A 144,179-nucleotide genomic window follows, 5' to 3' on the forward strand; every position below is an offset into this window, starting at 1 on the left:
CTCCACATCGGGGGCAAGCGGGAGATCGCATTACATTAATTTATAAGGCGGATGCATGGAGGCCGGAGCGTTCATGTCGACCTGAGCTCCGGCCTCCACCTAGTGAAATCCATCACCATCCTGTGCTCCTGCAGACATTACCCTGCATTCCTGGACACCATCGGGCTACATTTATTCTGCTGGCTGGTGAGGGAATCTTACCTGCGGCGTGGAGGGGAAGCAGCCAGGCCGAAGCTGAGGTGTGTTTCCCGGCCGTGGCAACACACACAAAAATCCCGAAGTGCCTACGTCCATGCAGGCACCTGATTGTCTGCCTGTGAGGCGCTGAGCCTGGCTGGGCTTCCTGTCCTGATCACCCTCCTGCCTGAGAGGGAGGGAAGTTTAGTTGGCCTAGCGGGGCCTTGATTTGTTGGCGCAAGCCTGTCGGCAGACCGGCGACCCTGAGGCCTGAATGCGGTGTTGGCGCCCTGGGCCTGCCGGGGCCTCAATGCAGGTGCTTGAGCCAGGCGGGAGACCTGACTTCGTGGAACAGATCCGCCTGCCCTGAGCTTCCTCCTCCTTCCACAAGATGGAGCCCAGCATGACCTCAACTTCAGCCCAGGGATCCAGCATGCTGCTTCCGCCCACCACCACCCGGCCTTGTACCCCTACAGCCATCTCCACCTCAGGGATCCCTACAGACCCAAGACCACCGCACGTAAGTGCAACACCGCCTGAACGCCTGGCTGAACGACAGCAAGAATGTCATGCTCTGTAAATATGTAATATATAATTGTCCAACTCTAATCGCTTTTTAAAATGTAATCTTGAGTGATTTGCAACTTGTATATATGTAACTCTAACCACTAGTGTCTGTAGTAGACGTATGTACTTACTACCAGTCTTATGTGAATTTAGAGTTTTTCTGTTTGTATCTTCTCCTTGAATGAATTTTCAACTTGTATATATGCAAATCTAACCACTAGTATCTGTAGTAGACATATGTACTTACCACCATTCTTTTGTAAATTTAAAGTTTTTCTGTTTGTATCTTTTATGTAACTCCTGTACTCTGAAATCCTTATGTAATGTAACTGGTCCTTTTGTAAAGCGCTCTGACACCTTTGGGTAAAGTTCGCACTATATAACATCGCATTAAATAAATAAAAATAAATACATCTATGGAGTCATTGAGGTGTTTGGTAGGTGCGGTGCAAATAGTGCAACTGTGTGAGCTTGAATCGGGCGTTGCTGGCAACCTCCAGGACATGTGCAAACGCTGGTCTTTATTTACCATCGGTGAGAGGCCCTGGCATGTCAGCCGACAACCAATCCCCTTTACATCTACCCCACAGTCGGCTTTCAGAGCTTTGTACAGGCAGGAGATCATCCCTCTGATAGACCCGAGATTCAGCAATAGCTGCAGTGTCTGCAACTCCTCTGGCTGAAACGGGAAACCACCTGACTTCACGGGCCGTGCGCAATATCTTGACATATTGAAGGAATTGGCCAGGTTGTAGCTGGATGAAATCCTAGGCTTCCTCCAACATGAGAAAGGTGCAATTTACATATAGTTCTCCAGCTGGGAGCAACACCCAGGGTACCACTGCGTTAGGTCCATCACAGATTATATCAGCCGAATACGGCAGCAACTGGAGTGGCAGCAATCATGCATGCGGGGCCCTGCAAACACTAGAGTGACTGCCTGTTCCCAAACCTCTGAGACATGGCAGATGATAAACGGACAGTCTGGTGGCACCCTTGAACCTCTCATCAGACACTCAGTAAGGTTTGTCCCCTTGCCGCACTCCACTAATAAGGCCTTCTCACCATTCAGGCCCTCCGAGAACCACTGCCATCCAGAGATGCTTAAAACAAACTAGATGCATAAACAACAGCATGTAATTTCATTGAGTAGTGCACAGTGATGTAGCAGAAGAACCTTGAAGAAATAGTTGCAGCTCTGTGTCTGAGCAGGGGAAAGTTGATCGAAGACAGCATGAACAATGATGGTGGAAATAAACAATAATGTGCTTTACTTTGCCCTGCAGAAACGGCAGGCAATTAGATGGGTGAGGCGAGAACAAGAGTTACGAGGGCGACATCCATTTTAAATAAGATAGAGTTCAGTTCCAAATTGAGACCTAATTAACAAGGGCCAGGAAAATACACTTCTACGCATCATATGAAATTTGTTCCAAAAGCAACTTTGTAAAAATACATTCAGTACATTGTTAATGATGCACACAAATACAAATGCCCAAAATCTTCAACAGTCTCACAAGTGGATCAGAAAATACAACAAACCCTTGTGTGCCGACCTCCCAACCTTTACCCCAACTAAATCTACCTTGAAGCTGTCTTTGATAATGTCACCATTCACACTTCTATCTGACTGTTCCATAAATTACCCTTCCATTTATGTGTATTTCACATCAGTTCTGAGATGTCTGCCCCTCATTTTCAATATCGTAGAAAGTTCCCCATTTTCACAGGGAGCATACGATTTGCTGATACAATATCCTTATGTCTTTTTTTAGTTTTGTCCCTCTTAAGACATTCTGCAAACACCTTTTCAAAACCCTTCCATTTATGTGTATTTCACATCAGTTCTGAGATTTCTGCCCCTCATTTTCAATATCGTAGAAAGTTCCCCATTTTCACAGGGAGCATACGATTTGCTGATACAATATCCTTATCTGTCTTTTTTAGGTCTCGCTGAGCCCCAGCGCTTGCGCTGGCTCGGAGAGACATTTTATAGTTGGGATTTTCAAAGTGCTGCCGTGGCCTAAAGCTTCAGTGCACGTGAACGTGCACGCGCGCAGCGCCATGTGTCTTTCCTCGGCAGCACGCGATCGCAATCGCGATCACTTTCACTTTCGTGGCCGCGGCCGCGTGGCGAAAGCTTGTTTTAAATGTTATTATGGAATCGTACCAAACGCATGTGGGTGGTCACACATAGTAGCGCACAGTTACACCACACGAACGCAGTATACACACGAGCAAACATGCTAATATCTTAACCTCCGTCTATATACATCCCCAAAAATGCACTACACTTTGGCTTTCAAAGAGGCATCGCGCTTTTATAATCTCTCTTGTTCTGTTTCTGACTAGGATTGTCGGCTTCTTGGATGTTTCTAGTCCTAGTGTTATTTGGGGCGGGAAGCTTTCACTCGTATGTGGAGACTGCACCTCATTTTGTGCTCATTTAGAGGCTAGCGATAGATGCATTCCCCGCAGTGTTAAAACAGTTTGCAGCGGGTGCTTGATGGTATGCTAATCTTTCTGCCAACACAAGAAAGCCAAAATACCACAGCATAGACGTGCCTGGAGAGGCTATGCATCGCCACACTACAAGGAAAGAGGAGTTTACCACAACAGTATTTGTCTTAAAAACCATTAAATCGGGTATTTCCGTAACGCGAGCTTGCACTGTGACATGCATCTCATGGATTCACATTTTAAGATGAACTGCTTGTACTCCAGGGAGTGTAGTGTAAACAGGAAAGCGCTCGTCCGAAGGATCTCTGCCCCTCGCTGCCTCAAGGTAGAATTCTCCCTTTATGAATTCTTTAGACTTTGGTTGTCAGCAGGGATTCCGATTGCAGAGCGGCAGTGGATGATGTGCCTGGAGGGAGCTGGTTTATAGCTCTCGTTTTAAATACACTTTGGTAACGCTCATTATAAAGAGGCCATTTTAGACATCCAGAAGCGGCAGTTGGCATGAATGTCGATGGTTTGTGCTCGTACATGATAGTCTAGGTAGATGTATTCTCTATTTATTTTTACTTGGCTTTATTAGCATGTTCCATGCTGAATATTAAAAGATAAATTACAACTAAGATGTACAACATTATCCGAGAAAAACACATATTTAAACTTGCTCAGTGAAACTCGGGGCGGGTCTGAACTTTTTCTTAAAACCAGGATTTGCTTTTGGTTTTCAGTTCAGCACTTGTCATTTTAGCTCCAGGCCCAGCACCGCAGGCAGTATTCACTGTCCTTAATGCACGTTTAGGGAATGAATAGGTGAGTGGTTAAAATGAGTTTCACTGCATGCCCCGAAGTGTGCAGTGTGCCTTCTCTTCTTACCTCACCAACTCTGGGTGTGCAGTAATAGCTTCTCATAAAGCTGACATTTTGGCACTAGTGGGATACTGCCGATTCCCTGCAGCTACGTTACCAAACAATCTGCCTCTCCTTATGGAATAACTATTGAGAGGCGGAATGGTGTAATAATAAAAGTAAACCAGAATATCACCGAGGTCAATCAATCAGAAAAAACTGGAACATCTTCGCAGGGTTGTAAACCGTCTTGTTCCATTTTCCTCTGGCGTTTTCCTTCTCACAAAGTGCCACTTTTAATGCTGTTCATATGTTTGTAAACGGACTTGTGGCATTATGACCAAAAAGACTTGTAGCATTGTGCCGTCACACCGCTGGTTTGTGTTAATTACTCACACTGAAGATCCATTACTAGGTTGTAGGTAAATTGCACTGGCATTAGTGAGTTTTTCTTGTTATATTTAGTTGATATACATAGCAAACTTCACCTTGGGCCAGTCATTCTGTTCATTTCGGACATACTGCCATACAGAAAATGTGCCTAACTATTTGCCTCTTTGTCCGCTGATTTTAGAGGCTTTCCAATTCATGAAAATATTACCAGATGTCTCCACAACCTGGAAAGGAATGTTGAGGCTGCCATTACAAGACTAGGGGGCTTAGTTGCCTCTCCTGAAAAAGTTTTTAAAAAAAATAATAATAAATAAGCCAAAATATATATATTTTTTTTATTGACTGGAGTTCATTCACCACTTTGTGCACAAGCTACCTATCCCTTTCTATCCTTCATTCTGTCTATTCTGTGCAGCTCTCACCCCTTTCTATTAACCATGCCAAATAATTCCTCTATACAAATGCCCTACACTTCACACATTTCCACACCACACAATTCTATAACTAACAATTCCAATTCAACCCACAAAATTCCACTCCACTCCAAACAAAAACACATGGGTAAAAGACCTTGTTATTTACAAGGCTAATAGCTCAAACTCTCAAATGCGAGACCTATAGCATTGCAAATGCTTGTGTTAAAAGCTGCAGGGAAATGTATAGAAAAACAAAAATCTGGGTTTCTTCATACAAATTTCGTAGTGAAGATGGTTTTGAAATTAGTAGTCAGTTGTAACATTTTTCATCCAAGTTTAGGGCAGAACTTGAATACCCTTAGGTTTTCGAAATGGTGACCAACACAAATTTAAACTGAAGCACCTTAGGTCAGAAAAGCTCAAAGAAGAAGCACCCCTTTAGGTGTAAAGAAATAGCTTCCATTTTGCGTGGACGTTGAAGAGAAGAAATTATAGAATTGATAGGAGTGCTGCTCTGTAATCAGACTAGTTGTGGCAAAAAAACAAACAAGCATTTGCAATGCAACAGGTCTCGCATTTAAATGAGTTTGAGCTATTGGCATTGTAAATGACAATGCCTTTTATTTATGTTTTGATTTCTGAAACATAAATAAAATTTGTCAATTACAATGCCAATAGCTTAAACTTGTGTTAATGCGAGACCTATTGCATTGCAAATGCTTGTTTAGTTTTGTCCCTCTTAAGACATTCTACAAACACTTTTTCAAAACCCTATCCCATCTCTCTGCCTTCCCATTGCTTTGAGGATATACACCAAAGGATTATGATGCTTTATCCCATCAAGAATTAAACAGTTTCACAGTGGTCAGCTGCACCCTATTACCATTTAGAATTTCTTTGGAATGTCCCGCTCTACGAAATATTTATTTCTAAAATCTTGCAACTTTTTTAGTACTTACCAGAGTCACAAAATTCACCTCCGGCCACTGGGAGAATTTGCATAACCTCATTATAGCTTACTTGTGAGAAGATCCTAGCACACCCAATGGGCTTCATATATCCAAGAAGACATTTCCCTTGCCTGCCAGGTATCTATGATCCTGCTGGGATACTTGACCAGGTTTTGTGACTTTGCCCTCTAAGCCCATGCAGTGCTGGAACACACTTTATCTTCAGCACATCAATCAATTTCAGCTCATCAGAAGCCATTACTGATTCTCTTCTTAGTACCGATTAGTATGTGATGGCCTTCATAAGCTAAAGGCAAAAGTTTAGTTCTTAGACCAGAAGGCACCACCAACTGCTCCCTTCCGTACAGTCTGCCATCAGTCTGCGTAAACTCATTCATCACTCAAGATACATCATTAATACTTTCGATAAGATTTTTCTCTCAGGCCACCCAGACCTCATCTTTTATTCAGCTTTCTTACTAGTCCTGTGTTCCAGCTGGCCAGGGCCACAACCACGTTCCTCTCCTACAAACCATGCTCGTCATCAGTAAAATGTCAGAAGGATGAAGGCTGGACATGGACCAGTGCGTTCTTCAGCACGAATTTGTTCTGGAGTTAGAAAATCCAAAATACGAACTAATGGCAGTTCCCACTATAGAATTCCAACATCTCTCAGCGTCAACATTCCAATAAAGTACATGTACATTCTACGGTCTAAGAATAGAATGCCACAGGGAATATTTACTAGGTAGTGAGGGCAGAAAGTATATCGATGTTTTACAACCTTCCTTAGATGGAAGAGAGAAAGAGGTAGAACTAAGCGCAGACCCAAGTATTTCCAGATGACATGAAAATGTGCCAGTGCAGATCTGTGACAATCTGAGTGATGTGGTCAGATATTTTGTGAACGGTGATGGGATGGTGACAGGAGAGTGGGTAGCCTTCAGAGGTTAGTGTGGAGTCTTGTACGCCATTCAACAAGGCATTCCCTCAATCAGTGTGACAAACGACAGTGTTAACATTGGTGCAAAAGCTGGTTTATGAAAGGAAAGGTTCTATTTTCATTAGAAGACTAAACTGGTACCAGCCCATTGGCATTCAGGGATGCTGCCCTAACATGGTGTATGTAATTTTTATAGGCTTTTGTTCACCAATAACTATCTCACCCTTTTGAATCAGCAGCCGCACTACTGGTTCGTGGATTGGTTCATGGTTTGTCCCATTTCAGCTTTATTTTTACGCCATTTGCGCCACCAAATCACCTACTGCTGTCTTTATGCTATTGATGTACATAATTACATAAGTGAAGCGCAATTGTTAATCAACTTAAGCTGTCTTCAACATCAGCAGATGCTTTCAACAAATTTGGTGCAAACAGAAAAGCCTAATTGTATGCCAACAAAAATTCCTTCAGCAAATGTGAAATGTCTGACTGCCCACACATGTTCAGAACCTCAGACTCTCACTTGATCATGGTTTGACTAAGGAAACCCAGACATTGGCAGAGCTGTAGTTTGGATATTTCCATGGATGGCATGCTGGAAGCTGCTCCTGTGCTTGGTACTTACTAACAATTGATCTAGTTCATTTATTACTCTTGTGCGCTTTAGAATGGATTATGGCAATGGAGTCTACCTTGGTATTTTATCACCAGTCCACAGACATTACAGAGTTTTTAATCTCGCTGGCTGCTGTGTCTGAGGTACTGGGATTGCCCACACCGGTTCCTTGTAGCTCTGAACATCGACCTCACAAAGTTCAGTTTTGCACACCAAGTTTTAGCAACCGAGGGGCCACCCTTCTGAAGAAAAAGCTAACTCGTTACGACCCACCTAAATCTTTGATAACTGCAGCTGCCAGTCTGATGCTAAAAGAACCTTGTGTGGGAGGTCAGTTTGTGAGTATTGCCACAATGGATTTAGAATTCACTCCCTCTTTCCCCTACATCAGTTGAACACAAATGTATGTTCGGGACAGCTTGGAGATCACTGTTCTCAAAATAGTAAAGATGTTTGCATCAATTGTTCACTCTTATCAAAAGCGATATAACCAACACTCAATGGTCAATTGAGAAGCCTTGAGCAGATCAGGCTAGATGTCCCAGGTACTGCCTGCACTAGTGGTCCTTCGAGCGAGCAGACGGGTGGACGTGTATAAAAGTAATTAATCAGTGAAGAAGTGCGACTGAAGGTGGGTAATGTAACTGACCAAATCATACACTTCCTAAGATTGTGAGGAGCACCAGAAGGCATTGCCAGTACTACCTACAACCTTGTTGAAAACTGTGTTGCTGGTTTGGGAGCACAGTACAAGAGAAAAGCAGATTCAGTACTACGATATTGGGAGCAACAAATAGGAACACAGCTGAAACCTGCTAGCCCGACCTAACTGAAGATTGTACAAAAAGAAAGTTTGGGGAAATGTCTTGAAGCTATGAGATAAAAGGATCCACCAAAGAATCTTACGGATTAATTGGACTAAGTAACTTTGAATATCAATATAGAAAGACCGTTTGATGTTTTTTTTTGAGTCTGACGCAGAACTCTAAAGTAATCAGAGTGGCTGAATGGACGAAAACCAAGATTAGGAGACAATGGCCAGTGGTAACTTTATCATGTTAAGCCACTGTGATGCTTTTTCATGCACATTAGGCGGTAGGGGATTAGGAAAGAAGTAACGGAGAGTAATGGTTTAGGAGCGAGGTTACAGAGAGTAATAGAGGTTGCTAATGTGCAGCGTGTTTGCATCCTAAATATTTGCTAGTAGTAAGAGATTACCTGATCTGTCCACTGTTCTTTGAGAGGCACATAAGGATGTATTTTTAAAAAAAATTCGGAAGAAAATTGTGAGGTTTTAATCTTTTATTATGGAAGTCTATAAAATGGCCACATTGATTATTTTAGGATCACAAAATACACAACATTCATTTTAATATGGGAGACACATAATACTATGTACAAACATTAAAAACCACATGACTGGAATAAAGCACACACGCTCATACCCACATAAACGTCCACACGGCGCCAATTCATAAAAACAACAAAAACACAAGTGCTTCTCTTAATATTAAAAACGACTGCGATATAAACATATTAATATTTGAACAATGTTTACAAATAATAAAGAGAAATTCATATTTTACTAAATAACAAATATTTAACAGCAAAAAATGTATACTAAATATCTATTTATAATTATAACAAAAATAGTACTTATAATAGTTTATAAAGACAGACATTTTTTTAAATTCTGCAACAGTTGTGTATAAAATAATATATATATTTATATAGTGAATTAGCCAGCATAAGGACTGTGCTAGGAATAATTCTGACATTCAAAGTGCTTATTCTGCAAATCCATTGCAGTAACTTTTATGTTTTTTTTTAAGTCAAGTTATACGGTCATAGGAACGGCATTCATGAAGGATCATCAACCATATTAAAAGCAATGCAAGACTGGGACACTCAAAAAATTACCCCGCTCCGCTTAAGGTAAGAGGTATCACCTACTGAAGGCAGCCCATATTTATAGCACGCAGGCTTGATGTTGCCACAGACTAGGTCTTACTAGCTCTTTTCTTATGGCGTCCATCAGTAGCAATGGGCCAGAAATAGAATGCTTTGTTAAATCTAATGAGTGGACAACATATCCCTCTATGTACACGGTCGGGATATAAAGATCACAGAATTAAAGAGACTTTTATGGTATGTGTGCCAGCTACCTAGGAAGGAAAATATGAAATAGAATATTTACTTATGAACAAGTTAAGAGCCGAACGCGTTCATTATTAAGTCTACGGGAGGAATAGCAACTTCTAAAAAAATATTGTTAAAGCAGAAAAATACTTTCTTATCACACTTGTTAAAGTTTTAAAATGATCTAATTCTTTTACCAACTTAAATAAACAACAAGTAACAATTTTGCCAGCAGGACAAAATGAAGTGTCAGTAAAGGTCTCCGTGCCTCCATGGCTGGAGATATGCTCCTTAGTCCTTCTAATCCAGCCACCTTCTGTAGTGTAGCAAAGCAGCAGCTCCATGGAAGACCAGAGGCCACTAATGGGGTTTCATTCTGTGTCTCCAGGTGAAAGATCCCAGCTACATCAACTTGAGGCCATGTCTGTAAATGTGCATGCACCCTGAGCTGTGTGTATAAAACACACACATATACAAGCATTGGCAAATGCAATAGGTCTGGGTTTAACGTACTGTCAAACACTAAGTGTTTGCACATTAAAGCCAGACACTTGTAAGAAATGAAAGGTCACTAGCATGAGAATAGAGAGAGAAATGCTCCACTTGGCTGAGCTAAGAATGATGTGATTGACACAGTACCTTGTCAATAACTGGAAATAGCTGGTCCAGAAAGGATAATGGTTGAAGGGGATGTGCCCAAAGCCCACTGTGTATATTGTACACATTCGGTCAAATAATAAATGGTAAGGCAGATAAGCCTCTACGAGTTAAATGGATTATCTTTGGGTACAAAGCTAACAGTGTGGTTCGTTTTATTTTCAGAAGAAAATGTAAACTACACAAAGGGATAGATTATGAATTTACACAGTCCCTGTCTGTACTACCCCAGCGGTTGCTATTTACTTTTCAAAATCTTGAATTCAGCCGAGATTTACTGATGGTGAAATAGCATCATTCAGCCAACTGGGTCGTAGTGCTTTAACATTTCAGTGCATCCTGTGGTCAAATGCAGATGAGTCTTACTCGACACGGGGTTGAGCTAGCAGTTTGTGGTAGTTACAGCTCTACAGCATCAGATACTTCACCTAGCAACACATCATGGTTACTGAGTACGAATGTATTGGTTGTATAGCTCACACTGAAAACGTAATCGCTTCTAGGCACTGTCAGAAGGAGTTGAGGTTGAATGGAATAAAGATTTTTTTTTAAGTCAAGAGGTTCATCTATCGGCAGAGAGTGGGGTGGTGATTGTAAGCCAGGGTTAGTGTCGGTCTTACAGCAACAAGCAATCTGCATACATTATGCATTGCGGTGAATAGCAAAGTGAAGCCTGCATACAGGGGAGCGTAGAGAAAATAGCAGCACAAGTACAGGGCAGCATAGATCAAAGAGCAGCTGGCATACAGCATACTGGGCCCCAAAGAGCCCTTGCTTACAAGGGCATGTGCAGAAAAGAGCAGCTCAAATACAAGGCCATGTACAGCAGACAGCAGTACACATACATAATACTGGACAGCAAACACAATAATGGGTGTATTTATCAAAAATCTGCTTCAGAAAGAACAGCCTGCTTTGTGGTCCTTTCGAAACTCTATTTTGTTGAAAGAGCAGAGGGTTCTGCTTAGTGGTAAGTGTCAATTTAACTACTGGAGTACTTGAACATTAAGCTTGTGTAGAGAGGAAACCAAGGGCCTATCTCTGCCTAGGTGACAGTTTCAGACCCAGGGCTAATCTGCTGGCCATCCTTTGGGTGGCCTCAATATACGCTATCTGGTACACGAGGATGTGCCTGAAAAGGGAGATGGCACACTGTAGTTACCAGAGCCATCAATTGCTTTGATGACCAAGAGTTGCCGATTTACAGAGATGAATGGGCCAATGGCATTCTCTCCTTTGTTCTTGTTGTTTGAACAATGGCACCTATGCAAACCTTTCAAAACGTATGTGTGCTAGCGGATCCGAACTTGCTGAGCTACAAGCAGACCTTGCTCTAGGTCGCACTTCATGCTCTGAATACTAGCACTTAACGCATTTCCACTGGAAAGTTCCAGTGCATCATGACAAAGCTGTCTTAGTACACACAAGGCAGTAATTGCATTTCTCAGCAAGGCTGTGTGCGCTCATCCGATACTAGTAGCATCACTTCTCAATAGTGTTGATCTATGTGATTGGGCAGCGACTGCATTTCTCAGCTGGGCTACATTACATTAAATGGGACAGTACCAGCACTTTATTTTATGTTCAAAGTTTTATATTGGCACAAACAAAGCCTGAAGGTGTTTAGTTGGCCTAACAACATGTACTGATATTTCAAATACAATAATTAACATTGGCTTGGGAGTGACACAGAATCATTTGGACATGCCTTTTACGAGTTGTTACAATGAACTTCTCAGCAGGGCTGCTGTATTTGAATAGGACTGTGCCTACAAGTCTCAGCAGGGCTTATGTATTTGAATAGGGCAGGGCCTGCACTTCTCGGCAGGGCTGCTGTACTTTGAATAGGACCGTGCCTTCATTTTTCAACAAGACCTTCAATGGTCCAGTACCTGCACTTCTAGGAAGGGCTGCTGTACTTTGACTAGGACAGTGCCTGCACTTCTCAGCAAGGCTGCCTGCACTTGTACGCACATAAGGCAGTACCTGCACTGTTGGACAGTGTTGCTAAACTACTAGCACTGATTTCACAGCAGCTGCTACTATACTGTACAGTCAGACAGCATACCTGAACTTAAAATAATAATGGTGTATACAACAGTAAAACTAGATTTTTGGATTATGCTTCCCAATTGCTCTGCTCATGCTGCAAACCATTTTCACTCACTTCATGTAACATAATCCGAGGAAACCTGTATGGCTACCTTCACTGAAGAGTAAAAGATAATAGTGCTGAGCCCAATTTCGGTGCAGCAAACCCTGATTTGTGGTGTTGTGGCGACTGTCCACTGTAAGCTCTGTGTATGGAACCATAAAATCAGCCAGTGGGATGAAAGACACCCAAACTCACAAGGCATGAGAAAGGAAGTTAAATGGAACTAAGCTTTGTACTGCAGAGCCTTCTATTAGCCTACTGTAAGAATCAATTCTCTGCAGTGTCAGGATCTGCAAAAACATAGCTGGTACCAGAAAACTGTAGTATTGTGTTCCAACTCCTGCTCTGATTTGGGAATGAGATTAGCTTTTATCATTCCATGAACACAGAATCTCAGCCCGAGTGTGAGACCCTGACCTCTACAAGGAACCCTGCTCTGGCAGTGAGGGTCTGACCAAGAGCTGCTACCCTTTCACATTTAATAATTCAGAAGAAGACTTTCAAATATTCCGCTGCCTAGGACGATCACCGCCCTCTGCAGATCTGGATACAGCGAGGGTTCTAAGGATTTCAGCCTTTTCTCCATATTATAGGAACTGTTGCCAGGCATGTGACATCTGACTAAAACCTTTTGGTAAAAAAGCAGCATTACATTTTACTTACGTTTTTATTTGACTGATGTGGTGCTCCAGGAGAACAAGGCTAGTACGCCCTCTATTCACTACCAGTAATGAACCATCTGTAGGACAAAGACTATCTACATGAAAAGGTCGAAGTGCATTGCCCAGGTCTTAGTGGCCATTTTGAAGTGCTAATCAATACAGAAATAAATAATTTGTTGGACACTAGTGATACTATATGGATCAGTGTAGAAAGAAGTACATAGAATTGTGTAGTTCGAAATAGCAGAAAGATGCATCCCAAGTCCTAAGCGTCCTAAATGACCTAGCACACGGCAGTCAAGCATCACAGAGATGAAAGAACCCTGAACAAAAGGTCACAACCGATTTTTACAGCAGCCTATGTAACCTATACCGTTACAAACTCAAGACTTGTGTAACATTATTAACCCCCACCTGTTTTCTTCTTCTCATGAAGGTAGTTCCAAGGAGCGCCCTTATTAGTTTGTAGTATCATTCGTCATCTATATCAGACAAGGTGGCTGCATGGTTAGTTGTGACATAGCTAGAAATGTAACAATATATCCATCATTAACCAGTTTTCTGAAAACTGTAATAAAGAGCAGTTTAGCTTAAATTGATCTAGCCCAACCCTAAAACAAATCAAAACTAGTCGCATAAAAATAAGACATGTCAGCATCTGCCCTACCGCATAATGAGCTCGAAATGTCTCCATTTCATTACGAGATGGGAATGGCCCTTTACAATGTCAAATTGGTTCTTACCATACTCAAGGAAAATGTGGATCTCTCCCTATCGCATGACAAGAAATCAAGAGGAATGAGCTACATCCTACTGTATGACAGTTTGAGCTTGCCCCTGTGACCTGAAAAGTCGCAGCATCTTCTATTGCATGATAGGTTGTGGCAACCCAATATTCGTAATGTGAGTTGCAAGTTATTTGTGAACCTGCTGTATGAAAGTTGGGGTTACCATAAACTATGGCAGGTTGAGACAACATCTGTTGCTTGGCACGTTATGAGTAATACCAGTTCATAGCATGTTTGAACTGTCCCTATGAATTGTAAGTTGGTTATGACCCTACTGTTTGACAACTTGGGATTGTCCATGTGTACTGCAACACGTGACTGGCCCTACTATGTGGCAAGGGAAACATTTCCCATCACAAACATAGGTCCAACCCTTTTGCATGAAAAAGTCGGTCTGCTCCAACCATGTCAGCTTGTACAAATCAGGGGGAATCCAAGCAGCGAGGATGACATTTCATGTTCGGTCTAATAACAAGCACTGTCCAATATCATTTGTTAACACTGTAATAAGGGAGGGTTATGTTAAAGAGCCGGGACCACAACATTCAGCTTAGAGGCCTGAGTAGTCCACCTTCCAGCCTACAACTGTATTGCTCAGTCCACTCTGGATGACTTTCTGTTCGTTCATGTGGAGCAGATGGCTGCCAATCCAGAGTCCATTTTGGATAGAACTGAACAAAGATAATTTAGCATTTTGTTTATGCACAGAAATCACTTGTTTCCACAACATTTTTGGCAGCTTTGTAAAACCTTTAGACATTAAAGAATATTTTGCTGTGATATTGTTCTTTAGAAGCTGTTCTGGTGAAGCTGTGGTTTTGTTTCTCTGTTGGTTTCTGTACTTGGTTTGTATTTTTACTTTGCATTATTATCTCCTGGCAAGAGTAGGAAAGAACGGATCCTTGAGTTGGTGGTTACACAGTGGCGCCCAACATGGTTTCTGTTTCAGTTATGATTTCGTTCTGGTTGGAATCCAGTCCAAAGAATTTGACCTTGAGTCCATCAACAGGATGGACCACGGGCACAGGCATAACACGTGGAAAGGTCCGTGTAGCCAGCTCAAATCGGCTGGTGCTGGCCAGTTCAATGGCTAAGGCCTTAAGGAAAAGCTTGGCTAGGTTTTTTCCAAGACAGGACCGAATGCCACCACCAAACGGAAGGTAGTGGAACCTGCCATCCTTGTCTTCAGTGCGGTCTATGCCAAATCGGTCTGGGTCAAAAACGTCCACATCCTTGAAAACCGGAGCAGTGTCATGGGTGTCGCGTATACTGTATAGTACACTCCATCCCTTAGGGATCTGGAACCCCTGCAAAGTAGAAACAAGACATTTTTAGTCAGAGCGTGCACAACTACATCAATAGGTCCTTGTTTTTGTCACAACACAGGATGATTTTGAAACCCATACTTTGATTGCCAGTGCCTACTGCAGGTAGCTCAAGGTTGCTTACTTTCTTCTGGACATCTTAGTGAAGTATAAACCCAATCTAGAACAACCTGTAATCTCAGATTTAATGGATTTACGTGTCCACCCCCCCCCCCCGAACAACTACCACATATATTAGTAACAACAAAATGAAGTTCTGGACTTGAAAAAGTGTACATTTGAAAACAGATTTTTTTTTTGTCATGGTCTTTTCGCTTCTGGTCGCTCTAACTGAATACTGTTCCTCCTTATCAGTTCAATATCAGAGTTGCTCTCCTTCTGTATTATCTAAGAACCTGGATCTTTTCCAAAGCATAGTGATAGTGCGACCGTACTGCAGTCTTTTGGGTACCAGATCCCTCACCATCAAAGCGCCAAGAAAAACTTTTACAGCTGTATGTTCCCTTTATAAAAGATATAAATAAAACAAATAAATGTGTGCCCTTGATAATAATAACTAAAATGCCAGAAATATCGGACACTCAGTTCAAATCGGAAAGCAGCCACAGCGTTAGTTTTTGAGAAAGATGCAAGTAAGAAAGTAGGGAGGATAGAATGAATGAATTGATGAAGGTCTAGATGATTGGTCTAACAGAGATAGCAATTTTGATACTATAAATAGTTAGCTCAAAACTTCACTGCGAGAAAGAGAGCACTTTTTGGATCTCTAATCACTTTGGTCCAGATCGATGAATCTTTAAACAACTTCCAAAAATTATTATGCATCTTAAATTAATTCAGGAACATTTCTTGCAGATTCTTCACATATATTGGGATCTAAAAAATTGAATACTCTATCCAAACTCCCCTAGACATGTTTTCTCTAGCACACAGCAAAAATCTCTGGCTGGGTTTACACTGAAATTTCACCAGAAGACCGAAGTTGATCCACCTTAATTTTTGGGGTTGATTTGATTTACATATGCTAAACATTTTTTGAAAAAATGTAAGAGGCCAAATGTAAGTTTTTTTAGGGCTGTCTTATCAATTGACTTTATCAACTAGTAATGACATTCGAATGTAAAATTTAAATCTGAGCGACTGAGATTGTTTTCTCCTATTGGACATGCTCTGGTTTATGAACCATGCTGTGAAAACTGACATACATTTTAGTAATAGCACATGTGTTTGCAGCTTCTGTGATGTCACATGAGCAGTTCCAGCTTCTGTGATGTCATAGACGTCTGTGATGTCATAGACAATGCCATTACTGAAGTCATACATGATGACATCAACAATTAAATTGATAATTGATATTAATTACGATACCATGTTTCAGATGAGGAGTAGCGCATAAGGAGGGAAATTACTTATGGTTGCGTACCTATCCATATCCGGGGAAGCCAGTGCTTTGCAGGTTTTAAATTCAAAACAATAACCTCCCTTTAAATTAAGTTTTATAAGGCATTTTTGTGTAGTTTAGTTACTGAGCTATGATAGACGGAAAGATAGCAAGGCAGACACACAGATTTTTCTTAACAGGACCTCATTAAGGGCCACCGCACGGAGGGGCTGACTCACGAGTGAGTCTCTGTTTTCACTGCTGCCAGCAATCAACAGACGACAGGGATAAAAATCAGAAGCTGCACAAAACCGCTGCATACTGCCAAGCCTCAGAACCCCCTCCCACCCTAACTCGACTGCCGACACTGAGGTGCATGGGGCCAAACCTCTGCTCGTCCAGCTCCCCCGCCAAGATGGCAGCCTTGACGTCCTGGCTGGATCTCTGTCGCTGGAATGGACTTTGGATCCCACTTCTGGAGTTGGATGAACTTGAGGAGGCATGTGGGAATACAAAAGAAGGTTTCTCGCCAATTTACAGGCAGCCAAGTATGCTTGCTTTAGCCACATCATTAGGTTTTGGGAACTCCGCGCTGAGATGTCAATTAGCCAAAGTTATTTTAGCTTGGCTCTTGATGGGCCACCATTTGACTTCAGGACCTCATTCCACAGAAGATTATTTTCCAATGAACGTTTAGTGGTGCATCCAAATTTATAATAAAAATACTCGGACAGAACATTGACTCCTAAAAAACAGAAAGGGGGATAAGAAAGGCCGAGTGTGTGTGATACAAAGAGAGGATGGCTGGGAAGCAGGGATTGAAAAGGCAGCAGTGTAATTAATGGCACTGACCTCAGGACTTTAGGTCCTAACTTAGATATAACCGAAAAGCAGCATGTACTCTGTGCTTAATTTGAGCTGGTGGGGACAGGCACTTTATTTAATTCAACAATCTTTTTGGTTCACAGCAAGTGAGAGAAAAAAAGGAGGAAGAGAAAGAAAAACTGTTTCTACGAGAGAAAGCAGGAAATAAACTGCAAGAGTGAGATAAATGGGGCAGGGAGTTTTTGGTGGCGGATAAAAGAGGCATGAGATGGAATAAAGACTACACAGTCTTAATACTCGCCACACCGACCATTGGTGTTGCTGGCCGCAGTCTTCTGAGCAAAACTGTGGGCCCGGCGCTTATTCTTTTACAAATTAAGCACTGCATGGATTGATGGCCCGAGGGAGTCACCGCGATTTAGCGCTCTTAACTGTAGCGATTTAGCACTCTTAACTGAAGTCCCATCACATATTTTGTTCTCCGCATCTGCTAAGATTACCAGCGATTCTTTCTCATTCTTCAAGTATTCATAGAATATTTCTATTTTTGTATCTAGTTCTTGTTTCAGATATTCTTTACTTGGAAATCATTAGCAGATGTGTCTAGCTAGGTCACGTCCTCTATTTCTATACTGCTTGGAACCATCCCATTCGTTGGCTCCAAGCACTGATGCAGGAGTGACTGCCAAAGCTGTATCTAAGTTATTTCTGAGGCGTGCAGACATGGGATTCTAAGACCTTTCCTGGAGAAAGTTTGTCTTTCTCATCAAAAAGTTTTGTTAAATTTCTGATTTTTGGCCATAGCTTAGTTTGCGAAGAGTTTTTTACTTCCCGGCAGAAAGCTTTTCTCTGGATAATGAGATCATTTTTGTACTAGACCCCTACCATGCCAAGCACATCCATGGAGTGTGGTTCATGCCATGTGCATATTGGGATCAAAACTCCGTGTTGCCAAAGGTGTAGGGCAGTGTGTAGCTTCTCTGCGCACAGCGGCTTTGAGAAGGCGCACCACTGTTTTCTGCAAAGTGTACCCTCTGCAGAGCCAAAGCCATTTTTACAGCTAAACAAAGACACCTACATGGCAAACACTGTAGGAAGAGTCATGTTTTTCAGTTGGATGTCCCTCAGGGATAAACTTAGCCAAGTGCTTGCCTTTGTGGAACTTTTCATAGAACTCCATAAAAGTCTACAGCAAAGCTGGGCCCTCGACCTCCGTTTTATTCTCATTGACAAGCCACTGTCCATAATGGCGCGAGCTCCGAGGGCCTGACTTCTAGTCCAGTCTTCCTCATTTCATACCAAAAGCATAATTGCAAACAGACCACGTTCTTCATAGGACTCGGATCCCTTGAGTCAAAGCCGAGAGCACGCAGACTTGCCTCCAGTATTAAGCATATTACAAGTATTTTAGCTTCTGCAGATCTGGCAAGATGCATTACCAGCTCACATTTCTTGACGCAGGTGTGTTTGACATGGCTCTTGCACATGTCTGTGTTGCTCATCAATAGGCTGGCTCATTCCTGGCAGTTCCATACAGGTTTAATTTTGGTCTATCCAGGACACCTTTAGTTCGGTGAAAATGAACCAGCAATACAAGTCCCAGTCCCAGAAATCCTCACGACACGGCTGCTCCGTCTTGCTTATGCCGGTTCCCATTGTCTCCTAGTTTATTAATGCAGAGGCGGCAGCCTGACACCGGAGAAGGTGGTATTAAATAAAATAAGATTAGTGACCATCAGAAAAGCCATCATTTTCAGCGGTTGCAGACCACCTCTATCTGTTTTCAGAGGCAATGGTATTATACATCAAAGTGTGTACACGTACGTTAATGCCACTCTTCCTTCAGAAACGACCGTCTAAGTTATAATCCCTCTAGGACATATCCATCAGGTACAAACGCTTTGCTTAAAATTTCTGAATTTGAAAAAAAGGAAGTTTGATGGCATGTTTTTTCGCTTCTGGTCGCTCTAACTGAATCCTGTTCCTCCTGATCAGTTCAATATCAGAGTTGCTCCCCTTCGGAATTATCCAACAAGCATTTACAATGCAATGGTCTCGGCATTGGTAAAGTTAGAGCTATTGGCATTGCTCATGACATTATTTTTGTTTATGTTTTTGTTTTTAAAACATTTAAAGAAACGGCATTGTTATTTACAATGTCAATAGCTTAATCACTCTCAAATGCGAGACCTATTGCATTTGCACCCACACACAGAGCCACCTACACACACACTGATTAAGCTATTGACATTGTAAATAACAATGCCGTTTCTCTACATGTTTTAAAAACAAAAACATAAACAAAAATAATGTCATGAGCAATGCCTATAGCTCTAACTTTAACAATGCCAGGTCATAAAGTAGGATAGTTCATCAATGTATGAACAGATAAAAGTGAGTAGCCCTAGTGATAATCAAGTCAGTCATACTTTTCTGGAGCTGTCATGTGAATTGCCCTTCTATATAAGTAGTATAAGACAGCCAAATTCAACAGCTGATCAGCGTGTTCTAAAGACTCAGTATGCATGGGATGAAAATAGAGGCATCCGGCATAGGCAACGCAATCTGACTGTAAAGAGCACTGTTCACACATTGTCAAATGCATTGACTTAATTTATTAACGAAATACAGGGACAAATATCCCATTGGTGGATTTCTCATCAATACACAACCCACCAGCAACATCAGCTCAGCCAGTCTCCTACGTAGCACCCCATGTGAAACCTGCCTAAATGTTTTCAAGCATTGAACAACCTGACATCATACACTGCTTCACTTACCATTGCCAGGAAGTTAATACCTACAGTGCAGGCATGTCATTCACAGGGCAACCATGCACTACAGGGCCTCCGCAGAAGATCGGTAAATGGACAATGTTCATAGCTGCCTAGCCTCGACCTAAAAATGTAGTTGAGGTTTCCTTATACAAAACATCTATCTCGATGAGTGGTTACTGCTGTTGAATTTCTGGAACATTAAATTACACAAAAACATTACTTTCTGTAATTTGTTCATGCGACATAACTGCGATGTAACTCACCAAGTGTCACCTCTAAAGTACTTAAATGTCAGACTCTGAAAAATTGCAAAGGTGGAAATGTCATACAGTGTAGGCAATTGAAAACCAGACCGCCAGAAGCATAGAAAATTTAAGCACACGCACCCTGCTGGTGATGCACCTACAGATCGGCTCCTGAACCCAGAGAGCTCTCCGGACCAGGGCTGAAAAGTGCATTCTCCGCTCTCTTCGGTACACTACATGCCGGGACTCAGAGCCATCAAGGAAGGACTACCAACTTAGTAACGATAGGCGAGGGACTGTGAGCCGCAGTGGGCAGAGAAGAAGGACCACTCACTTAGTAATTAAAACCAAAATGCTACTACATTATTCGATTAAAAGTATCACGTGAAACAACTTTTAAAGGACAGTATATGCCACTGGTGGTAGCATGGGCAAAACAAACGAAAGACAATATCTCGTCGTGTCTCTGGCGGCCTTGCTATTATGAAGGGTGCCAAGAAACACGGTAGCCTTATCTGTAGAAACATTTCAACCAAGTTTTTGATACAGATAACAATCCACGCACGCTCTACAGAGGGTTGGACGCAGCATTAGGAAGGCATGTACACTACTTTGGGTGCTTTCTTGCCACTCCCACAAAATCAGTACCCTCTTCCAAAATGGCGGCACGAATGACTGGCACGTCGCAGCTGTGCGAATGGATTACCCGCATCCAACCCAATTAGCTTATTAATACCTGTCAACGAATCACTCGGAGCCTGACGTTTGACGCGCCGCGCGAAGCATCATAAAAACAGGACACCATTTAGTTGTTTACTTCCTCTCAGAGTTCTGCTACTGACTCTTTAGCTTACGCTCTAGAACTAGTTGCAGGGAAAAAAAGTAAACAATAAGCTCCGCAGAGGACAGGGTGAGGAGACCAGGGCAGCAGCTGTACGCAGGGGGAGCGGACGATCACACCACTGCCTTTCTCCGAGGCTGAGAAGAAAATGCCTCGGAGAAACGCCACGTCCTTTTCGGATTCGGGGGCGTGTTTTGCTGTTGTCTCCTCCCTGAGACTTCTCGCAAAAAACACGTCCCCCGATCCGAAAAGGACGGGGCTTCAACGGAGTGACTGGACCTCTTCTCCAGTGGCTGGCCAGCATTTAAGAGGCCAGCCAATGGAGAACAGGAGAGAAGAGGGGCGGGTGCAAGCCCCTCTTCTCAAAGTCACTCAAACTCATTAAATCTCGGAGCGAGACTGCGCAAGCGCAGCCTTTCGCAGCCGAGACCTAAAAACCTGGATCTTTTCCAAAACTTAGTAATAGTGCGACCTTATTGCAGTCTTTTTGGTACCAGATCCCTGACCTTCAAAGCGCCAATAAAAACTTTTACAGCTGTATGTTACCTTTATAAAAGATGTAAATAAAACAAATAAATAGAAGAATTTGAAAAGAAATCAGCTGCCTGCATTCCCTTCCTCCTTAATGGGTGCCATGTGATCTAATTCACTTATTCCATTGGGTGTCGTTCCCTGCCAGGCTGATCTGTTCACAAAAAATACTTGTGATCAACAGTGCTGTACTGAGGAGAGAAGCCTTCTTGAGTTCACCACTCAGAATTAGATCAAAAAACAGTAGAAAATTGAGAAGCTGAACTTGACTTTTTTGTTTCCACAGCAGAAGTACCCACTGGGGCATATTTTTTACACAGTAGCACTTAACCTGCCAATCTCACCCTTTTCACTGTTTGAGACTGGTTTCCTTTGACTACCAAGTTCTAAAGTATGAAGAAGATAATGGCAGCATCCAAGTTGCCAATGCACAGGCATGTCTGTGTGTAGACCTTGTTCATGAAATCTCTGCAACTAATTACCTATCCAAAAGGGACCAACAGCACTTTAGAGACAATACCTCCCTCCACCCTTGTTAGTCTTTCCTTTAAATACCACAGTCTAGTCAAGAACTCCATTACTCTGTCGCTAAGTTCACAATCTGATATCTTCACAAAACACATAAATAGAAAACTACAATACTGAAAAGAGATGCTTGACCACTTCATTGGGTTAGGATTTCAATATAGAATTATAGGGTTCTGCTTGTAAAAATAATAACACACGCAATACCCTATACTAAAAAGTAAGCTGCAAGAATCAGTTTCAGAATGTCCCTGTGTTTGATGATGCATAAGTGGTTTTGGAGAGCCACTGTGATAAAAATTCTAGAATGTCCACCAGTTTGGTGAAGCAAGTGTGTCAAGACCTATGGAGTCTTTATTGGCCGGATAGCCCCTTTTAATGCATAATGAGCTTGAAGAGACCCAAAGGGAGCTCTTCATTGTTGTGGGCACTCACATCTAGCTCGAAGGTCTGCAGAACCGTTCTGTAGCCTCCAGACACTGGGCTGAAGAGACGCAGAACTTCCTTGATCACACAGTCCAGGTAGTGAAGGCTGCTGATGGTATCCACCCGAAATGCCCCATCACAGATGCAGCCGTTGTGCAGGATACCGTTGCCCCTGAGCTCCTCCCGCAACTTCTCCAGGACGGGCGGGTGCTTCAGGAACTGCATAATGAGGGAGGTACTGGTGCTGGCTGTTGTAGCATAGGCAGCAAAAATCATCTCCAGGGTACCATCCTAAAAGGCAGGAGAGAAGAAAACGAAGACGTGAGAAGAGGATGCACAAAAAAAGGTAAGGTTTCAGAAACTTTATGAGTACTGAAAGTCTATGAAATATATAGCGCTTAAAAGAAGTGTGCACAGCTGTGAAGATGTGTGACTGGGTCTGAGGCAAATAAGGGAAGTGAAAAGAGGAAATCAAGTGACTTGCCAGGCTAATAATGCTGGGTCAAGTAGGAATGCCATGGCATGACCTAAAATGTCATCGTACAGTCAATAGGTTACCCCCTAGACCATTTGTAGTTGCTTATTTTTGGACTCTGCCCTCCCAACAATCCTTTGAGACATGTTGCGACATCCAGAATTGAGGGCCACCGCAACTAACTCGACTCTCGCTAAAAAACCCTACTCTTAAAAACCCAGCAGCAAATAAAGACCAATAACCACCACAAGCATAACGGCATTTGCGCCATACAGTTTTATGCTACTTATATACAATATTGCAAGAACAACGATAACATTTCTGTACTTACTGGCAATGCTTACACCCTTTATGAGCATTTTTAAAGGTAGAAAGATTCCTGAAAGTTGGAACCAGGAAGTTAAAGACTTACTAGAATTCTTTGAAATTTATTGCAGTGCGTTGATAATATATAATTTCACTTCCTACTGATATCCCTTTCAATTTTATTGGGTGCTGCCTCGACCATGTTGCTTTCAAATTTGAAAAGAGGATTGGTTAATTCCTCTTGGCACTTCTCCTAACTGGTGACCTTAATTTTTTGTCATTTTTGGCACTTGTGTGTTTTACTGGTGAAAAAAAAATGAAAGTCTCCAGTAAAACACACAAGTGATTCGACTTCTAACAGTATGGAAATATCTTAGAACTTTAAACATGAAACGTTAAGATTGCTGCTTGAATTAAATCTGTTAATATACTCTATACAAATCTGCAGAACTGGCAGCAGAAGTTATGGCAGCGGGTGTCAAGTTTTCCGTTCTCAGCTATCCACACCAATCGATTACCAATCGATTACCGATGGCTGCTCAGTACTGAATGGACATTAATTAAAGACAAGAATGACCAATCCCCAACCCCACTTGAAGTTAGTTAGCGGTGATGTTAGTTAGCGGTCTAGTTGGCATCATGTGCATCAACAGGTACATCCCTGTGTTCTGTTTCAATGGATCTTGCTTGTGTGGTTTGTAGAAGGCAGACTCCATTAAATAGCACACTTTTGCGGCATTTGCGCAGGCTGGCATTCAAGTGTCGTCGAGCAGACACACTTTTTTTTTTATAAATCTTTTTATTAAATGGACTCAACAACATGGTACAGTTCCACAGAGGTCAATACAAAGGGTACAGCGAAAGCAAGTATACATACAGATGCAATAGTGGTGTGCGTTGGAAATCACGAGAGCTGACACACTCTTAGGTTGGTCAAATGGTATTTATTTTTGAGGTTTTTTTTATCATCTACTGTGAGCACACCTCGAAACAAGACTGAGCATGGTCCTCAAATGCCTTCCTCTTCTTGCAAGCCTCTCCACTAAGGACAATGCATAAACCTGAATTTAGGGGGTCTTAATTGTGAATCCCTGCCTAAAACATAGATTGTGAGAAAGCTTTAGATGCTATCTGCGTCATAGAGCATGAGCTTTGGAATTTCTGCTAGTACAGAAACTTGGGATGAGTTGCTCACTCCATAAACGAGGTTGCCACTACAAAGGGTCTTTAGAGAAGCTTTGTGCTGGCTTCAAGAGAGCTCGCTGAAACCTGAAAAGTGATGGATGAGGCGCAACATAATCACAGCCCAGGTACAGGCTGACGGTTTCTTCTTTCATCTTTAATGCAAGACTTACATTATCCATCCCCAGCAGTCACTGTAATAATAGGCGTTGCCAATTTATAAATATGGAAACCGCCTCACTGGTAATGAGGTAGAGTCAACATGGTATACAGTATTCACAAGAGAACATCCCAGAAGGTGTTTACTTTACAAGATAAACGCTGTGAGTTCAGAGGTATTTATGAAACAACAGAAATGACATCTCTGGAGCCCTTCTTCAGAAAATGATATGCCAGGCTGTGACTGTAAAGTTAGCGTTTGCTAGTATTGTACTTTTGTAAGCACTACGGCCGTTAATAACACCACTTTGATCTCCTTGAGAGTATGTATGAGAAACAGAGGGCATTGGCAACTGCGTGTGGATGATTCTCTCTCCACATACCTCTGCTCTCCCTCGCAGATTGCAGACCACAAGGTGGTAAATGAAGGAGAGTTGAGCCCTGCAAGACCATAGACCTTCCTGGATAATGGAGTGTACTCCCAGTTTTTATAATGCCAGGCATAACCTCCATAGACAGCATCTGGATTGTCACTTAAATCCGAAATGTTGCTGCCAACAGACCATCCTGGCAAGAAGATTATGAGAGATGGCAGTTCATTACATGCCTACATATCAGGCGCATTGGTAAAATGGCTGCAGTGACATGCAAAGATCCTGCATTCATCTGGAGCACAGCATTAAATATGGTCTGGGGGTCCTTCTGCTATACACATCCATAGAGCCTTTGTATTTGTACCCCATTCATATGAGAAACATCACCAAACAGGAACTCCGATGCCCCAGCTTTGTAGTCAAGGCAAATGCCTTCTAAATATATTATGTTTTGTTTACTGCAACAGAACCATAGAGGTCGGATGTAGGTGGAAGCTCACTAGCCAAAGAGTATAGCTGACAAGAGCTCATCTAAGAGTCCTCCTTGAAGACTGAATAAGACCTAGTATACAATATCCTACGCATGCTGGAGAACGCGTAATGTCAGGAGCCCAAACTGAAATTTCAGCATGAATACGCAAAATCTGCCTCAATAATTCAATTACCTCCAAGAGGAAGTTAAGGTTTAATTCTAAAACCTCTGCACATTGCACAATATCTCCTGCAGCAAGGATCCTGCATCCCTCTTGTGTGTCAACCTGAACCAGCAGCTCGACCAACATGCATTTAATCTACCGAGCAGATGTTAAATGACAGAATCACTTTGTTAGGCCCTCGGAGATTAGTGCCTAGGACACTAGAATGCTTCCCTCTTGTAAGCAGAGATAATCCAACTGTGCTGTAGAAAAATTCTGCAAGATGTCTGGGCATCATGGTACGCAACAACCAATGAATGCTGGGTAAGAGTCCACCCTTTCATGACCTCCGGCCTACAAGTCATTCAATCTTCCATCAAATCCCACTCTACCTAGCCAATAATAAAAAAATAATAGGTTATTATCGTCAAAAAATGCCAGCGTAAGGGCTGCCCATCTAGATTCTTATCATGAACCAATCATCTGCTCAGAGATATCCCCAAAGAGTGGATATCACACCATAAAATTGGTAGTTAACTTGGTCAAAAGGGCCCTGTAGTTCCCGAAACAGTTCTACAACCTTGAGTTACCCTAATGTGGGTATCTCCAGATCGGAACCTCTAGTAACATGCATCAATGAAGCATAGATACACTGCTTCTGAAACCCACTTAAAATACTAAGGAAAAGCCTTTCCACTCCACTCCACTCGGGCTCTATCTCTAGAAAGATCATTTATTTGCAGACCAGCCTTCCTGAGCGACCAGGTAACATGATTGGCATACATTCAGCCTGGTATCCTTGCTCTCTCTTCTTAAATACTTATAAGTACTGCTTGTATGGAAACAATCAAAGACTCAATTCATGCAACCTGCTGCCAGACTGAAATCTCTTTTGGAGATGTCTCCTGGGCATTATGCCCCAATCTGATCAGTCAATTACCCTGTTAGATTATTGATTTCCGCCGACCTGCTGCCCCTGTCTTTAAAAAGTCTTTGAGACAATAAAGAAGAAATCAGAGAGAGAAGAGCTGGTGTTGATTTTTCTAGCGTATAAGTATTGGAGAGCCACATGTAAGTCTGGTAACATTCATCTATTTGGCTAGTATGTTCATCAAGGGCTCTGAGGCAAGGAGAAACTATTACCTTCAGCTCTTGCATGGTCAACTCCTTGCCGTGTTCCTTGCCGCTCTCGATAAGAATATCCAGGGCATCTGCATAGTCCTTGCCCTGAGTGTTTTGCAACTTCTCATGGATGGCTTTTTCCAAGCTTTTCTGCAGGGTCTCGCGGGCTCTGATTCCCTAAGAAGCCAAAATGAATAACAATCATCAGTCAACTGTATGCATTAGTATGTGGCGGCTTATTGGTGGCTAAAGTGAAATGAGTTGTGAGCCACATCAGTGAATACCATGCCTAAAACTGGGCACCGATTTGGGGGGAAAAGGACAAGTATTGTGAGGGAAGGGGAAGGAAACTGAGCAACTTTCGAGATGATGCTCATTTGAAAGCAGGCAACACTCTTATCTTACATTACTCTCAAAAGCACAAAATGCTAGTTCTATTTAGGTGTAAGTAGTAAATGTACAGCAACCGTTGCAATCTGAGGGTGCAAACGGGCTACAAACTCCAAAGGGGAAGCAAACAGGCAAAGTCTTGCCCTGTCCCACAAAAACCACAAATTATATCCAGTAAGAGAAATCCTAAATTCGACCTGCTGATGCAATCATTATACATCATGTCATAGTGCAATATTTCAGATGCTGCTACATTCATAAACTGGGCCCATAGAGCCCAATGGCCAGCTGGCAGGTTTCATGCGGCAACAAAGAATTTGGAGTAGATTCTTGCTTACCAGTGAGAAATGTATTCTTTGATTCATAGATCACCATTTATTTTACCTTTTCTTTTCATTCATTTGTTATTGCCTTTAAATGAGGGACAATCGAACATGCCTGCATACAAACATACCACACCACACCACAGACCCTCCTACACCAAATAATTTTTCAGTACATACCCTTCTGTAGCCACTGAATGGCATGTCCACAGGTAGGGAGAAGACGTTCTCCACAAATTGTTGGAAGACCTTAAAGAGCTGGCTAAGCTCCTCGTCGGAGAGGCGGAATCCTAGGAGGACTCGAATGGCCATGCGGAAGGTGAGCTTCTGGGCTTCGCAGTAGACGTTGATAGGGTTCGGATCGCTGCTCCACATACGTAGGGTGTCCTGGATCACCACCTGAATCTTTGGCAGGTAACTCTCCAGTGCCTCGTGGCTGAAGATCTTGGAGAACACCTGCAAAACATGGAAAGATCCTGGCGTATTAGTCACATGTCCCACAGGGCATGCATTGTTTAACAGAACACATGACTCAATTGGGCTTCGTTTGTCATGACTGATCACTGTCCATTAGCGATCGAAAACAACATTTCAGTGGACATCTGTGCTCTGCTTGGCCAATGCCGTCATGTTCCACTCAGGAAAAATGAGATTATATTGTAATGTGTCACAGTCCATCCAACTTCTGTATGACTTCATGTTCCTTACGTATCTCTGCAGCAGCCTGACGTGTCAATCAGCCTTTGAAAGGCACATAATTACATTTAGTGTGATACTGGAGACAAAGTCTATCATGGATTATATCTTTTTGGGTATAACACATTCAGAACACTGCAGCTAGGTTCTTATTTGGATTAAAGAAATGTGATAACTCTGCAATCTACGCACTAGCTTCCAAAGCACAAGAGGATTACATTGATATTACTTTGCACAGCAGTGAACTAGTGATGGAAGTGAAAAAATACTGCTCGCCTCAACCTACACTCCTCCACAAAATTCCATGTCAGTGTAGCAATTTTGGAGGCGAATCTTTGAAGGCGCAGTGAGCAAAACTCTGCACTTCGCTGCTGATGAAATGAGCATTTTTGTCTGAAGCTGAAGACATGACCATGTGCAGAGCCAAAAGATCCTTTTAAGTCTTCTGAATAGTTTTTGTGGTTTTGACATACAATCAAAGAAATCATGAATACACTATACATGTTGGATATCAGGAAATAGCATTTGGTGTAGGGCAAAAAATACAGTATTGAGTTCTCTGAAAGAGAGCATGAGGTTAGATTCAAGTGTCATATATGTACAAGTGCCAAGGGTCCCACCTGAATAATCCATACCTATCGATGATGGGCCAGGGACCACAGTTTTCAAGGCTCTTTACCTGATCTTCCCGTTATCAAGTCCGAACTCTTCTCTTCCCCTCCCACTTCTAAACCATAATATTTTATCCATCAAGCCCAGATCTTTTGGAATTTCCAGGGACATCCCCTTGCTTTATATGGGATTTTTTCCGCAACCATATATAGATCTAGGCATGCTCTCCATTCCTTGAGTGTAGGAATTTGATGGACACCCCAGTATCGCACTATGTCCCTCTTGGCTACCACCAACCCCAAATTAGCCAACGTGAGTTTATGACGTGGCAAGTCCACGTCTGTAGGGATTCCCAATAGGATGAACCTGGCTTCCAACTCGAGTTGGGCATACAATATATTGTTAGTTCCCTCAATATTTTAATCCAATATTTTTGAATCCGGCTGCACTCCCATAGGGTGTGTATGAATGTACCGCATTCTGTGTGGCATCTGAGGCAGCCCAGGGTGTCTACTCTCCCCATGTTGTGTAGTCTGGCTCTGTCAAAGTACGTGCTGTGCAGGATTTTATATTGAATGAGTCGTAATCTTCGTTTTATTGCCACTTCACGTGGGTGCATAAGGGCGGCTTCCCAGTCGGTGTCTTCCATTGGGCCAGTGGTGATTTCCCATTAGATCTAAGCAGGCCTAGTTTGATGGGCATGTTGTTAATTAGTGTTCTGTATGTCATCAAGATGGCCTTAGCAGGAATCTCCACCTACAAGAGTCTGCCTTCTAAGGGGGAATATTCCGGCAGTGTCTCGGCATCTAGCCCCTCCGCTTGCCAGGCATGTTGTAATCTAAGATAGGCATAGGGTTTGAGTGTCATGGAGCTGATACATGGCTTGAAGTGTGGCGAATGGTGCCAGAGTGCCTTTCTCTATGACACCTCCTATTTTGGAGATCCCTATTAGATCCCACTGTCTAAAGCCTCTCAGCTTTCTGATCTCAGCTAGTCTCGCTCCCTCCCACAAAGGGGTCTCCCTCGTATGTTTCACGTCCCATTTCATTTGCTTCTCTGCACTTTTCCACGCTTCCAGCACCCTCTGGGTGGCTGGCAAGAGCTGGCTACTGCCCTTTCCTCCATGGATATAGTGCAGTTGTGTGTGGTCACGAAATTGAAGTCGTTCTAACATGTATGTGGGGTGGTCTCTTGTAACGTGGTTCCATTCATTAATTATAATGAGATGGGCCGCTCTGTAATAGGCTTTGATATCTGGTAAGGCCAAACACCCATTGTACGGGTTCGGCTGCAACATTTGCAGCGCTGTTCTTCTGAATACGTTTAGATATAAAATAGTATTACCAGGAGTTCCGCCAATACTACTGCTAGTATTATTACTTGTACTCATGCTACTACCAGAATTATTCCTACTGCTCACTTGACTATTACTACAAATGCTGCTACTACCAATTGCACCAATTTTACAATAAGTATTACTGTTTCTTCGCTGTGTATTACTACTATGGCCGCGGCACACTGATCCTACTACCAGTGCTACTACAAGCTTGACAGCTGTTACTTCCACTAATTCCCCTACCACTACGGCTGCCAGTATTAATACTAGTACAGTTGCGAGTACTAATTTTACAATTAGCATTACTGCTCTGCCATGTACTACTAGAGCACCAGTACCAATGCCAGCAGTCCTGTGTAACTGTTGCTAGAGCCAGGTCTAGTTCTGCTAGTAAAAGCACTAGGCATTAGTAGGGGAGGCATTAGTTGGGGTTGTAGGGGCAATATCAGCGTGGCAACGAAAATTGCAAAGGAACTAGTCAGCCCTGGAATCACAGCTGTGTCGTAAAACTGGGGCACAGTGATTAACGTTGGCTGCGGGTGTGACCTGAAAGAGGTGAGCAGTGGATTTCAGATTTATTGATTCCTCTTTTAATTTTGCTGCTTATTTTAGTTAAGAGTTTTCTAAAGCCCACATACATCCAAAAGAAGTGAAGCACCTTGCAATAAAATAAAAACAAACAATGGATGCTGTGTAAATCTTTTAAAAAACAACACAGCACAGAATAATAATAGATAAAATGCCAAACAATGCCCAAAGTTAAAAACAATCAACCCAGGAAATCCCCCAAAAAAGTGCTTTCATTTTTACAGAAATGTATCTCATCTCAAAAGTGTCTGCGACGGTTTTCACACTGTTGCCATGCCTGTAAACAACTGTTCCATACTTTTTTGGAGTGTCATGTTCTTCCAGAAATGTCCAGTTTTTCGGTAGACCCATGGGTGAACCCAAAGGCCACCTTGAACTTAATTAGGTCTCAGATATAGGGCTAGTACAGGCTCTGAGTAACAGGACATAATATGATTGCATCCGCTTGGTTTAGGCATGCAACACTGCCTAGGGTGGAGTAAAAGAGCCCTTTAACTGCAGCACTGCATTACCAGAGTCCAGTCGCATCTCGAGAACCGTACCCTTAACCAACACTCGACTGTCCACAGCTAAATAAAGTAACTCCACTGGTGAAAGGGAGCTGACTGCACCTGTGCCTTTACACCAGGATCCAATGTTAGCCTTGGGTCTAGGATGAAGCATAAGTGATGTCACCTGAGTGGACAGAACAAGCACTCAGTCATCCAACTTGAATTTACAGACCTTTTCCTGGATAAGAAGAAACTCCGTTGTTGCAGGATTTGCCTACTGCAGTGCTGGACCACTGAATTTCCAATTCAACACAGGGTCTTAGGTGATTGATATCACCAGCATACTGATGAGCAAAGATACCTACAGTCCATCCAACTTAGAGGACCTATCAGGGTGGTCCATCGTTGGTTCACGAAGGCTCGATCCATGCCTGAGTTTTATGATTTCCAGAGGAGACCAATGAATGGTTGTCTGTGGTTACACTGAAAAAGGTTTTGGGATCCAGCTTTCCTGGGCCAATGGGGGGAAACATCAGAAGCATCAGTGACCTATAGCTCATCCTTCTTAACTACTGGTTCTAGAATTCTACCATGCATAGTTCGGCACTGCTTACCTTTCAGTCCACTCGAGACATTGTGTCGAATAGGCCCGACAACTGCCTGCCCAGGCTCTCCAGCCATTGCCATGCGGGCAGGGATTAAAAGCAGGCACGATGAAGGCCAGCCAGTTGCAACATTGAGGATTGAAACAGTTTATACAGAATGGGAGAGAGGGTGTAAAAAAAGGAACAGAAAGAACAAGGCCAAGTACCTTAGTTCATAAAATACAGAAAACAACCATTATGTTACAGCAAACAAATGATGGATGGAATGCTGACTAAGCCTGGGCAAAGCACTACGCTACGCTCGCGTAGTTTGCGAAGTTTGCGCTACTTCGCACTACGCAAATTGCACGTAACACAGTGCAAACATGCGTAGCGTAGCGTTGCGTAATGCTGCGGCCATTTTTTGCTTGCTCGCGGACCTCAATATCAAGTTGGCGACCGCGAGCAAGCAAAATGACATCCCGGCGAGACTTTTTCCTTGTTCGCGATCAGCAACATCAAGTTGCCGATCGCGAGCATGGAAAATAAACTTCCCGGCGAGATTCTCAACGCGGGGAGGTCAGGTTTCTCATTGCGAGTGGTCACGTATGCTCGAGAAACTACCAGTCCGTGTTGAGAAAGCTGCCGCTCGAGTAAAAATCTACTCGAGCGGCAGAAAACTACAGCTCGCACTGAGCAAGATGCCGTTTTCAATGATTGCACAGTGCCGGATGCTTGTCCGCACTGTGCAATCATTGAAAACGGCATCTTGCACAGTGCGAACAGGGTACTATGCAGTTCGCGAAGTGCTACGCCTAGCTCACGTAGTGCGAAGTGCACTTTGCGTAGCTTCGCGTAGTGCTACTTCGAGAACTACACCCAGGGTTAATGCTGACAATGCAAACATTCTCCCCCAGTCAAAAGCTCTGGGTTAAATCCATCGTTCTTTTGCCCACTACGCCACCCCAGTTTGGACCCATCCATATACAAATCAGTCTTGACCCTGTGCCCCATGGGAACAGTCCAGACCGAACTGCCAGGCCAGGTCCTCCCTGGACCGGAAACAAGCATCCTGGGACCGGTTTCAGGGCATGTCACCCTTCTTCAGCCAGGCTAGCTTGAATCAAATGGCACAGTGAGCAAGGGACCCACGTCTGGGCATACCCATCCACTTAGGGCGAAAAGTGTTACAGCAAACAAATGATGGACGAAATGCTGACAATGCAAACATTCTCCCCCAGTCAAAAGATCTGGGTTAAATCCATCGTTCTTTTGCCCACTACGCCACCCCAGTTTGGACCCAGCCATATGCAAATCAGTCTTGACCCTGTGCCCCATGGGAACAGTCCAGACCGAACTGCCAGGCCAGGTCCTCCCTAAACAACCATTATGCAAGCTTTTAGGAACTGTAAATTTGAAAATTTCCCTAGCAGTCAGCACCAGAAAGGAAAAGGTAACATTTTCCTGGCTAGGACCTCGCATTTATATTTAAGTGCAAGTCTCGCTGCAGTGTGTGTGATGAAATAACATCCCTGCCCCTTTAAGAACTCAGCAGAGAGACTCAACAATAGCACTTTTATATGTAATTCCCTGCACAGTCTGACCTTCCAATATGTCTGGACACAGCTAGAATTTCTTTTTTTTCTTTTTTCCAGAGCAGTAAACCGAAGCAGGCACTTTTTGACTGTAAAAAACACACACACACACACACATCTAGATATCTAAATATCTATTTATAAAGATAGATAGATATACGTACATATACATATAGTCGCTTGAAAACACTAAAGGATTTTTTGTTTAGTTTAGATTTCCTGTTTCAAGTGGATTAAAACAAATATATGCTATGCTAGCTCTCAGATACCCAGTAGCAAAAAGGGTCTCTGTGCAGATTTTTTTGGGCAGCTGAAAATATAGAGGGCCTTATTTATGAGAAGTGTTGCATCGCTGCGACAAAGCAGCAATGCAACGCTTCTCAGTGCGCCTTCTTTGCGACATGATGGATGCTTCATACAGTAAATATGACGCATCATGTTGCAAGGAATGACAGATACGTCAGTATTACTGACGTATGTATCTGTCGGCGCAAAACTGATGCATTGCTGGACTTGTGTCGGAAGCGTGACACAACTCCAGCAATGCTGTGAGGGGGGGCTATTATTTTAGCACAGTGTCAGTCTTACGCCTGCTGTGTGGCAGGCGTAAGATATTGTCGCAATGGCATCATAAAAGTAGCACACTGAAATCTCATTGATTTCAATGCGCCGCTTCTACGAGGCTTTTTGCGGGGGGAACGCCTACCCTGTATACATTATACCTGGCGCAGGTATAATGTGGCACAGGGGTTTACAAAGTGACACATCTGCCTAGATGCATCACTTTGTATATAGGGCGCAACATGGTGCATTTTTTTTTGCCACCGGTGCATCACAAAAAGTGAGGCACTGGCAGCGCAAAAGTGTCGCAAGGCCTCATAATCAAGGCCCAGAATGACCTGGAAAGGTAAGGCCAAGTTTGAGCAACGCCAACAAAGTGGACCTCGCTGCCACTGTAATGCCTGTGCATGATATAGGTGTTATTGGTGTCATAGCTCAGTGGGCCAAGCGCCTACTTCAGAGCGCCACTGGAACTATGAGAGAACGTGACTGATGCTGGACCGTTTGTGGCATCTGTAGGCTCAGGTTTTTGAGAAGTTAAGAATTACGAGGTGACATCACAGAGGTTGGACCATACCATACAAACAACGGTTGGGCCGTCTGACCTCACAGATGCATGGGCTGAGTCCTTTAGAATGTCAGATAGGACTGTAGTCCGAGTTTGACATCAAAGACAGCCATAAACAGACCCTGACATCATAGAGGAGGGGTCCTTGTTTGAGTCTGAAATCACAGAAATGGTAAATCGAGATAATTGAGAAGTCACAGAGTTTCAAGGTCACATCACCTTTTAGTGAGTGTGATATCACAGAGGGTGCTTAAAGTCTGGTACAACAGAAGACTTTTTTTGGTTGTCTTTGAACTCTTGAGGGTTCTGTTACCACCTCATCTTTCCAAGGAAGGCCACCTCATCTTTCCAAGGAAGGCCAGACATTATCCAGAAACAAGAACCTGGAAATCCCAAACCTCCACAGATCCCGGTGTTTATGAAATGCTTCTTCGAGTGATGGGAGTTCAGAGAACATTCTTCGCCCATCAGGCAGAGATTTCTTTTCCCACGATCTCACAAAGTCTCTGCTCTCTGTGGACACACTTTGCTTTTGAGCTCCTGGAATAATGGAAGTCATGTATCACCAGTAGGGCAAGACTGTTTCTGAACCTTTTTTGAGTAGTGCTTAATGCAACATTGTTATAGTTCCATAGCACTGAATGGAACAGACTACCAACTCGATGGTACTTGTACCATCAAATTCCACAGGACGAAAGGCTGCGCTCATAAGGGATTTGAAACTGTGGCAGACGGGCTGCACATATTTCTCCGACAACTATATTACCCTCTGAATTATCTTACGTAGCCATCAGACTAACCTACATACCTAAATTTACTAACCTCCTTACCCAGCTCATGGTAGTGCTACCACAGTCCTTCGGCGATGGCTGTACGAAGATGGTGAAACTTATACACAAGAAAACGATGTATGGAGGTTTTGTTTAAATTTGTGTTTCGAGAGTTTTTATATGGTGACACACACCCCAAGGGATGGAGCTGCTCGCTACTAAAAGTTTTCTTTTTCTAGCGATTCTAATGTTCCTTTGAGGAACTTTACTTTCCCAATCAATTGCCTCAGATTCCACTTTATGTTCACCTTCGTCTCCAGAGCTGCTCTAAATACTACCAGATGGATCAGGGTGAGGTAATGTGAGGTAGAGAGGTAAGGCTGGCGTCAAGCTCCCGCTGCACCAGAGACGAGAGTTAGCATCATACTTTGATGCGGACAGAGCAACAGGGAAGCTGGGCTACTCCCCGGCAGGCTGGTGCTTCTAAGAGACTGGTAAAGCTTGAGAAAATTCAGTATCCTATGCTTAGAGGCACCGGATTGCCTAGAAATATTCCACTTTCTTTACCTGTGACTGACAATACAGATGCAATAGTCTTGCTCTTGAGGGCGGTTGTCAGACCTTGCAGCACACTGCAGTTGCTGGCTTGCTGCGTCTCAGAGCTTTCACTGCAGTCTGCGAGCCATGATTCTAGAGATCAAGAGCCAGATGTCGGACTGTTTTTAGCTGTCGCAAACACAAAATCGGGCCGTTTGCAACCGCTAAAAAGGGTTGGAGCATGTACAAACCCTATTTTGTAAGTGTTACCGACTCGCAAAATAGGGTTTGCGAGATGCTGTTAGGAAGGTGCCAGCCAAGGGTGGCCCTTACTGATAGCGAGTCGCAGGGCGATGTACGCTTTTTGCGACCGCAAATGTGGTCGCAAAACAATCGCAGTTATCACTAATTTCAAATTGGTGGTAAAACAGTCGCAAACTTTGTGTTTGGCAGCGAAAATATTTTTCAAGAGCAGGCAGTGATCCCAGGGACCACTATCTGCCCTTAAAAAATGAAAAGAAAATATCATTTTTTTCTTTTAAATGCATCCCGTTTTCCTTTAAGAAAAACGGAATGCATTTGAGAAAAAAACAAATATTGCTTTATGTGAAAAGCAAACACAGACATGATGGCCTGCTGTCCTCAGCAGACCACCATCCCGTGACTGTAGCCCATTCCCAATTGGTTGCAAATTGCAACCTGCCTCATCAATATTGATGAAGCAGGTAATTTGCAACCCCATTGGGAATCACTAAATGTGTCTGAAACACATTAGTACATTCAGTTTTGTGAGTCGTAAATTGCTTGTCGCAGAAAATCGCAATTTGCGACCCGCAAAACAGAAGGGTCATACATCTGGCCCCGAATCTCATTCATCACAAGTGAGGGTAATATATTTGGAGAATAGGATGAGCTGTCTCTCACTGCTGGCAAGAAGGGATAGAAAGAGACCTCTATATGCATCTCCTGTGCGCAGAGCATCTCTTGTGAGTTGTAAAAACTTCAGGAGTACATTCCACCACAATGGAAACCCTCCTGCAGACTGCCTAAGTTGGAAACATCTGAGTGCAGCTCCACTACCTTTGGAATACATGTTTTTAACTTTACCAAAGTTTTGTCACTTTACATTTATTTTAATGAAGTTTTATTATTTTACTGGTTACATCTCGTTTTACGGTTGTTGTCAATGTCTGTGTAACATAATATACGGTAATTAAGTCTCACTCCTTTGAATTCTAAACATTTGAAAGTTCTGTCATTCTTGCAGCTCTCCATGTCGCACGCAGGGCAACATAGAGGGGACCGCATCCTAGTGTTGCTAGCTTGCGAGATAGGCATTCAGGTTTGTACAGACCATAGGTGGAGAGCGCTCAAACCTTCCTTTATTGCCCTGTGGCATCGGGAGTAAGGCCAAAAGAGGGTCTTCTAATGGTTGTGAGACAGGGAAGCTTGGCAGAGTTACAGGGCGGGCCTGAAGCTTTCAACAGCTACAAGAGCTTCCAGTTAGTGAATCTTGTAGACAAAAGGGAATTCCTCAGGTTACAGAAGGGTCAGGGATGATGTGGCAGCGCTTCTTAATCCCTCAAGGGACAGTTGAAATCCTAAACAACTGAGGAAACTGGCTGGGGTCTCACTCTGACTTGTTGGCAGCATGGCGCAAAAGTAAAGAGTAGGTTGGCAACCCACTTTAGGTGAGTGAGCTCTAAAGAATCTAAGAGCATTGGTGTTGATGCCACCAACAGGAGAGCGCTAGCTTTCTCAGGATGGGTGTCCGCTGTTTCAATAACTCACTGCTACCATCTGAATCAAGTAACCCAACCTCTATAACCAATAACCCTGAGACAACTTTTATCCACAACGAGTTGTCAGTGTGATTTATTGTGTCATATGCATGATCTTGTTATCATAAGTTCTCAAGTGTACTCACATCCGCCAGATGCTTGAGGTACCATTGTTATGCATTAAAACATTAACTCTAGGTAAAACTAGCTTCAGATCTGACTCCTGCATGCTCGCTCTGTCTCCATGTGGTGCACTAGATATTCAATCAGGCCAGGCCTGCGCTATGTCTGATTTGACACATGCTTGCAGCTCTGTGCCCCCTGGGCATGCGGGGTAGTAAACCTCCTGCATTCTCGTGCTACCATACACAAACACCGCCAGGAACTCCTCGGAAGCCTGCTGCAAGACAGAAGCCTGTAATGCCACAGATGTGCTGCTGACATCTCAGTCAGGATGAGGGACTGCAGCACCACCCACCCGCTCTTTGGCCCGTTACACAGCCTCGTGGTAAAATGTGCACCATATGACCCCAACCTCTAGGAACACACACAACTAAGCATCAAGCATGATGCACTACCCAATTTCATGTATCGTATAACCCAACCTCTAGCATTTCTTGTGGCATTCTTTTTTGTATTTACTTTGTCGCTCCTTTTCTTATTTTTCTGTTGTGTATGTATGGTTAATGAAGGCAATGTGCAAAAGTGCTGTTCTTGATGCACTGTGTGCAATATCTAAAATGATCGGAGCCCCTGAAAATATGCATCGCGGAAGGACCAAATTATGCAACAGGATTAAGTAAATTATGTGGAAAGAAAAGACAAATTATGCAGTGTAATGCAACACATTTTGCGATAGTATTACTGCATTATTTTGTCATTTTTATACATTAACACTGTTTGGGAAAAGTGTTCTTCTCATTTGTACCAGTTTAACACAAAAACACTGCAATAAGCAACAGAAGGGTGACCAGTCAACCTTTTTGTAGGGCGTTTCACTGCGAGGCAATACAGGTTGTTGAATTTTAGCAACTTTTGCCCCATTTTAGCAGGAAACATTTTTTTGGGTAAAATCTTCAGATTATGCAGCAGATGATGGATTATGTAGTGAATGCTGTAAATTGATTAATATCGGAAGTCGCAGCAGCTGCAAAATCGCATAATTCCAAAGGCCCTGAAAATTTTTCATGAAATAAAAATATTATTAAAAAATGTATTCTACAAAGCTTGGAAAAGCCTACTGCAGACCAAAATTCCACTTCAGGGGTAAGAGCTTAGAGATTTGTATTGTGCGCTATTAAAAGTCTTGGTATGTACAACAAGAGGTCCAACTGACCTATAATTTTCAAAGAAAGACTATAAGCTAATGAGACACCCAACAGATATAAATTAAACAATGACCAAATAATATGGTTTAGAAAAGGAGTTGTATTGGAAATTCAATCAACAATTTACAGTATTCAAATGGTTGCTCCAAGGTGAAAATATTGAATAAAATGCTCAAGGTAGTGCTCATGAAGTGGTTGGGAAGTGACAATCAAAATGTAAGTAATTACAGTATTTACAAGAAAGAACGCATCAAATAGCTAACTAAAGAAACCCAAGTGATGAGATGCCAGGAATGTTAATTCTGTTCAAAGCTTCTGGGCCGTAGAACAAGTACAGGTCAAATAACATATGAAAGTTGACGTTTCTTACCCAGGATTTGTAGAGGGAAATGTATTCCTATCAACTGGGTCTTCCTCAGGACGGATAGCAGAGCAACCTTAATCTAGGGCTGCCAGTGGGGCAGTGGAACAGTTCAGGATAGGAATGAAGACACCACACATACAGAGAAGGGTGGAGATTTGTCAAGAGCCTGACAAATCAATCAATCAATCAATCAGTACATTTGTAGAGCGCACAACTCACCCGTGAGGGTCTCAAGGCGCTGCTGCTACTGCTCAAACAACCAGGTCTTGAGGAGTCTCCTGAAGGTCAGCAGGTACTGGGTCTGTCGCATGCGGATGGGGAGGGTGTTCCATGTCTTAGCGGCGAGGTGGGAGAATGATCTGCCGTTAACGGTCGCTCGTCGGATGCGGGGAACGGTGGCGAGGCGAGGTCGGTGCAGCGAAGCTGGCGGTTCGGGGTGTAGATGGTTAGTCGTTCGTTGGGGTACGCTGGTCCAGTGTTGTGGAGTGCTTTGTGAGCGTGGGTGAGGAGCTTGAAGGTGATCCTCTTGTTGATGGGGAGCCAGTGCAGGACTTTCAGGTGGGCTGGGATGTGGCTGTGGCGGGGGATGTCGAGGATGAGGCGTGCGGAGGCGTTCTGTATGCTTTGTAGTCGTTTCTGGAGTTTGGCTGAGGTTCCAGCGTAGAGAGTGTTGCCGTAGTCCAGCCTGCTGCTGACGAGGGCCCGTCCTTCTGGTTCCGGTGGGGATCCATCTGTAGATCTTGTGGAGCATGCGGAGGGTGTTGAAGCAGGAGGAGGAGACGGCGTTTACTCGCTGGGTCATTGACAACGCTGAGTCCAGGAGGACCCCCAAGTTGCAAGCGTGATTGGTGGCTGTCAGTGCTGCTCCCAGTGCGGCCGGCCACCATGAGTCGTCCCAGGCGGAGGGGGTGGTGTCGATGATGAGGACCTCCATCTTGTCTGAGTTGAGTTTCAGGCGGCTGCTCATCATCCAGTCAGCGATGGCCTTCATTCCTTCGTGGAGGTTGGATTTGGCGGTGGTGGGGACCTTGGTGAGGGAAAGGATCTGCTGGGTGTCGTCGGCGTATGAGATGATGTTGAGGTAGTGTGATCGGACAATGTCGGTGGTGTCAGTTGGTGGGTTTCGGGCGAGGGTGGGGAGCAGCTGGTCTTCGGTGACTTTGATCCAGCTGCGGCGGGGGACCCGTTGCGTGCGGTGGTGCGTGGTGGGCTTCTCAAAGGTGAAGTGGACGCAACGGTGGTCGGTCCAGTGGAGTTCGGTGGTGTGGCTGAAGGTGACATGGTTGCTGGCGGAGAAGATGGGGTCGAGCGTGTGTCTGGCGGAGTGGGTGGGAGTCGTGACGAGCTGTTTGAGTCCGAGGTTGGCAAGGTTGGCGAGCAGGGTGGTGGAGTTGCTGTTGTTGGTGTTCTCGAGGTGGAAGTTCAGGTCTCCAAGGAGGATGTAGTCCGTGGAAGCAAGGGCGTACGTGCTGACGAAGTCGCTGAACTGTGGCCGGGGGCTGCGGGGTCTGTAGATGAGGGTTCCTCTGAGGGTGGTGCTGGGGTCAGTGTGGATCTGGAAGTGCAGGTGTTTGGCGGCGCTGAAGGTGTCGTCGGTGCTGGTCGTGATTCTGAGGGTGTTTCTGTGGACGATGGCAATTCCTCCTCCTGTTCCACTGGTGCGGTCCCTGCGGGTGATCTTGTAGCCGTCAGAGATGGCTATGGCGATGTTGGGTGCCGAGGAGGAGCTCATCCAGGTCTCCGTCAGGAAGGCGCCATCCGGGGAGGAGTCGAGTAGGTCCCAGAGTTCGATGGCGTATTTGCGGGCGGAGCGGCTGTTGAGTAGAATGCATTGGAGGTTGTTATGTCCTGCTCCGGTGGGCGTGGTGGTGGTGGTTTGGAGGCTGGTGTAGCTGCAGTTCCGGCAGGAGAAGGGTCCTTGGGTGCGCTTCGGGGTGGCCCGGAAGCAGGTGTATAATTGGCCGGCGTTGAGAGCGTGGAGGGTGCTGGCGTCGTAGCGGTGTCAGGCGTCGTGGCGATCGCGGAAGCCAGGGGGTCTCGCGCTGGGTGCGGTCCAGGCGCGGACGGGCTTGCCTTAGGCGCGTCAGCGGCGGGCCGTCATAAGAAGGGGAGGTGGGAGGGAGGAGCAGCTATGAGGCGGGAGCGGGACGAATGGGCGAGCGGGGGCGGGGCCGGAGGGGACGCAGCAGCGGGATAACGGGAGAGCAGAACGGGCGGAAGGCACAGGAGGCAGAAGGGCACAATACCAAAACCAAAGGATAAAAAACAGATTACAGTGCAACAGATTACAGTAAAAAAGCAATAATACTAACAGAAGGCAGACAGGAAAGGGACGAGTGGGGGGGCTGGGCCACAGGGGATGCAGCGGCGGAAAACCGGGAGAGCAGAACGGGCGGAAGGCCCAGGAGGCAGAAGGGCACAATACCAAAAAAACGAAGGATAAAAAACAGATTACAGTGCAACAGATTACAGTAAAAAAGCAATAATACTAACAGAAGGCAGACAGGAAAGGGACGAGTGGGGGGGCTGGGCCACAGGGGATGCAGCGGCGGAAAACCGGGAGAGCAGAACGGGCGGAAGGCCCAGGAGGCAGAAGGGCACGATACCAAAAAACAAAGGATAAAAAACAGATTACAGTAAAAAAGCAATAATACTAACAGAAGGCAGACAGGAAAGGGACGAGTGGGGGGGCTGGGCCACAGGGGATGCAGCGGCGGAAAACCGGGAGAGCAGAACGAGCGGAAGGCCCAGGAGGCAGAAGGGCACAATACCAAAAAAATGAAGAATAAAAAACTGATTACAGTGCAACAGATTACAGTAAAAAAACAATAATACTGACAGAAGGCAGACAGGGAATGGACAGAGCTAGCACACAGATACCTCTGGCTCACCATTGGGCCACCAGGGATGAGGCACAGGTGGGAGCCTGCGGGTGGAGGAGGGCCTCTAACTCGCAGCAGCAGCGAGGGACAGGAGCAAGGGGCACGGGCACAACAGGTGGAGCTGTGCGGCGTGGGGAGCGACCTGCCTTCAACAGGGTCACGGGTCGCAAATGAAAATGAATCTTGTAAGCACAAGAAGGAGTAGTTTCTTTTCTGTAACTCCAGTTCTGTAGTAGGGGTATCTCTGTTATAGTCATAATCTAGTGAATAGTCCCGCCCATGTGCGTGGACCCCGGAGCAATAAAAAATAATCTCTAAAGGTGACAAATCATGCAGACCTGCATACACCTTTAAGAGAGAATTTAATTTAAAGACAGATAATGCAGCCTATACCCACAGGCTACACTGTCCAGTACTTTAACTAGAATTCCACCAACATCCACAAACAGCACTGCCTGTCCAGCTTTTCTCCACATCGGAAAAAACCCTGCCTCTACCAGCAAAAGCCTCTGGAATGATAGAGAGGAAGGAGTGGACAGACAAGCCCCATAGGCTGCCATTATGTGGCTTAAAACAGGATACTGTGCCTTTAAGAAAACTTTCCAGGTTTCCAGAACTTTCCCCAGTATCCCAGAATGCCCAGCAGGTCCCATTTACTTTCAGTTCTTTTTGAAGGCGTAGCACGCCAGACCTGTAGCATTCTACATATGAATAAGTATCTCTCCACCGGGGAGGAGGGCGGGCGCTTATGACTATAACAGAGATACCCCTACTACAGAACTGGAGTTACAGAAAAGAAACTACTCCTTCTGTAGTAGGGGATCTCTGTGTATAGTCATAATCTAGTGAATAGAATGGCAAGCCCATCCCCACACAACAAAAGCGGTGGAGAACACACAAGACACTACCACTACTGTGCGAACAAATTTCGCAGCGAAGCCTGCCCAACCTGAGCATCTGCCCTGGCATCCGTGTCCAGATAGTAATGCGCAGCAAAGGTATGGACCGACTTCCAAGTGGCCGCCTTGCAGATTTCCGCAATCGGAACATTACGCAGCAAAGCCGTCGTGGCAGCTTTGCCCCTGGTGGAATGAGCCTTAGGTTTACCCCCTAAGGTCTTATTAGCCTTTTGATAACACAATTGTATGCAGGACACAATCCACCGAGAAATGGACTTCTTAGAGGTCGCAAGACCAGTCCTGACTGAGCCATAATTAACAAACAATTGGTCAGACCTACGAATATCCTTGGTCTTATCCAGATAAAATTTCAACACCCTCCGAACATCCAGGGAATGGAGAGACCTTTCCGCTGGCGAAGAGGGATTCTGAAAGAACGTAGGTAAAGTTATAGTCTGGTTGACATGAAAGTCAGAGATAACCTTAGGAAGAAATTTAGGGTGAGTATGCATCACAACCTTAGCAGCATGAAATACAGTAAAAGGTTCCTGACAACATAATGCCTGAAGTTCACTCACCCTGCGGGCCGATGTAATGGCCACTAGGAACGCCGCCTTCCAGGATAGGTGCTGCAATGAAGCCTTGTGAATGGGTTCAAAAGGCTCCTTCATCAGTCTGGACAGCACCACATTCAAGTCCCAGGAAGGCGAGGGAAGTCTGACGGGAGGAAACACTTTCTTCAAGCCTTCCAAAAAATCCTTGACCACAGGGATCTGAAAGAAGGAAGTCTGTGAAGGGCATTTCCTGTAAGCAGTCAAAGCAGCCAGATGAACCTTAATGGAATGGAAATTAAGGCCAGACTGCGCCAGATGTAAAAGGTACGGAAGGATGACATCTTCCTTACATGTCGTCCGATCAAAGTTCTTGGACTTACACCAGATACAGAACCTCTTCCACTTGTAAGCATAGGATGTCCTAGTGGAAGGTCGTTTAGACTCCTTCAGTATGTCCATACAATCGTCTGGTAGATTCAGATGGCCATATTGCACTATTTCAGGAGCCATGCCGCCAAACTCAAAGACGAGAGGTTGGGGTGCACCATCCGCCCCCCGAACTTCGTGAGAAGGTCCGGCCTGCACGGCAACCGCATGTGAGGAAGGAGAGACCGGTGAAGTAGGTCCGTGAACCACCACTGCCTGGGCCACTCCGGGGCGATCAGGATCATCCGCGCCCTGGACTGGGACAGCTTGATGAGCACTGCCGGAATCAGGGGAATGGGTGGAAAAGCGTACAGAAAGCTGTTCGACCAATCGATCCATAGCGCATTCCCCAGCGTCCCCGCTGGTAGTACCTGGATGCGAAGTCTCGGCATTTGCTGTTTTCGGCGGTGGCGAACAGATCTACGTCTGGAGTCCCCCACCTTGCGAAGACTTCTCCTAGTACTTCGTCGTTTATGACCCATTCGTGGTTTTCCTGAATCAGCCTGCTCAAGGCGTCCGCCTGAGCATTCTGCACCCCTGGCAGATGCGTGGCCGTAATCGTCAGTCCTCGGGCCAGCAGCCAGCGCCAGATCGCCTGCGCCTCCTGCGACAGAGTGCGCGATCTCGACCCCCCCTGCTTGTTGAGGTAATACATCGTGGTTGTATTGTCCGTCTGTATCAGCAGCGAGTTGGTCTGGAAGGACGGAAGGAAGGCCTTCAGTGCCAGGAAGACAGATCTGAGTTCCAGGAAATTGATGTGGTACGTCGATTCCAAAGCAGACCACTTTCCTTGAATCTGCAAGTCCCCGGAATGCGCTCCCCAGCCCTGGAGAGACGCATCCGTCATGACACTCGTCGTGGGAATGTCCTTGTAGAAGGGAACCCCCTTGAGGAGGTTTTCCGCCGAACACCACCACTTCAGAGACTGAAGAGCATGCAGCGACAGTCGTATCTTGTCGTCCCAAGAGCCTGTCCTCTGATCCCACTGATCCTCCAAGCACTCCTGCAGTGGTCTCATGTGTAGCCGAGCGTGAGGCGTGAGGAAGATACAGGAGGCCATCGATCCCAGTAGAGAAGACACCTTCCTCACTGTCGTCGATGGAGCAGTCCTGAGGTCCTGAGCCTTCCGAAGGAGTGATAACCGTCTCTCCTCCGAAGGAGACACGCTTGCTGACCGCGTATCGATGGAGGCTCCCAGGTACTGTATGCATTGGACCGGGGTCGGGACCGATTTGGACATGTTGACGTGTAACCCCAGCTTGTGCAAGAGAGCGCACGTCCATCGGAAGTGATCTTGCGCTTCCGAGAAGGATGAAGCCTTGATCAGCCAATCGTCCAGATACGGGTAGACAAACACCTTGTTCCTTCGCAGATGTGCCGCCACCACCGCCATGCACTTCGAGAAGGTCCTGGGCGCAGACTTTAGCCCGAATGGTAGTACTGTGTATTGATAGTGATTGGCGCCGACTTGGAATCGCAGGAACTTCCTGTGCTTCCGTGCTATGGGCACATGGAAGTACGCATCCTGTAGATCTATGGCACAGAGCCAGTCTCCCCGTTGCAGCTGAGGGTAAATCTGGTGCAACGATAGCATGCAAAACTTCTCTCTGCGAATCCATTTGTTTGCCTGTCGCAAATCCAGAATGGGCCTGAACTCGTTCTTGTCCTTCTTGCGAACGAGGAAGAACCGAGAGTACAGACCTCTTCCCCTTTGAGACAGAGGTACCTCTTCTACCGCCTTCTTTCTCAACAAGATGTCTGCCTCCGCCTGGAGCTCTCTCAGCTGGAACCGAGAGCTGACCGGCGGAATCGCTGGAGGCGGGCTGATAAACCGAAGACTGTATCCATTGCAAACAATATTCAGCACCCACTTGTCCTGAGTAATTTTTCTCCACTCTGCCGGAAAAAATTGAATGCTTCCCCCCACTGGAGTGGGTAACGGTTGAGGGGGAAGTAGCCGCTCAGGGCCGAGACCCGGCCGGGCCCTTGGTAGTGGTAGTCGCCTGCTGGCCTCCTCTACCCCTCTGGCGTTTCTGGAAGGGCTTCCGGAACTGCTGCGGTTGGTGCTGCTGCTGTCACGAACTCTGCCCACGCCCTCTGCCCGAAGACCCGAACCGCCGCTGGAACGGGCGTTTCTTCTTCTCGGCCTTCTCCAACCCAACGGCCGTCAGGGTTTCCGCCTCCGCCTTCATGCGGGCCATCTCATCATCCGCATGTTTTCCAAACAGGGTTTCCCCCGAGAAGGGCAGGTTGGCCACTCTGTGCTGCGCCTCTGGTTTGAGGGACGTCAGGCGCAGCCACGAATGCCGCCTCTGGTGGACGCCATGGCAGTAGGCGTGGGCGGCCAACAAGGAGACATCCGCCGCCGCGCCGATCACCTGATTAGAAACCAGCATGCCTTCACGCACTGTTTCCAAGAAGTCCTCCTTCCTGTCCTGGGGCAGCAGGTCCGCATACTGCTGCAGGGACTCCCACAGGGCCCGGTCGTAACGGCCCAACAAATACCCCTGCACTCGCCGCCTTCATGGTGGTGGCGGCGGTCCCACACACCTTCCTGCCCGCAGAATCCAGCCAGCGGCTCTCTTTGTCAGGCAGAACCGTCGATGAAGGGGCGGTCGCATGTTGTTTCCTCGCCGCCGTCACGATGGCCGAATCCGGCTTCGGGTCCACCCTCAAAAAGGTAGGGTCCGACTCCGGGGCCCTATACTTTTTCATGAGCCTGGAGGGGGCGGCCTTCGTCACCGCGGGAGTGAGGAACAGCTCCAACGCGGGTTCCACCAGTCCTGGTACAAGGGGCAGTAGAGGGCGAGACAGATGTTTCTTATGAAGTGTCTCGAATATCACGGACGTCGTGGGTGTTGGAACCGTCACCGTGATACCCAACTTTGCTGCCCCTCTCAACAGCACCTCTTGGAAAGAGACCAAATCGTCCACCGGAGACACCCTAGTCCCCGGCGAGTCCGACAGCGTCGGGGAAAAATCTCTGGTCGAGGATCGCGTGTGCGACCTGGACCTGTGCCTCCTACGGCGTCGTCCTGAGTCCGACGATGACCGTCCATGGCTCCGTGATCTTCTCCTCCTGAGAGAGCGGGAGCGCGACCTCTTCGGCTTCGGTCTGCCCGCCGGTCTAGCCGGTCCTGGCGACCGCGGGCGTTGTGGCTTCGGAGTCCCCTGCGGCGGAGTCGGGTACCTCGGAAGGGAAACCGACCGCGGGGGAACCGCCGGCAGTCCCAATGGAGTGCGTGGCAACGACCGAGGTGGGGGCGGCGGAGGCAGTGGCCGCGGATGTGGAGGCGGTGGTGGAGGCGGTGGTGGTGGTGGAGGTGGTGGAGGCGGTGGTGGTGGTGGAGGTGGTGGTGGTGGCGGCGGTGGTGTTGGCGGAGGTGGTGGAGGCGGAGTCGGAGGTGGAGGAGGCGGTGGCGTAGGCATCCGAGGAGGCGTATACACCACAGAGTACACCGATCCCGATGACTCTCTCTTCCTCGACGGCGATCTTCGCCTCGACGGCGACCTTCGCCTCGACGGCGACCTCCGCCTCGATGGCGACCTCCGTCTCGACAGCGACCTTCGCCTCGACGGCGATCTGTGCCTCGACTGCGATCTGTGCCTCGACGGCGATCTGCGCCTCGACGGCGATCTGCGCCTCGACGGCGATCTTCTTGACCTCGAGCGTCCCGACGTCGATCTTCTCTCGATGGCGACGTCGACCGTCTCCTCTTCACCGACGGCGAACGGCGATCTCCCCCCAACGGCGAGCGCCGACGCCGGGTCCGATCTCGACGCCGACTGCTGGAAGGCGCCGTAGTCGGCGTCGTCGCCGAAGACGCCGATGTAGTCGACGGCGGCCTATTCAGGTCCCTCGACGTCGACCGCCGACGCCGCTTCTCCCCAGAGCCCTGGGGAGACGGCGAACAGATGGTGGTCATCCTACTCGACGCCGCCGTCGACGCCCTCGACGTCGACGGGGAGTGGGAACGCTTACTGGTCTTCCTGCCCCTGGGGAGCCCCCCAGAGGCCTCAGTATGGGCCAAATCAGCCCCTCCAGACCCACCTGGTGCCTTCAGCCTTCTCTCCTCCAGGATTTGAAGCCTGATTTTCATTCTGTCCCTCAGGGTCCTGGCAGAGAACGAGTGGCAGATATCACAGCCTTCAGGCACGTGGGACTGGGGAAGGCAACCTATACACACCTCGTGTGGATCAGTTTTAGCCTTCTTTCTACCACATTCCGGGCACTTGTCGAACAAGCCAGGCATGTTGACAGTACCAGCCACTAAGCACTTGAAAAAGTGACAAAAATTGACAAAAAACTACAATAAACCCTTGAAAAGGGGAGAGCTCAATGCTTCAGGGTCCTGCTAGCCAGAGACGTTTTAAGGCATGGGCAAAGTGGGCTCTGGCCCAGGGCCCCAACCTTTCAAGGGGCCCCCTGATAGACCCAGCTCTGTTCTGCAGAGATTCTTGGCCTGATGACCTTGAATAATTCTTAAACAGATGGTTTTTAAAACGTTTTCCTTTAATTTATTTTTAATGTGGATGATGTGTGAGAGTCTATTACAGATATTTTGCAGAAAATTTGTGTTTATGTTTCAAGTAAAATCCATAAAAAAAAGTTTCTTTTAGATCAAAACAGGACCTAACATATGAGAAATGAGATGGTGTCATAGAGATTATTTGCGGTAATGTTAGTGAGTTGCTGCTGTGTTACAATATTGAACATACATGTCACTATCCCTGAATATTAGACGTAAACACATTTAGAATGTGGAGCAGTTTGCCTGGTCAAAGAGAGCACGAAAGAGCAGAAATTTGATCATATAATCAAAGCTGTTCCGACCAGGGGCCCCAAAATACATTTGGCCCAGGGCCCCCCAAATCCTTAAGATGTCCCTGCTGCTAGCAGGAGCCGGAAAAAAGAACTTAAAGTAAATGGGACCTGCTGGGCATTCTGGGATACTGGGGAAAGTTCTGGAAACCTGGAAAGTTTTCTTAAAGGCACAGTATCCTGTTTTAAGCCACATAATGGCAGCCTATGGGGCTTGTCTGTCCACTCCTTCCTCTCTATCATTCCAGAGGCTTTTGCTGGTAGAGGCAGGGTTTTTTCCTATGTGGAGAAAAGCTGGACAGGCAGTGCTGTATGTGGATGTTGGTGGAATTCTAGTTGAAGTACTGGACAGTGTAGCCTGTGGGTATAGGCTGCATTATCTGTCTTTAAATTAAATTCTCTCTTAAAGGTGTATGCAGGTCTGCATGATTTGTCACCTTTAGAGATTATTTTTTATTGCTCCGGGGTCCACGCACATGGGCGGGACTATTCACTAGATTATGACTATACACAGAGATCTAATAAAAACGGTTGAGCACCAGAGGGTCGGAGGGAGCAAGTTTAGAGACCGCACAGGATTGATTCCCCCATAGAAGTACATATAACACAAAAGAAATCCTGAGGTCTAATGGTAAAGAGAAATAGGTGGTATGTAGGGTGAGGAGGGAATGACTAATGTACGTAGTGAAACTAGAGGAAGCTCCAAAACCAAGGTCAAGTAATCACCGTGGGTAACTAACCCCATCACATGGGATTTTCATCCCAAAGAAAATCTCATAATCTCTAGGGGCAGGCAGCGCCCTTATGTGAGATATGAGTCCTTAGTGTTATGATTGATAAGTACTAGACAATGGAATAAATCCACAAATGAGCCTAAGGTGAGTGGGGATTGCAGTGCTGGTGAAAAAAGTGAGTGTTTAAAACAAGTGACGGGACGGCCGGAAGACTTCTGTTAGACAATGCCGTCCCGATGTTGGATTAAAAAGCAAGGGGGGGCAACACTAATCAGGTCTGATCAATGAAGCAACGTGAAAGAATGTGGTCGACATGTTTCAGCCATATCGCCTGACTAGGCTAGGCTTTCATCAGGACCTAGAAGCTACTGCAGGGAAGAAAACAACGTAACAAAGGATATGAAGAGCACCCTCAACTTGATTGTAGAGTGCAAGTCTCTTCAGCGAAACATACAGCACCTAGATAACGAGATAATTTTGGGAGTGAAACCAAAAACGCTCAGTCATAATTATAAGAACAAATAAATAAATGTAGACTTGAAGCAAGGTCCAACTCACCCGTACAAACTAGGTGATGAGATGACCTCCACCTGGCAACCGCTCAGGAAGGAACACCGCTCTGAAAAGGAAATGCAAGGCTACTGATAGCGGCTTACAAATCGTGAGCAAGTGTGGAAAGGGTGGGAAAATCAACTGAAAACTAGGGAGAACTATTTCTGAGCACATTTTTTGTGCCTTTAACTGTTTTGCAAAAACAATTTTGATTTTTGCTGGGTGATTTTTTTCCCCGATGTGCACAGTTTGCACACACTTTTCTCTTAACCTGCCGTGGGTCTTTTCTTCTGACTCCCCGGTTGAGACTGCCTTGACTTTTGTCTGCTCTTCATATAGTCATCCTCATAATCATGGCAGAACGCCTTGGTTTAACGTTCGATGACACAATAGCTCAAGCTATTCTTGATACACCTAGTATCATGGACACCTTCCAAAGTCCCCCAATCAGTGCAGAGGTGGATTGGACTAAGGTCCTCACCCTTAAGAAATCACACTCTCGCATTTACATTCATGGGGCCATCATGACCGAATATTTGAGAGCCAACTGTGCCCCTACTGGACTAATTGTGACAAACGCTCCTAGATTGTTCTTGGACGATAAGATCTTCCTCAATGATTGGTCCCTTATAGCGTGGAAATGTACCAGAGACTGGCTCATCCTCATTATAAACACGGCTAAACGTGTTGCTGACGCTGTATTGATTGAGATACAGGCTTTGGAATCCCAAATAAAAGTGACACTCACTGGTGCACTATTTAAGAAACAACAAGAGGAGTCCAGTAAGCATAATAAAGAATTTAAAGATACTGTCTTGATGACCAAGATTACTAAATTTAAAAAAGACCTGGCCCGTTTTTCAATGGAGAGAATATACCCATACACAAGTGCGGATTACGTTCCACCTCAATTCAACCGACAGGGCCGCAAATATGGGTCTAACTACTCCACATCGGGAAGTGATGATTGGTCCAGTGGATCAGACTCTGCCTCAGGCGAAGAATCCTCACAAAGAGGTAATAAAAGGAGAGGCGGTGCCAACAGGAGAAACCAGAGGGGTACACCTAACCACATGCACCCTTCCCAATGGTGGCCGCATGCTGGTTACAACTACCCCCCGTTTCTAGGTCCTGATGAAAGCCTAGCCTAGTCAGGCGATATGGCTGAAACATGTCGACCACATTCTTTCACGTTGCTTCATTGATCAGACCTGATTAGTGTTGCCCCCCCTTGCTTTTTAATCCAACATCGGGACGGCATTGTCTAACAGAAGTCTTCCGGCCGTCCCGTCACTTGTTTTAAACACTCACTTTTTTCACTACCACCAGCACTGCAATCCCCACTCACCTTAGGCTCATTTGTGGATTTATTCCATTGTCTAGTACTTATCAATCATAACACTAAGGACTCATATCTCACATAAGGGCGCTGCCTGCCCCTAGAGATTATGAGATTTTCTTTGGGATGAAAATCCCATGTGATGGGGTTAGTTACCCACGGTGATTACTTGACCTTGGTTTTGGAGCTTCCTCTAGTTTCACTACGTACATTAGTCATTCCCTCCTCACCCTACATACCACCTATTTCTCTTTACCATTAGACCTCAGGATTTCTTTTGTGTTATATATACACAGAGATCTCCTACTACAGAACATGAGGCTGTGAGTCAAGCACGGTTGGGTGCAATGTATAGTACGCACAGTACTGCTGAATGAATCAGCATGCTCCATTCCATTGAGGGATGAATCACCATGGGCTCCTGGCAAAAAGTGATGATTCATCCCTCCATCCATCCATCTCCGCCCTTCTCTGTATGTGCGGAGTCTTCGTTCTTTCTGGACATGCAGCTTTTGGCCCTATCCTGAACTGTTCCACTGGCAGCCCTAGATTAAGGTTGCTCTGCTATCCGCCCTGAGGAAGACCCCGTTGATAGGAATCAATTACCCTCTCCAAATCCTGGGTTAGAAATGTTGACTTTCATGTGTTATTTGACCTGTACTTGTTCTACGGCCCAGAAGCGGTGAACAGAATTAACATTCCTGGCATCCCATCACTTGGGCTTCTTTAGTTAGCTATTTGATGCATTGTTAGACAGGTCGTTTTCATACTTGTGAATACTGTAATTACCTACATTTCAAATGTCACTTCCCCACCACTTCACGAGCACTACCTTGAGCACTTTATTAACTATTTTCACCTTGGAGCAACCTTTTGAATACTGTAAATAGTTGATTGAATTTCCAATACAACTCCTTTTCTAAACCATATTATTTGGTCATTGTTTAATTTATATCTGTTGGGTGTCTTATTAGCTTTCGGTATTTCTTTGAAAATTATAGGTCAGTTGGACCTCTTGTTGTACATACCATAGTTGGCCCAGGTCCAACTGTATACTGGGCACACCCTAATGAATGTATCGAAAGTCTTAGCAAACATTATAACGCAACATGGAATTAAAGTCCATAGGGAAGAAAAAAACGGTAAAGAAGTAGCGGTAAAAATAAATAGTAAAGTCATTATTTGTGGTTAATCATTTATTTTTATGTATCTCTTTCACTTATGATGGAATATTTTAGCTACAACTATTAATCCTTCTGTGTAAACTACTGTTTATTCTGTGCTTCGCAAGAATTTTTTTCCCGGTGTCATAAGAAGTGCTTTTAAGTCCCCTTTAACATCCTCTGTCCCAGAGAGGCGTATCAAATCAGCCCAAAATATAGGAATGTCACAAAGAAGTTACACACCTACACCATTGGGACTCTGGTGGATTTTACAGGCTAGTGTTGTATTCGTTAGAAGTGTGTGCCTCTCTTTCAAGGAACAAATCAATCTTGTGTCACTCATGACTCAAAAGAAAGGGCTTCCTATTGTGGAGAAATGGTAGAACCTGATTGGCTTAGAACATCCCTCTGGTGTATAAATATATACAGCATGTGACGAATGGGGAAGCAGCAAAAACCATCAGTGCCTCGTCAGAGGAAGGAACAGAACATTTAGTCTTCATTTCTCTGCATGGAACATTGATGGGGTTCGCAGCACATAACATGGACAGCACCTGGAAGCACTGTGTCCATATATGGTGCCTCCTTAGGTAAAGGTTTGGCCAACAGAATGTTTAATTCCTAAGTGGTGAGACGGAGTATTAGACTTGAATTGCTGATTTAAAAACCCTAGGCCTTAAGGGCTGTAGCGCACCACTTCCACTAGGCCATGCCACCCAAAGAGTTGATGGGAGGCATTGTGCTTCTCATCCCGTCCTAGCTACATTAGACACATATGCTGAACACCGAAGAATTAACTTTATCTACTTCTTCTACTGCAGCTAGCTAAGGGTGGTGTCTCCCGACCTTCATCACTTGATTTAAGATGACTGCAGATGGCGAACAGATTAACACTACAAATAGCATGTGTTGATACTGCAGTCAGCGCAGCAGTTTGTAAGTGAGGGGGTCACTCTGCTCAATGCGAGTGTTTCTTGGACATGGAGAAAGTAGACAAGTAAATGAGTTTGTCAGCGAGTTAATGATTGAGTGGCTAAGTTGTTGAATGAGTCATTAATGTATACACCACTAATTAATTAATGAACAAGACAGTCATTGATCGAGTGAGTACAGAAAATCAACAAGGGAGTGACCATGCTTCCAAGTAAGCCGGTGAGCGAGTGCCTCACTGTGTGATTAAATGAGACAGTCGTTGAGTAGGTCAATATAGAAGTGAGTCACTGCATCAGGGAGCCCTTGAATTTGCAGTCCCTCTGGTTGACGTAACTTGAGAGTTGAGTCGGTGAGTAGCTTGTTAGTGGCAGTTATTGTGTTTTTTACAGCATGGCATCGGTGTGTAGTTGTGAGAGTCAGTGAATATATCAGAGTATGCAGTCAGCTTACGATTGAGAGAGCATGGCTGAGGGAGTCTGTAAGAAAGCTAGCAAGTGACAAAACGTAAGGGAGTTATAGGTTCACTGTTATAATGCACCCCGAGAGGGATTTACGTCCAGAATCTAGACTATGTTTGTATTTGGAGCCCAAAAACTGATATCCTGGTAGACTGGACAGTGAAGACCTGCGCTATCTGTCCAAGCACCTTTCAGCATGTCCCTGCCAGGACTGCATGCTCCCTCAGTCATCAACATCTAGGCCTTTCAACAAGAGTGCCAGTTAGTGCCAAGTTTAGCATGTGATGCGCTGCCCTCCATACCCTGGCTTCTCCCTTTCCTTTCACTCCCCCGGCGTGTAAACGGAGTTACATCCCCCAAAGCCGCTGTCGGTCGCATGTAAGCCCAAGTGATTTGGTTCATAGTCAAGCAGTTAACGAAAGCCTTGGATTTACAGAGTAATTGGTTAAAGCTGAACCGCAGCACAAAAAGCTGCATTCATGCCATTCACCTCTCCTCTGATGCCAAGAATGTCATTTGAAAGAATCACTTCCCCGCGCCCTCTGAGCACAATCATATGGAAACGTATCCGTAGAGGCAGGCTGCAGTCTGCTGCCAAGCTGATGGCTGCCGAGTTACAGGAGAGCATGGAAGCGGTGTGGGTCCCATCTAACGCAGGAACCTTTCCCAGACACAATTCGGTTCCTAGCGCCGTGCTCCGAGGCTGTGCAGCCTAGTAATGTACTTCAAGTGTGCAGTAGAGACTCAAAGTTTGAGGTGTCGATGTAAGCAAAAATCATGACCAGCAGCTTATGTCCACACTTGTGTCAGTTCCTCTGAGACACCAGTTCGTCTACTGTCTGGGTAAGTCACATGCCTGGAAAGATCGACCAGTGCCTTCTAAATGCTTGGAGAGTTGGGGGAACGAGGCAGTCGAAAATATCCCTATTCCCCTACAGGTGTATATTACACTATCATTATTTAGCTCTTCAGCAACAGTCTAGGTTTCTTGCCATTCTTCAGGAGCGGCAAATGCAGGTAAGAACGGTGGGGTGGGAGAATGGCGGCCGACAGACTATGACGAGGGAAAAAATTGAGCACTTTGCCTGACGTAACTGTTGCATCCAATCGCAATGCATACTCTGTGACGACAACATGCATGCTCAGATTAGAAGGACAAGTGGGAAAACAACATGCAGCAAGATGGGGTGATAGACGCAGGCCTTAGCTCCTGTGGTACTCAAAGCCTTGTGCACCCTACACCGTAGGTGACAGGCAGATTCCATGGGTAATCTAGATACAGTATCTCTCTGATCTGAGCCTGGCCCGGACTCCACCACTCTATTTTTCCACAATCTTGATGTTGTTTTCTGTTCTTTCGATATTTACAAGGGTATCTTGAAGGCTGGACCGAATAGCGTCAGGCCTTCTTCAACCACTAGCTCGATACTCTCATGTACTTAGGGATTTATGCGGTCTGCACCTCTATGTCTACCTAGACGTACTCCTTATTTCACTCTCTACCTCACTTTCCTGAGCTCTTCTCATCTGCCAATATTTCTCCCTATCCCCTCCTTCCTCCATCCTTTCTCCTGCACCCTGCCACGTCTTTCCTCTGTCAGATCGCTTCCTATCTGCCTTACTTTGGTCTCCTATCCCACCTAACTCTCTATCAGTTAATCTCAAATTACTTGGCTTTTTACTATAAATCATCTGATCTGTTTCTATCTATATTTGTAATGATGTATATTCATCTAATTATATTCGTGTAATCTGGGGCTTATTTATACAGCCACACGTTGGTATACCCGTTTACGAGCTATCTGTGCTGTCTGGCTATCTTTCCCATTATATGTGACTTTTTATGTTACATATCTTTGTTAATTCTATCTGCATTGGTCTATCTGTACAGATCTGCCTAATTATACGCCACTTTTTGTCTATTTTCTATCTATCTCCCCGAGTCTATATGTTTAATACTGGTCTTCTTCATCTGTTCCATTGCCGCCTTTTTTAAGAGTGTTCACTGTTAGCTGCTGAAAATTGCTTTGTATCATGATATGGACTGTAATTGTGATAAGGTTCATTTAAAACATGCATTGTTTACAGAACGGGAGGAGGTGTGGCTTAGTAGTTAGAGCTGTTGACTTTTGAACCCATGTTTAAATCCCTGCCTTAGCACTAGCTTCAGCATCATTGGATTCTGAGCAAATCACCTAACCTCTCTGTGCCAAAAATGTCATGTGTGAAATGTAATTGTGTAATCCCTGCTTAATGTACACATGGAGGATATCTCCCAAACTCCCAATCCCATGTAATTTACAGCTCACCCTAGCTAGGGTCACGCATATAAATGCCAACACACTTAGAAACTCGTTAAGAGTAGGGTGGGTAATTCTGGTAGATGTAGTAATTTGGTGATACTTATCACGCCTGATAAATGCCGAGTCAGATTTGATCAGGTGCGATAAATGTACGCAGTGCTATATATCAAGACGTTATCATTCATGAGTATTATTACCAGTGTTGGGCTGCAGAATGGAAGAGCAGGGTGGGCTAGCTGTGATTGACAGACTCTGCTTCCTGTAACCTATAAGAATCTAGGGCAGCCTCGGGCCTGGGGCTGCGTTCGGAGATCCCACTGCGCCCTCTGGTGCACGCTCTTGGAAGCGCGCCCGGTCCCAGGGCCACAAGCCTCGCGGCCAAAGGTTTCTTTTCAGTGCCTCGGACCTTGCATTTTAAAACGAATTTAATTCTCAGCAACTAGGAGGTACAGGCTTTTCAGAAACTTGCCTTTCACTTGTCCATTCCTTCCACGTCCAGGAAGTAAAATTAAATATAGAACTTAAAAACATCTACACACACAGATCACTGCTTTAATTTGCAACTAATAATAAATAGGCACAGGGGCCCACAGTTCTTCTCAGGATCCTGCCACTATTTATTTCACCTTGCTCTTGCAGGTTCTTTTTTATCCCTGCCTTCTCGGTCACCCACACAAATAAAGCACCCAACGGGGTTATTTGCATTAATTCCCAAATATGAAGCCACCAGTCAACACCTTATAATGTCCCAAAAACACACGAGCAGCAATCTCACTTGTCGGGACCATACCTGGACAGGTCGATGTAAGCAAGGTTTGTTGCACGTCCTTACTGGGGTGCACAGATCACACCAGTTGTAAGAAATCGTAAGTCACACACATTACAAGTTATCTTTAGTAGAAGGTTATATTAGGTTACCAGGACCACTGAAGTAATGCTGTTTTCAGTCTTTGCCTTTTCTGCATAAACATGGTTTTACCACATAACACATTTTATGCTGCACAATATGCAGATTGTAATAAAAAAAGGGTTTCTAGTTCAAACGGATCAAAAGTTACTGAAAACACAGTGAAGTGTTGCTGTACAGTGGAAGGCCCTTTGCAAAGCTGACAGTTCGCCTGACTGGTCTCCTTCTGGTTGCGTATTGTGTATCTGGGTATTAAATTGACACAGAGTTGTGAAACCTTTGCCAGATAGTGGTAACCTGTGTGAAAATGACACAATAAGGACACAATATTATCACAAAATGTGCTGCATTATGCTGCATATTCTGCATGTTTTGCCACATAATTTAGTCAGTTGTGCCCAATACTTTGATCCTCCCCTGCCACATAATTTCAGTGGCCCTGAATATTAACCATATGTAGTGTACTAAATCGCTGGAGCATATTATCGACAAGGCCAAGAATATTTAAACTACATGTCTTCATTTAAAGTTTTATCTTCACCCACACATCAACATAAACTGAGGCTTTCTTAGAAGCCTCCTTCTCAGCCTGTTAGCCGCACTAACTATGCCATTGTACTTACATGCTGGCATTGCACACGGCATAATTTTACAATGGATACAATTGTGCATTGTTGAAATGCCGCCACCAAGGAGAGAACACCAATTCGCAAAGATGGAATTGGCGAAGCATTCCAGGCTTTACCAGCGTTTTTCAATTCCCAAAATATGTCATTCTAATTCTATGCAGAAGCGAAAATAGCTGGGCGTAGATTTATGCTTTTTAGTGACTCGAACTCCTGGTTTTCTACCTTTTACCTTTAGATATATCGTCTATTTAAGACACTAGAATTTGTTCCTTCGAAATGTTTGCGTGGCCCCTTGGCTACCGTGAGCAGAAAGAGGCTGGGCTTGTCCAGGGAGGACTCCCAACTGTACCCAGAGGCTCTGTGCGTTATCGGCAGCAAGTGCTTAAACCATCCAGTTACCTTACAGACTGCAAGATAAATATGAAAGAAGAATGGCCAAGCTTCCTAGTTCCATTTCTAAGCACTGCATCCATTCCAAGTACTTTCTTTGCATTCTGTAACTTGTAGTCCTGAATGTATAACGGGATCAACAGAACCACAAACGCCAGAATCCAAAGAAAACATATAAATAAGGTATTCATTCATGGCTCAGGAGATCCTTGTAAAGAGAGGAGGAAAAGGCTAGACCTGTGTGTAAGGTATCGTTCAGGCTCTATGCTGAGGCGTCTTTCGGCCTGTGTTACCCAAGATAATTCCACAGACATGACAATGTCCGTGACAGAAAGCGTCGATGGCCGGCGGGGGTGGGCCAGGAGTCTGAACCGAGAAGGCCTGCTTCTTTCGCTTTTCCCACACCGTGATTCGTGTCCTGTACCTTCTAGCGCCTTACCCCTTCCTCTCAGGTCAGTCACCGTGGGAGGATATAGGAGGGCGGGACTCTCTTTCCAGCCCTCTCTCCTCAGCAGCTGCTTTGTGTTCTGCTGTGAATTTACGGCCCACTTGGAGTTCTGAATCCGGTGTGAACTGCACTAAAACCGAGCCTCTTCGTAACTGCGTCTAATGAGGCTTCTGGACAGGGGGGGCTCGGAAGACACAAGGTGAAAGGTCAACGAACAGACCCTCTCAAGTTTGGAAAACGGCTGGGAGTGAGAACTGACTAGCATATTTCATGACATCACAAGAAGTGATGTCACACAGCCTTTTAATATCAATGATACCCAGTGCTTTAAATGGGTCGGTAATGTCCGGTAGGGAGTACCGGCACTTTTTAGGTCTGGCCTGACCCAGCGCATGCGCTGGTCTGGCGAGACTTATTAAGAGGGCTCCAAAAAGTGCTACCAGGCCAGCCTAGAGCAACAGTGCATGTGGGCGGGCGCGCCGCGCTTGACCGCGATTACTTTCACTTTCGCGGACCCACGGCCGCTTGGCTTAGCCAATAGGTCTCGCTTTTGGGACCTTATAAGTATTTAGTTATGCAACTGTTGCATGGCTAAACACATATAAGGTCCCAAAGGCGAGACCTATTGGCTATGCCAATGCTTGTTTATTTCGAGAGGGAGAGTACCGGTACTTCTCAAGAGAAATGCTATACTTTTAATTGGAGAGTACCGGCACTTCTCAGAAAACAAGCAGGTACTCTGGTACGGAGTACCTGCACTTTTATTTTTCCATTTAAAGCACTGATGATACCCCAAGAAGTGACATCAAGGAAAAGATTACAAAAACAAAATACATGTGGATATCAGTAGAATAATATCAAAGCCATAGTAAAATAGACTCATGGTTTACAAAAGTGGGGATCAAAACTCAGAGGTGTCGAAAGTGGCTCCTCTGGCAAATGAAGGAGGAGTTACACTGAGAACACACCTGAGGTGGGATTGCTTCCGGGAGCTTCTACACCTCCCAAGACCTTCTCCACAGACAGCACAGCCCAGAGCAGCACTTTAGTAGTTTGTAGCTTTCCCACAACTGGTGGCATGTAGCCTGGGGTGAGTGAGAGCTGAACGTTCTCTCCAAAGGAGGTACAGTCCCTTGCCATGAGTGAGACTTGAGGTCTCTGAATGAAGGGCGCAAATTTTGGGCCTCCAAAGCAGGCCTGTGGAAACTCCAGCACCGCTTCCTCAGGGCCTTCCACGGCTACACACACTCATTCCGCTCACTGCAAGGGAGTATCCAACATCAGTACAGTAGATACAGTGGCCCTGGCTTGTGAGATGCACCCCAATATGGCTATCTTTACAGAGACAAGCAGGGCAACACAATACTGCTTGCTTGAATTAGGGCCCATGACAATACCAGTGACTGCCTTGGGGGCAGGTGTGGAATGTCTGAAAGGCCCGGCTGGGTGAAATCAGACTACTCAAGCTTTCTCTAAAACGCTTGGTGTACTAAAGTGAATAAGTCACATGTCAATCTCATGCCTTTATCATACACAACTCTGTTCAAATGCCCGCGCATGGAAGTCACTGGGGGGGGGGGGGTAGATTTGTATAGCCCACCTGCTCCACAGAGGTATTAGGCGCTTTAAATAGAACTTATCCGAAGTACAGTAAACCAGATTGATACAATGTGGCTGGTCGGATCCATATGTCTTAGGCACAGCAACATGATTTTTTCTGCAGCGATTTAAACAGAGTTTATATAAAAGCACTGATCCATGATGAAGGGGAAAGAAGGGCCAAGTTAAGCCAAAACATGCTAAAAACCTAAAGCGGCCCCCAAAATAATATGAACATTTAAGGCATACTGTACATTGCATACATCACTGTGTGCATCCAGCTTGCTCTAATCTGTGTATATATATAATACATATTCAGTACGAATTACTTTTACATCCTTAAATACTTTTATATAAGCTGTACAAATCTAAAAAAAAATGCCAAGATATTCTGTGCACATGAATGTTTTTCAGGGGACTGAAGACCCTTCTTTTTATTTAGTTTCTGCTTCTTGTCTAATCACCTGCGAGGCACTCGACGGGACACTAGATTGGAGTAGCTGTGCGTGATACAAGTGCTGTCTAACAACATAGCATTATAACCTTTTCCTTTTTTTGGCATACATATTGGAAGAAGTTAGTCTATTTAGTATGATTGTCTATAGCATGCACATAACACTTTCTATGCACATTGGGGTATCTATAATATATTTTGACCTGGTTTAAGATACACATGGTAGGTATTTCCTGTAATATATAGTATACATTATGTACATAGTTTAATACTTCCCAATATGATTCCTGGACAAATCATGGTATATCCTATGCACATTATATAAACATTCTGTATATATCTAGTACATATCCCACACAAATCTCATAGATAGCCTGTATATTTTATGACATACAGTACATATTCTGACATAGTCTGATATGATGGTTCTAGAACATATCATATGTTTATCATGTATAAACCCAGTGCATATCATATACATATCCCACACATATCTGATGCTAGTCCATGCCGATATACGTGCATGCCAGTTAAATGCTGCTCAACAAAACATGTTATTAAAAACAAGAGTGCAATTAAAACAACATTCCCAAAGGGGTTATTATAGTTCAAAGGTTCAAATTGAGTTTTATCACCACAGTACAGGCTAACTAACCACCTTCCAAGAAAACAATTGATTTTACAGCCGTAGCTGTCTCTAACCAGTCCCTGTGTGTTGCACTACTTATGTACACCAGTTGACTTTTTACAAATAATCATGGCCAGGTCAACCAACCACAAGAATGGGGTCCTTTGTCAACTTATCAGGCTGAAGATGCCTCCAATCATGGCTCCCACAATCAGTGGGAAATCAAGACTCTTGCTGTTTTTGCAGGGTCGTATTTATTTGACAACATTATCATAAGAGATGAAACTGCACCAAATCAAACACACATGCTAAAAAGTATCAATCTAAAAACTAGGAAGCAGTCAATGCAACTGAAAATTGTGTTATCTGTAAGCAATACCTCTCGCACAACTATGATCTTGGTGACAATCCTGGGCAACCGTACAATCAGAAGCATGATCCCAAATTGGAGATTCTGTCGCTTTTACTTGGTCTAATTCTGCAAAGAAGGTTTATGGACATTGGATTGCATATGCCAAGCATAAAAACCAAAGGGATAGAGGGTGGTTAAATGGAATCAAAGACGGACGTCAATGTGTACCACAAGACACAAATAACTAGTTGCAATATGGGTGCAGCATGATCTCCACAGCAGTTCAGAAGATCTTCAGGGCTACAATACAAACAGTTGGGTCCAAGAAAGACTGTGTGGCTGGACACATGGATTTTGTATAAGAGATACTGTTTTCTTTTACAAAGACAATGCTGGTCATTCAGTCACAAAATGTGTGTTTGTCTTGGACAGATGCAAGATTGTTGCCTTGGGACTCCCCATTCACTTCCAGGTAAGGCCCCAAACATTTCCATTCAACAGTCATTGGTCTTGCTACTGGGTGCAAGGAAGTGGGTGGGGGGAGGAAGGTGATGTTTGTGTGTGTTTTCTTTCTTTCTGGGGATGCTCTTATTTATCATTCAATCAACTAGAATTTGTAAACCCCCTGTGAGGGTATCCAGGCGCTGGGCTCCTGCTGCTGGAGGTGGAATCAGTCGAACAACAAGGTCTTGAGTCCCTCACTGAATTCCGGGAGGGAAGATGAGGTTATGGCCTGGGGGACCTCCACGTCTCCACAACTAATGCCATGGCAGAGCACCTGCACTTAGACATGGAAGCACTTGTCCTTTTTGCACAATAATGCACATTATCTACACTTGTGTTTTAGAGCCTGGCCGAGTACATAAGATATTACACAGCACCTAACCTTATATTTCATTGATATTGCAGTACCTGCACTTCTGTTTCACTGCACCTGGTAGTGCCTGTATCGAGTCTACAGCATGTGCAACTATTTCGCAGCACATCATAGTGTCTGCCCTCCTACTTTGCAGCACATTTAAGAACCTACACGTATGTATGTACTTCAAAACACGTCACAGAACCTCCACTTACATCTTCAAAACAGATACGATTGGCAGCACTGGTGTTCAACGGCACATTACATACTCTTATTGAATTGCGTACGTCAGTATCTTCACTTCCAGTATAGCATATTCTTGGAGGAGTCCCGAAGAGTTTCCCGGGGGCCTCCCACGCAAAGATTCTATTATTCTCCGTCAATGTCTCTCCTCTTCTACATGTGGTCCGTGCTGGACTCTGAACCGGAATCGGTTTGCGTCAGTGCTTTAATTGGGCAGGTACAAGTGCTTTAAATGGGCCGGTGCTGCCCGGTATAGTGTACCAGCACTTTTTTTATATTGAGAGGAAGAGTACCAGCACTTCTCAAGAGAGACCCAATACTTTTAAATGGAAGGTACCAGCACTTCTCAGAAACAAGCAGGTACTCTGGTACAGAGTACCTGCACTTCTATTTTTCCACTTCAAGCGCTGGCAGGTACTCTTAGGTACTCAGCACCTGCCCTTCTTTAAATTGATAGGGGGCGTTATTGCCCTTCTTAGCAGGGGTCCCATACTTCAATAGAAGAGTACCTGCAGTTTTCAGTAGCAAACAGGTACTGGGATACTGAGTACCTACACTCGTTTATTTCCATTTCAAGCACTGGTTTGCGCCAATGAGTTAGGGAGAGCTCAGTAGTGCATACGGTTGAAACCCCGCATATTTCCCTATATGGATCCGTTAAGGCCCGGGTCTAGCCAGCACCACTGATTTCCCCGCCCCGTGCTGATTTTAATTCAGGTTGCATGACGACAGCCGCACTGCACAACAATATCGTCGTCTGTTCGGAGGAATGCTTTAAACCCTAATCCCCAAAGTAGGCTAATGAACACCTATCGACGTGTTTTTATCGGTACTTAGTCGGCCAGGAGTAAGTTCTGTTTTTTATGATTTCATTAACCCAGTGTTTCGCAGTGGCTCAGCGAGCAGCAATCCTTCAGTGGCCCCTTTGTGTTCCGGGGGCTGGCAGGCACAGGGGCCGCTTTATCTGAGCAGCTCTGATCGCTTCCATGCACCTACCTCTCTGTGTTGGCCTCTCTGCTCAGACAGACATGTGGGTTAGATCACGGTTTGGAACGGAAAGAGGGGCGAAAGTGCAGGAGCTCAGTGCTAATGCGCCCAGAGCACATACACGCAATAAGGCGGGGGAGGTAGCTCAGTGAGTTGAGTTATACGGCAAAGATCTGCACACGCCCTTGTGTTAAGTCACAGGCTTGAATGAAAACTGTTTAGTAGCTGACACATGCAGCCAGGCCTGGCTTTTTTTAAAATTACTAACCCCAGGCACTGTCGGCTCAGTACTTTCAAGTTCAACTATTGATGGGCTCAAAAATCCCAGCATGCAAAACCATGATAAAATCCAAGACGGGGTGAAGGAGTTCTTACATGCGAGGATGTTAAATGCTCCAGGCAAAACATAAATTTGTCTCAGAGCACATAAAAAGCATTGAAAAGAAAACCAAAAAAAAGCGTGACGATGTATACACACGCATGCATTATGATGCATGTATGTGTCATGGCTACATCAGGCTCAGCGTGATGACATTCAGTGGTGCATGTGTTTGTACACATGTTGATGCATCCCTCATGATGCCGCCACCATTTTGTTATACTTTTCCAATATGGTCTACATCCATCTTGGAGTGGTAAATTAAAAAAAAAATAATAATAATAAAGAAATGGACACAAAAGTGGATTTTGAGAAAGGAGGTGCCCAGTAAGAAGGTGCAGCTGCCAACCCTCTTAAATTGTTTTAATAACAAAATGACATTAAAATGACAGGTTGTTCAACATTCAAGTGTGTTAAATATGTGATGCAGCACTACCATGAGCTTGCGTGTCGGTGCGGTGATAGGCCGCTTGCCCAGTTGCCTTCCTATCATTAGTGCAGCAGTTGCAGTGGCACCAAGGCCTAGGGGTGTGAGTTCCACCCATATGCCTGCCCTTTAATATCTAAACAAAGATATTTGCGGGCCTATTTGTTATTTCTTGCATTAGCTCCCATGGCACAGACTAGGCAAGTGCATGGGGCGCCGGTACCTGGTTGATATATGGGGCAGGAGAGTAGGGGCTCTGGCGGCATGAAGAGGACTTCTATGAAGGGGCCTAAAGTATAGACTTTATGTGGCCGGGTGGAACCAAAGGGGAGTCCTTTATAGGGGATTGTAATGGTAGAGTCTTTATTTTAGGCCACGGTGGGTAGCGGTATGGAGAAAGGTATCCCTGTGGCTCTGGCTCCCTGGCGACAGGAAGAGGACTTCTAGGAAGGGGCCTAAAGTATAGGCTTTCCAGGTATCTCTGGAAAGGTGGGGTCGAATTGGATTCCTCTGTAGAGGCTTGTAATAGTAGATTATTTACTTTAGGCCACGTGGTTAGTGGTCTCAAGAAAGGCACCATTGGGGTCCTCAGAGAATCCCACATACTGTAACCAGAGGACCACATTTGTATTCAGGTACTGTACGATGCTGTCTAGGAGTAGTCATCGCATTTGTGGCAACAAATTTACCAGGCAGGCAGGTACAGACTTCCCTCATCAAAATTCCTTCACTACACGTAGAACATGTCCCCTTGGACCACAATCCCAGCGGTCATGGTGAGCAAGAGTATGAGGGCCAGGCCTGCCAGGCATAGGAATGTGATAGAAGACCCAGTGGCAGTTAATTTCTGATTAAATAATGCTTTACAAGCTGTGTAAACCTCACCCCCTGGGTCAAACACCTGCAAAAGAAAGGCGATTTTTGATTTGCGGCTCAGCACGCGCGTCAGTGCGTGCTTGCCAACAGGCAAGCCTGTGCATTTCTAGTCCTCCCCTCCTTCTGTAGCGAGCGAGCTCCTGTTCCCCGACTCCGGAAAAGGATGACTCATATGTTTTAAATCAACCTCTTCCGGAGTCATCCTCTTCTGGAATCTATTAGCTTTGTCAGTGGTTTTTAGCCATGCTGGTCAGCGTGGCTAAAGAATAAAAAATAAAAAAAGTTTATGATGCGGCCTCCTATGTCATTTTGTAGGCAGGCGCACCACGCATGCACGCACCTACAAGAAGCTGGAAAATATTTTCTGGTTAGCGTGTTTTTTTAAGTGGGTGGAAGAAGCAACGGGTGGGTGGAAACAACCCATGGGGGTGGAAGCAACATGGAGGATGGAGGCGGTGACAGGAGAAACAACATGGAGTGGGCAGGGGAGAAGCACACAGAAGAGAAGGCAATGCAAGGGTAATATGTCGTGAGGAGAAACAACGGGCGATGGAGGATCACACAGGAGAGGGGAAACAACATGGACGTCTTGGTTGGGGAGGAGAAGCAACGGGTGAGAAAGCAAAATGGAAGAGGTGTGGGAGAAGCACACAGGCAAGAAGGCAACGGGGAAGTACACAAGGGTGAAACCAACGTAGAGGGGGCAGGGAGATGCACCTGGAAAACTGAGAGCAACATGGAGTGCAGGAGAAAACAAGTACGCGAGGAAAACAGCTGGAAAACACATGCAATCTTGTGGATTGCTTAACCAAAAAAAGAAAGTAGTGCTTGAAATGCAAGCAGTGAAAGCACGGACGTCAGATAATCAAAAGTGATGGTAAAGAGGCAATGCTCCAAAGGAGGGACAAAGATAAGATTGACTAGCTAGGCAACAAATAGGAAGCAGGCAAACGAGTGTAACCGGAGAGCCAACAAACAATAAGCAATGGACGGGCTGCAGGCCCTTATATGTTCTTGGTAAACCCACCATATGTCTTGCAACAGACAGCACATGCTCTGTCTAACAGGCACAACCTAAAAGGGAAAGAAACAGTGCACAATACTCCATATGAGGCTACAGCCCCCCTACCGTCAAGATGTACATGAGAGTCTATCTGAGGCTATCCACACCTTTCCCGATATCAGAATCCATCTGAGACTAAAGAACCCCACAACCATACACAGGAGTTTAATTAGGGGCAACAGCACATGGTGCGCACAAGAGTCCATCTGAGGTTACTGCACCCTATGCTTATGATGCAAAGACGAGTTCATCTGCAAATACAACACCAAATGCTCAAGATGTACTTACAAGTCCATCCGAGGCTAATGAACTCCTTGTTCATCACATATGTAAGTGTCCATCTGAAGCTACAGCATCTTTTGCTCGTGATTTTGGCACAAGTCCATCTGAGACTCCAACACCCCTTTCTTAAGATGTACAAGAGAGCATCTCACACTCCTGATGCACACACAAGTACATCTGAGTCTATAGTGCCCATTCCTTGAGATGTACAAGAGAGTTTATCTGAGGCTATCACACCCCTTTGTCATGATGTACATGAGATTCCATCTGAGGTTATCACACCCCTAGTTCTTGATGTACGTAAGAGTCCACCTGAGGCTACAGCATCTTTTGCTCATGATGTACGCACAAGTACATCTGAGGCTATTGCAGCTCACGCTAATGATGTACACACAGGTCCTTCTGAGGCTATCCCCCCACCCCCGCCTTGAGATATACAAAAGAGTCCATCTGAGGCCGCAGCACCCCATTCACTTAATGTATATGAGTCCATCTGAGCTAACACCCTCTCACCCTTTTTATGACGTACACGAGAGTTCACCTGCGGCAATAGCACTCTATCCTCTTGACAAGAGTCCATCTGAGGCTACAGTACCTCTCCTTTGTGATGTACACCATCTGAGGTCATATAACCCACGCTCATGATATACATGAGGGTTCCTCTGTGGACATAGCACCCCTTTGATTTGTTGTACACAGAAGTCGATCTGAGGCTACAGCGCCACTTGAGAGTCCAACAGAGGCCACAGCACCCCGTGGCTTGCCATGTGCATAAGACTTCAACTAAGGCTATTTGGCACCCACATCCCACTCTAATGATGCAGCTATGACTCTGTCTGAGGCGATAGCACTCAACATCACCTGAGGCTACATCAGTCAGCCTGTGTGATATACTCAGGACTCCATCTTAGTCTATAGCCCTCCAACACTGTGATATATACAAGACTCCCCCAGAGCCTACAGCACTCAACTCTTGCGATAGACATAGAACTCCACCTGAATCTACAGCACTCAACTCTTCTGATGTATACAGGACTCCAAATGAGACTACAGCACTCAACCCTTGTGATACAGACAGGACTCCCTCTGTGGCCACAGCAATCCACCCTCGTGAAATGCATGTGACTCCGCCTCAGCTTACAGCACTCAACCCTTGTGAGATACACAGGACTCTACTTGAGCCTCCAACATACAACTTTGTAATATACACAAGACTCCACCTGAGCCTTCAGCACTCAACTCTTGTGATATACATAGGACTCCATTTGGGGTTACAGCACTCCACCATTGTGTTATACACAGGACTCCACCTGCACCTACAGCACCCAACCCTTGTGATATACATAGGACTCCAACTGAAACTACAGCACTCAACCCTTGTAATATACATAGGACTCCATCTTCGGCTAGATAATTCCACCATTGTGATATACCTGGTACTCCACCTGAGGCTACAGTACTCAACCCTTGTAATATACACCGAATTACAGCAGGGACTACAGCAATCCACAACTGTGATGAACATGAGACTCCACCTCAGCTTACAGAACTCAGCCCTAGCAAAATATACAGGACTCTGTCTGAGTCTACAGCACTCCATCATGGTGATACATGTGGCCTCCACATGAGCATACATCACTCAATCCTTGTGATATACACAAGACTCCATCTGAAGCTACCATAGTCCAAGCGCTTCACCCTTGTGCGGCTCTTTTTATTTAGTAACTTTTGATCCGTTTGAGCTAGAAACAACATTTTAATTGGTGAAATCTGCAAATTATGCAGCAAAGGGTGGATTATGTGACAAATGCAGCAAATCCATACTTATATGGAAAACGCCACAGCCTCATAATCATATAATTCCAGTGACTTTGATTATTCGTTCCAACGAACCATGAAGTTGTGATTTGGATCAGGGCTTTAAGAGAGATGAAAAAACTAAGGAGGGTCTCTCAAAGGGGTGTGGCCGATGTAATTATGGGTGTGCCTTAAAAACACTTAAGTTAAAAATATGTGCTTTTCATAGTGTACCACCGACTGATATTTTGCTGCTTCCATCATTGCATCCAGATATATAATACAAGTAACATTACACCTACAAGAAGCCAGGACAATTGACTTTGTCAATAGTTGTTTGTTGCATAAAGTTGTATATAACATTGAAAATGCTTAAGCTCTTGAGGTAGAGGTTGTAGCGTAACACTAGCCCTCCTGACTTTGGAGATGGGGAAGCAGGCTCGAGTCTAGGGACAGCTCAACATCCTGTGATTCTGGGCAAATCACTTAATCTCCCTGTGCATATAATTTTTTTTAAATAAATATGCCATTGTTCAATGTAGATGGTTCTCATGTAAATCACTCCAATACCTTTGGGTCGATTTGCGGTATATAAAACTGTAAAACAAAAAAAGTTACATGAAAAGCAGTGAATTTTCCGCCCTGGGGGACAGGGAAAAAATGGGAAGCTCGATAGGTACCCGTCTCGGCACCTGCTTTTTACAGCTGCTGGTGCTGAGCACCGGCTGGACCCGGCCCACTTAAAGACTTTATCTGGGTACACTAAGGCACATATTAGGTATTTAGAATTGCCACTGGGTGTTTTGAAACCTTAATATAATAAGGTGCACTGAAATCAGGTCTTTGTCTTTTATCATAGCCATACAGCCCGCTGCCAAGGGCTATTCTGGTTGTTAAAGGCCCTATCCCAGAGTTATAGACTGGAGCAGCAGGTGAGGGCCTATAACAAGGGCTAGGATCTTGAACAACAGGTGTAGCCAGAGACAGAAGGTCTATAAGGCTATTATAACATTCCACTCACTGAGGGTAGAATGTTTTAAATTAAAAAAGGAGAATCAGAGGGGCAAGCATTGGTATTTAGGAGAAGGCTTATACCAGCCATTATTAGCTCCGAGCCACTCAAATTGAGTTCAATGGAGCTCCCAAAATTCAAATGCTCTAATTAAGGAGTATACAATGTTTTCTGATGTATCACCCCTTTAAGGTCAAAATGGTGGCTCAAGCTTTCCAGCAAACAGACTTCTGTATCCCTGCTCTAACGGTTGGTGGGTTGTGTGGTGTTTTGTATTCTTCCTTCTGGCAATTGTCAGTCAGTAGCACCGAGGGGGCCACGTACAATCTGCTGAGTACTGCTCACTAATTCGCCCCTGGCAAGAGACTGAAAGATGGCCGCCAAAGCAGCTAGTCTGGTGCAAAACTGCCAGTGCTGACCACTGAACAGGCTTCATAATACTCCCCTTAGTTGAGCCATTAACAGCGAGCATTCCCCTGTTTGTTCAACATCTGTGGCCTAGCCGCATTAACAGCCTCCTGGAGAATATTTATGAAGGGCTGTTGTTGGGCCTTTTTCGTTAACACTTGTAAATGTTCTTATGCCTCAACTTCATCTCTCGCCGACCACAAACCCAACTTGGCAGAGACTTGCAATAAAACACGCACCTTTAACGGCCTCCGTGCGCGCTGCTACCAACAACGCCGAGGGTGGACCAGGCGCGCAGATTTCGGCTCTTCCATGGTTTTCCCAAACACACGCCGCCGCTGACTTCGCGAAAATAGACGCATTGTGGGGCTCCTCTGGCCTTTCAAGTTCGAGGACAAAAACTTCAGTGGTGCAACCCAAGAGCTTGCGATCGAAAGGCAGCCTGGACGTTGGGAGACCCTGCTAGGGATCTGTTTGTAACAGGTTTTATGTGTTCCGGTCATCCCCTCTCAGGCATGGTAAAAGGCGGAGCATGTGTACCGGGACACTGGCGGACCTCTGCAGCAGTCGCTCGGTAGACAGAGGCAGTTTCTCATAAGAGACTCTAGGACTGGAATGTTGCCAGACCGGCTCCTTGCATTCGGGGACTGCTCGAAGCTGCAGTTCAAATTATATTTTCGAAATATGTGGATGGTTTTGACGGCGCGCCCAGGGCCCTTCTTTCATGTGCTTACCGTGGGAAGAACTGAACCTCGAATATGTGCTGCTGTGGAGGGTGCATGAGCTGGGCCTCGAGGGCCTCAGGAGTACACGCTGCCTCCCGGAGAGTGCACGTGAGTTTTGCAGGGTCGGACCACCATTCACAGTTCATGTAAAATCTAAGATTCCAAACTAAAAACCTCCACAATCCTCACCCTAAGAAAAACGATCAGTATCCCCTTATGAAAATTCGACCTGTACTTAATTTAGGAATCCAGACATACATAGGGCTGGGTTAATAGCTAAATTCCGTTAAAGTGTAATCGATCAAGGTTAAATGGTCGGCAGTTGCATGCAATCCACAGAAGTGTGTGAACGTGGATCATGTAAAACACAGTTACTCACTGTGTTGGGAAGAGGCGTACTGGATAATACGTAAAGGAAAGGGCAGTAGATCAGGGGTACACGCGGTGCATCAGCCCTGCCTTTAGACATGGAAATCCAGAGAGACGCCCATGCAGTGACAGACAGGCAGGCCACCAGGCAGATGGATGGATGGAAAGAAACCCTCCTGATTCGGGCGAGAAACTACAGATTTTAAGCTCCCCTCCCCCTGCATTTAGGACCCCAATTCAGATTACTGAATTCATGATCTGCTTGGAAGACGGTCGCAGTGAAATGTTGATGCCTGTCACACCTGCTCTCATCCCCCCTCCAAGAATTACCTCTGACATAAAACGTTTACCCATTGTAATTAATTCTTGCAGAGGGAGATTTGAGCATGTGACCGGCCAATTTTATTTTTGGCAGTTTCTACATAGTGCATACAAAACAGTGTAGAGCTCTGGTTTTGTTTATGCTATGTGATTAAATATGAAATGCCAATAGACCCGATTCACACAGAGTGCCTTCAATTTTAGTATAAATCAATGGGCAAAATACATTCTCCCGACTATTATTTTAAAATCTCCCACTTGCCTGCTCAAAAATGTTGGCATGTATGTACATTTACCGATAGATAGATCCTTAGCAACCTTTTAATATCCAGTTCGAGACTGCACTGAAGCCAGGTGCATATCCGAGAGAGAGTGACAGTGAAATCACTCTTAGGTAGCTCAGTCGCCGCGTTGTTAATGTAACAATAAGAATGACTTCCTTGCTTAATTTGAACAGAACATTTGCAACTGAGGCAGGCGGGCGCCTTTTACTTCCAGTTCCTATTGCATGCCAATGACAGGATTTGGCGTCAGTAATCTCCCCCTTCCACGCCCCGCACACAAAGCGCCTAAGTCACACCTGTCAACAGACTCTTTCAAGGAGCCTCCGTAATTGCACTTGTAAATAATTAAATAAAAAAAAATCAGGATGAGATCCACAGCGGAGACAGAGAAGCTCAGGACCTTCGGTCATCATTAAACCCTACAAACAAGAAAGCATCAGACGCAAGAAATAGGCGCTATATTTTTGTAGATGCTAGCTGGCATGCCTGCTGATATTTAGGTATCGCTGAGGCCAGCGCATGCGCTGGCTCGGAGAGACATTTTGTAGTTGGGATTTTTAAAGTGCTGCCTGTGACCTAAAGCTTGAGTGCACGTGAGCGTGCACGCGCGCAGCCGCCAATCACTGCTGCGCGCGCACCACTCACGTGCTTGCCACACAGCGCTCCCCTCCAAGCGGTCGCGATCACTTTCGCTTTGATCGCGATCGCTATTACTTTCGTTTTCACGGCCGCGCGGCCGTTACTTTTACGGCCGCGCGGCCGAATGCTTGTTTCTTCATTTCTACGCTGCGCCGCTTTCAGTTCAAAGGTAAGGCGCTGCTTTAAACTCCTTTCCTGTCCTCCTTCTGGCATGATATTGTGCTTTCCCTCAACAAGCTTCCGCTTATTACATAGCATGGCTGTGTGCCTTTCGTCATTTCTGCGCGACGCCTCTTTTAATCCAAATGTAAGGCGCTGCTCAGGCCCCACATCAGTCACCGGAGTGTGTTACAGTGCGTACTCGAAGGGAAGTCCATTGTGTGGGCAGTCCGTCCGCAACTTGTTTGTTTAAGGTAGGTCATGGGTGCTGATGTTCTAAAACCTGCTTAGAATAGGCATGTGCGTTCTGGGCATTTGGATTTATGAGATGAACGGGTGCAAAACACCCCAATGCATGGGACTTTAGCACCCGGTATAAATTTGTTATTAAACCTAGATTGTGGTATTCTTAGTACTCCCGTATATCCTGTTGTGCATTGGTAATTGGTGCTGGCATCGCGCACGCAGCATTGCTTCGCTGGTAGTAACTAATGGTGCGGCTACTCAGTCAAAGGTTGGTGTTGCTGTTGAAGCTACGCTACCTAAGTAAAAAAAAAACGGTAGCAAGAGTAATTTGCACTCACATATTAAAGGTGGCAGAAAGGGTGGGGTGGTAAAAACATGAGTATGCACAACACTGAACCCTGTGCGCTGAGCCGACTCTTTAATATGGGACGTGAGGCAATATTTCGAAAACCTTTACTGTCTTTTGAAATCCGGAACGTGATGATCCTAGCTTGCACGCTTATTCACAGGTAGAATTTCCCTTGTTAGTAGTGCTTGGATCCAGCACTTATTTAAGACTGATCTAAGTCGATCCTGAGTACATCTTCCTGTGCCCTGGTGCAGCTTGCAATACCTCCAGGCTATCAGAGTAAACCCCAGCTTTTTATAGCAGCGCGGTTTGACGCACCTAAGCAATCAGCAGCTCACTTTGTCCGACCAGAGTGGGAGCAGTTGTATACCAAGAGATAACAGCTGTATCAGTGCCTTTTATACATGGACCACTGATTCGTAGGGTGTTTAAATGGGTTTGTGGCAATTTACTACGTTGCATTCTCACAGCATTGGCAACTTTTAAAAGTGAAATCATTTAATGATGGTAAGTGTTTATAGCTACCCAAATGAATACATTTTAGCAGCATTACTATAATGACATCTTGAAAACAAGGTTCCAAATGTACCGGTTATGTGCAGCTCTTTAATGCAAGTGCATGACTCACTGAATTATAACAGCAGCACATTAACCACCAGAGAAGCCCCTTCTGTATCTTGCTGGACAATGGTAGACCTCTAGCAGGTAATTTTAACTCCACTGTTCTCAGTGGGCCAGCCCTGCTTGTGTTCAGCAACCGGATGCTGCTGCACTATCTCCTACCGTGTGTTGACTCGTTTTTTTACCCTGTGCAGTGCTGCGGTGCCTTTTCACTAGGTTTGTGCAATACATATCAAACATGCATTCACCATATACATGCATAGTTGAAGGTCCACATTTTCTGAAAGATATGCACATGCTGTAGAGGCCCTACTGTTTGTGAATGCAGGGCTGATTTGAGAGGCTGTTTATGGGGCTGTAAGTTAGTTCTGCAACTTCTGCTGTACCAGTTATGGCCTGCGCTCCCCTTGCCCATGGTATTATAGTTGTTAGACACACTGCTAATTGTGCAGAGTGTGTCCTTGAGAGGGTCAAACCGTGTTAATATATGTTCAGTGGCAATAGTTAAACGTTTTTAACATTTCTCGTTTAATATCAACTTTAAAAAAAGAAAAAAACTTGTACGACAATCCCGAGATGTCGAGAGCGTATGAGCCTGCCAGTGGGGGATAATGTGCTGCACGGTTTAATACTTTTAAGGTCCCGAATGCGAGACCTATTGGCAATGCCAATGCTTGTTTTCAGCTTACTACCACGCTAGAAGTGTGCTGAATTAAAACGGTAATTTAAAAATCATGGTTTAGGTAGAACCATATATTGTACCTTGAATCAATTTGGGTGTTGCCTTTTTAGGGGCGGTGCCCCCTCATTGACCTCTAACGATGTAGGCAATGCAGGGTATTTTTTTCTTTTAAAATTCTGGGTGGTTGCTGAACGCGCAAAGATTTAGTAGCTGTGAGCGAGAGGGCCTGCTAATGGTTCCAACTTCTGAACTCTTGGTGCCTGGCGGCAGTAAAAGTGATTACTAGCGCCGATCTCTCAGGGTTTTGAGTTTGAAGTTTTCATTTTATAGAGGGATGTTTCTGAGACTTTTAAGGTAGTGGTTGCTTGGAATAGGCACAATACAAGGAAGCGAATTCTGTAAAATTCGCTACCACAGAATTAAACAAGCAGTGGCAAAGCCAACATTTCTGATTTACATTTTCACTTATATCTCAAACCTATTGACTTTAATGTGCTATTGCATGGATGATTAGTTGGGTTCATATAGCACTTCCCGACCCTGCCAAGAAGCCGAAGCAGGCAGCTAGCAAACTACAGTGTGGGACTGCAAAGTAAGGACATGATCCATGGCCTATGTGAGGACAGTACGTGCTGTGTGTGAGGGCCAGATATGTCCTCTATGCAAAGTGCGGGGAATAAGGGATGACAAGTGCTGACTTTGGAACTCGGTAATCTTGTCACAAATGGTGTCAAGTGCTCTCTTTGGAACTCGGAAATCTTGTCACAAGTGGTGACGAGCTCTCTTTGGAACTAGGGAATCTTGTCACAAGTGGTGACAAGTGCTAACTTTGAAACTCAGGAATTTTGTCACAAGTGCTGACTTTGGAACTAGGGAATCTTGTCACATCGGGGCAAGTGCTGAATTTAGAACTTGGGAATCTTGTCACAAGTGCTGACTTTGGATTAAGGAATCTTGTCACAAATGGTGTCAAGACCTCTCTTTGGAACTAGGGAATCTTGTCACAAGTGGTGACAAGCGCTGACTTTGAAACTCAGGAATCTTGTTACAAGTGTTGACTTTGGAACTAGGGATTCTTGTCACAAGTGGTGACAAGCACTGACTTTGGAACTCAGGAATCTTGTCACAAGTGGTGATAATTGCTCTCTTTGGAACTAGGAAATCTTGTTACAAGTGGTGACAAGCGCTGACTTTGTAACTCGGGAATCTTGCCACAAGTGGTGATAAGTGCTCTCTTTAGAACTAGGGGATCTTGTCACGTGTGCTGATTTTGGAACCAGGGAATATTGTCACAAATGGCGTCAATAGCTCTCTTTGAAACAAGGGAATCGTGTCAAAAGTGGTGACAAGCGGTGACTTTGAAACTCAGGAATCTTGTCACAAGTGCAGACTTTGGAACTAGGGAATCTTGTCACAAATTGTGTCAAGTGCTCTCTTTGGAACTAGGAAATCTTGTCACATCGGGACAAGTGGTGACTTTGGAACTTGGGAATCTTGTCACAAGTGCTGACTTTGGAACTAGGGAATCTTGTCACACATGTTGTCAATAGCTCTCTTTGGAACTAGAGAATCTTGTCACATCGGGACAAGTGCTGACTTTGGAACTCAGGAATCTTGTTACAAGTGCTGACTTTGGAACTAGGGAATCTTGTGACAAATGGTGTCAAGTGCTGTCTTTGGAACTCGGGAATCTTGTCACAAGTGCTGACTTTAGAACTAGGGAATCTTGTCACAAATGGTGTCAAGACCTTTCTTTGGAACTAGGGAATCTTGTCACAAATGGTGTCAATAGCTCTCTTTGGAACTAGAGAATCTTGTCTCATCGGGGCAAGTGCTGAATTTGGAACTCTGAAATCTTGTCACAAGTGCTGACTTTGGAACTAGGGAATCTTGTCACAAATGGTGTCAAGTGCTCTCTTTGGAACTTGGAAATCTTGTCACATCGGGACAAGTGCTGGCTTTGGAACTCAGGAATCTTGCCACAAGTGCTGACTTTGGAACTAGGGAATCTTGCCACAAATGACGTCAAAAGCTCTCCTTGGAACTAGGGAATCTTGTCACAAGTGGTGACAAGCACTGAATTTGGAACTGAGGAATCTTGTCACAAGTGGTGATAAGTGCTCTCTTTGGAACTAGGGAATCTTGTCAAAAGTGCTGACTTTGGAACTAGGGAATCTTGTCACAAGTGCTGACTTTGGAACTAGGGAATCTTGTCACAAGTGCTGACTTTGGAACTAGGGAACATTGTCAAAAATTGTGTCAATAGCTCTCTTTGGAACTAGGGAATCTTGTCACAAATGGTTTCAAGTGCTCCTTTTGGAACTAGGAAATCTTGTCACAAGTGGTGACAAGCACTGACTTTGGAACTCAGCAATCTTGTCACAAGTGGTGATAAGTGCTCTCTTTGGAACTAGGGAATCTTGTCACCAGTGGTGACAAGCGCTGACTTTGGAACTCGAGAATCTTGCCACAAGTGGTGACCAGTGCCGAATTTGAAACCAAGGAATCTTGTCACAAGTGATGACAAGTGCTGACTTTAGAACTAGGAAATCTTGTCACAAGTGGTGACCAATGCTGACTTTGGAACTAGGGAATCTTGTCATAAGTGGTGACCAGTGCTGGCTTTGAAACTGGGGAATCTTGTCATAAATGGTGACCAGTGCTGACTTTGAAACCAAGGAATCTTGTCACAAGTGGTGACAAGTGCTGACTTTGGACCTGGGAAACCAGATACAAGTCTGGACGCAGGCTCAGCATCCTATGATTGTAGACAAATCACTTAGTCTCCCTATGCCTATACAAACAATCCGGCCTTGTGTAGTGGTAGAACAAAGTCGTTTTCTTACCTTGGCTGGCTCCTGCGAGTCCTTAGATAAAGTATTGATTGCATGATTGCAGTCTTTATGTATTTTTCTTATATAAGTGCTGATTTGATGTTTTGCTTTTTTGCGTTTTCTAGCACTAAAAATCAATAACTATTTCACAATGATGAGTTAGTGGCAAAGATTCTTTCTTCTTGGTGATCTCCACTCCCCTACTGTACTGTATTATTGCCAGGTCTTCTTTTGAATCCAGGCGAGGGAGGGTGTTGTTGTGAAAGTACTGACAGTCAGACCCCCACGGAAGGCATTTTTCTAATGTCTGTGATTATCCTGTGGAGAACAATCAGGACCATAGATGGAGCTACACATCAGGGAGCTACTGTGAAAGGGTACTCACAAATGAAGAGGGAGCTATAAGAAGTCTGTCCCCGCAGAGAGTCGGAGCAGAAGTAGCTTTAAGCAGCAAACGCTCGGAGTGAGTTTCAAAAAGGAAAAGGGACTGAATAATGAGCGAGCAGATCTAGGTCTTTCAGACCATGTGACAATACATTTTGGTGTGATTGCTACTATTAAAGAAAGTGCGCATTGCGCCAAAGATCACTGTCGACGTCAGTCTTTGTCCAGGTGTTGCCTGGAGCCCTGAATGACACTCCACAACATAATTCTGTTTTAATCGCCACTGTTGGGCCCGGAATGTTACTGCATGGTATATAATGGTGTCACCTGCCCAGAGTACCCAACTACGAGTATCTGGTATCCTGTTTTTTTATTTTTGACCCCAGTCTCAGCTAATTTAGTATGTGTGCAAAGGTATAGGCCTGCCCATTGATATGAGAAAATGACCAAGCAGATGTAACACTTTCCCCAACGTACACCACAGTAGCATTAATGAAGAGAGAAACCAGAGCTGGAGACAGCAAGCAGTGCCAGCAGATGGCAGCTGCTGCAGCAGCCACAGCAGAAGTGCCTGTGTGCGCTTGTGCGAATGAAGAGCAATGGGAACGCATAGGAACTTCTACAAGCCTCGATTCTTTTAAGCAGCTGCATCAAGAGTTGTCAAAACTTCACAGTGCAAATGTAACAACACAAAATACTAATTTATAAGGAGAGTTGGCTTCGAAGAGGGATTACTCTCCACCAATGTAACGGGAAGACTGTATACATTCGCGAAATGACATAGCATGGTCTCAGAATGTGGCAGACAACCCAACTGCTAAATGCTGGAAGGAGGCTTGTCCAAAGGAGCCAATAGCGTAAGTAAGCTGATCTCAAGACACTTTCTGTTTGTTTCTTTCTCTATGTATATGTTGTGTGTGTATGTGTCAGTCGTGAGACCTAAAGACAGACTATGAACTGAGAACTAACTGGTTACGGCACTTTGTGTGTTTTTGCCTAGGGAAACAAAGTCTAGTCAAAATCACGGGAACTAGACACTGTGAGTTGATTGTGCTGTCTATGTAGTTCGCCTGGATCTCGTTTTAACAGGTAAAACCACACTAAGTACACAATCTTCGAAACCTGGCCGTTTCTCATGTTTGCCTGAAAAGCAAATATGGGAGATTTTTTTTGTGCCCAATTTCGCTCTATAGGCTAACTTTTTTTTAAACGGACGCATTTGAATTATTTTGCTAAACATTGTAGCTCACCACTCGCAATTGCACCTTAAGTGAGCTTCTGCCACATTTAATATAGGGGAGACACTCAACATATATGGAAGGAGACACTATAAAACCCAGGAGGGTGAGGTTCTGATTACACTTACTGGGAAGATGTTGTATATGTATGTAATGATATTTCTATACCATAAACCTAGCTTGGGAATAACGTATCGCTGAACAGCGGGTGTGATTTGTGTGACGTCAAATCGGAGATTCCACCTTTGTTGTAGAAGCTATGATTACACTTGTGAGTTGGAAAAGTGATCATATCTATAAAGTGGAGGTTGTGATTCTCTGTGCTGTGAAGGGTTGGATTACACCTCGGAGGTGAATTTGTGATTATGTCTGTGGTGTGCATATGGCGATTACACATTTGTGTCTGAAGTTGTCAATCCGTGCAGGGAAGGCTATAAAATACGCTTGTGTGATTAGTACTTTAAGGCATAGTTTGTGATGTTGCCCTTGTGGAAAAAGTTGTGATTACAACTGTGAGATGGGGGCTGGGGGTGTTGACTAAACCTACAACTTTAATCTTACAGGTTATCACAACCTCCACTTTACTGGTGTAATAATCATACCTATGCATGTGATTTACTTTGCACGAAGGCAACAGTGTGATTACCAAGAAAACTACATTATAGAGCAACAGGTGTGTCTGGAGGAATGTGTATTGATGCAGGCCGGGAAGGGCATAGGAGAGGCGTATGATGTCTGGCTGGGGCATGAGGATACATTTAGAAGTAAGGGAGTGCAAGAATACGAATTACAATATACAGGAAAGAGGGATTATAATTGAGCTTAATTTGAAGTGTGTTTGCCGGTGCTCGGCACCGGCATTTAATTATCAACATTGACATTTATGAAAGTCCACCACAAGATGGGGCTATTTGTCTATTTAGGAGGTAGGGGACCACATCAGCAGAGTTCAACAGTTCAATATACATTAAAAATGAATGAAACCAGGGTATCCAGGCCATTCTTACAGCTTTTGGTGGCCTGGAATAGTACATTGTCACACTAGTTGGAGCTTGACGGTTAGTGGTTGTGTTGGTACTAGCACTTAGCAGGAGTCGCAGTTGTTGGGGGGAGGGGAGGGGGGCAAGTAGCAGTGGCCTCCTGAAAAATACATTAGTACCTGACACTACAAGAATAAATACGGCTCTTAAGAACAGCCATCATAGTTCCCGCGGTCATGAGTAGGTAGGTACCCGTGAAATTATCCAGTCCCTAACACAGTTTTCCTAGCGAAGTGCTCATGCTTCGCTGTTACTGAGAAGCGACGTTAAGTCAGTAACTGTGTGAAACATTTGGGCATTTTAACAGGTCTCATCAGAATTGTATGGAAAACTGCGAGCAGGCTTTCTGAGCCGTACATTTGGAAAATATTGTTTCAAAATAAAGTTACCGCAGTAGGAGGCTGGAGCTATTATTTAAAGAGCATCCCTGGGTTTCTCTGCGCTCCAGTTCGGCCGGTAAATGTGGCACCGGAGGGGACTCCGCCAGACGTGCTGAGTGACCGGAGCATCGCCACTTTAAGACGCGTTGAAGTTGGCGTCAGCGTTCAGGTTACTACCGTTCAAGTCACACGCGCCTAACGGCGCTGAGGACAGCAGCCTGCCAGACGCCTGCGCGCGCAGCAAGAGTTCACCGTGAGCCCAGAGGACAGTGGGCTATGCCCCCTCCGCACGCGGGAGAACAGGTAGGTGAACGGGATCCCCGACCCTGTCTCCAACCTCCGAGGAGCCTGGAGGACTAAAACCAAGGTGGTTAAATAAGCTTAAGACTCGCGCCACCTCTCCGGTGGTGGATGGTGTCGCCCTTTTAAATTTCTGCAGGCGTGCCGGGCGGTGGCAGTTGGTGACTGTGGAACGTGGCGGTTCGTGACGAGCGTGGCTGGCGCGCGCGGGGGCTTCAGAACCTGAACTATTTTACTTAAAGTTATGGCAGAACGATAGCCCTGAGAGAAAGTACCGCAGTGAGAACAGAGGTGTGACGAAGGCGCGTGACGCAGGGGACAGGGCACGTGACACCAGAAGGGCAGCAGCAGAGAAGAGACTGAAAGTGACAGGATGGAAACGTGACAGAGAAAAAACGGGAATGAAATTAGTTACGAAAAAAAAAGAGAGGAGAGTGAGCCAAGAGAAAAGCACGCCGCATGAGCGAAGAACATGATAGGCAGTGCTTTGAATGGAAATGTAGACGTGCTGGTACTCACTATCCTTAGTACCTGTTTGCTTCTGGTACTCTCCCATTACATGTATTGTATTTATTTGTTTATGAATGATTATATAACGCGAACTTTACCCAGAGGTGTTGCAGCAGTTTACAATAGAATAAAGTAAATTACATAAGGAATGAGAGTAGCATGGAAGTATGTGCAACTACCTGTAGGTACTCATAGTGAAAGTTGCATAGTAAAAAGGTACAGATATATTCAAGATTATAAGAGACGAAAAGGTGGCGCGAGTAGGGTGATACAAGTACAGAATACATCTATACAAAAATTGAGCACTCATGAGTGTCATGGGGTGAACTATTCATAGATGTGTCCAACCACGGTCCGTGCGGGTAACAGGGGTGGGGCCAGGTAAGGGGGGATTTCGAGGGACGATGCAGAGGGAAAATTAATTATTTATTTAATTTCCCCTCGGCATCGTCCCTCGAAATACCCACTTATCCGGCCGCACCGCTGTTACCTGCACGGACCACTGTTGGAGGTGTCTTTGGAAGAGAAGACTTTTAAGCTCTGTTTTAAAAGTCCGGAAGGAGGCGATGGCCCAAAGGATTGGAGGTAGCGAGTTCCAAATTCTAGTCGCAGTGCTCAACAAGGATTGCACAATGAGGCTTTCGTTTCTGAAATTTGGAGGCTGGAGCAAAAAAAAATTCAGCATTGCGAGAAGGTCTAGTGCTGCCTGATAGTTTGAGTTTGTTGGCCAAGTAGTGAGGAGTGGAGGGGTGTAAAGCTTTATAGGTGAAGCAGGCAGTCCCTGTACATTGACCTTGCTTCAATGGGAAGCCAGCAAAGAGAAATTAGTATGGGTGTAATATGATAATTTCTTTTGGCCCCGTAGACGAACCGTGCCGCTGAATGGATGAGGGATTTTAGAGGGGATAGGTGCCATTTGGTGAGGCCATTAAGGAGAGAGTTGCGGTAGGCCAGTCTGAAGTGAACCAAAGATTGGACCAGAGTTTTCAGGTCTTGCTCAGGAATGAAACGCAGAATCCCCCAGAGAAGGCGCAGTGTGTTCTTGGGCATGATGTTGATTTGGGGCATGTAAGTTCAGTCTTTTGTCCAGGATGACACCTATGGATTTGGCGTTGTCAACACTAGTGGGTTTGTTGTTAAGAATGTTCAGATTATCCATCCATGATTTAACAGGAGGAGGAGAGTTTGCGGTAGATAGAAGGAATTCAGTTTTGAGGGATTCCGATTTAGATAATGAGATATCATCTAATCTTGGATGGAGTTGAGGGTGGTGTTGAGGAATGAAATGTCATGACACCTTTAGGTAGAGTTGAGTGTCATCAGCATATAGGTGATAATGGATGCCAGACATTTTAAGAAGGTTTCCCAGCGGTTTCATGTAGAGATTTAAGAGGGTGGGCGCAAGGATCGAACCACGAGAGACTCCTTGATCCACAGCCTTTAATGTAGCTAGGCAGTATGCTATTTTGATCATCTGAGATCTACCCGAGAGGTATGATTCAAACCGTTTCAGCGCTGTGCCTTCAAAGCCCATTCTTTGTTTTAATGTATTCAGTAGATTTTTATGGTTAACCGTGTCAAAGGCAGCAGATAGGTCCAGTAGGATCAGGAGACAGGAATTGCCCGAGTCGAGTACCTGCAGGGCATCATCGATAACTTGTAGCAGGGCTGTTTCAGTGCTGCAGCCTTGATCGAAGCTGATATGTTGGGAACGTTGCTCTGCTACACAACTTTCAGTGATTTTAGCAAGAAAAGGGAGGTTGGTGATAGGGTGGAAGTTGTTACGGTCCTTCACATCAGCAGAGGATTTCTTTAGAAGTGGGGTAACCTGACCTGTTTTGAGGGCAACAGGAAGGGAGCCTTGGGTGAGGAAGAGGTTAACAAGGCTAGTCCAGTACGGGAGCCTGTAGGTGTAGAAGTCAATTGCAGTGTCGCTAGGGATAGGGTCAATAGAATGGTTAGAAGGATTTGTTTTCAGAATGCTCTTGAGGAAGGCATCTTCGATGATGAGGTCAAAGCTTTGCCAGGAGACTTTGGATTTGCAGTCCTGAAGCGGAGTAAAATGAGTTGCATGGTCCACAAGCAAATTCAGTTTTTCTTTGAAGAATTATGCAAATTCTGCTGCTTTCTTGGGAGGGTCATCAAATTTGCTGGTGGAGACAGAGTTGCTAGTAGTTCTGATGAGGTCAAATAGTTTTCTAGGTCTGTTCTTGACAGAGTCGAGGAGTGCTGAGAAGCGCAGTTACTCTTCCTTTCAAACTAAAGAAGTGCAAGTACTCAGTACTGGACAGTACCTGCCCATTTAGATCACTGCTGATCCAAGAGTAATGCAGGTAGCACAATAACATGACACAACACAAGGGGAGAAGAGAAGGGAGAACGGCTTCAAAGAGAGAGCCCCACAAGAGAAGCGTGATAAGAGAACAGGGGCACCACAGAAAAAGACCCCCAACTTTAGAGAAGGTGCATGACCAGTGCATTCATGCCAACATTAGAACTGCAGAAAGCGGGAGATTTAAAGAATTATAATAATCGAGGAATGTATTTTCCCCATTGACTTGCATTGAAGTGTGGCTAATTTCAGGTGGGAGAAAGCTAGGTGAAAATCATTTTGGGCTTTAAAAATCGTGAGTCTTCCATCTGAATGGAGTCTGTTGGTATGTATGTCATGGATACCTGTGAAAATATGAGCATAACTTGATAGAGAGTACAACAGTGTGAAAAGAGAGGGGTGAATAAGCAGGCATGACTAAAAGAAGGTGTGATTTATAGAGTAGTGTGGGGCAGTGGTGGGCGAGAGTATATTCGAAGGATGAGAACGGGACACAAGAAGAGCAGAAGGCTATCTTGGTGAGGAAAAGATGAGTGGGAGAATACTAAGAAAATCAGACAGATTGGTGGAAGCCTCTGTGGAGAAAAAAGGAAACTTTTTTTCAGCATGATATTGCTGTGAGGGCACTACAAAGTGAAACATCTGTGCCATATTGTGTAAAATGCACCGAAGTGTGCAATGGCCTATTGTGCCAATTTTGTGCCTCACGTATGATAATAGATATGGTATGATAATACAAAAAAAGCCACAGACGCATGCAGCCCCTTTTCTTAATATGGATCACATCAATCCACATCTTGTGCTGGTCTGGTCACACAAAGGGTGTGTTCCAGTGCAAATGATGAAACACTTTGCATCATGCCATATTGGGGGTACAGAGGTAAAGAAGTCTTCAGAAGGCACACTAAATGAGCGCCACGTATGATGGCATATAGATACCCCTGTACCCTTGAGGTGGCCTCTCAGGATGATTTCATGGGTGTCCACTTGCAGGCAGGTGCAGTCACTCATTTCACAAGGTCACACTTTCACTGTGAACAGGACATCTTTTTGTAATCAGATACACTGTCCTGTACTGCGCCCAGCAACCCAGTTAAAGATGTGCCGTGGAACAAAAAAAGACATTGTGCCCGAACTGTAATTCAGATTTCAATTTCTGTAGTAGGTTTTGGAAGAGAAGGTCAAATAGGCCATGTTTAAAAAACAGATTTTTGGAATATTGTTACTTGTAGACGCCAGTAGATAACATTTTGTTGACTGGCCTCCATTAAAGAAAGCATTTGCGAGGATTGAAATCTTTGTCACTAAGTAAATCCTCTTTTGCATCATAAAAATATTTTTATTTCTCTCCTAGAATCTAATCCAAAACATGCATTTTTATAGCTCAATTAAATTAGGTGGTTAATGAGGACTATATTGCTAACATAGACAGGAATTTAGTCATCTGATGCTAAGATACAGACAGGTGAAAATAAGATGAATCTTGGAGATAGAGTTAATGTTTTACTGCTAGGATTTAAACACTTACTTGTGTTTCTGAATTTTCACTGTAACGTTACATGCATTTTGCTCCTTTGTGTTTTAAATTGTCCTCCATTCTGCACTCTTATATTTCCCCATCTTCATGCTGTCATAAAGCTCAGAAAAAATCACAATATTCCTGCATATCTTGAGCCCTCCTTCCGGTCACAAACTTCTCTAAATTGCTTTTAAAAGCATAATATTCCCGAGCAGCATGAATTCAACTGCTTTACCTATCAGGAATCCCATAGCTCCATTCATCATAATTTATCCAATTTCTGTTCATAACTATTTTCCATATTCTGCACGTCACAAATTTCCGCATTAATAAATTATCACATTTCTTCACACCATGAATTCTCATGTTTTTTCCATCATGAATGTAAGCAATTCTTATTATTTCAAATTCACTATTACTGCACGGCATGAATGCTGTCATTTCTTTACAATGTGACTTCTCTAGAGCCTGCCACACCCTTTGCAAATTACAATAGCACACAAACTCTCCTGGGTAGCTAACAGGCAAATCGGAGTGTGCTAGTATTGTAAGGCATTTTCTCACTCCTGCTTGAGGGGTAGCCGTATGATCTGCCATAACACCAGTTACCAATGTTAGTAGCGGCCTGCAATTAGAGATAGCAAGAGAGGCAGGCCACAGAGACACCGCAATCCTAATGTGGGCCGGAAAGAGAAGCCTCCCAAGTGGGAGGTAAGGCCCAGGAGCTTGTGCTTTCTGGATATCTCTAAACTATGCTTTCCTGTCAGATTTGCCAGGTCTCCTCTGATGTGTATATTACCAAGTTATAGATAGATGTTTCGCTTTACAAACTCCATCTATTAATCAGATGTCTAGAGTGTATGTTAGCTATCATATGTGCCCACCTCCTTGCTGCTTTACTGTGTTAAGGCTTGCACCCGACAGAAAATAAGCACACAGTAGCAATATAAACCAACGGCCACCTAGTTTGGATGGTCAAACACAGATTTTGTTTCGGGATATTGTAAAATGATTACGTTGCCTGCAAATCGGAAAATGAGAAGCAAAAAGGGTTGAAGAGGATCTGAAACGTGAGGGATCTAAGTTTTACATTTCACAATTGTCAACGTGTTACAGGTTTAGTTGTAACAGTTCTAAGATTAAAGTATTTGGCATTGAAAAGTACAGGTCCTGAAGTTAGAAGCCAGTGTCTTAGACTTTATCTCAAACTATAGGTTACCAGCTAGGATGAACTGTAGAATGTTGATTTGGAAAGTCATGCACAAAGAAGGATGATAAAGCAAAATCTAATTCTTACCTTCCTCTTGTTGCGGTGTATGTCTCCAATGGAGTTGGCCAAGCTGTTGGGCCCAAGTAACGTCCTTGTGCTACGAGGCCATTCAGTGCTCACTAAGCTGTGCTCACCCATCAGAATCTTGCGTACGTTTTCTGCTCCTGTCACTCGGATTAGGGGCCGCCCCAGCAAATGCGTCTTAAACACATTACCATACTTTTCCCTTCTGGATGATTGGAAGCCCGACCCCTAAAGATAAAAAAAGGACACCGGTGAATGTTTTTTAACATTTATTTGTAGGGGATACAGCAACAACATGTTGGTGAAGGGAAATGAATGTGCCTATCTAGTTATGCAAGCTTGACAGAATACATTGATGATCTGTTTGTTGGTGATTGACTAGTAGATTTTATATTTAAGTGTATTAATAACACAGATGTGAGAGTATGGGCACGCCTTCCATTGGCTAGTATTGTTTAAAATAAATGTTGTTTATGTTATGTGTTTTCTTTTCTTTGCCCTTTTCTTCGTCTGTGATGGTATGAATTTGATTTACTAGGAGCAAACTTTGAACAAATTCCTGAATCGTATTTATTTTTGAAAAGTAGGATACTTGGAAGATGCTTTATATACACTAAGGTACTGTGATTACATTTTGTTCCAGTATTTCTTAGAAATGTAGTAAATTATTCTACATAAGAAAAATAATCTACTGATAGAACAATCTGCGAAATCACAATACTTGTCTGATCCAAAGAAGTAACTTATTTGTGAAATATAAATCAAATGAAAGACTTTTCTGCTGTGCTAAAGTTTACCCCTATTTCAATGCCACGGATGCCTAGACACTCTCTTCACTCCTCTATTTGTTGGGACTCCTTCTCTCAAAGTCAGCTTGCCCTATGCTCTTCAGTCTGATCTACATTTGCCGATCTCATCCTATATCATAGAAATCTGATGCTGTTGGCTGATTTGTAAATCATACATATTCAGAAGTCCGCTTGGCTGATTAGTGTCATTAGCTGCATATGTCCTGCTGTCCACTTGCAGAGCCACTGGAGAGCAATGCAGATTTCCTGATTCTGTCTTACGTGCTGGAAGGAACCTATACCTAAATCTCTGCTTGTGGAGACCGATTGTATGTATGACATTTGTAAAGCATGGGAAGCAACTCCGTCATTCCTAAAGCACAATTGCCGGATATACAGGTCTGATTCATGTGTGAACTTCCTACACCACAATTCTCCTGAGTTTTTCCTGATCCCGTGTTAACAACTGACCAGCTGTTCAGTTCCGGTATTGTCCACTTACGGTGAGCATTTTCCCAGTCCAGCTCTTTCGATTGGACCACCAAGATCAAGAAATCCCTTATAAGTGAAGCACATCACTTCTCTGCTGTGTAGTTTGTTAATGTTGGCACAGTGAGCAGATCTCTGCAGATCGTTTGGTGTTTGTTTTGCTACTGGCGGTGCAGCCATCTGCAAAAAAACATGCTAAGACCAACCAGAAGTGGATAGTTGGTTTGTTCACCTTCTACCAGGCACAGCTGGAGAAACTGGTTTGGGGTGGAACAGCATACGGATATCCCCTCCTAGGCATACATTGGTAGACTGCATTGTGTTTGGGAGTTGCCTGCTCTTGCTAAGGCACTAGCTGTGCAAGCTGTTCCTCCAGTAGGGGAAACACAGCATCTCATTAAGCCCCCCTCAAGTATAGGTCACAGAGACAATCTAATCACACTTATGGCACTCGCGAATGGAGGGGTCTAGTTACGGAGGACTACATTGATTTAATGAGGTGTGGGAGGGCAGGAGATCATATCACCATAGATACAACAAACAGGGTGCACCATCCCTGCTATGTATATTACCACCAAACCTGTTACTAAACCACTCCACGGACACTCTTGTCCCGGGTTAGACTCCTAAACAGGCAAGTCTTCTTTGTCATTGGTGGATCTTTGAGGTCTCCTGTCTTAAAGTTTGAAGTCACTAAATCAGTAATGTCCAAGCCCCTTTTCCCTGCATGATCTTCTCAGGTTCCCTCTCTCCAGTTACACACTGGTTAACCCCACTCTTGCTTTCAATTAGATCAGAAAGGCTACCAGAAACAATTCCTCTTGGAAATTCCTCTCAGCGACCATTAACACCTCGATTGCGAACTTCCATCGACAAATATCGAGCAAGTTTGGCACATCTCAATGTGAGAAGTGGTTTTATATGATACCAGCTGTCACAGGCCAATAAGAGCCGGGCTTAAGCTTTGTAACATTCACATGTGCATTTTATGTTGTCGGTGGAGGCTCTCAGGAAGGGGGTGCAGTCAGTGTAACTGAGAAACTACTACTTGCAGGTAGTGTGGCACCTCATTCTGAATAGGCAGGGTCTTCTTTTGTGTCATTTCAAGAAAAATAGCAAAATGCTTCTGTTTATTTGTTTTCTCCGGACTGTAAGGACACATTATCGTAAACAAATCAACGTATTTGTGCATACACAAATGTACATTTACTTCCTTGAAACAGCCTGCAGGCGTATGCAACACATTATTCAGATACGTGGTGAGTAGTCCTGTCTCACAACAGTAGCCAACAGTAAGAATTGCAGAATCTTGCTTTGTTTCATGTTTAGACACCCCCTCTGGACTCCTCTCTCCCCATCGCCACCATGGTGCAGCATTTCCTTCTATGACTGAACATTAAGGTAACCTTGACTAAACCTGCCCCCGTTGACTGCCAAACCCTATAACGTCCACTCTTGTCCCCTGACCTCAAGCAGCCTATATCCCACACTCTGGTTCCTATATCTGTATACACGTTGCCACTTCAAAATATCTTGTACATGTAACTTTTACCTAACTTGGACTAGATGAAAACTGTACCATGCATGAAACCTCTTCCTTGCCAATATACTGTATTTGACCTTCTTTCCATCTTACCTTCATCATGAACATTATATTCATTGCACCCAGACTGTTATATGATGCTCCACAGTAATTTTTATATTATTTTTTTACCACCGTGTATTGTGTATTGGATTGTCATGCTTCTGCATTAGTTTATAAAGACTCAAACATTCAACATTGAGTTAAGTCCAAGTTTTAGAACCCCCCCCCCCCCCCAAAAAAAAAAAAATATGTCAGTATGGGTTTTGAGACCTATTGTGACATCATTCACCGAATGGCCCTTTGAACACATTCTCTGTGGACCCCAGTCAGAACTAACCAGTCGCCACATACCAAACTCTATTTTCTTTGGAAATATTGTGAAAGAAAGGGTTGCTTGTATCAGAATTACCTCGCATCATATTCCTTGTGGTTAACGTTTAAATGTGCAAGCTTATAGTGGGGATTAGATCATAGGGTGAAGTATCGGACAGCACGCTAGCATACCTACCAAGAATAGGACGCTGAAAAAAGGGGCAATGTATGGCAGAATAGGAACGGACCCCAACGGTGTTGGAATGCATTCTGTTGAAGGGACTTTTAATATGGACAAAGTTTTCTTCACGAAGTTTGTGGTATGCGTTGGACTTTATCTGGCCACAAAACTTAAACATCGAAACAGATGCATAAAACTATTTCAAGTGCCTGACAGCCTCCTCTAATAGATTCTTTGCTTGAGTTGCTTCGGGTAAGCATGTGCTGCACCTGTGTCGTTGAGATCAGTAGAAGGTTGCCTGATCAGCGCTCCTGTGCCAGCCTAACAGAATATCCAACAAGCATTGGCATAGCCAATAGGTCTCGCCTTTGGGACCTTATAAGTGTTTAGCCATGCAACAGTTGCATAACTAAACACTTATAAGGTCCCAAAAGCGAGACCTATTGGCTATGCAAAGCGGCCGCGAAAGTGAAAGTGATCACGATCAAACATCAAAGCGGCCGTGCGGCCGCGAAAGTGAAAGTACTCGCGGTAAAGCGCGGCGCGCGCGCCCACGCACATGCACTGTAGCTCTAGGCTGGCCTGGTAGCACTTTTTGGAGCCCTCTCAATAAGTCTCGCCAGACCAGCGCATGCACTGGGTCGGGCGAGAACTAAAAAATATTCTTCTGAAAAGCACCCACTTCCATACCCCCTGACCTCTGCATGCAACCTCTCCTGCCATGTGTTACTCTCAATTTGAAAGTTATCTGATTAATAAGTAAATGTGTGTAGGGCAGACCATATCTCGGTCGAATTTAGGGGCTGATAACAGCCTTTTAGTGGCGGTTTCACCACCATTTTAAGCAGGTTTTACACCCGCCACATTACAATTGCGGGCGTGTCTTTTGCGGTCGGAAAGACGGACTGCCACGGTTCCAACAGGCTCAAGGATCCCATCGGACCGTCGAAGGGGAGTCATATCCCTGCAACGGTGGCAGTGCCTTCCAGGCACCGCCATAGGGATTATGATGACCCTTTACACCTGCCTTTTGGCAGGCAGAAGATGACTTTAGTGGCTCATAGTGCCCCCCCTTGCCCTCTGCACCCTAGATATGGGCATTGGGGGCACCTATGGTGCCCCCCTACATATCCCTGCACCATGTGGCTGGCGCCGCATGGTGCCTGCCACATAATGCAGGGGTATGTGCAGTGTGCCCATTTTGTCTAGCAGCACACGCCGCAACACAAAATATAGGCATTGCGACCGCCATGGTGGTGGTCCCATTGTAATGCCTATGTCAGGAGACTCAGGACCTCCCCGTTTCAGATACGATGGAGGGCGGACGCAAATCTTCCTGCTTCCTGCATCGTAATCAGCCCCCTTAGTTTGGGCTCTTCAGCGGAAAGTCGCTTCAGAATGAACAAATAATCGCTACTGCACTTTGTTGAGGTTGTGGGTCCAAGTGTGTATCCTGAGATGTGTGGGCAGATGGTAGATTAAAAGGCTAGATTTTCTAAAGAGTAGTTGGTTTGGCCGGGCTCCTAAAAGTAGTTTGAGACAGTTCCATGCCTTCGCCCTGAAGTCCAAAGGTCTGTCATTCTTGCCAGGTTTTTTGCCCCTTAAACATAAGCTCTGTGGGGAACTGAATATTGCTAGATCGGACGGTGCCCGTTGGTAAGTGTGGGGAGGCAGCACCTGCAGCTGCTACGGTCCTTTTTTCCAGAAGGTTTTTTTAATTAAATTAATCCTGTTACGCACAGTGGAGTGCTTTGACTGACGATCTTTTGGCCTCGTTTTTTCGTCTTCAGAGCCTGCCTGGCCTTCTGGCTGTGTACTTGTTGAAACCTTTTAAGTCGCTTAAAGCATTTGGTTAGCTCTTCTTGGTGATTGATTTACTTACAGGAGATGCATTCCCCTCGAATATTGAATGATTCAGCATACAACGTTATGATTTGTTGCCTTTGGTCTTTGAGGAATGATTTGACTCCTTCAGGGACACTGGATTGATTTCCATGTTTTCAGTCGCACGTTTGATGTGAATCGTATGAATTAAAGTATTGGACATTGCAGTGTAGTCAGCGAGCAGCACAGGCATGCTTACCTTCAGGTAGGGACATGGTGCAATCATCTCTGTTACTATCTAGTGCTATTTCTATACCGACTGCAGGTCTGGACTCTGTCTTAGGAAGCCTCCTCCCAGTGAATCTTGCTGTGAATTTTAGGAAATCCTGAAAAGACAGCTGCTTCGATTGGTCCTTTGACTTCACTACAACTTCCTGACTCGGTGCCCAGTGACCATCCACACACTGTGGAGACAGTGTCTACTGAACATCTCACCCTACTGTGGAATGTAGGAAGTGCGGTATTAGTGCTATACTTTGAAAACAAGAAGATTGCAGTCTCAAATACCCTGCCGCTTCTTCCCTTCCAAGGTACAGGTGGTATGTGATTGGCTGACAGTGAATGACCTTGTGGAAGGATGAATGCTTCTTCAGGGGGCGTGGAGTAAACTCCTGAGGGCAGATGCGTTGCGGAGTCCTGTGGAGTGGCGAGCAAGTGCGGAGCAATACTCCTTATATTGGCTTTTGGTAGTCTAGTTACCAACCTCCAAAGGAGGCGACTTACAGACCTCATGGGACCACAGGAAAAGTAGATGCATTGATACTGTTTGCTAGACTCAGCACCTGCCTACTCAGAGTAGCTGGAAGGCGCCTCATGAATATTGTAGCAGCATGGGTGTGCTGGTAAATGGTATCTTAATGGGTATTGTGTTAAGCCAATACCAAGAGGTGCCTGAGGCCTATACAAGACCTTTTAAGAAAACGTACCGTGCGTAGGTTTGATGGTTCTCCAGTGCACCTTCTGGGTTTTTACTATATTGGGAGTACGTGATAGGACCTCAAAGAGTAGTTGGATTTAAGAGGTGTTGTAAAACCCATTCGATTGTCCCAGAGTACATTTCCTTCCCAAAAAAAAGCAAATCCCAAGCCCCTCCAGCATTGTTGTTTTTAAAAAAATGATTTGACATGTGCTCTCTCTGGCCCGCAGCAGCGCTGAGCCCCATTGACATGCCTTCATACAGCACATGAATTACTTCTAAGGGCTGTCATTATCTTTGGCCATAACTGCGGATTCCTGGCCTAATAACTTTTCCACATGCGAAAAAGGGGCCTTTGAAACGCTCACAACACTGTGCAGATAATGGAGGCACCGGAGAGAGTGCAGAGAAAAGCAGGCAAACCAAAATATACAGCCGCGAGACGAGGGGCCTGACGCAAGAGCCGGGCCTCTTGTCGGCCTCTTTCAAAAAAAGTCTACAATTGCCGAAGAAGTGGCTGTAATATGAACAAGGCCAGGGCTGGAAATTCAGACTCAAGAGCCCAGTTTATGGAAACAGACCCACGGCTGTGAATCTCAAGAAAAGTTCAGGTGACCCCGTTTTCTGATCTGCGTAAATATAATTAAAGTACTTTTTGTGGCATTAATAAAGACTTATTTGTATAACATTTCCACTGCGCTGCACAAAGGCCACCTTTATGCGGTGTGAGGGTTTTTTTTTCGAAATGGAGTCCAATTTATACACATTTTTTGTATTTTTAGCTCTGGCCTGCGTGTGGATGGATGGAGCCTCTGGAAAAAGGAGTACCCTTTGAGCCCCCCTGTAAAAAAAAAAATCTGATACATTTCTTTTCAAAATAAAGAACTATTGAGGCCTCTGTGCGTGCGGTTAACCCGTTCGGTTTCAATTCAGTCATGAAGGCATAAGCAGGGGAAAGTCTCGTTTCAGCGTGGACAAGTTTTAAAAGAGTTATTCGTGGGTATAGCAGTCTTCAGTGTGTACAACTAAATCAGATGGATTACGCTGTATTTCTTTTTGTGAATTTACCAATACTGATTGAAATTGTACCTACATTGCTGTACACTGAGTGGTGGGAGGTAACCCATCCCTCGCAGTAGTTGTTGGGTGGAGTCTTGGTCAGTCAAGCCGTTTTGGGGAATGGTCTTCGGGGGCGGGGGTGATGGAATTAGTGTGGAAACCTTACCTTGAATTTGGACACTGGCGAGAGTCTGCTGTGTGCAGATTAGGTTAGAGAATGAAAGCATGCTCCAGCTAGGGGGCACTAGTGACTGATTGACTGGGTTACCATTTCTGCTTCACGACATTGTGTGATCCTCGGCAAAACAATTCGACTACTAAAGCTTCATTTTCCAGATGTGTGAAAACAGATACCTTAAAACGAATAGACTGCAGGGAAGATACCTGCATGTTTCACTTTCACGTCCTTGCCCCCCCTCCCCCCCCCCACACGTTGATTGGACCTCCTGTCTCTGGAGTTATTAATTGGCTCCATGGAGGAGCGCCCTCTTAACATTCTCTGAATTTACCGACTCCTTTTGTGGGGGGCAGCACGCCAGAGAGGCCCCACCGGCGCGGGAATGCAGCGCTATGGGTGGATTAGGTATGCTTGTGGTGAGGGGCGGGTGTTAGATGTGTCCTTCTAACATCTTCGGTCGTCCTCGACATCTCCGTGGAGGAGGGGGCGGGGGGGGGCAGGGGAGTATTAAATAGTGCTGTGCGCCCGCTCTCCCTGAGCATCCACTACTCTGGGCGCTATCTACGCTTCGGGTACTGCCTCCTCGGATGCCAGGGTTGCATTCTTGGCCCCTCTCTCTAGTGGGGAGTACCTACCCCTGCCTCAGCCTCTCACATCGCCTGCTCTCTGCTTCGGTGAGCACCGTATTGGGCGCTATTCCTATGATATGCGCTGTGTCCGCGGGAGACACTCGAGTCACTTCTTGCCCGAGAGTGACCGGCTGCGATCCCTGCTGGGTGCCCTGGCTGGAGTGGTTACTGGTTCACTTCCCCCAACCCGATATCCCTGCACACAAACCGCCCCCGTGCCACCCTCCCTCAACACTCCTCTCGGCTGTGGTAGAGGGCAGCTCTCTGGGCGCTATTCCTAGACAGCAGAGACTCCGAGGATCTCCCCACTCACCACGCCACGCCACGCCCCCGCCTGCTCCCACCCTCCTCGGGGCTGTGGGTGAGCGGGGCTCACTCTGACCCTCGATAGGGCATGAACTGGGCACGTGCCATGGACATGCTGCTGTATCAGTAGGGCACCCCTAGAGTCGCCCACACCAGGTGTGTGCTGTGGGTGATAATGGCACGCGCTGTGTTCCTGGATAGGGCACGGACTCTGGGCGCACGTGCTGTGCGTGTATAGGCTGCTGTCTCAGTAGGGCACCCGAGTCGCCCCACGCCCGGTGTGTGCTGTGGGTGAGCGTGGCACGCTGCGTGTCCCTGGATAGGGCATTGACTCCGGGCACACGTGTCGTGGACTGGCTGCTGTCTCAGTAGGGCACCCCAGCGTCGCCACACGCCCGGTGTGTGTTGTGGGTAAGCTTGGCACGCTGCGTGTCCCTGGGTAGGGCACGGACTGTAGGCACAAGTGCTGTGCCGTGGACAGGCTGTTGTCTCAGTAGGGCACCCCAGCGTCGCCACACGCCCGGTGCGTGTTGTGGGTGAACGTGGCACGCGCTCTGTCCCTGGATAGAGCACTAACCCTGCTGGACACACGTGCAGTGGACGGGCTGCTGTCTCAGTAGTCGCCCCACGCCCACTCCTGCTCCGTAAAATTGGATGGCAGAGGCCCATGTTCGCCACTTAGAAGGTTAATCCCGGGTTAATCCCGGCGCACTCAGCTCGCCATCACTTGTACACAGGGGAGCAGGTCGGCTGCCGGCTGCTGCGCCCGGAGACCCATCTGTTCTACTAGGAGGGCACCGGCAGATGTGTCTGTCTTCACGACGATGGCAGCGGCCAATGTGTGCGTGCCCCGCACAGGCGGAGGTGTGCGTGCCCCTGCGTGCACCTGTAGACCTTTCCGGCATCTCGGTGTGCCACCGTCAGATCCCTGCACCGGCCCTGTGTTCCACCGGCAGATCGCTGCACCCGCTCTGTGTGCCACCGTCAGATCTCCGCACCAGGTGTGTGCCACCGTCAGATCGCTGCACCAGCTCTGTATGCCACCGTCTCCTCCAGGAGGGAATTGGCAGGTGCGCGCGTGTCCCGAACCATCAAGAAGATGATGTAAATAGTGAAGCCGTGCCCCCGGGATCCACCGTGTCTGCATTCTTCCTGGCATCACTGCCCCGAGCGGTCCACAGCAGCGCTTTCTTTGGGCCAGACTCAAAAATGTCGATACGAGGCGCGTGAGCTAATCCCGGTAAATCGGTGTGCACTTTTGTGCTGCGCAGTTTAGAATCGGTGCACAGAATAGTGATGCGATCAATTACTTGTTGGGTGGAAAACTGACGAGTTGTGTGCACGCTAACAAAAACGACTCTAGTTGTCACCCGGCAAGGCTTTAAATGCACGTTCAGTAAACCGGAGCCCCCCCCCCCCCCCCTCACTTCAGGCACAGGCAATCATGCCATGCAGTCCCCAGCCCCTTCCATTAAACATGGCCTTGTGTGCGCAATCCTGACTGAGTGTTCTGTGTTATCCGCAAACACCTACCAGTCCTATATTGTCCAATAAACGCGCGTGCACTCACCCACGCCTTTAGCAGGACTGTCTAGTTTTAAAAAAAACAGAAGCGCGTATTTGTCACTCCTGCCGGCCCCTCCGAGTCCAGACAGCCGTACGTGTCCACCTCCAAGCCTCTCCGAATTCAGTGCAGTCCAAGAACGCTCCTGCGACCACCCCAAGACCATCGAACACCAACGACGCCGCTTTCTGACGTGCCAGTACTCCCTGTACTAGGAGCAATGTGGTGCACGCACCTCACGAGTGCCGCCGCTTCATGGAAATCAAACACACAAAACTGTGCGCATGCGTCTCAAAACATCCCCGTCTACTGTACACACCACTCGTGTGCACCCCCCGAGCAGTCCACACAACGCTGCAAGCGTGCCACAGACACCGCAAGCGAACTCCACCCTGCAAACGTCAGACAGCACTTGATAAGGCACTTCCAAGCGACCCTACTCCCCAATTGGCCGGGCGACACTTTGTGCACGCTGCTCATAACCAATGCAATCCTGCAAACTCCATACCACACTTTGTGTGCGCACTTCAGTCCACACAGTGCTTGGCACTTTGTGCACGCTGCTCATAACTAATGCAATCCCGTAAACTTCATACCACGCTTTGTTTGAGCACTTCAGTCCACACAGTGCTTGGCACTTAGTGCACGCTGCTCATAACTAATGCAATCCTGCAAACTCCATACCACGCTTTGTGTGAGCACTTCAGTCCACACAGTGCTTGGCACTTTGTGCACGCTGCTCATAACTAATGCAATCCTGCAAACTCCATACCACGCTTTGTGTGCGCACTTCAGTCCACACAGTGCTTGGCACTTTGTGCACGCTGCTCATAACTAATGCAATCCTGCAAACTCCATACCACGCTTTGTTTGAGCACTTCAGTCCACACAGTGCTTGGCACTTTAGAATACATTGCTGAACTAATGCTATCATGTAAACTCTAGACAGCAGGATGTGCGTGCACATCAGTGCACACAGTGGGTGCACTGCACGCTGTGAATGCTTAACCAACCCCTCAACACTGGGTGCATTGAAAACTGCTCTCGGCTCAGCGTAGACCAGACGAGGCTTTGTACATGTACTACGTCACTGATGCTAGCCTATTAATCCAGTACAACACATTACCTACGCACCCCAAAACTGCCCCCAGTCCCATAGCCAAGGCAGCACTTGTGCGAACACCTCAACTCCTCTGTGCCCAATACAGCTCAGGCGGCCCCTCAAAAGTGACACTGTTCCTTGAAGTCCATACACCGTTTGTGCACGCACCTCGGAAGCAATTACTGCTCCTGAAAGTCTGTACAACATCAGGGCAAGCCCCTCAAAACTAATACAGCTCCTGAAAGTCTGTACAACATCAGTGCAAGCCCCTCAAAACTAATACAGCTCCTGAAAGTCTGTACAACATCAGTGCAAGCCCCTCAAAACTAATACTGCTCCTGAAAGTCTGTACAACATCAGTGCAAGCCCCTCAAAACTAATACTGCTCCTGAAAGTCTGTAACGAATACTGCTCCTGAAAGTCTGTACAACATCAGTGCCTACCCCTCAAAACTAATACTGCTCCTGAAAGTCTGTACAACATCAGTGCAAGCCCCTCAAAACTAATACTGCTCCTGAAAGTCTGTACAACATCAGTGCAAGCCCCTCAAAACTAATACAGCTCCTGAAAGTCTGTACATTAGTGCCTACCCCTCAAAACAAATACTGCTCCTGAAAGTCTGTATAACATCAGTGCAAGCCCCTCAAAACTAATACAGCTCCTGAAAGTCTGTATAACATCAGTGCAAGCCCCTCAAAACTAATACTGCTCCTGAAAGTCTGTATAACATCAGTGCAAGCCCCTCAAAACTAATACAGCTCCTGAAAGTCTGTATAACATCAGTGCAAGCCCCTCAAAACTAATACTGCTCCTGAAAGTCTGTATAACATCAGTGCAAGCCCCTCAAAACAAATACTGCTCCTGAAAGTCTGTACAACATCAGGGCAAGCCCCTCAAAACAAATACTGCTCCTGAAAGTCTGTACAACATCAGTGCAAGCCCCTCAAAACTAATACTGCTCCTGAAAGTCTGTACAACATCAGGGCAAGCCCCTCAAAACAAATACTGCTCCTGAAAGTCTGTATAACATCAGTGCAAGCCCCTCAAAACAAATACTGCTCCTGAAAGTCTGTATAACATCAGTGCAAGCCCCTCAAAACAAATACTGCTCCTGAAAGTCTGTATAACATCAGTGCAAGCCCCTCAAAACAAATACTGCTCCTGAAAGTCTGTATAACATCAGTGCAAGCCCCTCAAAACAAATACTGCTCCTGAAAGTCTGTATAACATCAGTGCAAGCCCCTCAAAACTAATACTGCTCCTGAAAGTCTGTACAACATCAGTGCAAGCCCCTCAAAACGAATACTGCTCCTGAAAGTCTGTATAACATCAGTGCAAGCCCCTCAAAACTAATACTGCTCCTGAAAGTCTGTACAACATCAGTGCAAGCCCCTCACAACTAATACTGCTCCTGAAAGTCTGTACAACATCAGTGCAAGCCCCTCAAAACTAATACTGCTCCTGAAAGTCTGTATAACATCAGTGCAAGCCCCTCAAAACTAATACTGCTCCTGAAAGTCTGTATAACATCAGTGCAAGCCCCTCAAAACTAATACTGCTCCTGAAAGTCTGTACATTAGTGCCTACCCCTCAAAACAAATACTGCTCCTGAAAGTCTGTACAACATCAGTGCAAGCCCCTCAAAACAAATACTGCTCCTGAAAGTCTGTATAACATCAGTGCAAGCCCCTCAAAACAAATACTGCTCCTGAAAGTCTGTATAACATCAGTGCAAGCCCCTCAAAACAAATACTGCTCCTGAAAGTCTGTATAACATCAGTGCAAGCCCCTCAAAACAAATACTGCTCCTGAAAGTCTGTATAACATCAGTGCAAGCCCCTCAAAACAAATACTGCTCCTGAAAGTCTGTACAACATCAGTGCAAGCCCCTCAAAACAAATACTGCTCCTGAAAGTCTGTATAACATCAGTGCAAGCCCCTCAAAACTAATACTGCTCCTGAAAGTCTGTACAACATCAGTGCAAGCCCCTCAAAACGAATACTGCTCCTGAAAGTCTGTATAACATCAGTGCAAGCCCCTCAAAACTAATACTGCTCCTGAAAGTCTGTACAACATCAGTGCAAGCCCCTCCAAACTAATACTGCTCCTGAAAGTCTGTACAACATCAGTGCAAGCCCCTCAAAACTAATACTGCTCCTGAAAGTCTGTATAACATCAGTGCAAGCCCCTCAAAACTAATACTGCTCCTGAAAGTCTGTATAACATCAGTGCAAGCCCCTCAAAACTAATACTGCTCCTGAAAGTCTGTACATTAGTGCCTACCCCTCAAAACAAATACTGCTCCTGAAAGTCTGTACAACATCAGTGCAAGCCCCTCAAAACTAATACAGCTCCTGAAAGTCTGTATAACATCAGTGCAAGCCCCTCAAAACAAATACTGCTCCTGAAAGTCTGTACAACATCAGTGCAAGCCCCTCAAAACTAATACTGCTCCTGAAAGTCTGTACAACATCAGTGCAAGCCCCTCAAAACAAATACTGCTCCTGAAAGTCTGTACATTAGTGCCTACCCCTCAAAACAAATACTGCTCCTGAAAGTCTGTACAACATCAGTGCAAGCCCCTCAAAACAAATACTGCTCCTGAAAGTCTGTATAACATCAGTGCAAGCCCCTCAAAACAAATACTGCTCCTGAAAGTCTGTACAACATCAGTGCAAGCCCCTCAAAACTAATACTGCTCCTGAAAGTCTGTACAACATCAGTGCAAGCCCCTCAAAACTAATACTGCTCCTGAAAGTCTGTACATTAGTGCCTACCCCTCAAAACAAATACTGCTCCTGAAAGTCTGTACAACATCAGTGCAAGCCCCTCAAAACAAATACTGCTCCTGAAAGTCTGTATAACATCAGTGCAAGCCCCTCAAAACAAATACTGCTCCTGAAAGTCTGTACAACATCAGTGCAAGCCCCTCAAAATTGATACTGCTCCTGAAAGTCTGTACAACATCAGTGCAAGCCCCTCAAAACTAATACTGCTCCTGAAAGTCTGTACAACATCAGTGCAAGCCCCTCAAAATTGATACTGCTCCTGAAAGTCTGTACAACATCAGTGCAAGCCCCTCACAACTAATACTGCTCCTGAAAGTCTGTACATTAGTGCCTACCACTCAAAACTAATACTGCTCCTGAAAGTCTGTACATTAGTGCCTACCCCTCAAAACTAATACTGCTCCTGAAAGTCTGTACAACATCAGTGCAAGCCCCTCAAAACTAATACTGCTCCTGAAAGTCTGTACAACATCAGTGCAAGCCCCTCAAAACTAATACTGCTCCTGAAAGTCTGTACAACATCAGTGCAAGCCCCTCAAAACTAATACTGCTCCTGAAAGTCTGTACATTAGTGCCTACCCCTCAAAACTAATACTGCTCCTGAAAGTCTGTACATTAGTGCCTACCCCTCAAAACTAATACTGCTCCTGAAAGTCTGTACATTAGTGCCTGCCCCTCAAAACGAATACTGCTCCTGAAAGTCGTTACAGCCTCGAGTCTTCTCTGGGCGCTAAATAGTTCAGACAAGACCTTGTGCATGCACCCCGTAGCTACTACCACACAGCAACACTGCGGCATTAACGTCATGCCCACACGAAACCTTTCCTGTGTACCGTAAAAAGTCTCCCTGCCCCAAGCAGTCCATACAAAAGTGGACATCCTCCTGGCACCCGTTCCCAGCACCTCGCATCAAGTAGCCATTTGTGTGGGCACCTCCAGGTGCCACCGCGCCTGGCGTCGCCCGGGTAACACTGTGCGCGTGTACCTCACAGCCTCTCCTGCGCCATGACGTTAAGCGGGTACAGAGTACGTGCCCCCAGTTCTTCTGTAACTGTGCGTGCACCAGAGCTAGCGACGGCCACGACCCTCTGCTTTAATGATCTACCCTGATCCATGCCTAGTTAAAACAGCACTTTATGCTGCTTCACAGCACTACAAAAGCCCCGTGTAGTTTAACAACTTTAAAAGCGTCCTCCATTCTACTAAAACTCCAAGTACATTAGACTGGGGTGTGCGTTTTAAGGCTCTCCAAAGCCCCATAGTGAGTGCCTGCACTTCTCAACACTCGTGCAATACTTGTAATGGGAGAGTGCCTGCATTTCTCAACACTCGTGCAATACTTGTAATGGGAGAGTACCGGCACTTATCAACACTCTGCAATACTTTTAATGGGAGAGCACCTGCCCTTCTCAACACTCGTGCAATACTTGTAATGGGAGAGTGCCTGCATTTCTCAACACTCGTGCAATACTTGTAATGGGAGAGTACCGGCACTTCTCAACAATCGTGCAATACTTGTAATGGGAGAGTGCCTGCACTTCTCAACACTCGTACAATACTTGTAATGGGAGAGTATCGGCACTTCTCAACATTCGTGCAATACTTGTAATGGGACAGTACCTGCACTTCTCAACACTCGTGCAATACTTGTAACTGGAGAATACCTGCACTTCTCAAGAGTACCTGCACTTCTCAACACTCTGCAATACTTGTAATGGGAGAGTACCGGCACTTCTCAACATTCTGCAATACTTTTAATGCGAGACTACCTGCACTTATCAACACTCTGCAATACTTTAAATGGCAGAGTACCCGCACTTCTCAACACTCTGCAATACTTGTAATGGGAGAGTACCGGCACTCCTCAACACTCGTGCAATACTTGTAATGGGAGAGTAACGGCACTTCTCAACATTCTGCAATACTTTTAATGGCAGAGTACCCGCACTTCTCAACACTGCAATACTTGTAATGGGAGAGTACCGGCACTCTTCAACACTCGTACAATACTTGTAATGGGAGAGTACCGGCACTCCTCAACACTCGTGCAATACTTGTTATGGGAGAGTACCTGCACTTCTCAACACTCTGCAATACTTGTAATGGGAGAGTACCGGCACTTTTCAACACTCGTGCAATACTTGTAATGGGAGAGTACCGGCACTCCTCAACACTCTGCAATACTTGTAATGGGAGAGTACCTGCCCTTCTCAACACTCTGCAATACTTGTAATGGGAGAGTACCGGCACTTATCAACACTCTGCAATACTTTTAATGGCAGAGTACCCGCACTTCTCAACACTCTGCTATACTTGTAATGGGAGAGTACCGGCACTCCTCAACACTCGTGCAATACTTGTAATGGGAGAGTACCTGCACTTATCAGCACTCTGCAATACTTTTAATGGGAGAGTACCTGCTTTTCTCAACACTCTGCAATACTTGTAATGGGAGAGTACCGGCACTCCTCAACACTCGTGCAATACTTATAGTGGGAGAGTACCTGCCCTATTCAAAACTCGTGCAATACTTGTAATGGGGGGATACCTGCACTTCTCAAAACTCGTGCAGTACTTGTAATGGGAGAGTACCGGCACTCCTCAACACTCGTGCAATACTTGTAATGGGAGAGTGCCGGCACTCCTCAACACTCGTGCAATACTTTTAATGGGAGAGTACCGGCACTTTAAGTCGCAAGGAGGTATTCTGTACTTCCACTCACAGCACTCGCCTCAGCCCGACTCCTGTGCCCTTGAGTGTGCGCCCACGGACCCACAACACGTGCCCCTCGCCCCGGCGCCCCAGCCTCCGGCCTTACCTGCAGGATCCAGTGGCAGGTCTCTCCGATGATGGGGAAGCCCATGGAGCCCTTGGGGATGGGCAGCTTGCAGCTCTTGTCCCGGGTGGCCGCCCAGCGGAGCTGCCACAGCTGCTGGGAGACCGCCAGCAGCAGCAGCACCGACACCAGGCAGGCGGCCAGCGTGGCCAAGGCGGACACCAGGTCAAAGCTATCGAACAGCATGATGGAGCCGACCAAAGTCACCTCTGCACACGGAGGCACGCAGTGCGCCGCGCTGGGGGCGCACCAGGGAGTTCTTTCCGCCCTCCACCAGACCACGAGAGGAAAACAAGGAAAAGGGATATTTCAAAGTTTTAAAACTTAGTTTTTCTTTCCCCTAAAAGTAAAAGTCAGAACATAAAAATCCAAAAATGAACAAGCGGAGAAAAAAGACCTGGGAAGGGATTAACTTAATAGTTGTCCCAGTTTGAAGCCCCTCAAAGGCTGAGGCTGATGGGGCAAATCGGCATCATTGAGAGGGCAGAGGCTGTGAAAGTGCTGGCTGTGGTATGAATGGAGCAGTCTGAGTGCCGTCCTCTTTTTTGCAGTGAGGAGGGAGGCTGGGCTTAGAGAGTCCCTGTGTGTGTTTATATAGAGGCGGGGAGGGAGCGAGGCTGGGCCCTGGGCAGGCGGCCAGGTGCTGCTGCCCAGGGCTCCCCCCACTCGAGCAGGGCTGGGAGGGCGGGCGCTGGAGCGTGCGAGCCCTGGACCCCGTCCCACCCCAAGACACACACACAGGCAGCCAGGGAGCATAGTGCGTGGGGATCAGAGCCTCCCCGCCCCTCCCGCCCCATCTCAGCTGGCATGCACATCTACAAACAAGATGCACCGACAGCCAGAGCAGACCTGGGCACTCCTGACCACCACCGAGGCTGCAGAAACGTGCGCCTGCATGCCAACAGCGGGAACACCCAGGTGGGCGATGGATGGTGCAGCGTTTACGTGGCCAATTGGATTCACTGCTGACTTGCTTTACAGTGGGCAATGTTTTGGAAAGGCAGCAAACATTCTCGTACACTAGTTTGGCCAGTGTCTCTCCCAATTAGGGGAGTTGGCACACGTGTGTGTGCGTACACCCACGAGTCGACATCGGGCACATGAATACACACACAGGCGCCTTATGTTGGAAAGTGTGTTCGTTCCAGTTCGGAATAGAAAGTTTCCACGCTCCCCTGCTGCTAGGGACAGTGGCATTGTCTACATATCTGACCACTCTGAGCACCAGCCCCGGGGGTCGGACTGTCTGTGCGCGCAAGTATTGACACTGCACGCGACTCACATTATAGAAATAACACACGTCGAGCCCGCTCCAGCTGTAAGGCTTGGAGTCTGATGGGGCTTGAGAGCTTTCGGGCCGTCGGAGTTAAGATGCTCGTGATAGTTCTCTATGATTTATGCCCCCCCCTCCCCCCCAACCGGAGCCTCACCTTCCTCCACCTCGCTCCTCCATGCGGTCATTTCTAGTTTAAGTACATTGGGCTGAAGCAACGAGGGCTCGTCTCACTCCCTGCCCTGCATCGCCACCTAGCGGGCCGCAGGGATGATACAATGCACCGCGTCGCAGGTAAATGGGCTGCATTTCTTGTTCAGTGTCTGCGTGCGCCAGCGCTAGCCGGGTCAGGTTTCCGGATATTAGGCAGGTCTTGCAGCGTTGAGGTGGAGCGAGGGACATCCTGGACAGGCAGCTGACGTTCCCAGCTGCTGCCCCATTGTAGGCTTCACTACCCTGAATAATGAAGGGACGCACTTCATCTCTCTTAACGCGTGCGGCCGCGTAGATGTCGATAGCAATGGTTCTTCGGGCACTTTGTTGGTAGACAACTAGAGAATAACCCGACCCCATGGAATCATATCAACAATGCAAGTTATGTTCATTTGCCTGGCACACGTCCACTAAGTGCCCTTGGTACCCACGTGTTTTAGTGGCACAGGACAGGTAACTTTTGGGGAAGTAAATACATAACCTATTTATTGCACATGTTTACTTGGGGTGACACTTGCCAACTCCAGGCCATATTTTGTAACCTGGCTGTTCCCAGTGGCGTACAATAAGTACTGAAATACGCACGTAAATGGTCGTTTTGAGACCGTTCTCACTGCGCTGCCTCTTGACACTTCACGCCGCTGGCACGGTTTGTAAAAACTGGCTGGACTGGACAGTGTCAACACTCGACCCAGCTTATTGAAATGAACCGGCCAAGAACGCACCCTTGCACTATATTAAGCAGTCTACTTGCCATGGGCAGGTACTCAGTGTTCCGTGTGATCGATAGCGAGGTAGCCGACACTTGCTCGCTCCCAGCACCGCGCGTCTTTACGCATCTGGCACCGCCGTGGGTCTTGGCACAGCCGCGCGTTTTTACGCACCGGTACAGCCACCTTCTGTCTCTCGGCGTATAGGAGACACCGTGTCAGACCTTCTGTCTTCTCTGGCACCCGCGGCGAGCCTCTCCGTCTGGGTCTCAGTCAGTGCAGAGCGTGGCAAGTCCACGGCACATGTACTAGCCAAAGTACTGGCAGGGTCCCTGGTTTTCGGGCTGCGAAATAACGTTAGCCGTATTTTGTCTAGCAATGTGACGGGCTACGTTAAAGAAACACGTTTTTTTACACAGACAGCGTATTCTCGCAATCCCTAGTAGACTTCAATACACAGATGTTTGTTCCATAAATATCTTTATAATTTACTGTTTCTTGACACTGGGGTCCTTGAAACGAAGCGCGCCACGATTGTTTGGACGTCTCTAAAAAAAGTGCGGCGGTCGAACCGCCACTCCTGGAGTTGCATCCCAATAAAATTAAAACATTAAGCAACTTAAATGTCTTAGTGGCAGCTGTCATTATTTCCGCCGTGGTCCGACTCCTTACGTAATGCTATTGCATGCTTCAGTGGTTCTGCCGCAGGCACGCCGGATATAAAAACTATGAAAGAAAAGCCCATTTGAACGTAGCGCACATTGCGGATTCCAGGCCTGCAGCCTCAAGGTGTCCGGTGTGGCCAGTGACTGAGCTTCGCTGGGTCGTTCGCAGTGTAGTGGCCCCTTGCTGCTTGACAGGCCGACAGCAGGTGCGATGGCACCACGCTTGATTGGGGACGAGACTCCTACCCCTACAATGCCCCAGTCGGGTCCGACCACCTTCTCTTTAGGTGCCGTCTCGGGACAATGCCGTGCGAGGGTTAGTGAGGGCCAGCTCGCTGCACACCTCACACCGAGCCCTCGTGCAGTGCGCGGTTAACCCTCTGTCCTCGGGCCACTTCTCAGGGGTTGCTGCCCTTCGCCCTCGCCTCTGCCAGGGCTAACCAGAAAGTAGTGCTTGGATGCCCTAACACTGTGCGCTTCCAACAAGCAGCATGATACACCTAACTGGTTTGCTGGGTAGTGGAAATGCATTCCTTTATTTTGTGGACTAATGACGCATGGCTTGCGTGGACTTTTGTGATATGTCCAAGTAAAATCTTGCACACTTGCACTGGAGCGCTGTGGGGAACTAAACCGACCAAACGACTGCGGTGTAACCTGGCAGATATGATCGGGTTCTCTCTGAATCCAGTTTGGGCATATAATCGACGGGGTGCTGAAAGGAAGCGCGCAGGATCACACGGAGTGGCGAACCGCACCTGCGTTCTTGACATGTTTCTGTGCGCAGGCAGTTCAGTATCGAAAGGCGTACATTAAACGTTCCCAAAACCCTGTCGCGATAACTCCGTTTTAAGCTCCCTAGGCTTTCACTACTTTGGCAAGAACACAAAACAGCTGTGCGTGTGCTCACAAATTACTTGTTTCGACATGAACTGTACACAACGCGTACACGCTCATTGGTTTGGACGAGGTACGTACGTCACTTGCACAGTTGTACTCAACAATCTGAGCCGCTGCGCGCGGTTGGTTGGTTTGCTGGTTGACATTGACAATCGAGAGTAATGTTGCAACTAATGTTTATTGTAAGGGGCAGGGAGCGTAGCAGGGTCGAGATTCGAACCTCCACTGCACAATAAACCAGCAGACCCAGTCCTACTGTCTAACATACTGTCTAACAGCTCATAAGAGCGCGTGCAGCTTCGAGAAAACAAATCCCCGCGAGCTGGACCGAACTGCAGGTTTCGTACAAGACGTGAGTGTGGAACCCTTGCCGCAGATCACACCGAAGAAGGCTGCGCCGGGCTCGGAAGAGGCGCGCAGCACGGACGGGTGCGTCCGGCTGTGGGGTGGACGCCCCTGCATTATGTACTTAAATATTAGGGACGACGGACGCAACGTCGCTGAAAATCATTTTATGCCGATTCGATGGCGAATGTAAGTGGCGTTGCTTCTGATGTGTGGGCTCTTCTAGGACGGAAGAGTTGCTTTTTGGCGCCTCATATTTTGATGTGTGGTTGTCCGAGGACAGGGCCGCACCTCCCAGTCTCACCTGGCTCCACCCGTTAACGGTCAATCCTATAATATTCATCTCTGTAGCGCATTATTGTATAGTCCAGATACTTCGTGGCGCTGTTACAGGTAATTTTCCAGCTCACTGGAACTCTGCTGTTGTTCCGCATATTTTCATGACGCGACGCTTTTGGGCACACTCTGGCCTGTCTTTTCCTTCCTCCTCTATCGCTCTTTTTTCCTCTTCATGTTTATCCATTACAGTTACGTAAAGATCGCAGCGATGCTGCCTTTTGGGCCGTTTCCAGCCTAGCGCTCGGCGACGGTCGCTGCCGGAAGGCCTGGGACGGTGGCCGTGCGCGGTTCAGCCCGTCGCCGCTGTGCAGTCCCGCAGTGTTCGTGCCCCACTTGTGCAGTGTTGGGCGTGCACCGAGGTTACCCACAACGTGCTTCCGTTGGAAGGGATTGCTCCGCTGTAGGGCGCTGCAGTGGGTTGTTGCACATTGTTGCACACCGTGCTCGAGGTGGCCGGGCAGTGCGGCGATGAATTAGCGTGTCACCGTGCACTGATGTACAGTGGTGCTGTACAAGACGATGCTGCACTCTGTGGCGCTGTAACGTTTGCTAGTGGGCATTAAGGTGCTGAACACCGCGGTGCCACAATGTATGCTGTGTAGCCACAGACGCTATGCGATGTGGCGTGTACCGCTGAGTAGCATGGCGCTTGCTGCTCGTTTTGCTGCTGTACATCAGGGCGCTATACAAGATGACCGTTGTCAAGGGTTGCTGATGTTTGTGCTGCTAAATGGCTGTATTTATGATGCAGTGCAGCCCTGCGCTTTATAATATTGCGCTGCACTTTGTGGTACCACACTTTCTGGTGATGTGCCACGTACTGATGAGAACTGCGGGCCTGAATGCTGTGCTGCTGTATGTACCTCGAGGCGCTATACACGAGGGCTGTGCACGATGCATGATCCTTTCAAACCCGGACACAGTTTCTTGCCCGAACCAGTTCTTGGCAGTTTCGGCCATGTCTGGAAGAACATGTTGGCGGCGCCAAGACACAGCAGTATCGTGATATGGATACAGTGTGTGAAAAGCGCAACACATGATGGGAAGGCCTGACCCGACTATCGCACGTTGTTTCTGTATTTCACCCTTTACTTGCCAAATCCGTGTTCATGCTGCTTTTCAGGACACCATAACAAACGGCTAGATGAGGTGGTCGGCGAAGGAGCGGCTGCGCCGGTGTTTGCGCGCACGGGCGCAGACTCTGAGGCGCACAGAAGGCGCCGGCGATAGTGTTTCTGATTACTGTGACGTAATACGTCCAGGTTCTCTATAGGAAATGGAGCCAACGCACTGTTAAAAATGCCACCGACCCCTCCACCCTTCACTCCTGCCAACAGAGCCCATGAGACTGTGGAAAGGACGCGCCTCAGTCCGTCGTGATCCCGGCGCAGTCCGATAATTGGCAGATGCGTCGTTTATCCCTGGTTTCCTTAGAGTCATGGTGTTTGTCTTGTGACTGAGCACCTTCTTGTGGAGGGATACACGTTTGTGGCGCTCTTTCCTCCTGTTATTTCCCGTGATGGCGCGGGCATCTCGCGCGTAGGGCACAGAAGCACCCGTGGCTGATGCCAGGGAGCTGAGCAAAGGTTGAAAGAAAGAGGAGGGTAGGTGGAACACGGCCCGATTCTCCCTGTTCTTTGCTCCGCCTGCATCTGGCGCGGGGCAGCATTTGTCCCCATCTCTGGGCAGAGCGCAGACCCTAAGGTCACGGCCCGTGGAGTCACGGCCACTCCTGCGCTCGAGACTCTGTCCTGAGGCAGGTGTGGCGCCATGGGGCACGGCAGCGTTGCCAGTGCTCCGTTGCAGACTTGCCAAACTCACATTGCGCCACCTATCGTCCCCCATCACACGGTCACCTGGTGAAGAGCCGGTATCAGGTGGCAGGAAAAATGAGCCGAAAACGACTGTAAACGGTGGATTTCCAGCTCGATTTCCGAGGCTTTGAATTGCCAACCTCCATTGAGGGGTGTGAAAACACCCTGGGGAATCAGCACCAGCGTCAGCAAGATGTTTTTGGAGCAGGGAGCAGGGGGCAGGTGGGGGCAAAAGTACCTCTTCAGTACTTATCAGCAAGAGGACCCGCCCCCTCCAAGGCCTTTCCCTCCTCACCCAGGTGAGATTTGTGTCCAAGTTGGTAGGTATGTCATTTGTAAGAATAGAGGTGCCCGAGCCCTGGTCAGGAGGACACTGCAGTTTGCACCAATCATGTCCCCTGCCAGTGGCAGAACCATCACAAGTACCAACGTTGCACTCTTACAAGGGCGACAATTCAGGCTACTCAAGGCCCTCGTTCTCCCAAGCTATTAGAATGGCTTAGGTGGCTGGCATTAGCCATTGTTAATGTATATTTAATTAATAAACAACTGTTGTGCTCATTCTTAAATTAAGCAGACAGCGCCACCAAGTGACAGACTGTCATAAGTACCTCTGCTGACAAATAAGTACCGATGGTGAGCACCCGTAACCCACAGGCCAAATTAAGCACTGAGGTTTGCGCTTCTTGTTCCTCATCTTACGAGTCGCCATCTGGGGGGAGGAAGCCAAGGGTGCAACTAGCACATCACTTCCGGTCCCAATGGCGTGGGGCTATCTGGGGCCGGTTTTGACTTGCCCTCCTCTTTTGTCAAGGAGCCATTGCAACACTGGGACCTGACCAGAGCGCCACGACCCGTGTGGATGTGCGACGTCCCACACACCCAGTGCCTTGAATTTTCAGACATAGCTGCAGGTAACTTTGACTCCTCTCAGGGATAGAAGGACTTTCAAGCAAATACTTCCTAGGCTAGTACTGAGTTTCCTTCCTAGGCTATTACTGAGTTTCCTTCCTAGGCTAGTACTGAGTTTCCTTCCAAGGCTAGTACTGAGTTTACTTCCTAGGCTAGTACTGAGTTTCCTTCCTAGGCTAGTACTGAGTTTCCTTCCTAGGCTAGTACTGAGTTTCCTTCCTAGGCTAGTACTGAGTTTCCTTCCTAGGCTAGTACTGAGTTTCCTTCCTAGGCTAGTACTGAGTTTCCTTCCTAGGCTAGTACTGAGTTTCCTTCCAAGGCTAGTACTGAGTTTCCTTCGTAGGCTAGTACTGAGTTTCCTTCCTAGGCTAGTATTGAGTTTCCTTCCTAGGCTAGTATTGAGTTTCCTTCCTAGGCTAGTACTGAGTTTCCTTCCAAGGCTAGTACTGAGTTTCCTTCCTAGGCTAGTATTGAGTTTCCTTCCTAGGCTAGTACTGAGTTTCCTTCATAGGCTAGTACTGAGTTTCCTTCCTAGGCTAGTACTGAGTTTCCTTCCAAGGCTAGTACTGAGTTTACTTCCTAGGCTAGTACTGAGTTTCCTTCCTAGGCTAGTACTGAGTTTCCTTCCTAGGCTAGTACTGAGTTTCCTTCCTAGGCTAGTATTGAGTTTCCTTCCTAGGCTAGTACTGAGTTTCCTTCCTAGGCTAGTATTGAGTTTCCTTCCTAGGCTAGTATTGAGTTTCCTTCCTAGGCTAGTACTGAGTTTCCTTCCTAGGCTAGTATTGAGTTTCCTTCCTAGGCTAGTACTGAGTTTCCTTCCTAGGCTAGTACTGAGTTTCCTTCCTAGGCTAGTACTGAGTTTCCTTCCTAGGCTAGTACTGAGTTTCCTTCGTAGGCTAGTACTGAGTTTCCTTCCTAGGCTAGTACTGAGTTTCCTTCCTAGGCTAGTAGTACTGAGTTTCCTTCCTAGGCTAGTACTGAGTTTCCTTCCTAGGCTAGTACTTAGTTTCCTTCCTAGGCTAGTACTGAGTTTCCTTCCTAGGCTAGTACTGAGTTTCCTTCCTAGGCTAGTACTGAGTTTCCTTCCTAGGCTAGTAGTACTGAGTTTCCTTCCTAGGCTAGTAGGCTAGTACTGAGTTTCCTTCCAAGGCTAGTACTGGGTTTCCTTCCTAGGCTAGTCCTGGGTTTCCTTCCTAGGCTAGTACTGAGTTTCCTTCCTAGGCTAGTAGTACTGAGTTTCCTTCCTAGGCTAGTAGTACTGAGTTTCCTTCCTAGGCTAGTATTGAGTTTCCTTCCTAGGCTAGTATTGAGTTTCCTTCCTAGGCTAGTACTGAGTTTCCTTCCAAGGCTAGTACTGAGTTTCCTTCCTAGGCTAGTATTGAGTTTCCTTCCTAGGCTAGTACTGAGTTTCCTTCCTAGGCTAGTACTGAGTTTCCTTCCTAGGCTAGTACTGAGTTTCCTTCCTAGGCTAGTACTGAGTTTCCTTCCTAGGCTAGTACTGAGTTTCCTTCCAAGGCTAGTACTGAGTTTCCTTCGTAGGCTAGTACTGAGTTTCCTTCCTAGGCTAGTACTGAGTTTCCTTCCTAGGCTAGTAGTACTGAGTTTCCTTCCTAGGCTAGTACTTAGTTTCCTTCCTAGGCTAGTACTGAGTTTCCTTCCTAGGCTAGTACTGAGTTTCCTTCCTAGGCTAGTACTGAGTTTCCTTCCTAGGCTAGTAGTACTGAGTTTCCTTCCTAGGCTAGTAGGCTAGTACTGAGTTTCCTTCCTAGGCTAGTACTGAGTTTCCTTCCTAGGCTAGTACTGAGTTTCCTTCCTAGGCTAGTACTGAGTTTCCTTCCTAGGCTAGTACTGAGTTCTCGGACATAAATCCGTATTCTACAAAGGCCATAGTCACAGGCTTGCGAGCACGGACTCACAGTTGACTAGTGTAGGGCAAGAGTCTCTGCCCCTGCGCTCACAGCCTCTGGCCCCTTTTGCAGCCTGTTGTTGGGTGGGCGGGATGATGGCAGGTGGTCAAGGGCACCGAGTTGGGACCGCCCCTCAGGGATGCAGGTGGTTTCATCTGTGTGGCTCTAGTAAGATGGCTTGAATCCAGTTCCAAGTGCTGTGAGGACTCAGAGAATGCCTTATTGCGAATATATGCGTGTATTCATCTGCTCCAGTTTGAGGTAAGATTCAGACTCCTCATACCTCTCCTGCCTCAGTACCTGCAGGTGACATTCGGACACCCTATCCACAGGTGCTTTCACGCCACTGCGTGCCACAGGTGACATTCGGACACCCTATCCACAGGTGCTTTCACGCCACTGCGTGCCACAGGTGACATTCGGACACCCTATGCACAGGTGCTTTCACGCCACTGCGTGCCACAGGTGACATTCGGACACCCTATGCACAGGTGCTTTCACGCCACTGCGTGCCACAGGTGACATTCGGACACCCTATGCACAGGTGCTTTCACGCCACTGCGTGCCACAGGTGACATTCGGACACCCTATGCACAGGTGCTTTCACGCCACTGCGTGCCACAGGTAACATTCGGACACCCTATCCACAGGTGCTTTCACGCCACTGCGTGCCACAGGTGACATTCGGACACCCTATCCACAGGTGCTTTCACGCCACTGCGTGCCACAGGTGACATTCGGATTTCCTAACCCTGGGTGTCTTTCCTGGTTCTTTGTATTACAGACAACAGCCTGACAGCCATTCCTGGATTGCTTTTCCAGCTTCTGTGCACCACTGAAGACATTTGGATGCCGATTGGCTGGGTGCCTTTTCTACCCAAGTCCGCACATCAGGTACATTCTGACGCACTAACCTGTGGTGCTTTCCCTTTCTCGGTGTGCACTACAGGCAACTTTTCTAACACTTGACACTTCCCCAGTTTATGTGCACCATTGACTATATTCTGCCACTGGCTCCCAGAGCTCTTTTCCTGTCTCGACACTACATGTCACATTCCGAAGCACTAACCTGTGGTGCTTTCCCTTTCTCGGTGTGCATTACTGGTAACATTATGACACTCTCACTCTGGGTGCTTCTCTGGCCTCTCTGGTCACAGGTGACATTCTGATGCCCTAACCCTGGGTACCTTTCCGGCCTCTGTGCACTACCCCTGCCTTAGTCTTATCCCTGGGTGCTTTTCCCACTTGTGCACAACAGGTACCATTCTGGTGCCCTAACCCTTGGCGCTTTTCATGCCTCTCTGGTCACAGGTAACATTCTGGTGCCCTAACCCTGGGTGCTTTTCATGCCTCTCTGGTCACAGGTAACCTTCTGGTGCCCTAACCCTGGGTGCTTTTCATGCCTCTCTGGTCACAGGTAATATTCTGGTGCCCTCACCCTGGGCGCTTTTCATGCCTCTCTGGTCACAGGTAACATTTTGATCCCCTAACCCGTGGCGCTCTTCATGCCTCTCTGGTCACAGGTGGCATTCTGATGCCCTATCCCTGAGTACCTTTCCGGCCTCTGTGCACTACCCCTGCCTTAGTCTTATCCCTGGGTGCTTTTCCCACTTGTGCACAACAGGTAACATTCTGGTGCCCTAACCCTGGGTGCTTTTCATGCCTCTCTGGTCACAGGTAACATTCTGGTGCCCCCACCCTGGGTGCTTTTCATGCATCTCTGGTCACAGGTAACACTCTTGTGCCCTAACCCTGGGTGCTTTTCATGCCTCTCTGGTCACAGGTAATATTCTGGTGCCCTCACCCTGGGTGCTTTTCATGCCTCTCTGGTCACAGGTAACATTTTGATCCCCTAATCCGTGGCGCTCTTCATGCCTCTCTGGTCACAGGTAACATTCTGATGCCCTCACCCTTGGTGCTTTTCATGCCTCTCTGGTCACAGGTAACATTCTGGTGCCCTCACCCTTGGTGCTTTTCATGCCTCTCTGGTCACAGGTAACATTCTGGTGCCCTCACCCTGGGCGCTTTTCATGCCTCTCTGGTCACAGGTAACATTCTGATGCCCTAACCCTGGGCGCTTTTCATGCCTCTCTGTTCACAGGTAACATTCTGGTGCCCTAACCCTGGGTGCTTTTCATGCCTCTCTGGTCACAGGTAACATTCTGGTGCCCTAACCCTTGTTGCTTTTCATGCCTCTCTGGTCACAGGTAACATTCTGGTGCCCTAACCCTGGGTGCTTTTCATGCCACTCTGGTCACAGGTAACATTCTGGTGCCCTCACCCTGAGTGCTTTTCATGCCTCTCTGGTCACAGGTAACATTCTGGTGCCCTCACCCTTGGTGCTTTTCATGCCTCTCTGGTCACAGGTAACATTCTGGTGCCCTCACCCTGGGCGCTTTTCATGCCTCTCTGGTCACAGGTAACATTCTGATGCCCTAACCCTGGGTGCTTTTCATGCCTCTCTGTTCACAGGTAACATTCTGGTGCCCTAACCCTGGGTGCTTTTCATGCCTCTCTGGTCACAGGTAACATTCTGGTGCCCTAACCCTGGGTGCGTTTCATGCCTCTCTGGTCACAGGTAACATTCTGGTGCCCTAACCCTGGGTGCTTTTCATGCCTCTCTGGTCACAGGTAACCTTCTGGTGCCCTAACCCTGGGTGCTTTTCATGCCTCTCTGGTCACAGGTAACATTCTGGTGCCCTAACCCTGGGTGCTTTTCATGCCTCTCTGGTCACAGGTAACATTCTGGTGCCCTCACCCTGAGTGCTTTTCATGCCTCTCTGGTCACAGGTAACATTCTGATGCCCTAACCCTGGGTGCTTGTCATGCCTCTCTGGTCACAGGTAACCTACTGGTGCCCTAACCCTGGGCGCTTTTCATGCCTCTCTGGTCACAGGTAACATTCTGGTGCCCTCACCCTGGGCGCTTTTCATGCCTCTCTGGTCACAGGTAACATTCTGGTGCCCTAACCCTGGGTGTTTTTCATGCCTCTCTGGTCACAGATAACATTCTGGTGCCCTAACCCTGGGTGCTTTTCATGCCTCTCTGGTCACAGGTAACCTTCTGATGCCCTCACCCGTGGTGCTTTTCATGCCTCTCTGGTCACAGGTAACCTTCTGGTGCCCGAACCCTGGGTGCTTTTCATGCCTCTCTGTTCACAGGTAACCTTCTGATGCCCTCACCCTTGGTGCTTTTCATGCCTCTCTGGTCACAGGTAACATTCTGGTGCCCTCACCCTGGGTGCTTTTCATGCCTCTCTGGTCACAGGTAACATTCTAGTGCCCTAACCCTGGGTGCTTTTCATGCCTCTCTGGTCACAAGTAACATTCTGGTGCCCTCACCCTTGGCGCTTTTCATGCCTCTCTGGTCACAGGTAACATTCTGGTGCCCGAACCCTGGGTGCTTTTCATGCCTCTCTGGTCACAGGTAACCTTCTGATGCCCTAAGCCTGGGTGCTTTTCATGCCTTTCTGGTCACAGGTAACCTTCTGGTGCCCTAACCCTGGGTGCTTTTCTTGCCTCTCTGGTCACACGTAACATTCTGATGCCCTAACCCTGGGTGCTTTTCATGCCTCTCTGGTCACAGGTAACCTTCTCATGCCCTAACCCTGGGTGCTTTTCATGCCTCTCTAGTCACAGGGAACCTAATGATGCCCTAACCCTGGGTGCTTTTAATGCCTCTCTGGTCACAGGTAACATTCTGGTGCCCTAACCCGTGGCGCTCTTCATGCCTCTCTGGTCACAGGTAACATTCTGATGCCCTAACCCTGGGTGCTTTTCATGCCTCTCTGGTCACAAGTAACATTCTGGTGCCCTCACCCTTGGTGCTTTTCATGCCTCTCTGGTCACAGGTAACATTCTGATGCCCAAACCCTGGGTGCTTTTCATGCCTCTCCGGTCACAGGTAACATTCCGATGCCCTAACCCTGGGTGCTTTTCATGCCTCTCTGGTCACAGGTAACCTTCTGATGCCCTAACCCTGGGTGCTTTTCATGCCTCTCTGGTCACAGGTAATATTCTGGTGCCCTCACCCTGGGCGCTTTTCATGCCTCTCTGGTCACAGGTAACATTCTGGTTCCCTAACCCTGGGTGCTTTTCATGCCTCTCTGTTCACAGGTAACATTCTGGTGCCCTAACCTGTGGCGCTCTTCATGCCTCTCTGGTCACAGGTAACCTTCTGGTGCCCTAACCCTGGGTGCTTTTCATGCCTCTCTGGTCACAAGTAACATTCTGGTGCCCTAACCCTGGGTGCGTTTCATGCCTCTCTGGTCACAGCTAACATTCTGGTGCCCTAACCCGTGGCGCTCTTCATGCCTCTCTGGTCAAAGGTAACATTCTGATGCCCTAACCCTGGGTGCTCTTCATGCCTCTCTGGTCACAGGTAACCTACTGGTGCCCTAAACCTGGGCGCTTTTCATGCCTCTCTGGTCACAGGTCACCTTCTGGTGCCCTAACCCTGGGTGCTTTTCATGCCTCTCTGGTCACAGGTAACATTCTGGTGCCCTAACCCTGGGTGCTTTTCATGCCTCTCTGGTCACAGGTAACATTCTGGTGCCCTAACCCTGGGTGCTTTTCATGCCACTCTGGTCACAGGTAACATTCTGGTGCCCTCACCCTGAGTGCTTTTCATGCCTCTCTGGTCACAGGTAACATTCTGGTGCCCTCACCCTTGGTGCTTTTCATGCCTCTCTGGTCACAGGTAACATTCTGGTGCCCTCACCCTGGGCGCTTTTCATGCCTCTCTGGTCACAGGTAACATTCTGATGCCCTAACCCTGGGTGCTTTTCATGCCTCTCTGTTCACAGGTAACATTCTGGTGCCCTAACCCTGGGTGCTTTTCATGCCTCTCTGGTCACAGGTAACATTCTGGTGCCCTAACCCTGGGTGCGTTTCATGCCTCTCTGGTCACAGGTAACATTCTGGTGCCCTAACCCTGGGTGCTTTTCATGCCTCTCTGGTCACAGGTAACCTTCTGGTGCCCTAACCCTGGGTGCTTTTCATGCCTCTCTGGTCACAGGTAACATTCTGGTGCCCTAACCCTGGGTGCTTTTCATGCCTCTCTGGTCACAGGTAACATTCTGGTGCCCTCACCCTGAGTGCTTTTCATGCCTCTCTGGTCACAGGTAACATTCTGATGCCCTAACCCTGGGTGCTTGTCATGCCTCTCTGGTCACAGGTAACCTACTGGTGCCCTAACCCTGGGCGCTTTTCATGCCTCTCTGGTCACAGGTAACATTCTGGTGCCCTAACCCTGGGTGCGTTTCATGCCTCTCTGGTCACAAGTAACATTCTGGTGCCCTAACCCTGGGTGCGTTTCATGCCTCTCTGGTCACAGCTAACATTCTGGTGCCCTAACCCGTGGCGCTCTTCATGCCTCTCTGGTCAAAGGTAACATTCTGATGCCCTAACCCTGGGTGCTTTTCATGCCTCTCTGGTCACAGGTAACCTACTGGTGCCCTAAACCTGGGCGCTTTTCATGCCTCTCTGGTCACAGGTCACCTTCTGGTGCCCTAACCCTGGGTGCTTTTCATGCCTCTCTGGTCACAGGTAACATTCTGGTGCCCTAACCCTGGGTGCTTTTCATGCCTCTCTGGTCACAGGTAACATTCTGGTGCCCTAACCCTGGGTGCTTTTCATGCCACTCTGGTCACAGGTAACATTCTGGTGCCCTCACCCTGAGTGCTTTTCATGCCTCTCTGGTCACAGGTAACATTGTGGTGCCCTCACCCTTGGTGCTTTTCATGCCTCTCTGGTCACAGGTAACATTCTGGTGCCCTCACCCTGGGCGCTTTTCATGCCTCTCTGGTCACAGGTAACATTCTGATGCCCTAACCCTGGGTGCTTTTCATGCCTCTCTGTTCACAGGTAACATTCTGGTGCCCTAACCCTGGGTGCTTTTCATGCCTCTCTGGTCACAGGTAACATTCTGGTGCCCTAACCCTGGGTGCGTTTCATGCCTCTCTGGTCACAGGTAACATTCTTGTGCCCTAACCCTGGGTGCTTTTCATGCCTCTCTGGTCACAGGTAACCTACTGGTGCCCTAACCCTGGGCGCTTTTCATGCCTCTCTGGTCACAGGTAACATTCTGATGCCCTAACCCTGGGTGCTTTTCATGCCTCTCTGGTCACAAGTAACATTCTGGTGCCCTAACCCTGGGTGCGTTTCATGCCTCTCTGGTCACAGCTAACATTCTGGTGCCCTAACCCGTGGCGCTCTTCATGCCTCTCTGGTCAAAGGTAACATTCTGATGCCCTAACCCTGGGTGCTTTTCATGCCTCTCTGGTCACAGGTAACCTACTGGTGCCCTAAACCTGGGCGCTTTTCATGCCTCTCTGGTCACAGGTCACCTTCTGGTGCCCTAACCCTGGGTGCTTTTCATGCCTCTCTGGTCACAGGTAACATTCTGGTGCCCTAACCCTGGGTGCTTTTCATGCCTCTCTGGTCACAGGTAACATTCTGGTGCCCTAACCCTGGGTGCTTTTCATGCCACTCTGGTCACAGGTAACATTCTGGTGCCCTCACCCTGAGTGCTTTTCATGCCTCTCTGGTCACAGGTAACATTCTGGTGCCCTCACCCTTGGTGCTTTTCATGCCTCTCTGGTCACAGGTAACATTCTGGTGCCCTCACCCTGGGCGCTTTTCATGCCTCTCTGGTCACAGGTAACATTCTGATGCCCTAACCCTGGGTGCTTTTCATGCCTCTCTGTTCACAGGTAACATTCTGGTGCCCTAACCCTGGGTGCTGTTCATGCCTCTCTGGTCACAGGTAACATTCTGGTGCCCTAACCCTGGGTGCGTTTCATGCCTCTCTGGTCACAGGTAACATTCTGGTGCCCTAACCCTGGGTGCTTTTCATGCCTCTCTGGTCACAGGTAACCTTCTGGTGCCCTAACCCTGGGTGCTTTTCATGCCTCTCTGGTCACAGGTAACATTCTGGTGCCCTAACCCTGGGTGCTTTTCATGCCTCTCTGGTCACAGGTAACATTCTGGTGCCCTCACCCTGAGTGCTTTTCATGCCTCTCTGGTCACAGGTAACATTCTGATGCCCTAACCCTGGGTGCTTGTCATGCCTCTCTGGTCACAGGTAACCTACTGGTGCCCTAACCCTGGGCGCTTTTCATGCCTCTCTGGTCACAGGTAACATTCTGGTGCCCTCACCCTGGGCGCTTTTCATGCCTCTCTGGTCACAGGTAACATTCTGGTGCCCTAACCCTGGGTGCTTTTCATGCCTCTCTGGTCACAGATAACATTCTGGTGCCCTAACCCTGGGTGCTTTTCATGCCTCTCTGGTCACAGGTAACCTTCTGATGCCCTCACCCTTGGTGCTTTTCATGCCTCTCTGGTCACAGGTAACCTTCTGGTGCCCGAACCCTGGGTGCTTTTCATGCCTCTCTGTTCACAGGTAACCTTCTGATGCCCTCACCCTTGGTGCTTTTCATGCCTCTCTGGTCACAGGTAACATTCTGGTGCCCTCACCCTGGGTGCTTTTCATGCCTCTCTGGTCACAGGTAACATTCTGGTGCCCTCACCCTGGGTGCTTTTCATGCCTCTCTGGTCACAGGTAACATTCTGGTGCCCTCACCCTGGGTGCTTTTCATGCCTCTCTGGTCACAGGTAACATTCTAGTGCCCTAACCCTGGGTGCTTTTCATGCCTCTCTGGTCACAAGTAACATTCTGGTGCCCTCACCCTTGGCGCTTTTCATGCCTCTCTGGTCACAGGTAACATTCTGATACCCTAACCCTGGGTGCTTTTAATGCCTCTCTGGTCACAGGTAACATTCTGGTGCCCTAACCCGTGGCGCTCTTCATGCCTCTCTGGTCACAGGTAACATTCTGATGCCCTAACCCTGGGTGCTTTTCATGCCTCTCTGGTCACAAGTAACATTCTGGTGCCCTCACCCTTGGTGCTTTTCATGCCTCTCTGGTCACAGGTAACATTCTGATGCCCAAACCCTGGGTGCTTTTCATGCCTCTCCGGTCACAGGTAACATTCCGATGCCCTAACCCTGGGTGCTTTTCATGCCTCTCTGGTCACAGGTAACCTTCTGATGCCCTAACCCTGGGTGCTTTTCATGCCTCTCTGGTCACAGGTAATATTCTGGTGCCCTCACCCTGGGCGCTTTTCATGCCTCTCTGGTCACAGGTAACATTCTGGTTCCCTAACCCTGGGTGGTTTTCATGCCTCTCTGGTCACAGCTAACATTCTGGTGCCCTAACCCGTGGCGCTCTTCATGCCTCTCTGGTCAAAGGTAACATTCTGATGCCCTAACCCTGGGTGCTTTTCATGCCTCTCTGGTCACAGGTAACCTACTGGTGCCCTAAACCTGGGCGCTTTTCATGCCTCTCTGGTCACAGGTCACCTTCTGGTGCCCTAACCCTGGGTGCTTTTCATGCCTCTCTGGTCACAGGTAACATTCTGATGCCCTAACCCTGGGTGCTTTTCATGCCTCTCTGGTCACAGGTAACATTCTGATGCCCTAACCCTGGGTGCTTTTCATGCCTCTCTGTTCACAGGTAACATTCTGGTGCCCTAACCCTGGGTGCTTTTCATGCCTCTCTGGTCACAGGTAACATTCTGATGCCCTAACCCTTGGCGCTTTTCATGCCTCTCTGGTCACAGGTAACATTCTGGTGCCCTAACCCTGGGTGCTTTTCATGCCTCTCTGGTCACAGGTAACATTCTGATGCCCTAACCCCTGGCGCTTTTCATGCCTCTCTGGTCACAGGTAACATTCTGGTGCCCTAACCCTGGGTGCTTTTCATGCCTCTCTGGTCACAGGTAACATTCTGGTGCCCTAACCCTTGGCGCTTTTCATGCCTCTCTGGTCACAGGTAACATTCTGATACCCTAACCCTGGGTGCTTTTCATGCCTCTCTGGTCACAGGCAACATTCTGGTGCCCTCACCCGTGGCACTTTTCATGCCTCTCTGGTCACAGGTAACATTCTAATGCCCTAACCCTGGGTGCGTTTCATGCCTCTCTGGTCACAGGTAACATTCTGGTGCCCTAACCCTGGGTGCTTTTCATGCCCCTCTGGTCACAGGTAACATTCTGGTGCCCTCACCCTTGGTGCTTTTCATTTCTCTCTGGTCACAGGTAACATTCTGGTGCCCTCACCCTGGGTGCTTTTCATGCCTCTCTGGTCACAGGTAACATTCCGGTGCCCTCACCCTGGGTGCTTTTCATGCCTCTCTGGTCACAGGTAACATTCCGATGCCCTAACCCTGGGTGCTTTTCATGCCTCTCTGGTCATAAGTAACCTTCTGATGCCCTAACCCTGGGTGCTTTTCATGCCTCTCTGGTCACAGGTAACATTCTGGTGCCCTCACCCTTGGTGCTTTTCATGCCTCTCTGGTCACAGGTAACCTTATGATGCCCTAACCCTGGGTGCTTTTCATGCCTCTCTGTTCACAGGTAACCTTCTGATGCCCTAACCCTGGGTGTTTTTCATGACTCTCTGGTCACAGGTAACATTCTGATGCCCTCACCCTTGGCGCTTTTCATGCCTCTCTGGTCACAGGTAACATTCTAATGCCCTAACCCTTGGTGCTTTTCATGCCTCTCTGGTCACAGGTAACCTTCTGGTGCCCTAACCCTGGGTGCTTTTCATGCCTCTCTGGTCACAGGTAACCTTCTGATGCCCTAACCCTGGGTGCTTTTCATGCCTCTCTGGTCACAGGTAACCTTCTGATGCCCTAACCCTGGGTGCTTTTCATGCCTGTCTGGTCACAGGTAACCTTCTGATGCCCTAACCCTGGGTGCTTTTCATGCCTCTCTGTTCACAGGTAACATTCTGGTTCCCTAACCCTGGGCGCTTTTCATGCCTCTCTGGTCACAGGTAACATTCTGATGCCCTAACCCTGGGTGCTTTTCATGCCTCTCTGGTCACAGGTAACATTCTGGTGCCCTCACCCTGAGTGCTTTTCATGCCTCTCTGGTCACAGGTAACATTCTGGTGCCCTCACCCTGAGTGCTTTTCATGCCTCTCTGGTCACAGGTAACATTCTGGTTCCCTAACCCTGGGCGCTTTTCATGCCTCTCTGGTCACGGGTAACATTCTGATGCCCTAACCCTGGGTGCTTTTCATGCCTCTCTGGTCACAGGTAATATTCTGGTGCCCTCACCCTGGGCGCTTTTCATGCCTCTCTGGTCACAGGTAACATTCTGGTTCCCTAACCCTGGGCGCCTTTCATGCCTCTCTGGTCACAGGTAACATTCTGGTTCCCTAACCCTGGGCGCTTTTCATGCCTCTCTGGTCACAGGTAATATTCTGGTGCCCTCACCCTGGGCGCTTTTCATGCCTCTCTGGTCACAGGTAACATTCTGGTTCCCTAACCCTGGGTGGTTTTCATGCCTCTCTGGTCACAGCTAACATTCTGGTGCCCTAACCCGTGGCGCTCTTCATGCCTCTCTGGTCAAAGGTAACATTCTGATGCCCTAACCCTGGGTGCTTTTCATGCCTCTCTGGTCACAGGTAACCTACTGGTGCCCTAAACCTGGGCGCTTTTCATGCCTCTCTGGTCACAGGTCACCTTCTGGTGCCCTAACCCTGGGTGCTTTTCATGCCTCTCTGGTCACAGGTAACATTCTGATGCCCTAACCCTGGGTGCTTTTCATGCCTCTCTGGTCACAGGTAACATTCTGATGCCCTAACCCTGGGTGCTTTTCATGCCTCTCTGTTCACAGGTAACATTCTGGTGCCCTAACCCTGGGTGCTTTTCATGCCTCTCTGGTCACAGGTAACATTCTGATGCCCTAACCCTTGGCGCTTTTCATGCCTCTCTGGTCACAGGTAACATTCTGGTGCCCTAACCCTGGGTGCTTTTCATGCCTCTCTGGTCACAGGTAACATTCTGATGCCCTAACCCTTGGCGCTTTTCATGCCTCTCTGGTCACAGGTAACATTCTGGTGCCCTAACCCTGGGTGCTTTTCATGCCTCTCTGGTCACAGGTAACATTCTGGTGCCCTAACCCTTGGCGCTTTTCATGCCTCTCTGGTCACAGGTAACATTCTGATACCCTAACCCTGGGTGCTTTTCATGCCTCTCTGGTCACAGGCAACATTCTGGTGCCCTCACCCGTGGCACTTTTCATGCCTCTCTGGTCACAGGTAACATTCTAATGCCCTAACCCTGGGTGCGTTTCATGCCTCTCTGGTCACAGGTAACATTCTGGTGCCCTAACCCTGGGTGCTTTTCATGCCCCTCTGGTCACAGGTAACATTCTGGTGCCCTCACCCTTGGTGCTTTTCATTTCTCTCTGGTCACAGGTAACATTCTGGTGCCCTCACCCTGGGTGCTTTTCATGCCTCTCTGGTCACAGGTAACATTCCGGTGCCCTCACCCTGGGTGCTTTTCATGCCTCTCTGGTCACAGGTAACATTCCGATGCCCTAACCCTGGGTGCTTTTCATGCCTCTCTGGTCACAAGTAACCTTCTGATGCCCTAACCCTGGGTGCTTTTCATGCCTCTCTGGTCACAGGTAACATTCTGGTGCCCTCACCCTTGGTGCTTTTCATGCCTCTCTGGTCACAGGTAACCTTATGATGCCCTAACCCTGGGTGCTTTTCATGCCTCTCTGTTCACAGGTAACCTTCTGATGCCCTAACCCTGGGTGTTTTTCATGACTCTCTGGTCACAGGTAACATTCTGATGCCCTCACCCTTGGCGCTTTTCATGCCTCTCTGGTCACAGGTAACATTCTAATGCCCTAACCCTTGGTGCTTTTCATGCCTCTCTGGTCACAGGTAACCTTCTGGTGCCCTAACCCTGGGTGCTTTTCATGCCTCTCTGGTCACAGGTAACCTTCTGATGCCCTAACCCTGGGTGCTTTTCATGCCTCTCTGGTCACAGGTAACCTTCTGATGCCCTAACCCTGGGTGCTTTTCATGCCTGTCTGGTCACAGGTAACCTTCTGATGCCCTAACCCTGGGTGCTTTTCATGCCTCTCTGTTCACAGGTAACATTCTGGTTCCCTAACCCTGGGCGCTTTTCATGCCTCTCTGGTCACAGGTAACATTCTGATGCCCTAACCCTGGGTGCTTTTCATGCCTCTCTGGTCACAGGTAACATTCTGGTGCCCTCACCCTGAGTGCTTTTCATGCCTCTCTGGTCACAGGTAACATTCTGGTGCCCTCACCCTGAGTGCTTTTCATGCCTCTCTGGTCACAGGTAACATTCTGGTTCCCTAACCCTGGGCGCTTTTCATGCCTCTCTGGTCACAGGTAACATTCTGATGCCCTAACCCTGGGTGCTTTTCATGCCTCTCTGGTCACAGGTAATATTCTGGTGCCCTCACCCTGGGCGCTTTTCATGCCTCTCTGGTCACAGGTAACATTCTGGTTCCCTAACCCTGGGCGCCTTTCATGCCTCTCTGGTCACAGGTAACATTCTGGTTCCCTAACCCTGGGCGCTTTTCATGCCTCTCTGGTCACAGGTAACATTCTGGTGCCCTCACCCTGAGTGCTTTTCATGCCTCTCTGGTCACAGGTAATATTCTGGTGCCCTCACCCTTGGTGCTTTTCATGCCTCTCTGGTCACAGGTAACAATCTGATGCCCTAACCCTGGGTGCTTTTCATGCCTCTCTGGTCACAGGTAACCTTCTGATGCCCTAACCCTGGGTGCTTTTCATGCCTCTCTGGTCACAGGTAACATTCTAATGCCCTAACCCTGGGTGCTTTTCATGCCTCTCTGGTCACAGGTAACCTACTGGTGCCCTAACCCTGGGCGCTTTTCATGCCTCTCTGGTCACAGGTAACATTCTGGTGCCCTCACCCTGGGCGCTTTTCATGCCTCTCTGGTCACAGGTAACATTCTGGTGCCCTAACCCTGGGTGCTTTTCATGCCTCTCTGGTCACAGATAACATTCTGGTGCCCTAACCCTGGGTGCTTTTCATGCCTCTCTGGTCACAGGTAACCTTCTGATGCCCTCACCCTTGGTGCTTTTCATGCCTCTCTGGTCACAGGTAACCTTCTGGTGCCCGAACCCTGGGTGCTTTTCATGCCTCTCTGTTCACAGGTAACCTTCTGATGCCCTCACCCTTGGTGCTTTTCATGCCTCTCTGGTCACAGGTAACATTCTGGTGCCCTCACCCTGGGTGCTTTTCATGCCTCTCTGGTCACAGGTAACATTCTGGTGCCCTCACCCTGGGTGCTTTTCATGCCTCTCTGGTCACAGGTAACATTCTGGTGCCCTCACCCTGGGTGCTTTTCATGCCTCTCTGGTCACAGGTAACATTCTAGTGCCCTAACCCTGGGTGCTTTTCATGCCTCTCTGGTCACAAGTAACATTCTGGTGCCCTCACCCTTGGCGCTTTTCATGCCTCTCTGGTCACAGGTAACATTCTGATACCCTAACCCTGGGTGCTTTTCATGCCTCTCTGGTCACAGGTAACATTCTGGTGCCCTAACCCGTGGCGCTCTTCATGCCTCTCTGGTCACAGGTAACATTCTGATGCCCTAACCCTGGGTGCTTTTCATGCCTCTCTGGTCACAGGTAACATTCTGGTGCCCTCACCCTTGGTGCTTTTCATGCCTCTCTGGTCACAGGTAACATTCTGATGCCCAAACCCTGGGTGCTTTTCATGCCTCTCCGGTCACAGGTAACATTCCGATGCCCTAACCCTGGGTGCTTTTCATGCCTCTCTGGTCACAGGTAACATTCTGGTGCCCTAACCCTGGGTGCTTTTCATGCCTCTCTGGTCACAGGTAACATTCTGGTGCCCTAACCCTGGGTGCTTTTCATGCCACTCTGGTCACAGGTAACATTCTGGTGCCCTCACCCTGAGTGCTTTTCATGCCTCTCTGGTCACAGGTAACATTCTGGTGCCCTCACCCTTGGTGCTTTTCATGCCTCTCTGGTCACAGGTAACATTCTGGTGCCCTTACCCTGGGCGCTTTTCATGCCTCTCTGGTCACAGGTAACATTCTGATGCCCTAACCCTGGGTGCTTTTCATGCCTCTCTGTTCACAGGTAACATTCTGGTGCCCTAACCCTGGGTGCTTTTCATGCCTCTCTGGTCACAGGTAACATTCTGGTGCCCTAACCCTGGGTGCGTTTCATGCCTCTCTGGTCACAGGTAACATTCTGGTGCCCTAACCCTGGGTGCTTTTCACGCCTCTCTGGTCACAGGTAACCTTCTGGTGCCCTAACCCTGGGTGCTTTTCATGCCTCTCTGGTCACAGGTAACATTCTGGTGCCCTAACCCTGGGTGCTTTTCATGCCTCTCTGGTCACAGGTAACATTCTGGTGCCCTAACCCGTGGCGCTCTTCATGCCTCTCTGGTCACAGGTAACATTCTGATGCCCTAACCCTGGGTGCTTTTCATGCCTCTCTGGTCACAAGTAACATTCTGGTGCCCTCACCCTTGGTGCTTTTCATGCCTCTCTGGTCACAGGTAACATTCTGATGCCCAAACCCTGGGTGCTTTTCATGCCTCTCCGGTCACAGGTAACATTCCGATGCCCTAACCCTGGGTGCTTTTCATGCCTCTCTGGTCACAGGTAACCTTCTGATGCCCTAACCCTGGGTGCTTTCAATGCCTCTCTGGTCACAGGTAATATTCTGGTGCCCTCACCCTGGGCGCTTTTCATGCCTCTCTGGTCACAGGTAACATTCTGGTTCCCTAACCCTGGGTGCTTTTCATGCCTCTCTGGTCACAGCTAACATTCTGGTGCCCTAACCCGTGGCGCTCTTCATGCCTCTCTGGTCAAAGGTAACATTCTGATGCCCTAACCCTGGGTGCTTTTCATGCCTCTCTGGTCACAGGTAACCTACTGGTGCCCTAAACCTGGGCGCTTTTCATGCCTCTCTGGTCACAGGTCACCTTCTGGTGCCCTAACCCTGGGTGCTTTTCATGCCTCTCTGGTCACAGGTAACATTCTGATGCCCTAACCCTGGGTGCTTTTCATGCCTCTCTGGTCACAGGTAACATTCTGATGCCCTAACCCTGGGTGCTTTTCATGCCACTCTGTTCACAGGTAACATTCTGGTGCCCTAACCCTGGGTGCTTTTCATGCCTCTCTGGTCACAGGTAACATTCTGATGCCCTAACCCTTGGCGCTTTTCATGCCTCTCTGGTCACAGGTAACATTCTGGTGCCCTAACCCTGGGTGCTTTTCATGCCTCTCTGGTCACAGGTAACATTCTGATGCCCTAAACCTTGGCGCTTTTCATGCCTCTCTGGTCACAGGTAACATTCTGGTGCCCTAACCCTGGGTGCTTTTCATGCCTCTCTGGTCACAGGTAACATTCTGGTGCCCTAACCCTTGGCGCTTTTCATGCCTCTCTGGTCACAGGTAACATTCTGATACCCTAACCCTGGGTGCTTTTCATGCCTCTCTGGTCACAGGCAACATTCTGGTGCCCTCACCCTTGGCACTTTTCATGCCTCTCTGGTCACAGGTAACATTCTAATGCCCTAACCCTGGGTGCGTTTCATGCCTCTCTGGTCACAGGTAACATTCTGGTGCCCTAACCCTGGGTGCTTTTCATGCCCCTCTGGTCACAGGTAACATTCTGGTGCCCTCACCCTTGGTGCTTTTCATTCCTCTCTGGTCACAGGTAACATTCTGGTGCCCTCACCCTGGGTGCTTTTCATGCCTCTCTGGTCACAGGTAACATTCCGGTGCCCTCACCCTGGGTGCTTTTCATGCCTCTCTGGTCACAGGTAACATTCCGATGCCCTAACCCTGGGTGCTTTTCATGCCTCTCTGGTCACAAGTAACCTTCTGATGCCCTAACCCTGGGTGCTTTTCATGCCTCTCTGGTCACAGGTAACATTCTGGTGCCCTCACCCTTGGTGCTTTTCATGCCTCTCTGGTCACAGGTAACCTTATGATGCCCTAACCCTGGGTGCTTTTCATGCCTCTCTGTTCACAGGTAACCTTCTGATGCCCTAACCCTGGGTGTTTTTCATGACTCTCTGGTCACAGGTAACATTCTGGTGCCCTCACCCTTGGCGCTTTTCATGCCTCTCTGGTCACAGGTAACATTCTGGTGCCCTAACCCTGGGTGCTTTTCATGCCTCTCTGGTCACAGGTAACATTCTGGTGCCCTAACCCGTGGCGCTCTTCATGCCTCTTCGGTCACAGGTAACATTCCGATGCCCTAACCCTGGGTGCTTTTCATGCCTCTCTGGTCACAGGTAACCTTCTGATGCCCTAACCCTGGGTGCTTTCAATGCCTCTCTGGTCACAGGTAATATTCTGGTGCCCTCACCCTGGGCGCTTTTCATGCCTCTCTGGTCACAGGTAACATTCTGGTTCCCTAACCCTGGGTGCTTTTCATGCCTCTCTGGTCACAGCTAACATTCTGGTGCCCTAACCCGTGGCGCTCTTCATGCCTCTCTGGTCAAAGGTAACATTCTGATGCCCTAACCCTGGGTGCTTTTCATGCCTCTCTGGTCACAGGTAACCTACTGGTGCCCTAAACCTGGGCGCTTTTCATGCCTCTCTGGTCACAGGTCACCTTCTGGTGCCCTAACCCTGGGTGCTTTTCATGCCTCTCTGGTCACAGGTAACATTCTGATGCCCTAACCCTGGGTGCTTTTCATGCCTCTCTGGTCACAGGTAATATTCTGGTGCCCTCACCCTGGGCGCTTTTCATGCCTCTCTGGTCACAGGTAACATTCTGGTTCCCTAACCCTGGGCGCCTTTCATGCCTCTCTGGTCACAGGTAACATTCTGGTTCCCTAACCCTGGGCGCTTTTCATGCCTCTCTGGTCACAGGTAACATTCTGGTGCCCTCACCCTGAGTGCTTTTCATGCCTCTCTGGTCACAGGTAATATTCTGGTGCCCTCACCCTTGGTGCTTTTCATGCCTCTCTGGTCACAGGTAACAATCTGATGCCCTAACCCTGGGTGCTTTTCATGCCTCTCTGGTCACAGGTAACATTCTGGTGCCCTAACCCTTGGCGCTTTTCATGCCTCTCTGGTCACAGGTAACATTCTAATGCCCTAACCCTGGGTGCTTTTCATGCCTCTCTGGTCACAGGTAACCTACTGGTGCCCTAACCCTGGGCGCTTTTCATGCCTCTCTGTTCACAGGTAACCTTCTGATGCCCTCACCCTTGGTGCTTTTCATGCCTCTCTGGTCACAGGTAACATTCTGGTGCCCTCACCCTGGGTGCTTTTCATGCCTCTCTGGTCACTGGTAACATTCTGGTGCCCTCACCCTGGGTGCTTTTCATGCCTCTCTGGTCACAGGTAACATTCTGGTGCCCTCACCCTGGGTGCTTTTCATGCCTCTCTGGTCACAGGTAACATTCTAGTGCCCTAACCCTGGGTGCTTTTCATGCCTCTCTGGTCACAGGTAACATTCTGATGCCCTAACCCTTGGCGCTTTTCATGCCTCTCTGGTCACAGGTAACATTCTGATACCCTAACCCTGGGTGCTTTTCATGCCTCTCTGGTCACAGGTAACATTCTGGTGCCCTAACCCGTGGCGCTCTTCATGCCTCTCTGGTCACAGGTAACATTCTGATGCCCTAACCCTGGGTGCTTTTCATGCCTCTCTGGTCACAAGTAACATTCTGGTGCCCTCACCCTTGGTGCTTTTCATGCCTCTCTGGTCACAGGTAACATTCTGATGCCCAAACCCTGGGTGCTTTTCATGCCTCTCCGGTCACAGGTAACATTCCGATGCCCTAACCCTGGGTGCTTTTCATGCCTCTCTGGTCACAGGTAACCTTCTGATGCCCTAACCCTGGGTGCTTTTCATGCCTCTCTGGTCACAGGTAATATTCTGGTGCCCTCACCCTGGGCGCTTTTCATGCCTCTCTGGTCACAGGTAACATTCTGGTTCCCTAACCCTGGGTGCTTTTCATGCCTCTCTGGTCACAGCTAACATTCTGGTGCCCTAACCCGTGGCGCTCTTCATGCCTCTCTGGTCAAAGGTAACATTCTGATGCCCTAACCCTGGGTGCTTTTCATGCCTCTCTGGTCACAGGTAACCTACTGGTGCCCTAAACCTGGGCGCTTTTCATGCCTCTCTGGTCACAGGTCACCTCCTGGTGCCCTAACCTTGGGTGCTTTTCATGCCTCTCTGGTCACAGGTAACATTCTGATGCCCTAACCCTGGGTGCTTTTCATGCCTCTCTGGTCACAGGTAACATTCTGATGCCCTAACCCTGGGTGCTTTTCATGCCTCTCTGTTCACAGGTAACATTCTGGTGCCCTAACCCTGGGTGCTTTTCATGCCTCTCTGGTCACAGGTAGTATTCTGATGCCCTAACCCTTGGCGCTTTTCATGCCTCTCTGGTCACAGGTAACATTCTGGTGCCCTAACCCTGGGTGCTTTTCATGCCTCTCTGGTCACAGGTAACATTCTGATGCCCTAACCCTTGGCGCTTTTCATGCCTCTCTGGTCACAGGTAACATTCTGGTGCCCTAACCCTGGGTGCTTTTCATGCCTCTCTGGTCACAGGTAACATTCTGGTGCCCTAACCCCTGGCGCTTTTCATGCCTCTCTGGTCACAGGTAACATTCTGATACCCTAACCCTGGGTGCTTTTCATGCCTCTCTGGTCACAGGTAACATTCTGGTACCCTCACCCTTGGCACTTTTCATGCCTCTCTGGTCACAGGTAACATTCTAATGCCCTAACCCTGGGTGCGTTTCATGCCTCTCTGGTCACAGGTAACATTCTGGTGCCCTCACCCTTGGCGCTTTTCATGCCTCTCTGGTCACAGGTAACATTCTAATGCCCTAACCCTTGGTGCTTTTCATGCCTCTCTGGTCACAGGTAACATTCTGATGCCCTAACCCTTGGCGCTTTTCATGCCTCTCTGGTCACAGGTAACATTCTGGTGCCCTAACCCTGGGTGCTTTTCATGCCTCTCTGGTCACAGGTAACCTTCTGATGCCCTAACCCTGGGTGCTTTTCATGCCTCTCTGGTCACAGGTAACCTTCTGATGCCCTAACCCTGGGTGCTTTTCATGCCTGTCTGGTCACAGGTAACATTCTGGTGCCCTCACCCTGGGTGCTTTTCATGCCTCTCTGGTCACAGGTAACATTCTAGTGCCCTAACCCTGGGTGCTTTTCATGCCTCTCTGGTCACAAGTAACATTCTGGTGCCCTCACCCTTGGCGCTTTTCATGCCTCTCTGGTCACAGGTAACATTCTGATACCCTAACCCTGGGTGCTTTTCATGCCTCTCTGGTCACAGGTAACATTCTGGTGCCCTAACCCGTGGCGCTCTTCATGCCTCTCTGGTCACAGGTAACATTCTGATGCCCTAACCCTGGGTGCTTTTCATGCCTCTCTGGTCACAGGTAACATTCTGGTGCCCTCACCCTTGGTGCTTTTCATGCCTCTCTGGTCACAGGTAACATTCTGATGCCCAAACCCTGGGTGCTTTTCATGCCTCTCCGGTCACAGGTAACATTCCGATGCCCTAACCCTGGGTGCTTTTCATGCCTCTCTGGTCACAGGTAACATTCTGGTGCCCTAACCCTGGGTGCTTTTCATGCCTCTCTGGTCACAGGTAACATTCTGGTGCCCTAACCCTGGGTGCTTTTCATGCCACTCTGGTCACAGGTAACATTCTGGTGCCCTCACCCTGAGTGCTTTTCATGCCTCTCTGGTCACAGGTAACATTCTGGTGCCCTCACCCTTGGTGCTTTTCATGCCTCTCTGGTCACAGGTAACATTCTGGTGCCCTTACCCTGGGCGCTTTTCATGCCTCTCTGGTCACAGGTAACATTCTGATGCCCTAACCCTGGGTGCTTTTCATGCCTCTCTGTTCACAGGTAACATTCTGGTGCCCTAACCCTGGGTGCTTTTCATGCCTCTCTGGTCACAGGTAACATTCTGGTGCCCTAACCCTGGGTGCGTTTCATGCCTCTCTGGTCACAGGTAACATTCTGGTGCCCTAACCCTGGGTGCTTTTCACGCCTCTCTGGTCACAGGTAACCTTCTGGTGCCCTAACCCTGGGTGCTTTTCATGCCTCTCTGGTCACAGGTAACATTCTGGTGCCCTAACCCTGGGTGCTTTTCATGCCTCTCTGGTCACAGGTAACATTCTGGTGCCCTAACCCGTGGCGCTCTTCATGCCTCTCTGGTCACAGGTAACATTCTGATGCCCTAACCCTGGGTGCTTTTCATGCCTCTCTGGTCACAAGTAACATTCTGGTGCCCTCACCCTTGGTGCTTTTCATGCCTCTCTGGTCACAGGTAACATTCTGATGCCCAAACCCTGGGTGCTTTTCATGCCTCTCCGGTCACAGGTAACATTCCGATGCCCTAACCCTGGGTGCTTTTCATGCCTCTCTGGTCACAGGTAACCTTCTGATGCCCTAACCCTGGGTGCTTTCAATGCCTCTCTGGTCACAGGTAATATTCTGGTGCCCTCACCCTGGGCGCTTTTCATGCCTCTCTCGTCACAGGTAACATTCTGGTTCCCTAACCCTGGGTGCTTTTCATGCCTCTCTGGTCACAGCTAACATTCTGGTGCCCTAACCCGTGGCGCTCTTCATGCCTCTCTGGTCAAAGGTAACATTCTGATGCCCTAACCCTGGGTGCTTTTCATGCCTCTCTGGTCACAGGTAACCTACTGGTGCCCTAAACCTGGGCGCTTTTCATGCCTCTCTGGTCACAGGTCACCTTCTGGTGCCCTAACCCTGGGTGCTTTTCATGCCTCTCTGGTCACAGGTAACATTCTGATGCCCTAACCCTGGGTGCTTTTCATGCCTCTCTGGTCACAGGTAACATTCTGATGCCCTAACCCTGGGTGCTTTTCATGCCACTCTGTTCACAGGTAACATTCTGGTGCCCTAACCCTGGGTGCTTTTCATGCCTCTCTGGTCACAGGTAACATTCTGATGCCCTAACCCTTGGCGCTTTTCATGCCTCTCTGGTCACAGGTAACATTCTGGTGCCCTAACCCTGGGTGCTTTTCATGCCTCTCTGGTCACAGGTAACATTCTGATGCCCTAAACCTTGGCGCTTTTCATGCCTCTCTGGTCACAGGTAACATTCTGGTGCCCTAACCCTGGGTGCTTTTCATGCCTCTCTGGTCACAGGTAACATTCTGGTGCCCTAACCCTTGGCGCTTTTCATGCCTCTCTGGTCACAGGTAACATTCTGATACCCTAACCCTGGGTGCTTTTCATGCCTCTCTGGTCACAGGCAACATTCTGGTGCCCTCACCCTTGGCACTTTTCATGCCTCTCTGGTCACAGGTAACATTCTAATGCCCTAACCCTGGGTGCGTTTCATGCCTCTCTGGTCACAGGTAACATTCTGGTGCCCTAACCCTGGGTGCTTTTCATGCCCCTCTGGTCACAGGTAACATTCTGGTGCCCTCACCCTTGGTGCTTTTCATTCCTCTCTGGTCACAGGTAACATTCTGGTGCCCTCACCCTGGGTGCTTTTCATGCCTCTCTGGTCACAGGTAACATTCCGGTGCCCTCACCCTGGGTGCTTTTCATGCCTCTCTGGTCACAGGTAACATTCCGATGCCCTAACCCTGGGTGCTTTTCATGCCTCTCTGGTCACAAGTAACCTTCTGATGCCCTAACCCTGGGTGCTTTTCATGCCTCTCTGGTCACAGGTAACATTCTGGTGCCCTCACCCTTGGTGCTTTTCATGCCTCTCTGGTCACAGGTAACCTTATGATGCCCTAACCCTGGGTGCTTTTCATGCCTCTCTGTTCACAGGTAACCTTCTGATGCCCTAACCCTGGGTGTTTTTCATGACTCTCTGGTCACAGGTAACATTCTGGTGCCCTCACCCTTGGCGCTTTTCATGCCTCTCTGGTCACAGGTAACATTCTAATGCCCTAACCCTTGGTGCTTTTCATGCCTCTCTGGTCACAGGTAACATTCTGATGCCCTAACCCTTGGCGCTTTTCATGCCTCTCTGGTCACAGGTAACATTCTGGTGCCCTAACCCTGGGTGCTTTTCATGCCTCTCTGGTCACAGGTAACCTTCTGATGCCCTAACCCTGGGTGCTTTTCATGCCTCTCTGGTCACAGGTAACCTTCTGATGCCCTAACCCTGGGTGCTTTTCATGCCTGTCTGGTCACAGGTAACCTTCTGATGCCCTAACCCTGGGTGCTTTTCATGCCTCTCTGTTCACAGGTAACATTCTGGTTCCCTAACCCTGGGCGCTTTTCATGCCTCTCTGGTCACAGGTAACATTCTGATGCCCTAACCCTGGGTGCTTTTCATGCCTCTCTGGTCACAGGTAACATTCTGGTGCCCTCACCCTGAGTGCTTTTCATGCCTCTCTGGTCACAGGTAACATTCTGGTTCCCTAACCCTGGGCGCTTTTCATGCCTCTCTGGTCACAGGTAACATTCTGATGCCCTAACCCTGGGTGCTTTTCATGCCTCTCTGGTCACAGGTAATATTCTGGTGCCCTCACCCTGGGCGCTTTTCATGCCTCTCTGGTCACAGGTAACATTCTGGTTCCCTAACCCTGGGCGCCTTTCATGCCTCTCTGGTCACAGGTAACATTCTGGTTCCCTAACCCTGGGCGCTTTTCATGCCTCTCTGGTCACAGGTAACATTCTGGTGCCCTCACCCTGAGTGCTTTTCATGCCTCTCTGGTCACAGGTAATATTCTGGTGCCCTCACCCTTGGTGCTTTTCATGCCTCTCTGGTCACAGGTAACAATCTGATGCCCTAACCCTGGGTGCTTTTCATGCCTCTCTGGTCACAGGTAACCTTCTGATGCCCTAACCCTGGGTGCTTTTCATGCCTCTCTGGTCACAGGTAACATTCTAATGCCCTAACCCTGGGTGCTTTTCATGCCTCTCTGGTCACAGGTAACCTACTGGTGCCCTAACCCTGGGCGCTTTTCATGCCTCTCTGTTCACAGGTAACCTTCTGATGCCCTCACCCTTGGTGCTTTTCATGCCTCTCTGGTCACAGGTAACATTCTGGTGCCCTCACCCTGGGTGCTTTTCATGCCTCTCTGGTCACTGGTAACATTCTGGTGCCCTCACCCTGGGTGCTTTTCATGCCTCTCTGGTCACAGGTAACATTCTGGTGCCCTCACCCTGGGTGCTTTTCATGCCTCTCTGGTCACAGGTAACATTCTAGTGCCCTAACCCTGGGTGCTTTTCATGCCTCTCTGGTCACAGGTAACATTCTGATGCCCTAACCCTTGGCGCTTTTCATGCCTCTCTGGTCACAGGTAACATTCTGATACCCTAACCCTGGGTGCTTTTCATGCCTCTCTGGTCACAGGTAACATTCTGGTGCCCTAACCCGTGGCGCTCTTCATGCCTCTCTGGTCACAGGTAACATTCTGATGCCCTAACCCTGGGTGCTTTTCATGCCTCTCTGGTCACAAGTAACATTCTGGTGCCCTCACCCTTGGTGCTTTTCATGCCTCTCTGGTCACAGGTAACATTCTGATGCCCAAACCCTGGGTGCTTTTCATGCCTCTCCGGTCACAGGTAACATTCCGATGCCCTAACCCTGGGTGCTTTTCATGCCTCTCTGGTCACAGGTAACCTTCTGATGCCCTAACCCTGGGTGCTTTTCATGCCTCTCTGGTCACAGGTAATATTCTGGTGCCCTCACCCTGGGCGCTTTTCATGCCTCTCTGGTCACAGGTAACATTCTGGTTCCCTAACCCTGGGTGCTTTTCATGCCTCTCTGGTCACAGCTAACATTCTGGTGCCCTAACCCGTGGCGCTCTTCATGCCTCTCTGGTCAAAGGTAACATTCTGATGCCCTAACCCTGGGTGCTTTTCATGCCTCTCTGGTCACAGGTAACCTACTGGTGCCCTAAACCTGGGCGCTTTTCATGCCTCTCTGGTCACAGGTCACCTCCTGGTGCCCTAACCTTGGGTGCTTTTCATGCCTCTCTGGTCACAGGTAACATTCTGATGCCCTAACCCTGGGTGCTTTTCATGCCTCTCTGGTCACAGGTAACATTCTGATGCCCTAACCCTGGGTGCTTTTCATGCCTCTCTGTTCACAGGTAACATTCTGGTGCCCTAACCCTGGGTGCTTTTCATGCCTCTCTGGTCACAGGTAGTATTCTGATGCCCTAACCCTTGGCGCTTTTCATGCCTCTCTGGTCACAGGTAACATTCTGGTGCCCTAACCCTGGGTGCTTTTCATGCCTCTCTGGTCACAGGTAACATTCTGATGCCCTAACCCTTGGCGCTTTTCATGCCTCTCTGGTCACAGGTAACATTCTGGTGCCCTAACCCTGGGTGCTTTTCATGCCTCTCTGGTCACAGGTAACATTCTGGTGCCCTAACCCCTGGCGCTTTTCATGCCTCTCTGGTCACAGGTAACATTCTGATACCCTAACCCTGGGTGCTTTTCATGCCTCTCTGGTCACAGGTAACATTCTGGTACCCTCACCCTTGGCACTTTTCATGCCTCTCTGGTCACAGGTAACATTCTAATGCCCTAACCCTGGGTGCGTTTCATGCCTCTCTGGTCACAGGTAACATTCTGGTGCCCTCACCCTTGGCGCTTTTCATGCCTCTCTGGTCACAGGTAACATTCTAATGCCCTAACCCTTGGTGCTTTTCATGCCTCTCTGGTCACAGGTAACATTCTGATGCCCTAACCCTTGGCGCTTTTCATGCCTCTCTGGTCACAGGTAACATTCTGGTGCCCTAACCCTGGGTGCTTTTCATGCCTCTCTGGTCACAGGTAACCTTCTGATGCCCTAACCCTGGGTGCTTTTCATGCCTCTCTGGTCACAGGTAACCTTCTGATGCCCTAACCCTGGGTGCTTTTCATGCCTGTCTGGTCACAGGTAACCTTCTGATGCCCTAACCCTGGGTGCTTTTCATGCCTCTCTGTTCACAGGTAACATTCTGGTTCCCTAACCCTGGGCGCTTTTCATGCCTCTCTGGTCACAGGTAACATTCTGATGCCCTAACCCTGGGTGCTTTTCATGCCTCTCTGGTCACAGGTAACATTCTGGTGCCCTCACCCTGAGTGCTTTTCATGCCTCTCTGGTCACAGGTAACATTCTGGTTCCCTAACCCTGGGCGCTTTTCATGCCTCTCTGGTCACAGGTAACATTCTGATGCCCTAACCCTGGGTGCTTTTCATGCCTCTCTGGTCACAGGTAATATTCTGGTGCCCTCACCCTGGGCGCTTTTCATGCCTCTCTGGTCACAGGTAACATTCTGGTTCCCTAACCCTGGGCGCCTTTCATGCCTCTCTGGTCACAGGTAACATTCTGGTTCCCTAACCCTGGGCGCTTTTCATGCCTCTCTGGTCACAGGTAACATTCTGGTGCCCTCACCCTGAGTGCTTTTCATGCCTCTCTGGTCACAGGTAATATTCTGGTGCCCTCACCCTTGGTGCTTTTCATGCCTCTCTGGTCACAGGTAACAATCTGATGCCCTAACCCTGGGTGCTTTTCATGCCTCTCTGGTCACAGGTAACCTTCTGATGCCCTAACCCTGGGTGCTTTTCATGCCTCTCTGGTCACAGGTAACATTCTAATGCCCTAACCCTGGGTGCTTTTCATGCCTCTCTGGTCACAGGTAACCTACTGGTGCCCTAACCCTGGGCGCTTTTCATGCCTCTCTGGTCACAGGTAACATTCTGGTGCCCTCACCCTGGGCGCTTTTCATGCCTCTCTGGTCACAGGTAACATTCTGGTGCCCTAACCCTGGGTGCTTTTCATGCCTCTCTGGTCACAGATAACATTCTGGTGCCCTAACCCTGGGTGCTTTTCATGCCTCTCTGGTCACAGGTAACCTTCTGATGCCCTCACCCTTGGTGCTTTTCATGCCTCTCTGGTCACAGGTAACCTTCTGGTGCCCGAACCCTGGGTGCTTTTCATGCCTCTCTGTTCACAGGTAACCTTCTGATGCCCTCACCCTTGGTGCTTTTCATGCCTCTCTGGTCACAGGTAACATTCTGGTGCCCTCACCCTGGGTGCTTTTCATGCCTCTCTGGTCACTGGTAACATTCTGGTGCCCTCACCCTGGGTGCTTTTCATGCCTCTCTGGTCACAGGTAACATTCTGGTGCCCTCACCCTGGGTGCTTTTCATGCCTCTCTGGTCACAGGTAACATTCTAGTGCCCTAACCCTGGGTGCTTTTCATGCCTCTCTGGTCACAGGTAACATTCTGATGCCCTAACCCTTGGCGCTTTTCATGCCTCTCTGGTCACAGGTAACATTCTGATACCCTAACCCTGGGTGCTTTTCATGCCTCTCTGGTCACAGGTAACATTCTGGTGCCCTAACCCGTGGCGCTCTTCATGCCTCTCTGGTCACAGGTAACATTCTGATGCCCTAACCCTGGGTGCTTTTCATGCCTCTCTGGTCACAAGTAACATTCTGGTGCCCTCACCCTTGGTGCTTTTCATGCCTCTCTGGTCACAGGTAACATTCTGATGCCCAAACCCTGGGTGCTTTTCATGCCTCTCCGGTCACAGGTAACATTCCGATGCCCTAACCCTGGGTGCTTTTCATGCCTCTCTGGTCACAGGTAACCTTCTGATGCCCTAACCCTGGGTGCTTTTCATGCCTCTCTGGTCACAGGTAATATTCTGGTGCCCTCACCCTGGGCGCTTTTCATGCCTCTCTGGTCACAGGTAACATTCTGGTTCCCTAACCCTGGGTGCTTTTCATGCCTCTCTGGTCACAGCTAACATTCTGGTGCCCTAACCCGTGGCGCTCTTCATGCCTCTCTGGTCAAAGGTAACATTCTGATGCCCTAACCCTGGGTGCTTTTCATGCCTCTCTGGTCACAGGTAACCTACTGGTGCCCTAAACCTGGGCGCTTTTCATGCCTCTCTGGTCACAGGTCACCTTCTGGTGCCCTAACCCTGGGTGCTTTTCATGCCTCTCTGGTCACAGGTAACATTCTGATGCCCTAACCCTGGGTGCTTTTCATGCCTCTCTGGTCACAGGTAACATTCTGATGCCCTAACCCTGGGTGCTTTTCATGCCTCTCTGTTCACAGGTAACATTCTGGTGCCCTAACCCTGGGTGCTTTTCATGCCTCTCTGGTCACAGGTAGTATTCTGATGCCCTAACCCTTGGCGCTTTTCATGCCTCTCTGGTCACAGGTAACATTCTGGTGCCCTAACCCTGGGTGCTTTTCATGCCTCTCTGGTCACAGGTAACATTCTGATGCCCTAACCCTTGGCGCTTTTCATGCCTCTCTGGTCACAGGTAACATTCTGGTGCCCTAACCCTGGGTGCTTTTCATGCCTCTCTGGTCACAGGTAACATTCTGGTGCCCTAACCCCTGGCGCTTTTCATGCCTCTCTGGTCACAGGTAACATTCTGATACCCTAACCCTGGGTGCTTTTCATGCCTCTCTGGTCACAGGTAACATTCTGGTACCCTCACCCTTGGCACTTTTCATGCCTCTCTGGTCACAGGTAACATTCTAATGCCCTAACCCTGGGTGCGTTTCATGCCTCTCTGGTCACAGGTAACATTCTGGTGCCCTAACCCTGGGTGCTTTTCATGCCCCTCTGGTCACAGGTAACATTCTGGTGCCCTCACCCTTGGTGCTTTTCATTCCTCTCTGGTCACAGGTAACATTCTGGTGCCCTCACCCTGGGTGCTTTTCATGCCTCTCTGGTCACAGGTAACATTCCGGTGCCCTCACCCTGGGTGCTTTTCATGCCTCTCTGGTCACAGGTAACATTCCGATGCCCTAACCCTGGGTGCTTTTCATGCCTCTCTGGTCACAAGTAACCTTCTGATGCCCTAACCCTGGGTGCTTTTCATGCCTCTCTGGTCACAGGTAACATTCTGGTGCCCTCACCCTTGGTGCTTTTCATGCCTCTCTGGTCACAGGTAACCTTATGATGCCCTAACCCTGGGTGCTTTTCATGCCTCTCTGTTCACAGGTAACCTTCTGATGCCCTAACCCTGGGTGTTTTTCATGACTCTCTGGTCACAGGTAACATTCTGGTGCCCTCACCCTTGGCGCTTTTCATGCCTCTCTGGTCACAGGTAACATTCTAATGCCCTAACCCTTGGTGCTTTTCATGCCTCTCTGGTCACAGGTAACCTTCTGGTGCCCTAACCCTGGGTGCTTTTCATGCCTCTCTGGTCACAGGTAACCTTCTGATGCCCTAACCCTGGGTGCTTTTCATGCCTCTCTGGTCACAGGTAACCTTCTGATGCCCTAACCCTGGGTGCTTTTCATGCCTGTCTGGTCACAGTTAACCTTCTGATGCCCTAACCCTGGGTGCTTTTCATGCCTCTCTGTTCACAGGTAACATTCTGGTTCCCTAACCCTGGGCGCTTTTCATGCCTCTCTGGTCACAGGTAACATTCTGATGCCCTAACCCTGGGTGCTTTTCATGCCTCTCTGGTCACAGGTAACATTCTGGTGCCCTCACCCTGAGTGCTTTTCATGCCTCTCTGGTCACAGGTAACATTCTGGTTCCCTAACCCTGGGCGCGTTTCATGCCTCTCTGGTCACAGGTAACATTCTGATGCCCTAACCCTGGGTGCTTTTCATGCCTCTCTGGTCACAGGTAATATTCTGGTGCCCTCACCCTGGGCGCTTTTCATGCCTCTCTGGTCACAGGTAACATTCTGGTTCCCTAACCCTGGGCGCCTTTCATGCCTCTCTGGTCACAGGTAACATTCTGGTTCCCTAACCCTGGGCGCTTTTCATGCCTCTCTGGTCACAGGTAACATTCTGGTGCCCTCACCCTGAGTGCTTTTCATGCCTCTCTGGTCACAGGTAATATTCTGGTGCCCTCACCCTTGGTGCTTTTCATGCCTCTCTGGTCACAGGTAACAATCTGATGCCCTAACCCTGGGTGCTTTTCATGCCTCTCTGGTCACAGGTAACCTTCTGATGCCCTAACCCTGGGTGCTTTTCATGCCTCTCTGGTCACAGGTAACATTCTAATGCCCTAACCCTGGGTGCTTTTCATGCCTCTCTGGTCACAGGTAACATTCTAATGCCCTAACCCTGGGTGCTTTTCATGCCTCTCTGGTCACAGGTAACATTCTTGTGCCCTAACCCTGGGTGCTTTTCATGCCTCTCTGGTCACAGGTAACCTTCTGGTGCCCTAACCCTGGGTGCTTTTCATGCCTCTCTGGTCACAGGTAACCTTCTGATGCCCTAACCCTGGGCGCTTTTCATGCCTCTCTGGTCACAGGTAACATTCTGGTGCCCTCACCCTTGGCGCTTTTCATGCCTCTCTGGTGACAGGTAACATTCTGGTGCCCTCACCCTGGGTGCTTTTAATACCTCTCTGGTCACAGGTAACATTCTGATGCCCTAACCCTGGGTGCTTTTCATGCCTCTCTGGTCACAGGTAACATTCTGATGCCCTAACCCTGGGTGCTTTTCATGCCTCTCTGGTCACAGGTAACCTTCTGATGCCCTAACCCTGGGTGCTTTTCATGCCTCTCTGGTCACAGGTAACATTCTGGTGCCCTCACCCTTGATGCTTTTCATGCCTCTCTGGTCACAGGTAACATTCTGATGCCCTAACCCTGGGTGCTTTTCATGCCTCTCTGCTCACAGGTAACCTTCTGGTGCCCTAACCCTGGGTGCTTTTCATGCCTCTCTGGTCACAGGTAACATTCTGGTGCCCTCACCCTTGGCGCTTTTCATGCCTCTCTGGTCACAGGTAACATTCTAGTGCCCTCACCCTTGGCGCTTTTCATGCCTCTCTGGTCACAGGTAACATTCTGGTGCCCTCACCCTGGGCGCTTTTCATGCCTCTCTGGTCACAGGTAACATTCTGATGCCCTAACCCTGGGCGTTTTTCATGCCTCTCTGGTCACAGGTAACATTCTGATGCCCTAACCCTGGGTGCTTTTCATGTCTCTCTGGCCACGGGTAACATTCTGGTGCCCTAACCCTGGGTGCTTTTCATGCCTCTCTGTTCACAGGTAACATTCTGGTGCCCTAACCCTGGGTGCTTTTCTGTTCACAGGTAACATTCTGGTGCGCTAACACTGGGTGCTTTTCATGCCTGTCTGGTCACAGGTAACATTCTGGTGCCCTAACCCTGGGTGCTTTTCATGCCTCTCTGGTCACAGGTAACATTCTGATGCCCTCACCCGTGGCTCTTTTCATGCTTCTCTGGTCACAGGTAACATTCTGGTGCCGTCACCCTGGGTGCTTTTCATGCCTCTCTGGTCACAGGTAACATTCTGGTGCCCTAACCCTGGGTGCTTTTCATGCCGCTCTGGGCACAGGTAACATTCTGATGCCCTAACCCTGGGTGCTTTTCATGCCTCTCTGGTCACAGGTAACATTCTGGTGCCCTAACCCTGGGTGCTTTGCATGCCTCTCTGGTCACAGGTAACATTCTGGTGCCCTAACCCTGGGTGCTTTTCATGCCTCTCTGGTCACAGGTAACCTTCTGATGCCCTAAGCCTGGGTGCTTTTCATGCCTCTCTGGTCACAGGGAACCTAATGATGCCCTAACCCTGGGTGCTTTTCATGCCTCTCTGGTCACAGGTAACATTCTGGTGCCCTAACCCTGGGTGCTTTTCATGCCTCTCTGGTCACAGGTAACCTTCTGGTGCCCTAACCCTGGGTGCTTCTCATGCCTCTCTGGTCACAGGTAACCTTCTGGTGCCCTAACCCTGGGTGCTTTTCATGCCTCTCTGGTCACAGGTAACATTCTGGTACCCTAACCTTGGGTGCTTTTCATGCCTCTCTGGTCACAGGTAACATTCTGATGCCCTAACCCTGGGTGTGTTTCATGCCTCTCTGGTCACAGGTAACATTCTGGTGCCCTCACCCTTGGTGCGTTTCATGCCTCTCTGTTCACAGGTAACATTCTAATGCCCTAAAATTGGGCGTTTTCCATGCCTCTCTGGTCACAGGTAACATTCTAATGCCCTAACCCTGGGTGCTTTTCATGCCTCTCTGGTCACAGGTAACCTTCTAGTGCCCTAACCCTGGGTGCTTTTCATGCCTCTCTGGTCACAGGTAACATTCTGATGCCCTCACCCTTGGTGCTTTTCATGCCTCTCTGGTCACCGGTAACATTCTGATGCCCTAACCCTGGGTGCTTTTCGTGCCTCTCTGGTCACAGGTAACATTCTAGTGCCCTAACCCTGGGTGCTTTTCATGCCTCTCTGGTCACAGGTAACATTCTGGTGCCCTCACCCTTGGCGCTTTTCATGCCTCTCTGGTCACAGGTAACATTCTGATACCCTAACCCTGGGTGCTTTTCATGCCTCTCTGGTCACAGGTAACATTCTGATGCCCTAACCCTGGGGGCTTTTCATGCCTCTCTGGTCACAGGTAACATTCTAGTGCCCTAACCCTGGGTGCTTTTCATGCCTCTCTGGTCACAGGTAACATTCTGGTGCCCTCACCCTGAGTGCTTTTCATGCCTCTCTGGTCACAGGTAACATTCTGGTTCCCTAACCCTGGGCGCTTTTCATGCCTCTCTGGTCACAGGTAACATTCTGATGCCCTAACCCTGGGTGCTTTTCATGCCTCTCTGGTCACAGGTAATATTCTGGTGCCCTCACCCTGGGCGCTTTCCATGCCTCTCTGGTCACAGGTAACATTCTGGTTCCCTAACCCTGGGCGCTTTTCATGCCTCTCTGGTCACAGGTAACATTCTGGTGCCCTCACCCTGGGTGCTTTTCATGCCTCTCTGGTCACAGGTAACATTCTGATGCCCTAACCCTGGGTGCTTTTCATGCCTCTCTGGTCACAGGTAACCTTCTGATGCCCTAACCCTGGGTGCTTTTCATGAGTCTCTGGTCACAGGTAACATTCTAATGCCCTAACCCTGGGTGCTTTTCATGCCTCTCTGGTCACAGGTAACATTCTAATGCCCTAACCCTGGGTGCTTTTCATGCCTCTCTGGTCACAGGTAACATTCTTGTGCCCTAACCCTGGGTGCTTTTCATGCCTCTCTGGTCACAGGTAACCTTCTGGTGCCCTAACCCTGGGTGCTTTTCATGCCTCTCTGGTCACAGGTAACCTTCTGATGCCCTAACCCTGGGCGCTTTTCATGCCTCTCTAGTCACAGGTAACATTCTGGTGCCCTCACCCTTGGTGCTTTTCATGCCTCTCTGGTGACAGGTAACATTCTGGTGCCCTCACCCTGGGTGCTTTTCATACCTCTCTGG

General features: G+C 47.4%; 1 protein-coding gene across 1 annotated transcript; it reads right to left on the reverse strand.

Annotated features, from left to right (window-relative positions):
- Positions 1-11,838: 11,838 nt before the first annotated feature.
- On the reverse strand, positions 11,839-103,635 carry CYP26B1 (cytochrome P450 family 26 subfamily B member 1). Its single transcript, XM_085642754.1, has 6 exons — positions 103,053-103,635; positions 86,454-86,678; positions 27,789-28,064; positions 26,917-27,072; positions 22,652-22,933; positions 11,839-15,073 (listed from the first exon to the last, which is right to left on the reverse strand). The coding sequence occupies exons 1-6, from the start codon at positions 103,254-103,256 to the stop codon at positions 14,681-14,683; spliced, it is 1,536 nt and encodes a 511-aa protein (XP_085498880.1). The 5' UTR covers positions 103,257-103,635; the 3' UTR covers positions 11,839-14,680.
- Positions 103,636-144,179: the final 40,544 nt, after the last annotated feature.

The sequence above is a fragment of the Triturus cristatus genome, chromosome 2_2, assembly GCF_964204655.1.
Source record: "Triturus cristatus chromosome 2_2, aTriCri1.1, whole genome shotgun sequence".
Classification (NCBI taxonomy): Eukaryota; Metazoa; Chordata; class Amphibia; order Caudata; family Salamandridae; genus Triturus; species Triturus cristatus.

Coding starts and splice junctions, on each gene's coding strand:
- CYP26B1 (XM_085642754.1), bottom strand. CDS start 103,256: ATGCTGTTCGATAGCTTTGACCTGGTGTCCGCCTTGGCCACGCTGGCC. Junction 86,679..103,052: donor CCTGCCACTGGATCCTGCAG/GTAAGGCCGGAG, acceptor TTTTATCTTTAG/GGGTCGGGCTTCCAATCATC. Junction 27,073..27,788: donor CATTCAGTGGCTACAGAAGG/GTATGTACTGAA, acceptor TTGGCTTCTTAG/GGAATCAGAGCCCGCGAGAC.